General features: G+C 50.4%; 1 protein-coding gene across 3 annotated transcripts; it reads right to left on the bottom strand.

The window, feature by feature from the left end:
* Positions 1-4054: 4054 nt before the first annotated feature.
* Positions 4055-95364, bottom strand: GALNT16 (polypeptide N-acetylgalactosaminyltransferase 16). 3 transcript variants are annotated; one of them, XM_032849393.1, is made up of 16 exons: positions 95254-95364; positions 94615-94903; positions 36775-36932; positions 33418-33516; positions 32531-32598; positions 31886-31951; positions 29435-29556; positions 26701-26788; positions 24971-25055; positions 24566-24669; positions 19427-19553; positions 17817-17909; positions 16325-16408; positions 9383-9524; positions 8594-8716; positions 4055-5569 (listed from the first exon to the last, which is right to left on the bottom strand). In XM_032849393.1, the coding sequence occupies exons 2-16, from the start codon at positions 94789-94791 to the stop codon at positions 5432-5434; spliced, it is 1674 nt and encodes a 557-aa protein (XP_032705284.1). In that variant the 5' UTR covers positions 94792-94903; positions 95254-95364; the 3' UTR covers positions 4055-5431. The 3 variants fall into 3 exon arrangements, with proteins under 3 accessions (XP_032705284.1, XP_032705286.1, XP_032705285.1); XM_032849395.1 differs by having other exon boundaries at positions 95264-95351; XM_032849394.1 differs by lacking the exon at positions 95254-95364 and having other exon boundaries at positions 94615-95147.
* Between the last annotated feature and the right edge of the window lie 16917 nt (positions 95365-112281).

The raw sequence follows: 112281 nt of genomic DNA on the forward strand, positions 1-112281 counted from the left end.
CCCCGCTCTCCTACTGCCACAGAGAATGAGGCTCTGGGGAGCGGTCATCCCTGGGCGAGGGCCACCCTTGCCAACGTGAGTGGCGGTGTCTGAGACTGCTGTGGGGTCTAAGGACCACCCACACTTCAGCAAGCTGCCTCTGACTCAGCTGGGGACTTCAGCAGGGGGCTGGTGGGGAGAGGCCCCAGGGGAGGCCCAAGCCACCACATCCGGAGACGTTTCCCTCCTGGTCCTGTCCTGGACCCAGAACCCCAGACTCTCCTGCCAGCCCTGGTTTCTTGTTCAGATGAAGTGTCCTAGCTGGGGGCATCCCTCCATCCCTGCTCTCCTCAGGGGCCCGTTCTGGCTCAGATATCCGGCTCCTACAGCCTTCTGCTGGTAAGGAGCATGGCGGTGGCCTCCCTTCCTCTTGGCTTCTCCTGCTCGTAGTGAGGTCAAGTACTGGAGTAGTCAGTCCAGAGCCAGGGCTCATCTTTTTTTTCAAAGATTATCAGACAGAGATCACAAGTAGGCAGAGAGGCAGGCAGAGAGAGAGGAAGGGAAGCAGACTCCCTGCTGAGCAGAAAGCCTGATGCGGGGCTCAATCCCAGGACCCTAAGATCATGACCTGAGCCGAAGGCAGAGGCTTAACCCACTGAGCCACCCAGGCGCCCCAGAGCCGGGACTCATCTTGACTCCCCCCTGCGTGGCTCCTCCTCCCTGAGCCTCCAGGTGTCCCTCCTGCTATAAAGGGTCGAAGAGCCCAGCAGCATCTGTATCACCGAGGCTGCAGGGCACACAAGGAAATTCGGAGTCAGCAAGTGGGGGGCGGGGACCCCGGAGACAAACATGCCTACAAGCACCTCCTGTGATTGCCACAGCTTATCTGGGGCCAAATCTTGAGAGACATTTATTTGAAAGACAAATTGTTGAGAGACAGGCTCCGTTTTCAGATGGCTTGAGTGCACCAGAGATAAGCTGAACGGAGAAGGAAGGAGAAAGCAAGTCTTTTCGGAACACCACCTGGTTAGTCGTATTCATTCTCTCCAGATAAGAACCTCCCAGTTCTCCAGGCTACCTATTTCCCCATCCTTTCCTCTGGCCTCACCAAAGAAGACTAAGCCCTGGAGGAATGGTCCTTAGCTCAAGAAGCAAAGGGTTTATCTGTTGGGTGTACACAGCTGCCATAGCTTCCTTCTAGAATCCTCCTATGATTATAGGCTGGTCTATATCCCCACGATGCTGTGTGCACCGAGGTGACGAGCCCAGGCAATTCCACAAGACCTGCCAAGCCACCAGCCCGGCTAGCATGACTAGATCCCGCCACGCCACATCCAGCCCGCCCTCCGCCCAGCCCAAGCAGGCGTTGCCCAGAAGGTCATATGCAGCTGTCCAGGGAGCACCAGGACTCCTGGCCCCCAGCCCCCAGCAAGAGGCCTCTCCTTGTTGCCTCCATAGTTCCTGCCTTCCCTGTGGCTTTTATCATGTGGTATCCCAGGAGCCTGTTTCTTTGTCCATGTCTCCTGCTAAAATGTTCTTAAGGGCAGAGATAATTTCTGGTTTGTTTATGTTTGTGTCACCACCCCTGGTAAAGTACACAGTACGTAGAAGGCACTCCAAAAATGTTTATTAATAGTGGCACGAATCCATGTTTACTAGGCTTTTAGAGAGATGCTTTGCCCTTGTGGAATTAATCATTCCCCACAAAACCCCTCCAGGGCTAGGAGCAACCCCTTCCTGCAGGTGAGGAACCCAAGGCTGAGAGATAATGGGAGGGACTCAAGACCACATGGCCATAGGGCAGAGTGGGGACAGACTGGCTGATGAGGGCCTTGGGGTCCACACTCCGTCTACACACTTCCTCATACTTCATGGGGCCAAGTCCCACGGCAGAGGCTGTCCTCAGATGGCTCTGGAGCCTTCACCGTCCTGGCGGCACACACAGCCCAGCTGTGGGCCCAGGAGAGGGCCCCCACCTGCCTCACCTGACCTCTTTGCCCAGCAGTGAAGACATTTTCAGCTGAGAAGCTGCCTGGACCCCTCCTTCCCCCTGGGGGAAACAGACCCAACCACGGCAGGGACACACCAAGGACCGTGGGAGCACTGTCGGGAATGAAGCTGTGGGTGTCACGAACTGTAGCTTCTCCTTTCCAGGTTTCCTCTCCTGTTCTCTTGGTGGGAGAGGACCACACCCTGCTCGGTGATGGAAGACTCTCCACAGGCCTGGGGTGCCGGACCCCTTGGAAGTCAGGTGTTGCCCATGTTATCTCTCCCAATTGCAGATGGAAGCTCTCTCCTGAGGGGCGCCGGGTAAGCCTCTGGGAAAAATTGAAGGCAAGTCACAGAGGCCCAAGGACAGAGGCACCCCTCCCTCCTGGATAAAAGGGAGGCTGGCCTCATGCCAGTGTCCCTCCTGCCCTCCCCACCTGTCGGGGTGGAAGAGAAAAATGGGACTTCAGAGAAGTAGGTTTGGAGGAGGCAAGAGAGCAGGACTCAGGAGAAGCAGCACCAGAGCCCCTGGAGGCTGGGAAGGAAAACAGAAGTAATGTGGGGAGCTGGCCCAGCTTGGCCAGGACAGAGGCCTGAGAAGGTGGGCAATGGGATGTGCTCCTTGAGAGGATGGACAGATAGAGACTGCAGCCAGAGTCTTTAGTGAATTGTTACCTATGCCCAGTCAGCCCAAGCTGTGTGTGCAGCTTGGAACGGTCACCAGCCCGGAGCACGGTGGTCAGAATTTCTGGGAACCCCAAAAGAGTGGCCCTGCGCTGAAGTGGGGGCGGGGGGCAGGAACGGCTGCGCGTAGGGAAGGGCAGGGAGCCTGCCTGCCACAGTGCACATGTGTGCCAAGGCAGCGTTTAAGGCTCAGCTTCTGCTCACAGGAGCACTGGGGGGCTTTCCGCTGGTTTCCATGGAAACATTAGGCAGAGCATCTGCTACCCAATCAACAAGGCTGGGCTGATAGGACTCTTTCTTGGAATTATTTTGCTGATTCTACCCAGGAAGATTCCTACCTGCATTTCCCCACTGCCTTCCTGTGTGGTAGAGGCGGGGGAGGGCAGTTCTGTGAGGTCGGGGCTGTCACCCAGGGAAGGAGAGAGGGTTGGCAAAAAAGCAGGCATTCAGGAAAAGCCCCGTGGCTTCCAATTCAAAGCCCCAAGTAGGGTCCCGAGATAAGGCCGGAGCCGGAGCGGGCCTCTGGTCCCAGGCTGCCGCAGCAGCAGGAACACCTGCTGGTCCCCTTCCCGGAGCTGCATCCAGGACGCCCTGAGGTGCAGAGGAACAGGCTGTCAGGTATGGGAGGGGGTGAGACCCGAGCAACTTCAGTTTCAGTTTCACACCATCAAGGCCCCAACTTGCCCGTGAGGCGGGGGAGGGTGGCTTCGGAGTAAGAGAGAAAGGCGCTGGTGCACGTGTACATGTGAGAAGTGGTTTTATTCCAGGTGTGTGTTTTATAAAGATGAGGCCCTCAGGGACAGCGAGTGGCACATGCTTTGGTCAAGAAGAGGAAAAGCAAGAACAGAATGGGGCTGAGTCCCACAAAGGATGGCTGACAGGTGTACTCTGACCACTGGGAAGGAGGGGGCTCTCAGGGGCTTCTCCCAGCAGCAGCCCCCTTACATTCAAAGAAGGAAGCTTGCCCCCCTCCTCATCCCCCAGGGTCCATGCTGCCTGTGGGGGGGGACGCGCACAACAGAGATGGGGGTAGAGGAAACACAGTGACAGAGGACAGGAGATGGTGGCCCCGTGCTGGGGCCCAGGAGCACTGCTTGAGGGGGCCTGGTGAGAGCCAGGGGGGTGAGAGGAAGCCACTGAGACCCCCATGGTGGGGCTGCTGGCCTGAGGGCCGCGTTGGGGAGCAGGAACTAGCAGTCTCGGAATGCCAGGGAAGGAGAAGGGCAGCTCAGCTGGTGTGAGCGGGGGGTGGGGGGGTGGTGTCACTTCAGTCCAGAGCAGAAGCTCAGTCCCTTTGGGGATCATGGACCTCGGCAAGAAGCTGGGACGATCCATGGACCCTCTCCCCAGGAAATGCACATATGCATACACACGCACAATTTGGGGGACAATTTTAGGAGAGTCCCAGGCCCTCTGGAATCCATGAACTGCCTAGAAGCCCCAGGCTGATTTGCTTTGGGAGGGGGATACCCAGGGGTCCGCATACTCCTGGTCTTTTGCCAAAGCTCACACTGCCTGAGCCTCAGGGTTGGGGAAGAGGAAATGGGAAATAGCAGGGACGTTTCCAAGACCAGGCTGTGGGCCCAGTGGTGGTGAGAAGGAACTAGGGGCTCTGCACACAGACAGGAGCCACCTGCCAGCCTCCCCCCTCACTGTGGGAACCCACCCTTTCTCAGGCCTCCGTCCTGCAGTGGGGAGGGGTATGGATGAGGCTTAGCCTCCACGACTTACTGCCCAAGTCTTGGGGAATGTTTAGCTCCAGAAGGGAGGTCCTGTTCTTAACAGCCACTTCAACATCCCAACGCTGTATTTACAGAGGTAAAGGCTTTTGAGAAGGCAGGAGTCAAAAGGCCTGAACAAGGATAGGGCTGTTCCTGTGGTGTGCGGTGGCTGCCTGCCCTCACCAGGTCATCACCATGGCCCAGGCGGAGGGGACACGGCCCCAGCTGGTCTTAAGGCCCAAGAAAGAGATCTTGGCCTGATGCATGGCCAAACAGAAGTGGGATCTATTTCATAAACTGGGTCCCAAGGCTGCCCATGAGGGCTCGTGCAGCTTCTGGTAGGAATGTGGAGACCAGAGCACAGGGAGGGCACAATGCCCAGGGACTGACACAGCCTGGGAGGAACTATAGGTTGCTGGGAAGAAACTAACTCTTCTGGTGCTTTGCTGCTTTTCCATCCATGTCCTTCTGCAAATTATCCATCCTTTGCTCCAGATCCCATCCCTCCCACACTCAACCCAGCACCTGCCTGGGACAGGCCACCGAACTTCTCACCTGCTTCCTGTTCTCCACTTGCCTTCAGGCTGCCCCTCGTCCAGCCCTCAGCCTCCCCATCCATGTTGTCCACAGTCTCCTCTCATGCCGATCCGACAGGTAGGCCCTGTGACCCAGGAGGGGCCCCGTGCGGGCTTCTGTCCTTGCTCTCCCCAGCCAATGGAGGACAGCCCCCCAAACACTGTCCAGGACCCCAGGAGGGTAAAGGGAAGGGGACAAAGGGCCGGGGGGTGAGGGGGGTCTGCCCAGTCTCTGTCCAGCAGCAGTCCAGCATCTTGACCTTCTCTTCTGGGGCAAGGCCAGGCTGGCAGCCAGCGCATCAGGGCCTGCTTCCCCGCGCCCGCCCCAAACAAGCTTTGGAGAGACGTGTGTCGTGGCAGAGGTGTTTGCTGATGAGTCCGGCAGAAATGTGAGGAGATGGGAACGGCTTTACACTCCCCCACCCTAACCCGCTTCCGGTCCCGAAGTCTCATGCAAAAGGTCCAGGAGGCCCGGGGCTACTGTCATGTGTGCGGCAGCAGCTGCCACTGCTGGGCCGGGGTGTCGGCCTGGCACTTGCTGGTCACCAGCTGGGCGGGCTTGGCCTCCAGGCAGAGGCCGCTGACCGAGTGCTGGATGAAAGAGGCTTTTCTCCTCCATCTCTGGGGGGGAAGAACGGGGGAGAAAAACACAAAGATTAACAATAATGTCCAGAACTTCATTTTGCATGAATGTAAGGGGCCTATCCCCAGGACAACGCCCCACCGTGTCCCTGAACAAGAGCTCCCCGACCCCCCACGCAGCCTTAAACCCCTTCCCTTCTGATGCACGCTTGCTTCCATAGCTCAGCAGAAGTCTACATCGAGGTCCGTGGGCCGAATGAATCTGTATTTCTTTGGGCCTACACAATGTCTATTTGAAATTGGGCTTCATTGTCCCATGAAAATCTGCATTTCTAGCTTCCTTTTAGACATGGGCCCAGTTTCTTGTGTGGCCTAGGGCAGCTTGGGGCGGAGCTGCTGCTCCCTCTAAGAGGTGGGGCTCTTGCTCTCTGTTTCCCCAGGCCCTGCCCAGGACGGCTAGCCCCACCCCTGCAGCACACCCCACTCCTCCCTGCGGCACGGGAGTCTACGGCTTCTTTCCACAAGACTTCCTCTCCCTGCAGCTCAGAGCTTCCAGCCTGGCCTGAAACCGTGCAACAGGTGGCCGAGAGCCGGAAGGGGGGGGCGGCCACCTTGTCTGCAGTGATGAGGAGTAGGGTCTGCAGGATGGTGGGAGACCTGGGGTCCTCGTTACGGTATTCTCCTGGGCCTCCCCTTCTCCAGACCTGATGAAGGGGAAAGAGGTGTTCCTGTGGAACATCTGGGGGTGCCTGGGTGGAGGACAGAGTGTCCTTTGGAAGACTCAGGGGAGGAGATGAGAGGCTGGCCCAGGCTTCAAGTCTCAGGGAAATATAAATAGTGAGAGAGATCTGTCTGTCCATCTCTCCTCTCCCTGTATCCCGCCTGTTTGTCATAGGAAGTGAGGAGCCCCCATCCCCCCCACGCCCTGCTCCCCCGCTCTGTGGGGGTAGGGCCAGGCCTAGGGCTGCAGGGGTTGGGGTGGGCAGAGAAGCGAACTGACTTGGGAGGGAAGGTGGGGGGTGAGGACTCCCCTTGGGAATGTGGGCCTGTGGGGTGCCCACGTAGCCCTAGGGGAGAAGGGTCCCTGGCCTAAAGTTGGGCAGTGCGTAGGACAGAAGAGTCCCTCTGGAACTCACAGCATCCTATTGCTTTGTGCTCTTCTAGTCCCTGACCTCCCGGGAGGGGCTGGCCATGCTCCCCAGTCTCCTGGGCTTCGCTGGACCCTGTCCTCCTTTCTGCCCATGGCCAACAGGAGCCGTCCATTCCCAAGCACGGGCAGGGACCCAGCGCAGTGTTATTTATAAAGTGGGAATGTGAGGATGAATGAAGGGATCACCCGATCCCCGGGGGTACCCCCCAAACCACGGGATTCTCACTTTCTACCCATGCCACCGAGCACTCTCCTGGCCACTTAGGCCTGGGCCTGGTCAGAGAAACAGCGCCCCTCACGGCCCTCTCCTATCTCCTCAGCCTCTGTTCCTGCAGGCACCTTGTAAGGTGGGCAGGGAGGAGACAGAGGCTCAGAGAGGTGGGGGTGCTGGGGCCTGCCGACTCATCCTATTGGCTCCAGGACACAGAGCCGCTCGGATCCATGACGCCCAGCGGCCGTGGAAGCTGGAGGTGGACCAAGAAGGGAGGCCTAGCTTTGGAAGGCCCCAGCATGGGAGACCCGCTCATCCTATCCTCTAGGAGGAGAGGGCCCGGGGGGCCCAGATGCAGCTGGGGGCCTGGCAGGCCTTGCAGGAGCAGAGAATTATGAGCTCCAGAGAATTATGGAAGTGGGGGCCTTCCCAGGAGCTACTTCCTCGCTTGTCCTCAGCAAGGAGGGGTGCAAGTGGGCTCAAAGCCTGACCCTTGGAGAGGTCGGCTGCCCTCAGTGAAGAAGAACCTGAGGACATCCCTCACTGCAGGGCAGGGACGGAGGGCAGGCAGCCCGAGGGAGCAGGACAAACGTCATCTGCCAGTCAGAAACCTGTCAGAAGGGTCCAACAGGCCCAGCCAGCAGATCGATCTCCCTCTCTCTCCCTCTCTCTCACACACACACACACTCAGAGGCTGGGGGGAGGGGATCTGGCTGCTTTTCCAGAACGGCATAGCAAGTTGCCAGTCATCCCTAAAGAAAGAGCTGACCCAGGCAAACAGGAAAAGGGTGAGAGGAAACCCTGCAGCCAGGCACTCTCTTCAGCCCTCCACTGTCCTGCCAGCTGGCCAGGGTCAAGCACGGAGAAGGCTCCCGGGCGGTGTGGGCAGTGGAAGGGCTGGAGCAGACCTCTGGCCCTTATGTCCCATACCTTGGGCAGAGGGATCCCCCCGCCCCCCAGCCAGGAAGGGGGCTGACTCTGCCACTGGCCGCTGCATATCTTGAGCAAGTGATATCCTCTCTCGGAATACCAGTTTCTCCCCAGACGGGTGGGCTTGGCCTGTCTTCCAGGATTCATGGAGACAGGGTGAGTGAGGGTTTGACAAATGGAAAAGGCAGTGCTCATGTGAGGTTGTCGTGCCAGCTTGGAAATCGGGGTATCTTGGTCTCACTTTCCTGGCAGCCACAAGCGAAATACTTACTGAGCATCTACTAAGTTCTGGGTTAAGACCGTGGGCTGAGGGGTCACACTGACCTTGAATCTCAGCTCCATCCCTTCCCAGCTGGGTTTCCTCTGACACCTGTTTCTTAAATTCAGCAAGCCTGACTCACCAGTAAGACGAGGATGGCACAAGGGCCCAAACCCCCGGGGTGGCACAAGGGTAAGGTGAGACCATCTGTGTAAAACTCCTATCACCAGCTCTTGGTCAAAGCCAGCTTGAGCTGGGCTGCGGTGGTTGTCAGGGGCTAGGGACCCAAGCCAGATGGCCCCTGCCCTCGTGGAGCTCACAGGCTGGCAGGATGGACACTTAACAGTATTTACTCGAAGAATTGTTTCCTCATGAGTACAACGGATTGGACCTGGCCGCTGACTTGGACTGACCCTCCCTCTGGAAGGGCTCGAGTCCATCTGTTTCAGCCCAGGGCTCCCCTGCCAGGAGCTGCCACCCAGCCTGCACACCCCAGTGGGTAAGGAGACTCACCTGCCTGCCCTCTCTCGGGTTGCATCCCTGCAGCAGGACCAGGGAGCCTGGGGTGACGGAGGTGGAGGCGGCAGTCAGGCACTTCCCCTGCTGCTGGATGAGATGGTCACTGAACAGCCATGCCTAGAAGACAGGGACCGGAAGGGCCAAGTCCAAGGATGCGGTGAGGGAAGGGGAGTGGGTAAACGATAAGACAAATACTCTGTTGGGACAATTTTCTCTAAATAATATGAGTGAATATATGGGTATTTACTGTACTGTTCTTTCAACTTTGCTGTATGTTTTAAAGTTTCCATAATAAAAGGATTGGCTGGAGCTGGCCGGAGGGCAATCCAGAATGTACCAAGGGCTGCTATGGGGGTACGGGGGACAGGGAGAGACAGGACCAGGGCAGCTAGGGGATTCCACGACCCTCCTGTGTCGCACACACACGTACACACAGGAGTCTTGGATGTCTGGCCACGCTTCATGCTGACCATAGCCACATCCCCGGAGAGAACCCAGGTGCCCTCTGGGTAGCATTTCTCCCTCCAAGAATGTGGGTGGTATCCAGAGGGCAACTGTGCAACAGATGGGAAAAGGGAAATGTGGCAGAAGCAGACCCAAGGAGCAGTGTGGGGGGGACAGTATGCGTGGTCCCTGGGAATGTGGGCTTGTGGAGGGTGTAAGCAGAGATAAAATGAGAATAAGCCAAGGGAAGTCCCCTCCCCTGCCACCCCAACTCCTGGACAATGACCCAGGCTCCCTTCCCCCCTCCTGGTTCTAACCTCAAGGCCCTCAGCAGCTTACCTGGGGTGCTGGGGGGTTCTTGGCAGACCCTCTGCAGATCCCCATTCCAAGCAGGAAGTTTCCAGCCGAGTCCTGGCCCTGGGATTCCAAGCAATTAACTCCTTGCTTAATGATGCCAGGGAGTACTTCCTTCACGGGGACTCTGAGAGAAAAGGGAGCAATCAGGCTTGTCTTCTGCCCTCTCTAGGCTTACTCACCCCTCAGCCAGGGGGTGAGTAAGGGCAGTGCTTGGTCAGCTCCCCAGGGAACCATGCTCTTGGTCTCAGTCTCGGGGAAGGGGCCCTGGGGAGCAGGCCTAGCCAGCAGGGGCAGGAGGGCAGGGGACGGGAGAAGGAACAGGATGCCTCTGGGAAGACTGAGTCTCACCCCACGGGGTCTGAGCTGCTGTGGGAGCCCCAGAGGCAGCCCTGGAGGCCAAGCCTGAGAGAACCCTGGGGAAAGAGCTCAGACCAGAAACCCAGGGCTCCCCAGACCAGAAAGAAGAAAACCTGGGCGAGAGACTGAGGCCTAAATATGGACTGAATATGACATCTTAAAATGACAGGAAAGAGGTCACTTCAATTTTAGCATATGTGCTGCCGAAGCGAGCACAAAGAGGTTACTTCAGAGAGGCAAACTGAAAACCCACAAATGGGAAAATGCGTTCAATCTCACTAATGATTAAGGAAATACACATTTGAGAGTTCCCACTGTCTGTTTACCATAACTATGTGCATGAAATATAATATATAATAACACGCGTTATTTCTAGATATTTATTTATATAAAATATCTCATATGTATTCTAGTGTAACAACACCAATCGATGATCTCAGTTCCCAGTGTAGGCAATAGTTGTGGGATCGAACCTTCTCCTTCCCTGCGGAGGAGAGCATAAACCGGCCCGGCAGTTCTGGAGGGCAGTGTGGCATTGTGTATCCAAAGCCTCAAAAATGGGCACACATAGATAAAAAGGGTTACATGGGGCCAAACCCCAGTTATAAAATAAGTCACAGAGATGAAAATTCCAGCCTAGGGGATATGGTCAAATTTACCCTAATAACGACCCATGGTGACAGGTGGTGACTAACTACGCTTATCGTGGGAGCACAGCGTAATGCAGAGATTGCTGACTCACCACGTTCGCACCAGAAATGAATACAACACGGTATGTCAGCTGTAGTTCAATAATAAAAAACACACAAAAAATAATGGACATACCTTTGACCTAACAATCCTAATCCTACTTCTGGAACTTTGTTATCCTGAGGCAATAATATTGGGGCTGTTGGCAGGGTGATTGGTTATACTGAAAACAGAGATATCCAATGATAGGGGACAGGCTAATTAAATACCCAATTCATCTGTAGGATGGAAAGCCCCATAGTCATTGAAAATGACTCCAAATGAATATCTGATATCACAGAAAGATGTTTAGAACATACTGTTAAATAAAACAGGTGTGTTTCAAAATATTTTAAATATTATTTTAAAATGCACAGGAAAATACGCTTAAACACACATCCCTCTCTCTCTCTCTCTCTCTCTCTCTTTCACACACACACACACACACACACACACACACACACACCCCTACATGACACATTGTCTTACTCTGTGGTTAATAAACCCAAGGAGGCTGCTGGGCCCAGCTGATGCAGGCTTGTATTCCTGGGTTTAGAAGGTCACACACACTCTTGAGTTATGGCCCCAGCGAGTGATGGGGTTTAGAGTGTGGCCATGCACCTAATCTTAACCCCTCTCTATCCAAAGAGAACCTAAGTGGGCTGGGGAGGGGGGCATCATAACACTTTTGGCATTCTTTGATCTCAACCAAACCAGCTCCTCCTTCCTCAGGGCTGGTTGGAATGCCCCAGAAACCCCAAACCACGACCCACCCTCACAGAGCCTCAGGAAGACACCTTCACTTTCTCTCGTACCCTCCTGCCAGGTCCCTCTTGAGAATTTGCATAATTCTAGACCACAGGTTGAAAACTGCTGGCTCCCAAGCTAAATATGGTCCTGAACACGTTTTCATGTTTTTTTCTCAGTCGTCTTTATTGGTTTTTTATTGTCTCACAGAGCATCAGGGTCAATCCCTCCTGGGAATATGGCGTTTAAAGAGATAAATATTTATTTTGCTCCCAATTTGTCAGTAGAGGAAAGTCTAATAAAAGTAGTAATATAAAAAAGATAATATAAAAGATATAAAATATAATATATATTATAAAATATAAAAAAGATAATAATGAATATGACCCATAATAAAATGCCCCCTATGACCCCCTAATACAAAGGTGCTTGAAGCTTTGAATAAAAGGACAACCCCTCCTTTCTGGGAGGGGTCAGAAATGCCTGGGGACCCTCCAGCGGCCCCCATCAGGTGCCATCTCCCACCAAGCAGCCTTTATAAATACCCTCCCCATCCTGTCCCGGTCTAGCAATGACCCCAGCCCCCCAGGGACAGATTAGATGCAATGTCAGTTGGTTCACAAGGCCCCTCTCTGTTCCCAAGTCCGCCAAGCTCCTCCCCAGCGAGACAGGCTCCTATCAGTAGTGTTCTGCCCCCCACCCCCTGGCCCAGCCTCCTCGACTCTCTGCAACTCTTCACTGCCCCCCTTTATCCCTGTCCTTCTCCTCTGGATGCCTTCCCCTCCTGCCAACCATTAACACTGCATCTTCCACTTCCTCTCCTTCCCCTTCCCTCTTCTACTTCCTTCACCTATGTCCTCTTTCACCTATATCCTCCCTGCTCCTTGTCTATCCTCCTTTCCTTTGGAAAAAAAAATATATATATATATATATTTTATTTTTTAAGTAATCTCTACACCAACATGGGCTTGAACTCACAACCCCGAGATCAAGAGTCGCACACTCTACTGACTTGAGCCAGGCGCCTCATCCTCCTTTCCTTTGCATCAGAGTCTATCTTTCCTACCTTGACCCTGAGCAGAGACTTGGACCCACCTAGAGGCTGGACAGCCCATAGTCAAGACCCCAGATTGCCCCCAGGGACCCAGTCCTTCTCTACCCCTCACCCCAACTCTTGCTTGCAGGTTTTCTAAGGCTTGGCACTGGAAAGGAGAGCTCTAGCATAATCCCCCTGGACTCTGGGCAGATGGGTCTCAGGGCAGCTCTATTCCCAGTGCCAGCACAGTTAGGGGCTGGGAGCAGAAGAGAAAGACAGGATAAGGGCTAGGAGTCAGGACCCTCAGGTCCTGGGTACCCAAACCAGCCTCTGAGTCACTCTCCAACCCAGACCCTCCGAGTCCAAATTTCCACACAACCCCAGGCCAGCCGGAGCATGGCATTCCTCAAGCTCTTTGCCCCCTCCTGTCTCTTGGTCCTGGGATCCGGGTGGGCGCATGCCAGCAGGTGTCAAGGAGAGGCCTCTGATTCAGGGGCTGGGGAGAAGCTCTGGCCTCAAACACATTTTGTCTGTCCTACATAGCATGGTTGTTGTGGCTTTTAGCTAATTGGCAATATTAAAAATCTGAAGGTTATACAAAGAAATCTGAATCCAGCTTCTCTTGAGAAAAAGGAAGATGAGGTCACACAGAACCTTGGATTCCCACGAGGCACTCAAGGCACTAACACAAGGTCGTGCTGTCCCCTGGGGGACGGGCTTTTGCATGCCAGTTGGCCACAGTCCCCACAACTCCCTAGCCTCTCACTGCTGCCCACCTGATTGGTTTGCAGCACCCAACCGATCATTGCAAGATTTGAATTCGTAACCTCTCCCGAGGGCGAGGGTGTTAGGATGCAAAGACTCCCCCCACTCTGCTTCATCCAGGGGCAACCTGTTCTATTACCCCTCCCTGCAGAGAAGAGATGCCTGCTGAGGCCTCTTGGACCCGCTCAGGAATGCAGCCCAGGCTGTTCCAGATCCTTCTGCACGCTTCCTCTCCCTGGCCCTGTCCTCAGGGAGATGTGCAGGGTGGTCGGCTTCCAGAGCTGAGGTGGGCACTGTCTACATGTGGCAACAGCCAGTGGCAGGAAGGCTTGACTACTGATACTTGGGGGCCGGTGGGGGGAGGATACATGGGGCTTGGGCAACAATCTCCAAACCCGCAGTGGCTCGTGAGGTGTCCCTGTGGTCCCAGGCCTGGAGCTGCTGGCACAGTCGTCTCTACCACCCTCCCTCGGCTTTCTGGCCGAGCCCGACTACATCTGCATCTGCTTCCCTCTTTGTGGGCCTCCTCCTAGCGAGGCAGCCAGCAGCCCTTAGAATACCTTTGTAGAAAGAGCAAAAGTGTCCCTTCCTCGAGACTTTTTACTTCCATCTATTAGAAAACTATCATAATCTACTGGTCTTGTTAGAAGACTTTTATTGCCATCTGCCAGGGAGTGTTAGAATAAATGTACGATATCCACGGTGCGCTTAGTGCCCTGGCGCATGTGGTATGCACAGTTTGCCCTACTGTTCCTGACAGTCCTAACAAAAGGACTACATTGCTGTTGTTGAGGCCAGCAGAACTCCGGTCTGCAGGGGGCAGAGCTGTGCGGGGACTGAGGCAGGCCTAGCAAAACAGAGGCCTCGCCCTTCGCCACCTCATTTTCCCCACTGACCGTCTGCAAGTGGGGCCAACCATTAGGCTCCCCTGTTTGGAGGAGAGCTTGTATCCACTTGGCATAGAGAAGTCCTTCCTCACCAACGACCTGTGCCGCTGCTGGCCCCTCACCCTGGGCAGAACTTGGAGAGTGGACCGGGGATGGTAACCTGGACAGGAATGAGGTGCATGGCTTCTACATTACCGACACAGGATCATTTTATAAAACCTCCCCACACTGACAGAAGAAACAGAAGAAGACTCATACTCCTCACTTCACGTATCTGGTTTCATCCACTGTCCTGTCTTGTCATGGATCCAGGTTTCTGGTAGTTATAAAACACTTTTTCCTCTCAGTCCTCAGGGGATGACATGAGACCCTGTCCATGGGGATTGGGTGTGGAGAGGAAAGGCATGTTCCCGGTCCTCCCTGTGTCTCCCATGGGCCTCCCAGCTCCTGCCCGAGGTCTAGAGCCCGGGGCTCCAACCCAGTGTTGTCTGAACTCTGACAGGATGTAAAGAAATGATTGTTTTTTGCCTCAGAAATGACATGTCTGAATGAAACTACCTCCCTTAAAAGTGGCCACTGGAGAAAGTGGTCCATTTATTATACTTTTATAAAACGTATAATGTTCTTTCCCTTCACAGCCTTCATCTGGGGGCTGGCTCATCCAGGCCGCCAGCTCTTCTCAAAGATGCCGCTCTCGGGCACCTGGGTGGCTCAGGCATTAAGCGTCTGCATTCAGCTCGGGTTGTGATGCTGGAGTCCCAGGATCCAGTCCCGCATCGGGGTCTCTCTGACCCTCACCCCACTTGTGCATACACACACACACTCTCTTTCTAACAAATAAAATCTTAAAAAAAATAAATAAAAGATGTTGCTCTTGCTTGAACTGTTTTGAAATCCTTGAAACTGGCTTCCAGTATCAGTTTATTCTTGACTTGTTTCAGTCCTTGTCATGCTCTATCAGGGAGTCAGGATCACCTTATGGGGGGTAATCGCCTTCTTCACTGGACTTGGCGACAACCTAACTATGGCTCTTTTCCAAAAAACAAAGCTGCCTTTAAAGAACAGGGAGTCGCCTTTTTCGAGGACCTGCAGGCTCTGAGGGGTGGAGTGTTCTGGAAAGCTGCTGCGACTGACATTGATGGAATTACCCGTTCCCTACGGTGACAGCTCTAGAAAGGAGAACGCTAATTCCCGAGTTATTACTATGGAGGCTTATTGACTATGCAATTTGTTCGGTTAAAGATACATATCGAGTACCCGTTTTGTGACAGGCCCTGTCACAGGGGCTGGACACCAACAGCAGACAAAGCAGATCACACCCCTACCCGCACAGAGCTTACTGTCACATTGCGGGGGGGGGGGGCAAGGAAATGAGTTGGCCACATAGGCGCTGGAGGGTGGTGAGCATGGACTAAATGGGATGCTGAGGAAGGGGGTGCTCTGCAAACACAGACTGTTCAGGGAGCCCCCCCCAAAAGAGGACATTTGAGTCGAGACCCGAAGGAAATGAGGCCATGAGCCAGGTGGTTGAGAAGGCTTTTGAAATGAGAAAAAAGGAAGCCTCATGACCATACAGCAGCCTTCACTTCACCCCTAGCCGGGGAACTTGCACACACGCTCAGAAGCAGCCGTGGGTCCAGCGCCCCCCATCTGTGTCTACTTCCAGTTTGTCAGAGCAAACATTTCCCTGGGGCTTTGCAGTCTCTCTGATTGAGATCTTAATGGATGCCTACTGTTTGCTCGGATCCACGCATTGGGACTCACTAAACCCACCCCTTATCATTAGTTATCTCTAGATTTTTCATAGCAGCCAAGAAGCCTACGCTGAATGAACAACTCTTGTCAATAGTTTTTTTGCTTCAGTTGCTTTACTTCCTGAGGATAAACTCCCAGAAGGGAGAGAACAGAGTCAAAAGGGATGAGTCTTTATTTCTGTAACTTTTGCTACGTAATGCAGCGTTGTTTCCCTGTGGGGACAAGGCCCATTTCCGGCTCTGTGGCCCAGTCTATTAAAAATTGCTTCCGGGGCACCTGGGTGGCTCAGTGGGTTAAGCTTCTGCCTTTGGCTAAGGTCATGATCTCAGGGTCCTGGGATCGAGCCCTGCATCGGGCTCTCTGCTTGGCAGGGACCCTGCTTCCCCTCTCTCTCTGCCTGCCTCTCTGCCTACTTGTGATCTCTGTCTGTCAAATAAATAAATAAAATCTTTAAAAAAAAAAAGTTGCTTCCTGCCCCGTCTTACTTGTAACACTTTCCCCTTCCCCCTCAAGAGCCTTCACATGCAGATGAAACACTGATAGCTGGAAAGAGTCGGACTGCCCAAGATGGGGCGATCTCAGGGTGGGGGTCCCCAAACCGCTGGCCCCCCAGCCAGGCCAGATGCGCAAGCTGAGGGCAGTACTCACGTGAGCTCTGGGTAGACATTATCCAAGTACCAGCGGAACGACTTGCAGTTCATCTTCTTCCTCTGCTCAATCCGTGTGGCTACGCTGAAAGAGAAGGGAAGCCTCAGGCTCTGGCAGGCAGGCGCAGGGAGGAAGCCCCAGGAGGCTGGCCCCCTCCTCTGCCCACCCCAGGCGGGGCAGGGCCAGGAGCTGTCCCAGCCTGCCCTCCAGCCATGGCCAATTGCCAAAAATCCTTGTCTGACCTGCAAGGTCCCCCCAGGTCTCCTCGCCATTCCTCATTTCTTTCCCCAAATTCCTGTGCACTTTCAAGGATCAGAGCAGCCCCCCAGGGGCCCTGCTTGACTCCAACTTCTCACACCTTGAGACCTCAGCGCACCCCTAGCTGGTCCTCAAACAAAGCCTTAAGGAATTCCAAGTTTTCCCTTCCTGCATTCCAATTTCAGCAGAAAGGGTCCAACAAGAAAAGCACGCTTTAAAGGTCTTTCAGGAATTTTGGCAAATGAGATCCCTCTGAGGTGCCCCTGGATGACACAGTTTCCTCTCCCCAGTGTCCTCAGCTATCCTGATGGGAATGGCCACTGACAGATGACCCTCACCGCCTCTCTGAGCCTCAGTTTCTCCACCGGTAAACATAACCACCTCTCCCAGAAGGTTTTCAGAGAATCAAATGAATTAAGACAGGATAAGAGCCTAGCACAGGGTAGATCTTCAGTAAAGGTTAGTTCACCACGGAAAGAAATAGTGATGCAATTTTTCAAAGGGATATAGCTAAGAATAAACAGAGTGCAGAAGATTCGGAGACGATCACTAATGTTCTGATCACAACCTTTAGAAATAAATGTATCTCATACTGTGACCGAGTATTCCCATATGCGTATATAGCTACACACACACACACACACACACACACACATCTAACTGAAAGACATTTCACCAAACAATACTTAGCCTTAACTGCAATCAGCTGTCCTTTTCTATTCTGTTCTGGTCCAATCTATCATGTCCTCTACGATTATTTTCTTAATGTCGGTCACAACGCATGAAATTGATTTCATAACCAATCTACATTTTGAAAAATGCTTAACTAGACTGTCGTCATATGAGCCCAGGACAGAAAAACAGGCTAACAAGATCACAGGCGTGTTGTGAACGGCGGCCAGACCCCAAGTGTTTTCTGCAGACGGCCCGGCCCTGACTACTCCCACAGATGTCCTTTCTCCTGCGGGCGGCTGGCGAACGGGAGCTCTTCTTCCGCAGCGAAACTCCTCTGGCTGTTGTTTCTCCCCATGTGGCCGCATGGTCCTCAAGGGCCCGGTCCTGCCCCACATTGCCTCTCCTACCAGAGCCCCCCACTCCCAAGAGCCCAGCGGGGAGGGGCTCAGTTACTAAAGAGACTGTGAGCGCTTCCCTGGCGTCCACACCATTTTGTGTTTTGTTCTGGTTGTGCTAACGTGGGTGGAGGGAGGCAAACGGGGCTGGTGGAGGGGCCCACCTGCCAAAGGCCTTCCCGATGGCTGAGGGCCGGGCCTCGTAGTAATATTGCTTGTACTCGTCCATCCACACCTCCGCGGTGCGCTTGGTGTTCCTAAAAGGGGAGGAAGGAACAAAACAAAGTCACCAGGGAGGTGACAGAGTGAGGACCGCGACCCGCTCTGTGCCGTGCGGGGTTAGGGTTAGTGACGCAAAGTAATAGCGATTGGGGTGGGAGAGATGAGTCGGGTCTGTGAACCTCCATCAGCGCACGTCCGCATACCCTTTACAATCCCCTGGAGGACTCTGTTCTGCCAAAATGCCTGCCTGTGGGCGCAAGGAATGCGTACCAAATACTTGTTTGATAAAACATGGGTGACGACCTGAATGCCCATCCGTAGGAGAACAACGGTTTTTATATGACGGTGCTACGGGATGGAGGGCACGCCCCGGTTAGCAGGTATGGACACAGAAGGACGCCTGTCATTCAGGGTGGAGTGGCAGAAAAGCAGGCCACCGACAGGACACACAGAGTGACCCCGTTTATAGAAAAACACAAAGTTATGGTGTGTGTGTGTGTGTGTGTGTATGTGTGTGCTTCTCTTTCCGTGAACTGCATATATGCAAAGGAGTTAAAAGGCCTGAAATGATAGATCAGAAACCTAGTCACAGAAGTTACTTTTGGAGAGACAAGTGGGATAGGAGTCAGATCGGGTAAAAGAACTTTTGCTTTTTCCTCTCTATATGATAGAAAGAGTAAGAACACATATATGTACAGATATATATGTGTTGCATATTCTGGTACAGCTTGCATTTTTTAGTGAACATGGATTACTTTTATAATTATAGAAACAAAAAATGGGGTTGGGGGAAGCAAATCAAAATAATAAATCATTCAGTTAGCTAGACTGGGGAGCCACTGCAGCAAACAAGGAAGCGCAGGCCTGACAAGTGAAAGAACTGTCCTCACAGGGGGGTCCTCAGGACCCTTTTCCTCTTCCATCCCACCGGGAACGCGGGGGATGGCTGGACTCTAGGGCCAAGCACACCCTGTGGCTGGGAACGTGGATGAGTCTGACCAGGTCAGGCTCAGGACATGACACCCATGACCAGAACCTGGGGCCTGGTGAGTAGAGGGTGGCCCCCGGTCAGGTGTTGGGCCAGTTCTCCAAGAAGCTCATGGACAAAGAGGGTCAAGACAAGGGAGGCCTGGGCACCTGGGTGGCTCAGTGGGTTAAAGCCTCTGCTTTCAGCTCTGATCATGGTCTCAGGGTCCTGGGATCGAGCCCCGCATTGGACTCTCTGCTCAGCAGGGAGCCTATTTCCCCCTCTCTCTCTGTCTGCCTCTCTGCCTACTTATGAACTCTCTCTCTCTGTGTCAAATAAATAAATAAAATCTTTAAAAAAAAAAAAAAAAGACAAGGGAGGCCTGGTGGCAACACTCTCAGTTTCATCCTTCCACCCCTCAGGGTACCTGGAATCTCAGAATTGGAAGGAACAAATGGGGAAACTGAGGCCCAGAAAGGGGGAGGGGCAGCTGCCTAAAGCTGCAGGAAAGACCAACAGGGCTGGTGGGGTCTCAGACCGAGGTGGCCTGGCTCCTAGCCTGGCACTCTTTGCACTGTCACCTACCTGATGTAGGTGAGGGCATTGCCCTCAGGGAAATTGTAGGGGTGTCGTTTCCTGAAGACGTGGCCCACCCGGCTGCAGGGCACGATTTCCAAGCTCCCACCGCACATCCACACCCTGAAGGAGAGCTCTGCAGGAGACAGCAGCCGTCAGGAGGGAAGAGCCCCTGGCAAGTCCCCATGGAGCAAAAGTGGGAAGGAGCTAGCCTCCCGGGTGTCTGCTTGGAGGCACAGGTGGGGTTCGGGGTTTCTGGGCCCATCTACATGGGATGTGCCCACCCTTGCACACATTCCTGACTGCTCACTCCATGAATGTGCACACCCCCACTCCCCACAACACACATCCCTGTCCACACACCCCACCCCCCAAATCTCATCCCACACACACCTTCTCCATATACACCACGTCCACACTCCCTTCATATACAACCCGCCCCACACCCCCCTGCACACACACCCTCTCCACACATCCCACCCCAGACACCACACACACACACACACACACACGTACACATCCTGCCCCACACACACCACACATAGCCACCCCCCTCTATATACACACCCTCCACTGCCGACTGCCATACACCCTGCCCGCAATTGAGCCCTGGAAGAGCAGCGGGGAAAGCCCTGCAGCAGCACCAAGACCATGAGGAGAAGAAAAACCGAATCAACGGCCGCATCGTTTCCAGCCTCTGCCTGGAAAGCCCCATCCAGACATTGCTAAGGAAGAACACATTTGCTCATCAGTCTGCTCTGGGCATTCACGAGGCTGAAACACCAGCCACCAACCAGGCCAAAGGCCGCTCTGGCTGGTGTCTTCCTGGCTCCATACCTCCCTCTTGGCCCAGGGGGTCTCCATTTACAGGCACCCACTGGCCCCCCCTTGAGACACGCTTCCTTGTGATAGTGGTGGGGATGCTGAATGAGCTTGTGCAGGACGGCGAGGGACTGTGGTCCCCCTTAGGGCTGGGAGATGCAAGTGGCCATTCTGCCTCCTAGAGGAGGCTGTCACAAACTGCCCGCCCCACTGTCACTTCTGGCAAGGGCCCACCTGGGCAGCTGGCTGCACCTCCCATAATCTCTTCCGATTACCCCTTTATATGAACCCTACGGCTGGACAGACACCTCTGACATTAAAACATTCATTCCTATCCCAGAAAATACACAACCCTTGTTTTGTGTTTGTTTGTTTTGTTTTTAATTAAAAAAAAAAAAAAAGAGGGGTGCCTGGGTGGCTCAGTGGGTTAAGCCTCTGCCTTGAGCTTGGGTCATGATCTCTGGGTCCAGGGATTGAGCCCCCCATTAGGCTCTCTGCTCAGCAGGGAGCCTGCTTTCCTTTCCTCTCTGCCTGCTTCTCTGCCTACTTGTGATCTCTGTCTGTCAAATAAATAAATAAGATCTTAAAAAAAAAAAAAAAGAAAGAAAGAAAGACCATTTACTCATGACTTCTAGCCTTGGTCCCTTTTCCCTCCCCCCCAGCTGGCAGTACAGACACTCGTTGTCCCTGGACAGGCCAGGGGGTTCTCACCTGATGCAACTTGTCAGGGCCCACTGCCTACCCCTCAGCTAACACCCGCCTCTCTCCAGCCTGTGGGTAGAAGAAGCTTTCAGATGTGGGCCAGGGGCCAGGGCTGGACATGTGGTATAGCAAGGGTGGCCATGTTGATGGGGTTCCCTAGGGCAGCCTGCAGAATGCCAGGCTTGTGTTCCTTCTCCTGGGAAGAGCTCTGGAGCTGGGTCAGCAAGTGAAATTTAGAACTAGGGATGACCTGGAGGACAGAAGAGCTGCATTCTGGTTCCATTCCTACCAGACTAACTTGGTTATGCTAATAAGTCACTTCATCCTGCCAGCCTGCACTGTCCATGCTGTTATTGTCACCACCCACAACACGTCACCATCACTCATTGACTGAGCCCTTACTATGTGCCATGCTCTAGAACCCAGGTCTAATTCTCACAGCAAGCATGCGAAGCTGGTATTATCACCCTGATGTTTTGTTTGTTTTAATTTTTTAAAAATTTACTTATTCTTTTTAAGTAGGCTCCATGTCTAGCATGGGGCTCAAACTCATGACCCTGAAATTGAGAGTCCCATGCTCTGTGAACTGAGTCATACAGGTGCTCCTGTCCCCATGTTTTTTAATCAGGACTGGGAAGCTCAAACATGTTAACCTCTCCAAGACCACCCAAATACCCTGTTGCAGAATTACAATGTCAAGTTCACATTTTGTCCAGCAAGCTGCACTGTTCGAATCAGATCCCTTAGTTCATTCAGCAAAATTTTACTGGGCACCTGTTAATTATGTGTCATATACTGTTCTAGAATCCTTACACATTCGTGGGTAGGCGACAAGAAGTCACTAAAATAAGGGACAAAAATGCAAGTAGACAAGAAAACGAGTGAAATGCGGTCTATCCGATGATACTAAGAGCAATGGAGACGGATGAAGCAGGAAGGGCTGAAGAGAGCCCCTGGGGCTGCGGTGGGCTACAGTTTTAATCTGATTGGCAAGTTCTCCATCCAAAGGGGACATCTGACCTAAGACCTGAAGGAGGTGAGGAAGCAAGTCATGTCGCTTTTATGGGAGAAGGATTTCAGGCAGAAGGACCAGCAAGGGCAAAGCTGTGGAGGCTGGAGTAGGTGGCAAGTTCCAGGGCAGCGAGGAGGCCTGGCGGGGGCAGCGAGGAGGCCTGGCGGAGGCAGCTCGGGGTGGAGTGGGGCCAGGTGAGAGAGGCAGGAAATGTGGGCAGAGCTGGTGGAGTGCTGTGGGGGAAGGGCAGATGGCGTGAAGACAGCGGGCTTTGCTCTCAGCGATGGCACGGAGTCCCTGCAGGGTCTTGAGCTGAGGACCGACATGATCAGACTACCTTTTAAAAGGCCCTCTAATGGGAATCCCAAGGTTTTCACGTTTGCCACCTCCACTTGCCCCTGGGGCTCTCTGAGGGGACACAGGAAGGAGTCTCAGTTTGGGCATCTCCCTTCCTTCAACAAAAGAATGAAATGAAAGGCCCAAACCTACCAGCAGCAGAGCCCTCCTGACTCAAAACTGCTCCCAGCAGCTGAATGTGTGAGCACCAAGGCTAGCCTAAAAATTTCTTTGAATTTCTTCTAAGAAAGAAAAACCTTCCCAGAACCACTCTGTGGTTCACCTTTCAAGTTCCCCAACCACTGAGCCCTTGCCTCAGGCCGAATCTGAAGTTAGCCATTTGATCATTTACTTGTTCCTCTGTCAATCACCAGCTGTAAAAAAAAAAAAAAGAAGAAGAAGAAGAAGGAGGAGGAGGAGGAGGAGGAGAAAGAAAGAAAGAAAGAGAAAAGACGAAAGAAAAAAGCTCCTGGATGCAGGAGAGACCATTAGTTTCCCAGTCCTTGGTGTCTGTACAGGAAACTCGCTTTGCCGAAGCTCCCTTCAGGCTGAGACTGAGGGCACACGGGAGGTCACTTGGGCCCAGAACATGTGGAAGGAGGTCAGAAGGGAAGGGTCAGTGCACCCCGGTTCCCAGAATTTACTTCTCCAAATGCCTGTATGCAAATGGTTTCCAAGAATAAGTTACAAAGGGGAGAATATTCCATGCCTCTTTCCACTCCAGTTGGTTGTGAGTTAAGATCAGACCTATGATAAACCCCACTGCTGGGGCGCCTGGGCGGCTCAGCCGGTGAAGGGGTTAAGCATCTGCCTTCGGCTTGGGTCATGATCCCAGGGTCCTGGGATTGAGCTCTGTGTTGGGCTCCCTGCTCAGCGGGGAGCCTGCTTCTCCCTCTGCTCCCCACTGGTGCTCTCTCCCTATCTGTCACTATCCCTGTCTCTCTCAAATAAATAAATAAAATCTTAATTAAAAAACAACAACAACAAAAGCCCCACGGCTCATCTGTGTCCTGATCGAGAAGAGAGTAGAAGGAGCTGCTCCTCGCCTCTCAGAAACACAGAATTTGCTCTGATCACCCCTCACAACACTGAAGTTGGGGGCACTACGCACACCCGTCAAATGTGGAGCTTCCTGACTGAAATCTGGAAGGCAGCATTCACCTCAGTTTTCCCACCTGTCAAACGGGTGAGATACCACTGGCCGTATTTATGTCGCAAGAAACCTGGTGAGGATGAACAAGGAAACAAAGGGCTCTGCGAAGAACAGGAGACCTCCGGGTCACTCCCCATCCTTCACCCCACTCCCTGTCGAGTGGGCTGCACCACCGGCTTCCTTCCTGTGGGCTGGCAGCGTCAGTCAGAGCGGGGACAGGGGAGAGGGAGGGTGGGTGTTTATCTCCCCCGACACCCTCTGCCTGGGCTATGGGCTGGCTGCGGGTGCCCCAAGACCACAGCTCCTGTCAGGGGGCGCTCCCTCCCCATATTCCAGACTGAGGGATGGCCACACCTCACAGCAGTCATCAGCCCAGTCCAGGGCCACAATGTCCCAGAGTTTCCCTATGTCTCGCCCACACTGTGTGGACAGTCTCTTTATAAACCCCCTTATAGTACCCAAGTTGGCTGATCCGTTTGTATCAGGCCTTATCTAACAGAACCTTGCCGGTGACACTGGGAGCTCTCTGGGCTCTTCCCTTTTCTGCTGGAGCTAGAGGGCTCCCCTGGCCCCGGAAGTAATGAAGATGGCCGTCAGCAGCGTGCCTTGTGTTTTAACCTACCTCCCAGTTGGCACTCATACCAGCCTCTTGAGGAAACCGAGGCTTCGGGAGGCTTTACCTTGCCCAGGGCCAGAGAGCTTGCAGGTGGGAGGGCCAGGATTTGCACCCAGGCCATCTGGCCCCATCCTTACATTTAACCACCAAATTCGGCTGCACTCCCCACTCCCACTGGCTTTTCTGGAAGAAAAATTAGCTGTGGGTTTAAGCTGCAGCCCCGGTTACAGTCTTTCTGTTCTTCCGCGCACGTCTAGCTGTGGGACCACAGGCTCCCCCTGACCATCTCAATATTTACGAGCTGTGTGGCTCTGGACCACTGCACCAATTACTTAACCTCTCTGTGCCTCAGTTTCTTTATCAGTAAAATGGAGATATAATACATACCTCGAGGAGCTGTGAGATTAAATGAATGAATACATGTGTAGAACAGGGACTTATGCATAGAATGTGTTCGAGCATGGTTATCTATTATTGTTGTCACTGTTAGTGTTATTTCCAACTTACCAAAATTCTCTCCCCCCCAGATGTCCATCTGGGCATCATACTTTCCCAAGTGGTTAAACCAGGACTTGTCAATCACAAAGATTCCTCCAGCTATAACAGGAGTCCTGGGAGCAAGGAGAGGAAAGAGGCAACACATGAACTGGAGAGGCTGGGAGCCCTTCCAGATGGCCCCAGAACACAAGGTCATTTGCCCCAAAATCCCCCACTTGCAGAGTCAGAGGGCCAGGACATCCAGCAGCTCCCTGGCCTCTGTCCTCTCTGTCCCTGGGCCCAGAACCGAGTCAGCACTTAGACAGTGTGCCCTCAGGAGCACCAGCAACTGAAATGCAGCGCCCCCCCTGCAGATTCCCATGCCCCTGGCCCAGGGAAGGAAGGGGTCTCTGCAGAGCCCACAGTAGCACTGACCTTATGGGCTTGGTGGGGTCAGTCCGGGCAATCTTCTGCTCAAGAGGGATCTGCTCCCACTTGAAATGCAGGCTCCAGTCAAATCCTAATGGACAGAGAGGGGTGAGGACAGAGCTCAGGGCAGAGCTGCTGCCCCTTCATTCCACCAGCCCTTGGTCTCCCCTGATCAGAGCCCAGCTCGCAGAGCACCCTGGGCAATTCATGCCATCATTCCTTCACTCAGAAGGAGACGGGTCCCTGACCTCATTGATTTACTGGGTAGGACAGAGCCTACAAAAAGAAATCAATAAAGGAATAATCTGCCACAGGTGAAAAGTGCTGAAAAGAAAAGAGAGGTACCCATGCTATTTTAGTAAGGGTAGTCAGGAAACGCTCTCTAAAGAGATCACTTTTGACCTGAAAGTCTGATCCATGCAGGTATCTGGGGAAATGGAATTCCAAGCAGGGGGAACAGCAAGTGCAAAGGCCCTGAGGTGATTTCCCAAAGGAGAAACGCCTGGCTCACTTCAGAACCCCACTCAACTCTAAGATCTAAGTAACAGCTGTTTCCATTTTTTGGACGTCTGGGCCCCAAATAGGAAAACCACTCTGCCCACTAGCTCCTAGCAACAGATTGTCTAGTGCAGCCTGTCCAATAGAACTTTCTGCAATGATGGAAATGTTCTATATCTGCACTGACTGTCCAATATGGTAGGCACTACCCACATGGGGTTATTGAGCACTTGAAATGTGGCTAGTGCAACTCAGGAAGTGAATTTGAATTTTATTTAATTGTAATTAATTTAAATTTAAATAGATAAATATGGCTCTTATAGCAGCACGGCTATAAAGTCTAGACCAGAGCTGTCCGAAAGAATGCAAATGATGCAAGCCAGAAATGCAAACTACATATGTAATTGAAATTTTTTTAGGACACCTGGGTGGCTCAGGTTGCCTTCAGCTCAGGTCATGATCCCAGGGTCCTGGGATCGAGTCCTGCATTGGGCTCCCTGCTCAGTGGGAAGCCTGCTTCTCCCTCCCTCTGCCTGCCACTCCCCCTGCTTGTCTTTCTCTCTCTCTCTGTGTCAAATAAATAAATAAAATATTTTTTTAAATAAATAAAATCTTAAAAAATTTTTTTCTAGCAGCCATATCAAAAAGAAAGAACGTATGAAATTAATTTGAACAATATATTTTAATGTAATATATCCAAAAATGTTATCATTCCAACATATACTCAATATAAAAAACTACTCATGAGATTTTTTACATTCTTTTGTAATAAGACTTTGAAACCTGGTGTGTATTTACACTTACAGCACATCTCAATGCAGACCAGCCACATTTTAAGAGCTCAATAGCCAAATGTAGCTAATAGCTCTTCTCTTCAACAGCCTGGGTCCAGACCACCTCCAGGTGTATGTATTGGGAATTCACACAAGACACTGTCCTAGCATGTCCTTCTGCCAAGACTGTAGGCATGATCCCTGGGCTGGCAGCATTTGGAAAGGATGTGTCAGTGTTTGTTCGAGGGGAAGACCCAAGACTAGCCTGGTTTTGTCACTTATGATTCCAGAGGGCTTTGTCCCCAGTCCCAGAGCTTTCCACCATCCCTTTCCATTTTCTGGAGGTAAAGGGGTGGTGTGAGACGCTCTGGCACAGCTGGGTAGAAGAGCACCAAACCAAGGCTTTAGATCGCCCCCACCTGCCCCTTTCAAGCCTACAGCCCCTCCTCTGGGAGATGGACCCACCTCCACGAAGATCTGCAGATGCAGCAAGGTAGGCAAAGTTATCCAGACTGATGACATCGATGATGGGGCTCACCACACGGGTGTGGTCCTAGGGGAGGAATGAGAGATGGTGTGAGGCCAGGGACTCTGTGAAGAAAGGCCCAGCTGCCTGCTCTGAGAAGTTCTCTCCCGCCATGGGGCACTCAGCCCTTCCCGCAGGACTGGGCAGGATCTTGGGAGCTGTCCTGCAGCCCCACAGCCAGGCTCCTGGAAGGACCCACTGGGGTCCCATGGGCTCTCCCAGCCTCTTCCTCTCACATCATGCTGAGCCCTGCTGGGATCTCACCTCCTCAGGGAAGCCCTGCTGGATTGCTGCAGGCTGAGGATTTCTTCCTCTTTTAAGCTGCTCTCACAATTACAGACCAGACAATTCCTGGGGCACTGAATCCTATGCTGCCTGAGGTGGCTCTTCTGGTGCTGGTCTGAACTGCTGTTTTATTCATCGTTTGTACATGTTTCGGTTGAGTCTTCCCAACTGGACCACCAGCAGCTTGATGGCAGGGACTCTGTGGTCCCTGTGCAACCTGGCTGTCATTCTCTCAAGCCACATCTGCTTCAAGGTCAGATTCACCACTCCCTTCATCCTCCTAGACATAAATCCACCTCAGGCATTGGAGGGTAATGTCAATTTTATTAAAGATTTGGGACGTGGGGTAGTGGTGTTGGGGGCTTATGTCATACACCCCATGCAAAACTATCAACCACCATCAGCCCTCTCTTCCCTCTCCCTCCACAAAGGGACCCAGCCTAGAGGCCCATCTCTCCCCAGACTGTGCTGACCTTCAAAATCCTCTTGTCTGCAACATGGAGACCACCCAGCTCTGCCCCTCAGTTCACACACACCCTGTCTCAGGACCACAAAAAGCTGGGAGGAGGCGGAGCAGGGAGACCACCCATGGTTTCCCATAGAGCTCTGTGCGGGCCTTGCCTCTGCCTTTTCATAGACTTTTTTGTTCCAAGGTGTAATTCACATTTTTATAGCAATTTCACTAGCTGTAATTGACACGTGATGAAATTCACCAATATAATGTGTACAAATTTGGTGGCTTACAATATAGTCACAAGATTGTGCACCCATCACACCTAATTCCAGAACATTTTCATCAGCCCAACAAGAAACCCTGTACCTGTTGGAGGTCACCTCCCCCCTATCCTCTCTCCCTCCAGCCCCTGACAACCACCCATCACCTTTCTATTTCTATGGCTTTGTTTCATTCTGGACATCTCACCTCAGTGGAATCATAGAACACATGGCCTTTTGTGACCGTCTTCTTTCACTCAGGGAAGTGTTTTCATCCACATTGTAGCACGTATCACTATTTCATTCCTTTTTATGGCTGAGTAGTAGTCATATGGTTATATCTGCCCACATTTGGGCTGTTTCCACATTTTTGGCTCTTCTGAGAGATAGTGCCCTGAACACTCCAGGGTAAGTTTTTGCGTGTGGAGGGTATATTTCTATTTCTCTTGGGGGTGTACCCCACAGTGGAAGGGGCATCAGGTAACTCGGTGTTTAAACTTTTTTTTTTTTAAGATTTTATTTATTTGACAGATAGAGATCACACGTAGACAGAGAGGCAGGCAGAGAGAGGAGGAAGCAGGCTCCCTGCTGAGCAGAGAGCCCGATGCGGGGCTCGATCCCAGGACCCTGGGATCATGACCTGAGCTGAAGGCAGAGGCTTTAACCCACTGAGCCACCCAGGCGCCCCTCAGTGTTTAAACTTATGATGAGGTGTGCCTGGGTGGCTCAGTGAGTTTAAGCCTCTGCCTTTGGCTCAGATCATGATCCCAGGGTCCTGGGATCGAGCCCCGCATCGGGCTCTCTGCTCAGCAGGGAGCCTGCTTCCCCCTCTCTTTGTGTGTGCCTCTCTGCCCACTTGTGATCTCTGTCAAATAAATTTTAAAAAAATCTTTAAACTTTTGATGAACTACCAGGCTGTTTTCTAGTGTGGCTGCCTCAGATTACGTTCTCACCAGTAATGAGTGAAAGGACTCCCACTTCTTCACATCCTCGCCAGCCCTCGTTACTGTCCATCCTTTGGTCCCAGCCATCCTATAGGTCTCAAGTGGTATCTGACTGTGGTTTTGACTTGTGTTTCTTTCAAGGCTTAACAATGTTGAGCATCTTTTCCTGTGCTTGTTGGCCATTTGTGTATTTGCCTTGAAGAAATGTCCATTCAAATCCTTTGCCCATTTTTGAGTTTGGTTGCCTTTTTATGGTTGACCTGTGATCACCTCATCCTTCCCTCCACCTGTCTTACCCTCCTCCCCCTTCTAGTGAACTGCTGGCATGTGCTAGGGGGCCCCTGTTCTCATCTCTTCTTGACAACACCATGCCCCCATTTTCCTCCTTCTCAAACTTTCCAGCCTTGACCCCAAGCTGTCCCCTTCCCCAGCACAGGACCCGTCTCCTCCAGGAGGAATACCACCCCAACATTCCTCGTTGGAGCTTTACAGCTCACCCAAGTTCATGTCCACATGAGTTCTCCCAACAACCCCGTGAGACAAATATTACAATTACCCCCATTTTCGGAGGAGAAAGCTCACTAACATGACATCACTCTGGAGGAAGCAGAACATTTAGGCTTCTACTCTGCCTATCTATCAAGTCAATGACTGTTTACATGCCCTCATGCCAAGAACATGGTGGGCATGTCCCAAGGGGCAGATCTCCCCAAAGGACAGAGGGACTTACCTCCTTGACCCGCTGTAGCATGGGCTGCAGCCACTCGGTGTTCACTTCACAGTGGCTGTCCAGAAAGGTGAGCACGGCAGCTGTGGCCACATCTGCCCCACGAACTCGGGACCGGATCAGCCCTGCCATGGGAGTGGACAGGGGTTGGTACGGGGACAGGGCCAATTTGTCTCCCCACCATCCCTCAAAAGGCTCAGGGGCCAAGGCTTCCTCTGAGTTCCTGTGATTGAGCTTTACTTTGTATTTGACTATTTCCTCCGTCCCTCTCTTTTCTTGCATCCCCTCATCAACCATCATTACTCCAGGCTCATTCTCTGAGTGCCCTTCATTGTGCCAGACCATGTTCTGGGCTCTGGGGACACACTGGTAAGCAGTCAGGCATTAGTGAATGGAAAGTGCAACAGAGGGTATTTTGGTACCCAAAGAAAACCAGAAACCAAAACCCTTTCCTCCCTGCCCCGCCCCCCACCAGGGGATCTCCAGGCCATCCCCTTTAGCCGCATCATCACGTGTGACCCGGTGAGAATCTTCTAGACTAAGGCAGGCTGGAGTCAGTGTGTCAGCCCCTTCACGTACCTTAAGAATGTTCTTTAGCTTCTCTGAGCTTGGGTTTTCTTAGCTAAAAGACTCAGAGAAAAAATAACCCCCACCTGCCCGGGAGAGTGCCCCATGTCTAGAAGGCCTCCGCAGGCTAGATTCCTATCTGTTTCGGCCCCCACCCCAAACAATCTTGCTGATGGCTCACTGACTGTCAAAGAATAGCCTCACTTCTGGCAGCTCCCCGGTCAGTGCTGGGGACTCGACTGCCGGGAAGAGAGGAGGCCCAGCTGGTGCTAAGAGAGCAGCTGCTGGTGCCCCGTGAGCCATGGAGATGGAGGGGACTCGCTCTAAGAGCTCAGAATACAGTTGCTTCCTGGAGAGAGTTCCCTGGCCATGCCTCTGCCCTGTACTCGGCCTCCATCCATCTGACTATCCATCCATCTGTGCAAAAATCCATCTGTCTCATCCTTGCACTCCATCAGGCTAGCAAATACCTAAGGTTTGCACCTGTGTTGGGCAAACCCCTGGAAACACTATATTCCTGGGCCTACATGTACCTACAACCCAGTGCTTGGGAGAAATTACTCTCTGGCTTCTTCCATGCCACTGAGAAGGTCTCCTTGGTCTGACTGCTCTTTCTCAATTATGCCCCTTGCATCTCTCTCTCTTACTCTCCCCTCCCCAAACCTGCAGTGGTTCCCTACTACCTGCCTTATCAAGTCTAAATGCCTGTCTCTGGCTTCCAAGGTCTTCTGCCATCTACCCTCACCTCACCATTTCCCCTGCTGACCAGACCCAGATTCTCCCAGGGAAGAAGGAAGAGAGGGAGGTTAAGTGTAGCCTCCCGCCTCCAGGTTGGAATTCTGGCTCCTCTACTCATCACCCTGGGCAGATCATCCTGGGCAGAACCTCCCGAGGTCTCACTTCCCTTCTGTACAAAAGGGAACAATGGACTGTTAGGAGGGGGGACTGTGAGGATTTAGGCAGAGTGGATGCCTCCTATGGGCGAGCACTTGGGAGGAGAGCTGTTAGTATTACAGGGGCACCTGGGCCTGACCAGAGCTCGTGCCTGCAGAGCCCTCAAGCCTGGACTGCCCTGCCTTGCTCCCTTCACCTGTTCTATCATGCCATCACCCAGTCGAGGCCCTCTCCCCTATCACGCCCCGCTCCTGGGGTCTCTTATCTACAGCACATAATCACGACCAACCTGTCCCTGAGGTGGGTCCTGACTCCTTGGCCTTATGATGTGTTCTCCAAGGGCAGGGGCCATGTTTTGTAGTTCTCTTGTGTCTCCTAGAGCACCACATACAACACTAGGCCATGTGGCTGATGCCCCAAAACACCCCTAGATGGGAAGTGAGGCTACATATGCTTTATAATGCCCTCTGGGGACACCTGGGGGCCTCAGTGTCTGCCTTCCGCTCAGGTCATAATCCCAGGGTCCTGAGATTGAGCTGCACATCGGGCTCCCTGCTCAGCAGGAAATCTGCTTCTCCCTCTCCCTCCACCCCTGTCCCTGCTTACGCACTCTCCCACTCTCTCTGTCAAATAAATAAATAAGATCTTAAAAAAAAAAATAATGCCCTTTGGTTTTCTCAAAGCATTTCCATATAGTTTACCTCATTTAATCCTTACAACAGCCATGCAAACAGAAAGGGTCTATTATTAACTCCACTTCTCAGAAGAGACAACCCAGGCAGCCAGAAGAACAGCAACTTGCCCACAGTCATGCCGTGGCTGGGGCTGACCCCGGGCTAGCAGAAGGGTCTTTCCACAGTCCTTGGTCCTGGCCACAAGGAATGCAGAAGGAGCATGCTGGCTTAGTGGGACATGGTGCCAAAAGGGAATGGGGAGGTGCAGAGGTGTAGACCGAAATGGGTCTGCAGTGGCACCCAGGGTCCAAGAACTTACCTTCCCGCCGATCATTGCGCAGGCACTTGACCTTGGGGATCCTGGTCAGGAGCAGACAGTCTTCAGCTGAAGGTGAAGAGAAGGAAGCAAGCTCATTCAGATATGGACGTCAGACCACAAGAGGTTTGGTCGCCCCTGGAACTGCCCAGAAGGTGTCTCACAGTAGGTCCAGGGAAAGGGCTGAAGATGGGGAGGTACGCAGGGGCATGGTCATCTCTATGGCCAAAGGATTGCCGGGTGCCCCACTCCCAGGCCAGACTGAGGACTCCTTATGGCATTGCCCCCAGGGGGCAGCAGAGAGCACCAGCAGGTCAGCAGGGAGCCCAGCCAACACCCCCACCCCCACCCCACAGCCACACTGAAGGGACAAGCCTCAGCATAAGGCATTTGTAATAACAAACGATGCTGCTGATGTTGCTTCTGTCTTTAAAAAATGTCATTTCACTAGTGGCAAAACAACCCCACTCTTTCCCCTTCCGTGGCACCTGGGAACAGAGTCAGAGAAGGCACCTAGAAAAGACTAAAGATCCCCGGTAGGGGGCAGAGGTCCGCCTGTGATATCCAGCCCGGCCCTGAGAGGGCTGGGCTCCATACTCTGGGCAAATGAGTGTTGAAGGCTGCACATAACAGGAGGTAGAAGCTTACGATCTGAACTGAAGTCATCCACTAAGATGATCTCCTGGATCAGGCTGGCTGGAGTTCGGTTCAGGACGCTGGAGTGATGGGGACAGAGGAGCCTGGATTTAGGGTTCACCTTCCACTTACCTCTCCCTGCCCCAGGGCTCCCCCATCACCCAGCTCAGGGACCGGCACACTAGCCACGAGCCAAACTCCCGGGCCCTGGTGAGAGGCTGAGGAGGGGTGTGCCCCTCGGGCTCTTCCGAGGACCTGCTGACCCTGGGATGGGCCAGATGGTTTGTGGGAATGGCCCCAGTCGAGTCGCCAGGACAGGACCTGTAGCTGCTTAATATGCCCCGGCTAGGGTGGGAAAGGGGAGGGGTTGGCAGCCCCTAGCTGGGCCTGGGACTGCCCGCCTGCTTTTCTTCCCACCATCCTTCCTCTTCCTCTACTCGCTGGGAAAGGAAACCCAAACTTCTCTAATCCCTGGGACAATCCAAATCCTATTCTCATTAAAGACATGGGGTAAGCAGGAGTTAAACTTGACCACAGGGCCAAGTTAAGGAGGACAGAGACCTCCCTCTGAATCCGTTGACTGGCACCTCCCAGGCTGACATCCATCCTCCTGAGGCCTTCCGTGCCCATCCCTGACTCCCTTGGCTCCTGACCCTTGAGTATCTGCCTTTGTCCTGCAGACCTGACCTTGTCCTTGCGCATTCTAATAATCCCAGCCGGATTTCTGGGGCCTCCCTGACCCTGATTCACCAGCTCCAGCTTCTCAGAAGGACAGGCCTCCCACACCCTCTGGCCCAGCGCCCTGTCTCCATGTCCTCGTCCCCCCGCCCCCCTCCCGCAGGGGCTTGGCAGAGCTTCCTGAGGCCTCACGAAATGAGGGTCCCCGAGATGGGGCTTACCTCTTCACGGTGCGCAGGAGGGTAGAGCGGGCCTCATTGTGGAATGTAATGATGACGCTGGTGGCTGGCAGGTCCGCAGAGTAGGTTACAGACGGGCAACTGAGAATGGAGCACAGGGGTCAGAGGGCACCATGAGGGCCTCCTCAGGGCAGGCTTGAGGCTTCTCTCTGTCCAGCCTGCTGCCCCCAGGAATACCTCTGTGGGACAGAGAAGGCAAGCCTGAAGCTAGGCTGTGAGGCTGCCCTTCCCCGCCCATGTTCCCCCCACTCAGCCCATCCAGCCTGGAGTCCTTGGAGGGAAGCCACAGGCCGAGGCAGCTTCCCAGGCCTGGTCATCTTTACCAAAGACCTCGAAGCCCCTGTCAATGAGCTGTTTAGAAGGGCCCTGACCATCATGACTGTGTGGGCACCGCTCCAGGCCTGGGGACGCAGCCCTGGGCCAGCAGCCGGATCTCCCCGCCTGCCAGAGAGAGACAAAACGGGGGAGATGGGGGGGTAGTGGGGGGGGACAGCCTCTGCTTTGTGTCTGGCATCCTGTAGCTTCTTTCTCTTCTCCTGGCTCACGACATTTGGAGGATCTGGAGAGGAATCGCCCCTCTCCTATCCTCCTGTGACTCCCTCCCTCTCGCTGCCCAGCAGGGACAGCTGGCTGGTGACCCGGGTCAGGGGCGCAGCCTCACCGCTCCAGGGGCCCGGACTCCTGGAGCACACAGAAGCCTCGAGAAGACCCTGAACAGTGCCTGCCAACCCGCTGCCTCCCCCAGCGGCTCTGTGCTCCTCTTCTCCGTCTCACACCACATTTTTAGCCATTGGCTTCCCCCTCCTCAGGAAAGGGAATTAAAACAATCCATCCCTGCTAGCCTCCATCCCTGTCGCTTCTGCGGGTGCTTTTATGCGTGTTCCAGCTGGGGACCCCCATGGGAGGAATCCTGAGAGGCTTTTAAAAATGTTCTCCCTGAGAGGGGGTGGAGAGAGTAGGGGTGGGTGGAGGAGTAGGGAAATTCACCTCTGCCCCCTGAGAAGCCAGGCTTCCCAACTGCATCCTCCCAGAGGCATGTAGACTTGGGGGGGGGGAGCTGCTGAGATGGGGAGTGCTGGGAGAAGCAGCCACCTCCGGCCTTCCGGGCCCCCCAACACTGACCTCTAGGGACAGTGACTATGAACCCCAACCATCTGGTGCCCAGGAAGGAGAGAATCTGAATAGTGATGCCCATTCTTCACCTGAAAGGGGCCAACCTACCCGTATCCCATCTGGAGAGCTGAGTTGACGTCCTCCCTACCGGCCTCCTCCAACTCTCTCCGCTCTACATTTCTCTGGGATTTACAACTGTGGTGATGGGAATTTATCCTGGTCCCGGGAGCCAAGAGCCTCTGAAGAGGTTTGCCCCAGGCCTGTGTTTCAAGTTTGGGGCTGGTGGGGTTTTTTCTTTGTGATGCAAGAAGGTCTGTCTTGCCTGGTCTCTCTGTTCCCCTTGAGGGGGGCTCCCTAGACTGAGTGCTGGACTAGGAACTAGCCCAACAATTTAGCGACCAGCAGAAGCTGCAGTCTGGAGGGAGAAGAGCAAGGCTCACCCTCAGCACATGAGAGCCCGCACCTCTGTCCGCTGCTCCACCTACATATGCATACGCGGGCGCGCGCACCCCCAACCCACCCCATCCACCTCAGGCTTCTGGGACGGCTGGCAGCCACACGGAAGCAGGAAGGGAGACTGGCCTCAACACCCCTGCTTTGGATTCGAAGAGTCTCATTTTAAAATCCGTGTCACCCCAAGAGGAATTCCTCCTTTAAGTTCTTCAGTGAACACCTGAGAAGGTATGAGGGATGCTTGGTGGGAGGGAGGGCAGAGGTGATCCAAGCTAACCCTGTATCAGTTCAGAGATTTGGGTCCGTAGAATCTCCAGGCCTTGGGGTCAAGGTTTGCCATGGCCAGGGTTGCCAGGAAAAGTCCTCAAGTAGGGCTGTGTGGACATAGTCTTGTAGGCCCCACAGTGCAGGTGGACTCTGCACCAGGACTGACAGAGAAAGAACTGAAATCTGAGCTGGCCATTGGACCTGGGCGGGGGATGCTTTCTGAGTGGCAGAATTATTGTCGTACTTGGTAGCATGAGTTTCTGGAGGCTGGCAGTGCTGAGTGTCAGGACAGTTAGGACAGTCTGGGGCTCCCCCAACTCCATGTCCATCTCACCCTGAAGGCTGCCCAGTCCACTGGATTTCAAGCTCCCTTCCAAGGTGCTAGAAGCATGTCCCCTTCTGCACCCTTATCTCTCACACCCCTTTTGTGCTGCGGAGTACCCGCTTCAGAAGGAAAATCAATCTTGACCCGCATTATCCCCACCTACCCTTATACCAGGACCAGCCTGGTGCTAGGTGCACAGCTGAGTCCAACACAGCCCTTGTTGGTCACTCAATACTGCAGGCACGTGGCCGAGTCTGCTTCAACAACCCTGTGTGCACAGAGCACCAAGGAAGCCTCCACACCAGCCTGGGTTGGCAAGGAACCTTCCCCAGAGAAGAGGTCACTGAGAAGAATTATGAAAATGCAAGGGGGGCGGTGGGGGTTTGGGCAGGGGAAACTGTGTGCATAGATGAGGGGAGGGACAGGAAGGTAGAGGACTGTGGGAGCATCAAGTCCTAGGTGAAAAGGAGCAGTGGCTCAGGCCAGGAGAGGTGGCTTGCGCTTCAGGGTAAGGACCTCAGACTGTTCCCAGAGGTGAGTGTAGGAAGAGGGCACTGGAGATGGTGACTATAATCTAGACAGGACACATCACAGGCCTGAACCAAGGAGGGGGCATGGATGGCTTGCCCAAAGTCGGTCACTCACACCAAGTGGAGTCAGAGTGGGGATCCTCATGGAAGGTGTCCTTGGTCCTGCTTTGGGGCCTCTCCCACCTACCACACTGGGAGAACCAAGAGCAAGGCTGGGAAGCGTTTCTGGGAACTGCTGAGGAAATGGGGGCCACAGGGCAGGAAGAGGAGAAGGACAGGGATTCTGATGCCCAGAATCCCTTGCACAGTGTGGGCAGGGTCGGTGGCCCCTCTTCACCTCAGGCACCATCAGTAGGCCCACCCACCCGCTCTGACCTCCCTGTAGTCCCGTGGCAGCTCACGCTCCCTGGGACTCCAGATTGAGGTGCTGAGGGGCCTCACCGGCGCCCGCCGAGTCTCCTTGGCCATCTCAGGCCCTCCGGAGGTCAATGAAACAGAGGAGGCAAGAGAACAACTGAGGGTGAGGGTTTGAGGGTCTTGACAACCAGACAGAGCCTGAGGAAATCTTTCTCATTTCCTCAGTCCATGTGAGGAACAGAATTGAGCTGACAGGTGCCAGCCCTTCCCTCCAGGGCACAAGAGAGGCTGTACCTGTAATGGCGGGTGTCCCGGATGGCTCGGTCGGGGCTCAGCTTGTCACTCTCCAGCTGGTTGAAGGCATGTTGCCTGTAAGGGTCCTCTCCGGGCTTCAGCTGCTTGGCTGCCAGGTACGCCTTCTCATCAAAGCCTCTGGAAGGTGTTCCTGTCACCTAAGACAAAGGTCAGCATCAGAGGAGTGATAGGCAGGAGGATAAAGCAGCCACTGTGTGGGGCCAGCAGCGTTACCTCATTTGTACCTTATCCCAACTCTGTGAGCAGGAGATGGTTATTCCCCCTCCCTTGTACAGATAGGGAAACTGAGGCTCAAGAAAAAAACAGGGGCGCCTGGGTGGCTCAGTGGGTTAAAGCCTCTGCCTTCGGCTCAGGTCATGATCCCAGGGTCCTGGGATCGAGTCCCACATCGAGCTCTCTGCTCGGCAGGGAGCCTGCTTCCTCCTCTCTCTCTGCCTGCTTCTCTGCCTATCTGTGATCTCTGTCTGTTAAATAAATAAATAAAATCTTTAAAAAAAAAAAAAGAAGTTAAAAACAGTACCCCCACGTGTACAGGGAGCATATGGAAATTCTCTGTACTTCCTGTTCTGTTTTATGCCCCTAAAACTGCTCTAAAAACATTAAGTCTATTTTTTTTTTAAAGCCCAAGGTCAGAGCTAATAAGTCACAAGTTCTGGATTCATACCGGTTGTTCCGACCCTGAAGGTCAGTCTCTTGACCAGTGAGTGGTTTTTGTTGGATTTGGAGAAGGTGACCCCCAATATGAAGTGTCCTGAGGGGACCACCAGCCAAGCTGTTGGTCACCAAGCAACATACAGCATCCTAGGGACGAACTTGGGCCTGACACCAGACTGGGCATTCAGTGCGACACCAAGAGTTTAGACGAGCTGCTGTGTTTAGAGTTTAGAGTTTAGAGAGCTACCTGTGAGGACACACAGGCCCCTTGTGGCTCGTGCTAGAGCTGTGAGAACACAAATGCGGTCAGTGATGCCTCTTCTCGGGGATGGTGCTTGCTGCTGACCTCGCCCCATGTCAGAGCGGCTGGCTCACCGCTGCTAAGTGCCAGGGAGTGAGGGATGACACTGGCCATGGCCCAGCCCCTCTCCTCTTAGCCACACCCCACTCTGTGCTCCCAAAGTCCCCCCATGAAAGACCCTGAAGAAGGACACATTTGAGATGAATGGAGAGACAGATGGATCTTGACATCTCATTATTTGAACCAAACTGCTGGCTAGATGTTCCCCCAGAGTGCCTCGAAACAGCATCAACGGTGAGCACATCCTGACTGCAAACCTTCCACCTGCCCAGCAGCCCAGGCTCTACCTGTGGGCCCCCAGAGACGGCGGAAAGGTGGGTAAGGACTGTTCAGACCCAGAACTCTGCATGAGGACCCCATCACAGGGCTCGCCCCAGAGTGATGGTCCCTGGAAGGCAGCCAGACCTGGGGAAAGGAGACCGAGGTGCTGGGTGATGCTGGGGGACATCCACAGCAGCCCAGGGCCTCCATGAAAGCCTAGCCCCGGACCTCACCAGACCAGAATGCAGAAGGCTCCAGGGAGCGAGTAGCTCCTTCAAGGATGCCCGTCTGTCGAGTTCTGGCCTCCAGGGGCACTCTGTGCTAGGAGCCAGCCCCTGAGCTCCTCAGGTCGGAGCTGGTGAGAGGGCTTTCCTTGCGTCCACCAGGCCCAGCCCCATGCTAGACACAGGTGCTCAGGATAGTGATCACCTCTGCGGCAGCCTCGCTGTGACTGATACTTGGAGTTGGTGCCGCGCCAAGGGCTGAACAGACGTGGCACAGCCCCCATGGGCTGGAAATCCATTTCAGGAAAGACAGAAGGAAGGAAGGAAGGAGGGAGGGAGAAGGAGAGGAAGTCTGTTTTGACCTGACCCATGGATTGCTAGAAGGACCCAAGCTGTCCAACGTTGAGAGTGAGCATGAGAGGTCCTCTGGGTCCTTCCCACCTGGGAGAAGGATGGATGCTAATTCTGGCCCCGCAATTCCTCCCAGCCCAGGTCAGAGAAATGGAAAGCAGCCTTCAGTTGATGTCTGAGGTAAAATAAAAGGAAAACTGCAGAAGCTCCCAAACAGAGAATATGCCACTGAATTATCCTGCGAGGCAACTGTGGGAAATAACTGTGCTTGCTTATGTAGGACTTCTGGCCACACTGCGGGCTCAGGAAACCTCTGAGTCCTCATCCCACACTCACCCATCATCCAAGAAACATGGATTGAGAGCTGTGCATCTACCAGGCCTTGGGACACCCCTCGGCAAGTTCCAAGGCCTATCTGATCATTCATTCATTTGTTTAAATATGCTTGAATTCAGGGCGCCTGGGTGGCTCAGTGGGTTAAGCGTCTGCCTTCGGCTCAGGTCATGATCTCAGGGTCCTGGGATCGAGCCCTGCATCAGGCTCTCTGCTCAGCAGGGAGCCTGCTTCTCCCTCTCTCTCCACCTGCCTCTCTGCCTACTTGTGATCTCTGTTTGTCAAGTAAGTAAATAAAATCTTAAAAAAAAAAAAAAAAAGAATGCTTGAGTTCATTCCCACCCCAACCTGCTGCCTTCCTGAGCCTCAAGGCCTCAGGCGAAGCTTCCTCAGGGTGGTAGAGAATGTTGTGGAAGACAGAGGGCTGGGCCAAGGTGCACCAGAGAAGTTCCCTCCGGAGCCTCCAGACTGTGCTAGACATCCTCAAAGACGCTGTTCAGAAGCATCTTCTGCTCCCTTCTGCAGACCCATAGCCTGGGTGACGCTCCAATGGTCCTCCAAGGTCAGACACTTCACCTACAAGCCACCTTCTTCACGTGTGAAGAAGGGTGCTGGGGAGACACAGTCCCTTCCCCCTCCCAGAGGTCTTAGCCTTGCTTTCACATTGACCCACATCTCTGGGGCCCACAGCCAGCCCCGAGTCAGCCAAGTACAGGGGACACAGAGGAAGGACTGTAACTTCCTGTCTCCCTGGAGCCTCCCTGGCCTCTCCCTGAACAGACCCGAGCTCTTCTACCTGTTCACACGCCTACACTGCAGCTCATTTCCTCCCAGCTCTTGAACGCTCCTTCCCCTTTGGCCCTGTTCTTTGATCTTGAGACTTTCAGGACTTTGACTCTCCCCTGGGTTCTGCAAACTCAACATCTCAAAACGAATTCGGCACTGAAGACCAAGGCTGCTGCTTCTCCTGCATTGCCTGTTGCAGAGGTGGGCAGTCCCAGACTCCCGGTCCTCCCAGGAACACACGCAGGGTCGCCTGTGATGTCCTCCCTGATGCTCCGTAGCCGGACAGAGACCACTGCCTTGCGTATCCACGGTGGTGTCCTATGGGCTCACCAAAGGTGCTGAATCAACAAATATTTCCTCCAAGTCTAGTGTGTGCAGACACCGTGCAAGAGGCTGGGAAGATGGAAATAAACAAAAGCACTACAGACCCCAGAAATCTGGGAACCTAGATCACCCCTCACAGCTCCCCCGTCCCATGCTGGACGTGGCCATGCAAGATCAGGAAGAAACCCCCACCCTCAACCTCAGATCATGGGTAGCTGGAGAGTGGCCAGGGAAGCCGGTCCCACCCAAACTCTAGCTGGAACAGGAGTCCAGAGATGGGGCACGTGCCACAGACTGGGGACCAGGGAATGCTATTCCCCTTCTCCCCAGTTTTCCCACTCATACTGCTTACTAAGCACGCTGGCTAGGGGTCAATGCATCTCTTGGCTCTAGGCTGCGGGTCCGTGAGGAGCTATATAGGGATCAGCCTGGGAGACCCAAAATCCTGGGCTTGGAGCCAGGTGGATTCACTCTATGGGACTTGTCCTGCTGCCCTTTCTGGAGGGGATGAGGGCTCTTGGAGCTGCTTGTGGAATTCACAGACATCTGTGCTTTTCTGCTCTTTCTTGTTTACTAGATGGTAAAAAAGAGCTCCCAGTACCCAGCATATAGTAGGTACTGAACGGATGTTTGCAGAATAAAGGAATGAATGAGAGAATGAATGAATACCTAAATAATGTCCCTGCTCTCAACTTAGCTATAATCAACAGGGGAGAAAACCACAGTGAACAAAAAGGAATCCTCTGACAGGTCACATGATCTTCAGGGGCTTCCCCTCTCCCTCTCCCTCCACACAGGCCCCGGCAGAGCTCATGGTGGCCCAGGACACTATGAGCAAGGGCCCAGTTCCCTCAGGGGCTCGGGTTCTGGTGTTGTTCCCTCCCTGGCTCTGGTCTGGCCACACCAGCCTCCTTATGCTCCTTGAGCCTGCTGGCCCCCTTCCCCTCAACCCTACTGTTCCTTCTCCTTTCTGGAAGGCTCTTCCAGATGTCTGCACGGCTCCCTCCTTCACCCCACTGCAAGGCTCTGCTCAAACCTCCCTTCTCCTGTGAGCCTTCCCTAACCGCCCCCCTACCTGTAACACTATGACCCCAGCCCCACATTCCCTATCCTACTGCCTTGTTTTCAATTTCCTTCTAGCACTTACTGTCATCTGATGTTCTAGGTATATTTTGCTTAGTTATTTTATCTTTCTGACTGCTTCTCCCCACAAGAATATGAGAGTCGCAGGGATCATCTGTTTTATTTAATGCTGGATCCCAAAACCTGGAACAGTGCCTGTTGGTAGGATTCAAAATCAATGGTTAATGAATATGTGAACAATGAACAGTCATGACCCTACTGGTCCCTTCCCCTCCCTTGCACGTGCACTTGGCTAACACATTTCTTGGAATGGATGTGGACCAAGTTGGTGGCAGGGTAGTTTCTGCTTGCCTTGGGGATCTCCTTCCCACTCATGTCTCCTGGCAGGACTGTTAATCACTGTCCTCCTGTCCCATCTGGACCACCACAACCATGGTGGGCACAAGGCCCAGGCTAGGCTGATCTCTTACAGAGTCTGGTGAAGCAATCATCATTTGACTCAACCTGGGCCAATCGGAATCCACGCTGAGACTGAGCTATAAGATGAGCTCATTTTGTCATCACTGCTAAACATGGAAGGCAAGTCCTCTTACATATTACATAGAGAAATTTTGTCTGGAGAATGAAGCCAAGAAGAAATAATCAGAGCCAAGAGACAGAAAGAAAGAGCTATAGTGATATTACTTGGGGTTCCCTGGGGCTTTTATATCTGATCCCAGCTCATCTTGGGGTTTTGTGGGTTTTTTTTATGTTTATATCTATCTGCCTATCTACCTTCCTACCTGTCTACCTGCTACCTCTCTGTTCCATCTTTTTTTTTTTTTTTTGCTTAAACTAGTTTGAGTTGACTATCTTCTCTAATAACCAAAAATACAGAGATGTCAGTCCTTCAGTCATTGCAATGAATAGAAAACCATTCTCCAAAAGTAAGAAACAAGGGCACCTGCGTGGCTCAGTCGATTAAGAATCTGCCTTCCGCTCAGGTCATGATCCCAGGGTCCTGGGGTTGAGCTCTAATTTGGCCTCCCCGCTCAGTGGGGAGGCTGCTTCTCCCTCTCCCTCTCCTGTTCCCCCTGCTTGTGCTCTCAACCAAGCACATACATACTCTCTCTCTTAAATAAATAAATAAATAAATATATATAAATAAATAAATCTTTTTTTTTTTTTTTAAGTAAGAAACAAAATAAAAAACCAGCACACTTGGGTGGCTCAGTGGGTTAAGCCTCTGCCTTCGGCTCAGGTCATGATCTCAGGGTCCTGGGATCGAGCCCCGTATCAGGCTCTCTGCTCAGCAGGGAGCCTGCTTCCCCCCTCTCTCTCTGCCTGCCTCTCTGCCTACTTGTGACCTCTCTCTATTAAATAAAAAAATAAAATAAAATCTTTTTTAAAAAATCAAAAAACAAAACCAAAAAATGAGCCACCGATGGCAATGACACAGTTTGGTGGCAGCCATCCATTCCAAGACACCAGGATGATCCCTAGCATCCGGCCCAGCCACTTGAGCCTCCAGTCAGGTGAGGCATTCCCTGCCTTCCCCAGCAGGCAGGGCTGTGGTCAGGGTTTCAGATTGGGGGGTTCCAACCGGACCACAATTTAAGGGTCTCCTGAGTTGCCCTGGCAAGGAAGGAGGGTAGGGAGATGGTGAGTGACAGCGTGCTGGGCCTCCCACAGCCCTCCAGCCTCCTCTAAGAGCTCTCAGCCAAGGCTTAGATGTTTAGATGGAGGCCTCCTCCCCGGTCTGTCCTTTTGGGAAGCACTTCCATATCCAACAAGGTCAATCACATCTGAAATTGTATAAGCTGAAATAATGACTCTGCTCTACAAAATGGGAAGAATTATGTCTCATCTTGGAGAGTTTTATTTTCAGTCCATCACTTCCGTTAAACTTTGAATCTTGCCTGACTGGCTTCAGTTTTTTTTCCAGCTAGATTTGCTTACTTCTTCTTGACTGCTAATTTAGGAAACAAACAGCAAAGGGGAAGGTTTAAAATAAGAAAGGAAAATATTTTCCACATCATTTTTTTATCAAAAACAGTTCAACCCAAATCCCCAAGCCCTGTAAACTTTCTTTTAAAGCATCTGTGCACCTCTAAATTGTAGATTTAAACAACTCACACTCCTTTTAAATAACTGTTGTCTAATTTCCTTTTACTGCCAGTAAAACAGGTACCTGCTGGGCTGGCCTTTCACTCAAGTTCAATGAAACTGCAAGTAAAAAGGCCCTGGTCCTATTTTGTGGATGGCTCCTGACGTTTTTCCTGCGTCTGCTCTAAACCCCAAACACCTGGCGAACAAAATGTGATTTCCAACCACTCCCCTCCCCCCTGGGAACAAAGCCTCATCTGATGCTGCAGTGCCAAGTTGAAAGACTACCATTCATCAGGAAGGCTGGGAAACGGAGCACATGATTCACCAGCTCTGAGAGCAAGGTGTCAGGTTCCACCTCTTCCAAATGAAAAGGCGGGTCCCACCGGGCCTCCCCACAAGCAAGCCGCTGGGTACCGGGGAGGCAGCCAACTCCCTCTGGCCTGCCCACCCTCCTATCCAACCAGACAAGATGCTAGGGCTGGCACGGGGCTGGGGATCTCAGCTTGGGTACAGGAAACCTCGCCTGGGTATCAAGGGTCCCTCAGGGGCCTGCCCCAGACATGTCCCCATGTCCCCTTTCACATAGTCTCCAAAGCAGTTATGTAAGGGTTACCAGCCGGGCCTTTGAAATCTGACAGCTCTGGGGTAGAAGGTTGGTGTTTACTGCTCTCTGGCCTTGGGAAGACACTTACCCATTCTGAGTGTGCTTCTCCATCTGGAAAAATGGGGATTATTGTGAGGATTAAAGGAGACGATGTAAATAACGTGCTTAGCACACTATCTGGCACATAAATTATAATTATTAATTATGTTTTTGCTCTCCTGCCTTTTTACCAGTTGTTCTCCACCTTGGCTACACGTTAGAATCTGAAGAATCGGAAGATTATAAAAATCCCAATGTCCAGGCCCTACCCCTATCCAATTCAGTCAGACTCTCTACAGGTGGGAGACTAGGGTCAGGAGTTCTTAAAGCTCTCCAGGTGTTCAGCCTAGCAAGGCTGAGCTGCTGCTTTATAGAGATGCACAACGGTGAGCTGGTGAAATCACAGGACCAAGCACCAGACGGGACCTTGGAGGCCATCTCCCCTGACCCCCTTCCCAAGAAGCCTCACGGTGAGTCTGGGTTTTGGCCTCTGTATTGCTTCTCCATCAGCAGAGCCAACTGGACTCAGCTGGAGCCTTTCTTGTTGCTATAGAAACCACCACCTTGCAATACAGGCCCACATACCCTGAAGGCTCTAGTTCAATTCCACACCGAGGAGCACAGGGTAAGGGCCTCCTGGGAAGCCCAGCTTGGGCTTCCAGTTAGATCTGCCACCACAGCCCAATTTCTCGGGGCGCGCTGATGACCGCCCAGCCTTATGACACCAGTGGTCTAATCAAGAAAGAGGGAGAGTGCATTCCCCAGATGGTCTCTGTTCAGGAAGATTCCTGGTCTAATCAAGATCCTCAGGTCCCATTTTCCACACTTTGCTTGGCTCAGGGGTCATCCAGGGATGGAGGGATTCTGAAGGCGGGCCATGCTAGGGACGTGTGGTGGGATAGCTCAGTTTCCAGCCGCATATCGATTTACCCAGCCTGAGTAGTACGGAACCCTGTCACCCCTCACCCCCACCCCGGTCACAGCTGCTGCTGAGCATAAGGAACTAGGAAGGCTCTCCTGCAGTAATAAGTCGAAGCTGACTGCTCCCTGGGGGCCTACTATGAGCTGGGTGCTATGCTAGGTGCTTATTTCCAGCTTCAAGTAGTCCTGCCAAATAGGTGCTCCCTTGAGCCTGCTGTTACAGTAGTGGAAACTAAGGCCCAGGGAGATAAAACAACATGCCAAGGTCACACCGCTGCTGAGTGGCCGGGCTGGGCCTGGAATCAAGCCTGGCTGCAGGGCCTAAGCACAAAGCTTTCTCTGTCTGTCTTGAGACTACTCCTAGGCACAGATGGGCTCGGCACCCCCTTCCAGTTCTGAGTCCCTCGGCTCCAAAACAAGCTGGCCTCTGGTGCCCAGAACACAACCAGGCCCTGACAAGTGCAGGCTGGAGGCTGCCTCCCCACTGCGCCCAGGGTTCTGAGCATCCGCTCATGGCTCAGAGGCGGACTTGCCCAGCGCAGTCATCTCTTGGCTTGCCATAGGCATGGAAACACTTCTCTGCTTTGGCTAGAAAGGACACGGAAAAAGTGAGAATTATGAGAGTTTGTATTAGTCAGACCCAAACAGCACATAACCCAGTTTCCTTGGGTCAGCTGGGGCCCTCCTTGGTCTTCCCAGCCAGGCATGTCCTCAGGGTCCTGACGACCTGCAGCTGCAGCCGCAGAAAAAGGGGACAAAGCCAAATCCTCTTCCGCTTCTTGTCTGCTTGAAGGTACAACCCCTCCACCCCCAAAACAGTGCCAGGGTCTGCGGCCAAGAGAAAGTAAGTGAGCAGAAGGAACAGCTGAGACAGGGCCACCTCGGGACTCCCCAGACCCCCACAAACACCCTTCCAGCGAAAACACGGTGCAGATCACGCAGGTGTCACATGTCCGTGTCTGTAGGTTATCGGTGAATTTCTGTGTTTCGTATTCAGTCTACTGAACTTGAACCTCGTGGATATTAACTGGAAAAATACAAGCAAGCACAGGCCATGTACTACACAGAACACATTCAGTATGATGATTTCAAGAGCGTCAGCAGCCTCTTGCCTCACCCACTGACGATCCCAGCTGGGCCAGGATCAAATCCCACCAGTCAGTACTCAGCAGGGGCTGATTGTGGCCTGGTGCCTCAGTTTATATCACTTTTTAGAACAAAGAGCCAAATTAGTGTAGTGAGCTGGCACTGTACGTTATTGGCATGGTAGGTCAAGTTTAGAAGTACATTACCTGTACTTTGTATATAATTAGTATAATTAGTATAATTAAACAATTAGGTTTTACCCTCTGAGAAAGTGTTCATTACAAAGGCAGACTTTTAAAATCAAATTAAGCAAAAAGCAGAGCACCTGGGTGGCTCAGTGGGTTAAGCCGCTGCCTTTGGCTCGGGTCATGATCTCAGGGTCCTGGGATCGAGCCCCGCATCGGGCTCTCTGCTCAGCGGGGAGCCTGCTTCCTCCTCTCTCTCTGCCTGCCTCTCTGCCTGCTTGTGATCTCTCTCTGTCAAATAAATAAATAAAATCTTAAAAAAAAAAAATTAAGCAAAAAGCAAAAGGAGGGGAAGGGGAACAGGAAAAAAGCAGCCTGGCTCATGTGACTTTCTTCAAGGGGCAGTGCGGAGGGCGAGTACAACTTGTGTCCCTAGATTGGCACCTCCCCCTACAGCCCAGCATTTTACTTAGGTGCAATATACAAAACGGCCATAAAATCTGGAAACAAGGCTAATACTAAGATTTTCTTTTTAATGAACAGAGCCCTTTCGATGAATTCTTCTAGGATATGCTAAAAATGCAGGGTTTAAAAAAATTTTAAAAGATTTTATTGATTTATTTGTTAGAGAGAGCACAAGCAGGGGGAGCATCAGGCAGAGGGAGAAGCAGAACCCCCACTGAGCAGGGAGGCTGATGCAGGACTCGATCCCAGGACCCTGGGATCATGACCTGAGCCAAAGACAGACATTTAACTGACTAAGCCACCCAGGTGTCCCAGGATGCTGTTTTATTCAAGCAGAAATCAGAGGCAAAAATCATCTGATCATGGTTGGGATCAATGGAAACAAAGTGTTATGCATCTCATTCTAATAAGCTGTAACACAAGGACTATGTCATGCGTTGCAACGTAACCTAAATGAACCGCTTAATCTACATGTTTGTCCATGTTCTCCTTGATGACCACCCTGTAGTTTAAAAAGAGCCTTAACGGGAAGTGTAGCTCATTCTTGAAAAAGTCTCAGCGATACAAAGATGTAAATCCTCCCTGACTTCATTTACAAACTTAATGCAATCCTGATCAAATAACAACTGTATTGGGAGTGGTGGGGAGAGAGGGGGATTCAGCCGGAAGAATTTAAACAGCAATGAACAATCAGGAAAAATCTGAAAAAAATTGAAGATAGGGAAATAGACCTACCAGATATTAAGACATATGAAAGATTGCAGACTTTATATAGCAAGATACTACTGGTATAAAGCCAAACAAATCAATAAAAGAAAACAGAGGTTAGAAATAGAACCAAGTACATATGGAGGGTTGGCACAAGGTACAGTTGCATTTCGAATGGCAGGGGGACGGGAGAGACGTACTATTCAGTGACTGATGTTAGGAAAAGTGACCAGACAATAGAGAAACAAATAAAGCTGAATTTATTTTTTAAGCCAAAATAAATTCTAGGTAGCTCAAAATTAAAAAAGAAACTAGGGGTGTGTGGCTGGCTCAGTCGGTGGAGCATGTGATTACTGATCTGGAGGTTGTGAGTTTGAGGCCCATGTTGCGGGTAGAGATTACTTAAAAATTAAAAAATCTTTAAAAAAGTAAAGTAAAATAAAATAAAGAAACTAAAATGTATGAAGAAAAAATTACTTTTTGTTTTTGTTTTTTTGCAATCTCAGATATAAAATCCAAATGTTACCCAAAAAATGTACATAAAGATTTAAAAATGTTACAAGGCTAAAAATACTACAAAGTCAAGATACATACATCACGCTGGTATAAAAATATTAACCAAATATAGGCCAAGGAACTAACTCCTTCAATATGCAAAGAGCTTTTATAAATCAATGAAAAAAGAACCAATAATTCAAAAGAAAGGTAGACAAAAAGGATATGAACAAGTAGTTCATAGAAATGTGAAATACAAATGACCGAGAAGAAATGAAAGAGGGGTACCTGGGTGTCTCAGTAGGTTGGGCATGGACTCTTGGTTTCAGCTTGGGTCATGATCTCATGGGTTGTGGGATGGAGCCCCTGTGGGGCTCCGGGCTTGTTGGGGAGTCTGCTTGAAGGATTCTCTCCCTGTGCCCCTCCCCCACAGCAAGCGCATGTGTGTGTTCACGTGCGTGCTCTCTCTCTCTCTCTCTCAATTTCTGTGAATGAGTCTTTTTAAAAAATATTTTATTTATTTATTTGACAGAGAGAGAGATCACAAGTAGGCAGAGAGGCAGGCAGAGAGAGGGGGAAAGCAGGCTCCCCGATGAGCAGAGAGCCGATGCAGGGCTCGATCCCAGGACCCTGAGGCCATGAACAGAGCTGAAGGCAGAGGCTTAACCCACTGAGCCACCCAGGTTCCCCTCTGTGAATGAGTCTTAAAAAAAAAGGAGAAATGATGGGGTGCCTGGGTGGCTCAGTGGGTTAAGCATCTGCCTTCGGCTCAGGTCATGATCTCAGAGTCCTGGGATCAAGTTCGGCATGGGGCTCCCTGCTCAGCAGGGAGCCTGCTTTCCCCTCTCTCTCTCTGCCTGCCTCTCTGCCTACTTGTGATCTCTTTCTCTGTGTCAAATAAATAAATAAAATATTTTTTAAAAAAGGAGAAATGAAAGATATTCAACTTCACTGATTATTAAATGCAAATTAGAATAAGATAATTTCTTGCTAATTTGGCAAATCCAAGAATAATTATATATAATGCTCAGGATTTTGAAAGTTTGAAGAAATAGAGCCCTTATATGTTAATAGTTTATAAATTGGTATGACCAAGATCATTTGACAACATCACTTTATTCTTTTTTTTCATTTTATTTATTTATTTATTTATATGAGAGAGAGAGAGCGTGAGTTGCGGGGAGGAACAGCAGGGGAGAGAGAAAGAATCTCTCAAGCAGACCCCATGCAGAGCCCTAAGTGGGGGCACGGAACCCAAAGTGGGGGCGTGGTCAGGCTCCAACTTAAAACCCCGAGATCATCACCTGAGCCAACACCAAGAGTCAGATGCTCAACCAACTGAGCCAACCAGACACTCTTGACAACATCATTTTAAATACTACTTTTTGACTCAGTAGAAGTTCCATTTTTAGGTAAACATAAACCTGGTTTTCCTGAGACAGTCCCAGTATACACCTGTGCTCTCAGGAGCCCCTGTGAATTAGAATTTGTCTTAGTTTAGATAATAGATTATAAGGTCCTTAAATTATAGTTTATCCTTTGAGTAGGATTCTAAGTAAATGTTAGAATAAGTTATGGATGTACACTGTGATTAATTTTGAATAAACAGTTCATAAACATATGTGTGTGTCAATGTATAAGTATATCTGGAAAAATACATGGGAAGCTGGTATACAGTGGTCACCTCCAGAAAGTGGCACAGGAGTGAGCTGGAAGACTGAAGAATTTTATTTACCTTTTCCTTTACACAATCCTGGTTTTTATAAATAAGTATTCTTTCACAATAAAATTCTTTTTTTAAAGATTTTATTTATTTGAGAGACAGGGTACATGCATGAGTGGTGGGGAGGGGCAGAAGGAGAGGGAGAAGCAGACACCTCTCTCTGCGCCCCCTCACACCCCGGGCAGGGAGCCTGACATGGGGCTCCATTCCAGGACTCTGGGATTATGACCTGAGCAAAGGCAGACACTTAATGACTAAACCACCCACACAACCCTACAATAAAATTCTTTACAAAAATCAGATGAACCTTAATTCCTCTCTACCTAAGATAAAAGAATTGAGCTAAGTTATTGTCATCATCAACATCATCATCTTCAGAATGAATCTCAGATATAAATAGATGAAAAGTAAGACTTTCCTCACCTGAAATATTTGGGGGCAGAAGTACCAGCCAGGAACAGGTTACTCCTGATGGAGAGGAGGGGAAGGGAAGCTACAGGGGAAAAAAGGTAATTTCTCCCTCTACCTTTCTGAGTTCTTAGCTGAGACTCCCTAAATAAAAGACACACAAAGCGTTCTAGGACACAGTTCCAACATGGCAGGGTTTTCTCCACTAACAAGCGTTCTCAGACATGACAGGATATCAACCCAATTCTGACACTGTGTATCGGGAGACAGCCTCAGATCCCACAGGTAGAGGGCTCAGGCCCAAGGACAGTCCAAACGTCACATGCCAGTCACAAGCCCGGGTTGTTACTTGTGCTTCTGACGAACTGACTACAAACCCACGACCCCCTCCTGGGGTTCAGTCACATTACTAGAGCCTCTCAGAGCTTACTTACTACATCACCGGCTACTGAAGGATACGATCTACAACCAGATGAAGAGATACATAGGGCAAAATCCAAAACAAAGGAGCTTCTGTTCGGGGGGAGCTTGGGTGGCATGTGAAAGAGTTCTGGTTCTCCAGCCGGGCAGCTCTCCAGACCTCCTCCTCTTGGCTTATATGGAGGCCTTATATGACATAGGTGTGATTGGTTAAATCATGGGCCATTGGCAATTGATTCAGCCTTCAGCCTCCTCTCCCCTCCAGAAATCAGGGGGTGGGACTGAAAGGTCCACTCCCCTATTCATAGTTCAAGGAGTTCATTCCCGTAGCAACCAGCCCCCATCCAAGGTCACCTCATTAACATGAGTGAGGACAGGAGACCCGACATTATCATAGAGCATGCTCCCATTGCTCTTATCCCTGGACATTCCAAGCATTTGGGAGCTGTGAGCCAGGCACCATGGACCAATACCAAAGATACATTTCTTATAAATCACAACAGATTCACAAAAGAAAAACAAACAGAAGTCTATTAACATGTATACATGGACGATACTGAGAAAAATGAGTAACTCCCTAAGGCACTCGGAATTCAGGATTACACACCATCTTGAGAGGGAAAGGGGAGGATGATGTAGACCTCTTAGGGGAGAATAAATGGTTTTTAGGATGATGAATGGGCTCTTAGAGGACAAGGTGGGAGGTGTGGTGGTTTGTGACAGTTTGCCCACGTGTGGTATTGACTTCTAGTCTTCTTTCCAATGATAAGAGTCAGTCTTCCTTGGCTGCTGAAACTCTTAGGAAGGGGATTTATGACCAGTGAGTTCCTGTTGGAGGATCTGTGTTTAGGCAGGGGATGAGAGTTCAGAGAAAGCATCTTCCTACATTTGCTGGTTTTCAAATGCCTACAGCTCAAAATAATCAACGTACCAAAGTGGCATCTTTTGGGTGGTGTTTTCTGCTACCCTTCAAAGTGGAGGCAGGAGGGAAGCAGTACACGGTGGTTGAGCCCTCGAGTGTGTGGGTGTGTGTTCTAGCAGATGAATTCAACATCCAGGTAATGCTTGGAGGCCCAGCTTAACGTCTCCTGATTTCTCCCCAAAGCTCAAGCCTAACAGCTGAAAATGGGGCTTGGGGAAAGGGCTCAGAAGGCAAGCCTTGGTGCAGGGCCGTAACTTCACCTGTGCTCTAAGCACTGACCACGGAACATTCTGAAGAGGACGGTAGTCAGACATTGCCTTTACCATTTGTCCATTTTTAGCTTTTTACAAAAACCTCTTGTAAAATTCCTTGTATGGAGTGCTTAGCTTAGTAGCTTGGTTGAAAGGGGCGGGAGGGCCAAGGGGAGCTGAAAAGGGCTGTCAGTCAAGTCCCTCAGGCTAGCGCACAAGCCATTCTGCAGGCCTGAGGTACCCTCTGTGAACAGCATTTCCACAGCTGCAGAAAGGAGGTAATGATGCTTACCGCCCAGGGGTTTTGAGTGCATTAAATAAAATCATTGCACCCTGTCCACATCCACCGGAGGCCCTCTCTCAATGACTCATAAATGGAGGGGGTTTGAAACAGATGAGCAAAGGAGGAAAAAAAGAGAGAGAGAGAGGCAAATCAAGAAACAGATTCTTAACTACAGAGAACGAACCAGTGGTTACCATCGGGGAGGGACTGGGGGGGTTAAGCAGGGGGTGGGGATTAAGGAGTGCCCTTGTGGCGATGAGCACCAGGTATGGAAATACTGGATCACTAGTCGCACACCTGAAACTAATATAACCCTGTATGTTAACTACCTAGAATTTAAATAAAAACTTAAAAACAAAGATTCAACAATCAAAGAACAAAAGGAGGGCGTTTGAGCAAGATGCTTTCTGAGGTCTCTCCATCTTGAACTTGAAATGATCTGGAACAACATCCACTCACCCCATCGTTCTTCAATATGTATTTATTACAGATCCTGGAACCCCTCTGAAGAGCCAAGAGCTGCTTTGTTTAGGACCTGCTGCTGTTCTTGACACACAGTAGGTGCTCAGGGGATGTTTTTCCCATCAAGAAGGCGGGTACACGGTGCCCCTGAGATCCCCGCTCCACGGGAGCCAGGAGAGTGGTCCCCAGCTCTGGTCAGATGTCACCAAGAGAGAACCTGCTTCTTCCTTGAGCTTTGGGCGGGAGGTGGGAAAACACGGGGTCTCTGGGGTGGGGAAGCTGCAGGAAGTGGGTTCCCCCCGGAGCACCATCAGTGGTTCCTGCCAAGTGCACGGGCTGGGCAGATGGGCATGGTGGCTTTGAGTCCGGGAGGGACAGAAATGTGTGTTTTATTGCAGTTGAAGTGTCCTTTGTGGGGAATGACATTATTGGGGGTTAATGGTGGGCAGTGCTTTTCTTCCTTGACTAATATCTTTGAATATTACATTAAATTGTTTTTAAGCCACCAGAATGGTTATTAAATTAGTACCCTTTTGGAAAACAGTCTGGCACTACATTTCTAGTGCTATAGCCTTTGGCACACGGCCTTTTCTATTTTATTCTATCCATTATCTTCCCCTAGTCATGGCAGGGTGCCAGTTGGGCCCCAAATCTCCCATATATCCAGAAGATTTAAATTTTAACCTTTGGAAGGAGGGAGTAACTTGAGTAAATGTGCCCTCTCATCTAGGATTCCTGTTTTAATCACTCAATTAGTCATAGACAAATATTAGGCACAAAGATCTTCACAATGGTCTTATTTATAAGAATGAACGCTTGAAAACAGTCTAAATGTCAACACTGGGGCAAAGAGTAAGTAAATGACGTTCCATCAATTGAAAAGAATATTTAGCAGCCATTTACAATAATTGTTATAGGCTGTGGGGAAACAAGTATGCTCTCATGCTTTATTAGAGGGAGTAAAAACTTGTATAAATCTTCTAGAGGTAAACTTATTGGTATGTATCAAGGGTCTGAAAATGATGTATACGTAGGATTCAATTTTAGGAATTCCTCCTCAGGAAATTATTAAAATGGTTTCCATTTATAATAGCAAAAGATTGTGGAGAAAAAAAAATCCTAGATTTCCCGTAATAGGGAATTGGTTCAGTAAGTTATGGTGTGGCCTTCAATAGAATATATTGCCATCATTTAAAAAGATGTAGAAATGTGTTGTTGTTTTTTTTTTAACATGGGAAGCTGTTCGCCATAGAAAGTGAAGTGAAGAAAAGCGAGCTACAAATTAATATGGGCATCTCAACTGCATTTTGTTTATCTGGACGTTCTAATCTGTCTTAATGAATAATTATTACCTGCGAAATCAAGAAAAAATAGCGTTAATAATATTAGCTCTGAAAGCTCTGGAGCGGCCCAGAAAAGTGCTGGCTCGGTAACTGGAGGAAAGGGGCAGCGTATAAATCCCAGACGCTGGGCGACTGCAGCTCTCTGAAAATGACGGAGCTTGACCAGAAAGGCGTACTGAAAAATAGAAACTGGTTTGTTGGAGCGGGAGATTACGGATGGTTTTCTATCCTTTTGGTTATTACTATGTTTATGTAATGTTTATTTTCAAGTGGAAAAAAACCTCCTTTGAGACTTTTTCCTCTGTGGCCTCTCCCCTCCTTGGAATAGTTGTCTTTATGGAATGCGAGGCTGCTTACTAAAAATAATGCCTTACCATGGGTCTAGTTCTGTACAGCTTGTTTTCACTTCTCCTGGGTCAAGTCTATCCTGGTGACCCCTTCCCCAGGGGCCGGCACATCTCTACCCTATTTCTTATCAGCCCTGACTCCTGACCCCAAGCATCCAGATGCTGTTGGACTAAGCAGACCTAGTCTAGCTATCTTGGACCCCAAGGATCAAACTTGCCAGCCTTGAAGCTGACTGTCTCAGGGTCTTGCAAGGGCACAGCACCCACCCAAAACGAATCACGAATAATGGATTGGTGCGTATTTAACTCCTCCAGAAACAGGCTCTTTTATTTTTATTTAAAGATTTATTTATTTATTTGACAGATTACAAGTAGGCAGAGAGGCAGGCAGAGAGGGGGGTGGGAAGCAGGCTCCCTGCTGAGCAGAGAGCCCGATGCAGGCTCGATGCAGGCTCTATGCAGGCTCTATGCGGGCTCTATGCGGGCTCTATGCGGGCTCGATGCGGGGCTCGATCCCAGGACCCTGGGATCATGACCTGAGCCAAAGGCAGAGGCTTTAACCCACTGAGCCACCCAGGCACCCCCAAAACAGGCTCTTTTAGACACCGCTCTTGAGGGTACCTTTTCCTTGGTGGAAAACAACATGGCACGGGTACCAAAAATCTTTAGAGTGCTTACCACCTTTTTGGTCTAGCAATTCTGATTCTAGGGTGTTATAAGATAAGACGTCTATGAAGATGGGGGTACAGAGATATATTAATCAGTATTTTCTAATATCAGTAAAACACTGGAAATAATCTAAATGTCCAACAATAGGAGCTTGGCTAGATAAACTAGGGCATATCATAAGGTGCCCTGTAAAATACAGGATGCCCTGTTAAATGAGAATTTCAGATAAACAATGAATAATTTTTTAGTATAAGTATGTCCCAAATATTGCATGGGATTTGCTTATTCCAAAAAAGAACTCATTGTTTCTCTGAGATTCAAATTGGAACATGGTTATACTAAAAAATTATTCGATGTTTATCTGAAATTCTAATTTACCTCGATGTCTTATATTTTTATTTGCTAAATCTGGCTACACTACACATCTATGTGATCGAATACCATGTAGCCATTAAAATTCATTTTTTAGAACAGTGGCTTTCAAGTTGTTTCTTCTCTCCCTGTGTGTTAGGTAGACCTCCACATCTTTTAGTTCATATTTTAGCTTTCTGCATAAGATTTGGCTTGAAAATAAGGGTTCCACTCCTAAGAGAAGTTTGAAAAATAACTGTTTTAGAAAACTAACAATAGGTGACAGTGCTCATAAAATAATAAGTAGAAGAAATCTTGTTAAAAAAACAGTATGATCTGGGGTCATGATCATAGGGTCCTGGGATCAAGCCCCGCATCGGGATCTCTGCTTGGCGGGGAGCCTGCTTCCCTCTCTCTCTCTGCCTGACTCTCTGCCTACTTGTCATCTCTGTCAGTCAAAGAAATAAATAAATAAAATCTTAAAAAAAAAACCATTATGATTCTAAGTTTGCATATACACACGAACATACATGAAGAGGGAGAGCGAGAGAATCAGAGACAGACAGCAGACATTCTAGAGGAATCCTAAAAAAAAAAAAAAAAAAAGTGGACATCGGGATTATAAGTGAATTTTAGAAGATTTCCAGAACAGTTTTTCAGATTTTCTACAATGAATTATGGATATTTACATTTTGAAAAAAATTTCTATTAGAAATATCTATCCTCTCAGATGACATTAATACTTTAATGTTGTTGAGCTTCTGTATCTGTGATTCTTAAATTTGGAAGTTATGAACACTTTGGGGATCTAATGAAAGCTCTCTGTTCTATTCTCAGAAGCAATATTCACACAAAATTTTGCATACAGTTCCCCCTCCCATCCCTTCTTGTCAAGACCTTTCCCTGGGTTTCTAGAATGCCATTCATTTATTCTGCTTGCTTATAAAGTTACTTATCCTGTCCTCATGGCAGAGGTTCTTTTTGGGGAGAAGGGCTGTGGTCACACATCTGTTCTGAGACACCGTTAAAAGCTAAGGAAAAAAAAAAAAAAAAAGCCCACACAGCCCCACATGCTTCTGCGGGCGGCCTGAGACATTCACAAACTCCCAGAGGTCCATTCTTGGACTCTGGGTTCAGAACTCCTGGTGCAATCCCAAACCTTTGGCACTCACTCGAGCCCTGACTTGGCTAATTCCCCTTAGGGCCAAACTAGTTAAATATAGATTTTGGAAAAAAAAAAAAAAAAAAACAGACAAAGCCAGGGATAGAATCTAGTCCAGTACTCCCAGGCCACTGTCACACAACCAGTGCTTCCAGAGCAATGGGGCAGGGGGTGCTGGGGTGGACTGGGGCGGGGGGAAGCTGCAAGGCAGAAGGAGAATTACTGCTGGAAAGTGTTCAAGCTGGCCCCGGTTCCACAGACAGGAAGAAGAACCAGAAGGGAAATGCAAAATTGGTGCCTCATACTTGTGTGATCTGTGCCTTTGGTGGGGGGTGAAGGGGCAGGGAGGAGGGCGGGTGGATAAAGGAGTATTGTGTCAACCCCACGGCTGCCGCCCACTCTCTGCAGTAGCCCTCTCAAGCAGCTGTTCAGTGAACCAACCCGGATTCCACCCCCAGAACCAAACAGGCACCCTGGACAAGGTGGGGAGAATGCTGGGAGCCTAGGAGGGCTGCCTCCCCACCCCAGGGCCAGGCAGTCTGGCTGGAGCTATTGAAATGTTAACTCTGCACACCCTCCCATCTAGCAACTCTGCCTCCTGACATCTTTTATAAAAATGCACCAACAGAACTTACCCACAGACCCAAAAAGACAGGTACAGGGCATTTTTCCTCAGTCTGTCAAGCAGCACAAAGTTCTCTCCAACCCATGATCGGTTTTCAACCAAAAGATAATCATCAAACCCAATGACCATAACATGAATTTGTGTTTCTCTCTTCCGAGGGAAAACACAACAATCCTCTGCAAAGAAGTTCCCAGCTTAGCCTAAAGCTGCCTTTATCTTTTTCACAGCGCTCCTGTGTGATCCAGGGGTCACAAAGGCCAGCCAAGGCCGGCGACAGCCCTGTCCAGGGGTCCAGTGGCAGGAGTCTGGGCTCCCAAACTCATGCCAACACCCACAGGATACCCTTCCAGGGGAAACACCCGTCATCTTCTCTCTCTTTCCTTTCATCTTGACAAAAAGATTTGAAAGTTCCTTGGGAAGAACAAACATCTGAAAAGAGCCCTGATCTCTCCATCCCATCCCCTCCACCCCAAAAAAGAAAGCCAAAAACAATGGGAGAGACTTGCCTTGCCAGTTATTAAACCTAATCCAAGGCCTCTCTAATCAAAACGATATGGAGCTGGCTGAGGAAAAGACAAACAGGTCAGTAGAACAGAATATAATCTAGAAATAATATATACAAGAACTCAGTATATGACAAATCGGCATTCTAATTCAGGGAGGAAAAGAGAGTCTGGCATTAACAGTGTTGACATAACTGGCTATTCATATGGAAGAAAATAGAATTAGGCCCTCGATTCGCAACAGATACTGAAACAAATTCCAGATGAATTTAAAATGTACATATGATAGGAGACTCTTAAGTAGAGAGAACAAACTGAGGGCTGATGAAGGGGAGGTGGCCGGGGGCAGGGCTAGATGGGCTCAGGTCCAGATCCCAGAGTCCTGGGGCTTCTCCCTCACCCTCTGCCACTTCCCCCTGCTTGTGCTCGCAGGTGCGCCCTCTCTTTCTCTCTCTCTCTCAAATAAACAAAATCTTAAAAAAAAAAAAAAGGAGGGCACTTGTGATGAGCACTGGGTGTTGTGTGTAAGTGATGACTTACTAAATTCTACTCCTGAAACCAATTTCACTGTATATGTTAACTAACTAGAATTTAAATAAAAACTTGAAGAAAAAGACAATAAAATAAAATATACCTATGGAAGAATATATATTGTAATAAAATTTAGTAAAATAGCCAAACAGTGAGTAAGATCCTTAAGGAGGGCAGGAAGCCCATAAACAGGTAAAAAAAAAAAAAAAAAAAAGGTAGCTAGACTGGGTTACACAAAAATCAAGAATTTTCACATGGCAGGAGTACTATTAACAAATTCAAAAGACAAATAATATCCTATTATTTAATAAGTCAATATTTATACACTTGACAGATAAAAGATTAATGCCTGAAATGTGTTAAGAGCTCTGCCAAACTGATATGAATAAGACAAACATGGGCGCCTGGCTGGCTCAGTCGGTAAAGCGTGGGACTCTTGTTCTCAGGGTCAAGTCTGAACCCCATGCTGGGCCTAAGAGCTTACTCAGGGGGAAAAAAAAAAGACAAACAACCAAATGATAAATGGGCAAAGGACACAGACAATTCCTCAAGGAAGAAATGCAAATGAACATATGAGACAACTGAGAGGTAGAAAATCAAAGTGAAAGAGGACGCCATCTTCATCTGTCAGATAGACACGAAAAGGAAGAGAACCAAGCACGGCTGAGGAGGCTGCAGACAGCACAGCTAGCAGAAGGATTCCTTTTTACCACTCCGGGGAAAATAATTTAGCAAGGTGTGTTTACATTTAAAACCTACAGAGCTTAGGGGCTCCTGGATGGCTCAGTGAGTTAAGCCACTGCCTTCGGCTCAGGTCATGATTCCAGGGTCCTGGGACTGTCCTGGGATTGAGCCCCGCATCAGGCTTTCTGCTCAGTGGGGAGCCTGCTTCCCCCATCCACTCCCCTCTCTGCCTACTTGTGACCTCTCTCTCTCTGTCAAATAAATAAATAAAATCTTTAAAAAAAAAAAAATAAAACCTACAGAGCTTAAAAAAATTGTCTTAAATTAAAAGAAAATGATAAAACATAGGATGCCTGGGAGGCTCAGTAGGTTAAGCATCTGTCTTTGGCTCAGGTCATGATCTTGGGGTCCTGGGGTCAGTCCCGATCCGGCCCCTTGCTCAGCTGGGAGCCTGCTTCTCCCTCTGCCTCTGCCCCTGCTAGTACCCATGCACTCGTGCTCTCTCTCTCTCTGGCAAATAAATAAATAAAATATTTTTTTAAAATAATTTTAAAAATAGAACATATGGAGCTCTGAGTGGTAATCTCAGTTTGGGAGCTTTACACAACAGAAAGAAAAAAGCACGAGTGTGTAAAGTCCCACATATGCATGTTTCTTCTAGCGTCATGTATATTGGCAAGGGCTTGAAACACCCCAAATGTCCATTAGCGGGGATCCATTATACAAACTGTCATAAGGCTGTTCTATAGAATGAGGTAGATCGTAGCACCCTGTCCTGGAGAGATGTCCCCAGTATTTTAAGGGGAAAAGCACGTTAGATGGATCTTTTGTAAGGGTAAGATTCCATCTCCTGTGTAAAGAGCGCAGGGTAGAGAGAGCTAGCTATGTCTGTGTGTGCATTTCTGTGATGATAGGGAAAAGAAGACCACATGGCAGGCTGTGAATGTTAAGCTCAGGTAGACGGTATTGGAGTGGGGGTGGTCAGCAGGGGCAGGAAGACAGTTAATATCTCTTTGCGATAGCTCTGTATTATTGCATTTGTTGAAATAGGCATGTGTAGCTTTTGTGGTTTATCTAATTTTTAAAAGATTTTATTTTATTTATTTATTAGAGAGAGAGCATGCTAAAGAAAATGGGTTGGGGGTTAGGGGCCGACTCCCTGCTGAGCAGGGTGACCAGACTCGGGGCTCGATCCCAGGACCCTGAGATCATGACCTGAGTCAATGGTGGACTGAACCACTGAGTCACCCCACGCTTTTGTGATTTTTAAAAATCTAATCATCTTTTTCAAAGAAAGAGCATGGGCTTTTATTCTTGGTTCTGCCACTTATGAGCTGTCTGACCTGATGTCCTCTCTGTAAAATGGGGACCATGCCTGCCGTGTGACTATTGATCCGCTGGAGGGATCTGCCAAGCTCCAGTCCTTCCTGTGTTGTTTGGCTAGGCCAAGGTTAGGAGCACAGCATGCAGCCCTAAAACCGAGCACTGCTACCTGAGAAGGTACTGGCCAACCAATGTCCTTGGCCTCTGCCACTGGGCAGGCATTCCTTTTCTTCCTGGTCTGGGCAGGACCCCAGTCCAGGGCCTCCACAGTGGACCAGCACCCCTCCTCCACCTCCAACTCCCACCCAAAACTAAACTAAAAACCTAATCTTCGGCCCTCCTCCTGGGGGCCCCAAACTGATGCCCAGCACTTCAAAAGTCAGAGACACCCAGGCCATCACACATAAAGCCAGCCTACCCCATTCTCCCTCCAGCCTCGGGGTGCATGCTGTGAAAATTCTGCAGGTGCTTCCTTGGGCATGCCCCCAAGATACACTCAAAGCCTCTCTTGCACCCTTCAAACACCACCTCAGCTCTGAGTAGGCAAGAGCAAGAATGGCTTCCAGAGGGATCAGAGACCGTCCCCAGGGCCCTGCGGAAGAACAGCTCTTGGAGGTGGACCTGGCAGCAACCGCAGCACCAACAGCATCGGTGAGGACGGCCTCGTCCCAGTCCTGACTCTGGCTGGGGTCTCCAGTTCTGGGTCTGCACACTTGTATGACATTGAACTTTGTTTATATTCCAATTTCTGAACCGTTCGTGATATATGGCAGTAGGGTAGGAAATGTCCCTCCCTGAAGTCTGCATGCTCTGTGCTGAAAGCAGCCACTAGGGGACTTGGGAAAAGGGGGGTGTGGCTCTCCGGGAGCTCCTCCCTTCATCTTCCCTCTGGGGCTACTTGAATTCTTTCATCGGCAGAGAAGAGCTCTGTCAGATCCTGAAACACGGCAGCCTCTGTGTGTTAGGAGCAGATCGGGCTAGAATCTGAGGGAGGCCCCTCTAGCAGCACCTTCCACCACCCCCAACCTGAGGGCAGCCAGCCCAGAGGGGATGTGAGTCACAGCACCTGGAGAAAAGGCAGGAAAGGAAGGAAAGAAAGGAGAAAGGGCAGGAAAGGAAGGTGGTGGGGGGTAGGGGGAAGAGGAATCCGGTCACCTGCCCTCATTTCAGTCCCCACATTTACTAGCTAAAGGGGTCAAGGGTATGAGGTAATCCATCCAGGGAAGCACAAAGCCATGAGATAATCACTGTGCTTCTTCCTCTTGTTCAAGTATTTGGGAGATGGGACATTACTTTTCTATTAACCAAGAAGCAGGTACAAAGTTCTCATGCATTGTTGAAGGAAATAAGAGACTCTCATAGTTTGTGGGGCCTGAGGCCCTGGCCCAGACCTCAGGAGGGATATGGGTCCTCTCCTCGGCATGGTGAAGGGCTCTGGGGGCGGGCCTGAGGAGACCCGTGCTGTGCGTTCTTGGGTGCTGATGGTGAGGGGCATGCAGGGCCTCTGAGGGACGTGGCCCAAGAGTTGACTCCGCATGATCATTTGGGAACAGCAGGAGGCTGGGGCTCTGGGAGGCAGATGGACTGGGTCTGAGTCCCAGCTCCTCACGGTGGGCGGTGGGCGGTGGGCGGGCTGGATAACCTCACCCAGCCTCAACCCTGCACCTGCGAAATGGAGACGATGACAGAACCCCCTTCACAGAGGCTTTAGGCAAATTCAGTGAGCGAATTCCTGCGAAGCCCAGTGCCCGCCGCTCCCCAGATTCCAGTGCTGTGTGCCAAAGCATTTGCTGTCACAGGTCAACTTGTCCCTCTGACCCGGAGTCCCTCGCTGCCTTGCAGGCACTCATCCCAAGGCACTCCCAGAGCCTGCTTCCCGGGAACCTGAGTCTGGGTGAGATCCCTCTGGAAGCAAGTGAAGACTGAACAAGCCAGAGGACCAAACGCTGAGCCAGGGCCCTCCAACGTTTAAGGGTCAGGGAGGAGGAAGCCCTAGCACCCAGAAAGGGTGGGTTTTTTTAAAGATTTTATTTATTTATTTATTTATTTGACAGAGAGAGCTCACAAGTAGGCAGAGAGGCAGGCAGAGAGAGAGGAAGGGAAGCAGGATGCGGGGCTCAGTCCCAGGACCCTGGGATCATGACCTGAGCCTAAGGCAAAGGCTTAACCCACTGAGCCACGCAGGCACCCCTGAAAGGGTGGTTTGATAAGTGTGGTTTCCCTAAAGCAGAAGAAGAGAGAGGGCCTGACAGTGTCAAAGGCAGCTGATAAAAAAGAAAGTGGAGGACCAAGAACTAGGGAGGAGATCTAGTCACTTGGAGGCCATTGGTGACCTTGACAAGAGCATTTTAGAGGAACGGTGGGAACAAAACTCTGGCTTGAGTGGATCAAAAAGGAACCGAAGGAGAGAAGCCGGGCAGTAAGCACCGACAAGTTTTTGCAAGAGTTTTGCCATTTTCACAGCAGCACACGGCTCACGGCTTCCCCGGGGCCACTGTACCCGCGCTAAAATGGGTCCCTAGAGGTGGACATCTGCGCTCGCCACCTCATTCTCAACCTCACACAGACTTTTGAATGCTTTGTCCAGATTTTCCGGCGGTTCCGAGCAGGTGAGCTACTCTCACACACTGTAGCTGGGAGCAGAAGGGCTAGGTTTCTGCCTTGGGTGATGACTTGGGCTGAGTCTCAGGATCTCTGAGGAGAGAGGACGCAGCAGAAGGCAGGCACCTCCAAGGTCACATCCCGCGCGCAGCCCAGTGCCCCAGAAGACACCCAATAAAGCCTCTAGTAGATGTCCACTGGGCCCCCAAATTTGTGTTGTTGTTGTTATTTTTGTTTTTTCCCCCGAATTTGGTTTATTAAATTGTCTTCTGCTACAAGGACCACTTACTCACAACAGCTGTTGCCACGGCAACCAAGCAGCCAACCTGCTGTTCTAGTTAACAGGCAAGGAGCCTCCCGCTGGCTATCTGGCTTAGCAAACTCAGGGCAAGATACCCCCAAAGTGGCTGAGAGGCTGGAACATGGTGGGAGGACGTGGGAAACAAAAGGAACATGAAGGCCAGAGTTCAGTGCTTTCTGAATTGTTCCATAATTCTGTACCAACAGGTAGGGGCTAGGAGAGCTATGAACTGACTGGTGTGGTGGGATCTCTTCTCCAGCAACCCATCCCCTGACCCTCCACTCTCTTTCCAGAAGCTAAAGGAGCAGAGAGGGGCAGAGGCATTCACACCCCACCTGGCCTGGAAGTCAGGTTCTACCGAGACTCTTCCTAAGGGAGAAGCTGGTTGTTTTGAACCGTGCCTGAACGTCTTTCATTGGAAGTATAGGTTAGTCACCAGCACTTTTGAAGTCACACAGATAAGAGTTCAAGATGTGAACTTGTTGCCTGATTAACACTGGGCAGCTTACTTAACCTCTCTGAGCCTGTTTCCGTAGCTATAAAATGGGAGGAGCATAGTATCAATGTCATAAAGCGTGCAATGGCCAGCATCTGGCACCCGGCCAGATCAGTGTGAGTGGGGAATATTAGCATTGGTATTGCCACTGTTGTCCTAATGATGGTGATGAAGTCAATTAGCAGCCCTAGGGGTTGAAGATCTGAGTGACAGACTTAAAGGGACTGAGAATGGCAAAAGCAAACCTCAGCATAATATATATACATCAGATACCATTTTTGTTTAAAAAGATGTTAACCAGGGGCTCCTGGGTGGCGTTAATTGTCTGCCTTTGGCTCAGGTCATGATTCGGCGGTCCTGAGATGTAGCCCAGCATCAGGTTCCCTGCTCAGCGGGAAGCCTGCTTCTCCCTCTCCCACTCCCCCTGCTTGTGTTCCCTCTCTCTCTGTCTCTCTCTCTGTCAGGTAAATAAATAAAATCTTTAAAAAAATAAAAAGATGTTAACCAAATGTTAACCAAAATAAAATAAAAAGAAATGTTAACAGTGATGGCATTACATTATTTTTCTTAGTGGCTTTTGTTTTTTCCAAGTTTTCTGAACAGGTATTACTTCCATAATTAGAAAAAACACATTTTTAAAAGGTTAGAGATGAGCATTAAAAATGGGCTACGGACTAAAAACCATCGAAGGGTGTACTTTAAGCAGGTAAATTGCATGATATGTGAATTACACCGCAACAGAGTTGTTAACAAAAATGTTTTAAAAAATGACTCAAGGTGTGCAGGTAATAACCCACTCAAAACTTCTGAACATAAAAATGTATGAACGAAATATGAATGTATGAAGCGAAATACCAAGTGAAAGAAATAAAGAGAGTAAAGCAAGAAAGATAATGAGGCAAGAACTGAATTATTATGCAAAAGTTAAAATCAATTACTTGTATATATACTGCTGGGGGGGGGCTGTCAATTGGTACAACTGTCAATGAGGGCAAATCAATGAAAATCACAAACGCTACGAATCCATATACTCTGACCCAGCAATTCCTTTTTAGGAAATTTATTCTACAGATATTCTGGGATAAGTGAGAAATGATGTGTGTACAGTTTCTGAACAATGGCATTCATTGCCTATAGAAGACTGGAAGCAGCCCCGAGGTCCATCAGTAGGTGAATGACTGAATAAAGCTCAGGTGCCTCCATACAATGGAATAATACAAAGCCGTAAAAATAAAAATGGAAGAATAAGGAAATTATCTTCTGATATGAAAAGATTTCTAAACTATATTATTAAGTGAAAAAAATCAAGGTGCAGAACAGTATGATATATGCTACGTTTCGTCTAAAAAGTGGGCAAAGACTGTATATTCCTATTTTCTTCTTATATGCATTTTGGAAGAATACATGAAAATAACAGTCGTTGAAGGCACTGAGTGAAAATGGAACAGATGGGGCATAGAAGTTTCCACAGTGAAACTTTTCACTGTACGTCTTTTATACTCTTTGATCTTAGAATATTATGAATATATTATCTATTCAAAAGTAAATGCAAATTCATATGCTTGGAGGAAGAAGTTAAAGTGAAAGGATACGATGTCTGGGTGGGGGTCTACGTAAAACCATCCATGTGGGTGCTGGTGCTCCTGTCAAAGGTGGTTGATGGATCTGCGGGGCTCATGGTATGTTTGAAATTTTTCATAATAAATTAATACGATTTAAAAGGTTTTCATACAAATTAAAAGGTGGAGATACCCTAAATGTCCATCAACTAGGGGATGAGTGAATAAAATGTGATCTGTCCATATAACGGAATATTACTCGTCAATTAAAAGAAAAAACCACTGATACAAACTGCAAAAGAATCACCGGAAGTGAAAGAAACCAGACACGTGACCCTGTACCGAACGATGCCATTTATACGCAATGCCCCAAAAAGTCAAATCCATAAAGACAAAGAGTAGATTAGTGGTTGCCCGGGTCCGTGGGACTGGAAAGTGACTGCAAATAGGCAGGAGAGATTTGGGGGAGGATCATAGAAAGGTTCTAAACTTGATTATGGTAATGGCTGCACAACTTTATAAATTTAGTAAAAGTCATCGAAATATACACTTAAAACAAGTGCATTTCATGGTATGTAAGTTATACCTCAGTAAAATGGGTTTTGGGGTTTGTTCTGTTTTTTTTTGTTTTTTTTTTTAAGATTTTATTTTTAAGCAATCTCTACACCCACTGTGGGGCTCGAGCCCATAAGCCCAAGATCAAGAATCTCATGTTCCCCTGACTGAGCCAGCCAAACATCCCAGTAAAGTGATATTTTTTTAAAGGAAGGGAACTGGGGCCATTAAGAGGTAGGTGGTCGTGGTTAAGAGCATGAGTCCTGGCATTAGACTCATTGCATTAAAATGCCCTCTCTCCCAGGGTAGCTGGGCAAGTTACTTGCCTTCCTCTGTCCTGGTCTGTAAAGTGGTCTGCAGTATCTAAGGCTTACTACAATGGCAGGCACTAGTGGTTCCAAGTACTTTACATTGTTGTTGTTGTTTTAAGATTTTATTTATGCATTTGTCACATACAGAGAGAGAGAGAGTGAACAAGCAGCAGGCAGAGGGAGAAGCAGGCTCCACACTGAGCAAGGAGCCCAATGCAGAACTCGAACCCAGGGCCTGGGATCATGCATGACCTGAGCCAAAGGCAGATGCTTAACCCACTGAGCCACCCAAGTGTCCCAGTATTTTACATGGCTAATCCATTTAAGCCTCCCAACTCTCCTGTGGATGACATTTTACAAATGAGGAAATGGGGCACAGAGAGGTTAAGTGACTTGCCCTTGGTTGCACAAGTCAGATGATTAGGAAGCAGCAGAGAAGGTAGCCTGATTTTAAGGGCCCAGTGCTTAACCATGTACTGCACTCATATCACCACCTAACTCAGACTAGTATGAGAACAAAATAAAAATAACACAAAATGCTTAATATACGTTAAATACTCAATAAATGCTAGCCAAGGAAGAAACCACTGTCTAATTGACTCAAATGGCTTGGGGTTGTCCAGTTGTATTCTGAAATATTTATGGAGTAAACAGCCAAACTTGTTTAAGGAATAGTCTGTCTGGGGGTGTCTGGGTTGCTCAGTGAAGCGTCTGCCTTCGGCTCAGGTCATGATCCCGGGGTCCTGCTCAGCAGGGAAACTGGTTCTTCCTCTCTCTGCCTCTCTCCCTGCTCGTGCTCTCTCTCTCTCTCCTCTCAAAAAATAAAAAAAAATTTAAAAACCCACAAAAAAACAAAACACCTTAAAAAAAGAAGTCGTTTGTCTGAAAGGAAAGTGCTAAACCCTACAGATGAGCCATGAAGAGCTCCTTTCTCTCTCTGGTTTAGAAATCCAGAGGTGGAGACAGGAGCGGGGAATCAGTGCGACCCCTAATATGTGTACTTCAGTGCCTGTGTTCCTTTGCAAGGCGCTGGGATAGTATGCGGGCAAGTTTCGAACCAAGACTTTGGGGCAAGACAGAACGGGGTGGTTTGACCCTCTCTCCTTTTCCGATTTGGCCATCCGACCAGTGACAAGATACTTCACTTCAGTTAAGTCTCAGCTTCCTCATCTGTAGAATGGGTCGGAAAAGAAAAGTGCCAGTTAGGGGGTTGTGAGGACTGCGATATGTATAGTGTGAGCCTACGGGTGCCCAACATGCACTTAGGGCTTAACAAATGGAGGCGATGTCTTCTCTCTAAATTTCTTGTCACCTACAGATATACTGCTCATTGCAAATTGTTAAGAAAGCACTACTCTTTGTAGAAGAAGATGAACAAAGCTCAAAGAAACGTTTTTCCCAGCGCCTTTCCACATTGGGTCAAGGCTGCCCAGAAGGCCCACCCTGTCTTCCCCAGGGCCGTCTGCCAGCTGCCCCTCAGGGTGCCTGCCCGCTGAATGGGGGAGGGGAAGCCAGCGTCACTAGAGTAAAGAGCAAAGGATGAGGCATTGAAGTAGCTCTGTGAGGTTGGGAAAAGAAATGTATAGCAGGATGGGATAATTCTCCACCTCCCCAGAGAGCAGAGAGAGCATGGCCAGGTCGAGGCGGGGGTAGAAGGGTGGCAGGGGTAGGGCCACTGAGACCAGCAAAGCGTATGGAGGGAGTCCCCCCTTGGTGTCTTCGGGGCATAAATGGGGAAGAGCGGTCAGATATGCTCCCCAGGGTCCTGGGATGGTGCTCTCACTCCCTACCCTGCCCACCTTGGCTTCCGTCTTCTCTCCCCGGAGGCACAGGGCCCAGCACAGGCAACGCCCCTGAGAGGCTGAGCCACCCTTTCCCATCCGGGCCAGCACAGAGGTCATCATGGAAAATGAAGAGGTGGTCAGGCATCCAGGTTAAGAGCACTAGCTGAAGAAGGGGACAACCTGGTGGGGGCGGTCCCAGCTCTGTCACTAGCTGTGCAGCCTTGGGCAATTTACTTCACCTCTCTGTGCCCCAGTCCCTACCCCACAGGGATGCTGGGAGAAGACAATGACATGGTGGGTGTAGAACGCTCAGCACAGCTCCCGGCACCGAGTTAAAGTTCCATAAACAGAAGCTGGTGTTGAGGCTGAGGGCAAGCCATCCACGTGTCCCCTATCCCATCCCAGGTTCCCGTCTGAAAGAGGGACCCAGCAGGACGCCTCCTGGTCTGTGCCTAGGAGGGACACCCACATCCTTCCCTACAGAGCCTTGCCTGTGACATCACACCCATTAGGGGACTTGGGGCACCCACTACAGTAAGGATGGCAGGTTCCTTATGCTTTTAAGACACTTGATAGTTTGTAAAGAAACATCAAGTACACGATCTCACTTGATAAGCCTCTGTGTATTATCATCATAGCCACCTTACACATTAGAAAATGGAGAAATTCAAGAGCGGCTCCACAGCGGGTGAAGAGGGCCTGAAAGCCAGCACATCAAGCTCTTGTTCCACGTCATTCTCAGCCCTCCTGGCAGAGGGGAGTTTTGACGTGGCTACCCTGCCTGAGCTCCTGGGCCCAGCAGTCAGCAAACACAGGCCTGGTGGGCCAGGGCCAACGTCTGGACCTGATGTATGTCTGTGGAAGGAGCGGGCCCCTCCCATTGCCCTGGCCACAAAGAATAGGACAGGTGGGACAGGCCCTAGTCCCACCAGGCTGCCTCTGCCCCAGCCCAGCTGTCTGCACTACCTGGTCTACCCGGATCCCCCAGGGTCGAGACGTGAGAAGGTCAAACGTGAGTCCCCCCAAGAGACTTTGCGGACAAACTTCAAACATCTCTATGTAAAATTTGAAAATATTAAATATAACCCAAAAAAGACCAGTCCTTTCAAAAAGAATCTCTCTTATCCCTTAACTTGAGGCAAAGACCAATGGAGCTAAGATTTTTTTTAAAATTATTTTTATTTTTAAAGATTTTATTTGACGGAGATCACAAGTAGGCAGAGAGGCAGTCAGAGAGAGAGAGGGAGAAGCAGGCTCCCTGCTAAGCAGAGAGCCCAATGCGGGGCTCGATCCCAGGACTCCGAGACCATAACCCAAACCGAAGGCAGAGGCTTAACCCACTGAGCCACCCAGGCGCCCCTGGAGCTAAGAATTTAAACACGAAAGGAGAATCAGTGAGCCCCAGTTGGTCTGGAACACCTCCAATCCTCTCTCCTGCGCTGTGGGCCACCGTCCCCACCTCCTCCAAGAATCACAGGCGTCCAGGGAGCTCCATGCATCCTGAAAGCTCTGGGGAGCCTTCCCAGGTGACATTTGCTTCCTCTGACACCATTTAACTGTCATTGGTAGTGGAACTGGGATGGAGGGTTTGGGCATTTCATTCTTTCCAGAGAGGGCTGAAATCACATTTTCATTCTCCACCCGCATTTTCAAGGGCTGATGATTTTCTGAGACCATTAGCTTTTGGGCTGTGATTTTGCTCCCAGCCCAGAGGTGCAGCATACAGGGAATTTTCCTCGGCAGCTCTGAGCGCCAGAAGGTGCTCTGGGGAGTCACATTCTTAATGCGAATCTTTCAATCACTTTCCACCATAGCATCTAGGGGTCAATGAGAACCTTGTTATGTTTATAACCTTCTTATTTGCTTCCGTCAGTTTAAAATCATCAACAATGAAACCAAAGGGCAAAGCCCATGCCGATGTTTTTGTCTTAGTGCCTCTGGGGAGGCACCAAAGATAGATGATTGTGGAGACGGCTCCTGGAGAGCTGTTCTCAGCTCAGGCAGTTGGGGGTTCCTTGCTGACGTCCTGGGACAGTTTTCTCTTCCCCCACCTTCCTGTTTGCCTGTAAGGCCATCCAAGATGTCGGTTTCCAGAGGCAAAGTGTCCTTCTCCTGGAAGGACTGAATGTAGCACAGCTGTGTCCCAGGAACCTTGGGAAGACAGAGTGAGACGGTGTGGGCCAAAGGGCAAACTTGGAAACACCTACAAAGAGGAGTTCTGACGACGGAGACGCACACACCAGTTCGCAACAGTAATTAGTCCCGTGGCACTGTCTTTCGATTTTAAGAATGGTACATATAGGGACACCTGGGTGGCTCAGTCGGTTAATCGTCTGCCTTCAGCTTGGGTCATGATCCCAGGATCCTGGGATCAAGCCCTGCATGGGGCTCCCTGCTCAGTGGGGGGTCTGCTTCTCCCTCTGCCCCTCTCCCTGCTCATGCTCTCTCTCTCATATAAATAAACAAAATCTTAAAAAAGAAAAAATGAAAAAAAAAAGAATCATACATATTAGATCATTGGCACTGACCGACAAAGCATATGGTCATATTAAGTTAATGAACAAAAATAGCTCAGAACAATTTCTGCACTGGGCATGGAAGACAATCTGTTTTGGGAAGCCAGCATCCGTTTCCCCTTTTGAAGAGCACCCTGGTTTCCTTTTTTTTTTTTTTAAGGTTTTTTGTTTTTTTTTTTAATTTATTCATTTGAAAGAGACTGAGAGAGCTAGCGAGAGCACGAGGTGGGGGGAGGGGGCAGGAGAACTGTAGTCAACCTTCCAGCAAAGTGAGGCCTTCAGGGGTTTGGACCACCAGATGTGGCTGGTTCCCAGCCTTCCAGGTATCCTATACCTGCCCCATGACTCGTTTCATATTAACTTACCCTCAGAGACTCCAAAATGGCACTCCCATCAAAGCGATGACTTACACATAGGCTCAGCCCTTTTCGGCCTTTCCAAGGCCTCTAGCCCCTCAGCATCCCTCAGAGGCCCCAAAGGAAAGCAACGAATGATCTCTGTCCACTGGCCAGGAAAAAAGTCCGCGTCAACATCAGACTCAAAACAGGAGCCTGGGCCATACACGCACGCTCTCATTCTCCAGGTGCTGACTTTTACAGACCTTGGGTTGAGTTTTTAAGTGTCTGATGCCCTGGAGACTATTTTCCAATCCATAGTATTCAGGAAACCTAATGGAGACTTCTGGTCCTCGAGGATGTACCCTGTGAGGGGCCCATGAATCGCATCATGTCCGAGGGAGTCCTATAAGGTCCGGGGCTACAACATGCTGGGCCAGCCTCGGAGCTCCCTCAAGGAAGGGGTAAACGGAGGCAGTGCCACCAGCCCTGTGGGGCTTTGGGGACACTCCGGTGCTGGGGTTTCTGGCAGGAGTGCTGTGGTCCCGAGGGCCTGAGCTGTCCATGCGGGTCAGGTTTGGCGGCATCTCTGCTGAATTCATTCTCCAGCGATTGCATCAGAGGTGTCTTCACAGCTGGCGGTCAGCCCGTTCCAGCTGCCTTCTGGTTTGCCCCAGTAGAGAACAACTGTCCTGCGGCTTTCTAAAGAGGCAGCATGTTGTTGTGGGAAGAGCTGTGGCCGGAGGCCCGGAGGCCTGGATCCCAGCCCTCGGCTCCCCATCAGCTGGCCGGAACAAGCCGAGTGACTTTCAGCAAGGGACCCTCTCTCCTCCTGTAAATCAGACCACTAGGTGGCCCTCCAGGTCATTTCCTCAGACCCTCCTGGGCTTTCTTCCCGACCCACTGGAAAGCAGGGTGCCAGGACTTGAAAGAGGTGGCGGCAGATACTTTTGCTGGTTTGCTTTGGACTTGGGAGGTCACCGATGCCAAGGTGGTTTCTTAGCACCACGGTCTTTCGGGACTCAGGAGACCTCAGGGACCATTCAGAGCTCAGGGTACCAGGGAGGGCTCTGTCTGAGTCCTCAGAACTCATCACTCACTACCCAGATGAGGATCAAGTGGAGAATTCTCTACTGGATTTGGGCCCCACAGTCCGGACTTGGGTCAGCCCATTTCACTCCAGGCCAGCTGCATCATTTCCATGCTGTGGCTTTGGCTCAGATCTGAGCATGGCGGGCGGTGTGGTCCGGGAGAAAGGACTGTGGAGGCGGGAGAGCCGGAATCTGGGTTGACTCGGCTGCCCATCAGACTGCTGTTTGCCTTTGGGCAAGTCACTAGACCTCTCTGCATCATTTTCCTCACAGAAAAATCAAAGAATTGGCCTTGATTTTATTCATTTATTTATTATGTATTCCCTGTAGCATTAGACATAGGAAGGCAAAAACCCCAGAGTTACTAAAGGGAAGGAGTAGGGAGCCCTCCCACTCCCAGTGAGGGACCCCAGGCCACCAGAGTAGCTGTAATTGCTATATTGAATTTCTACCCACACCAAAAGGGAAGCACCACATGCTGCTTTGTCCTCACTGTTTGCTAAAAGAAAGCTTGCCCATCAGTCGGGAGAGAGATGCTTCTATTCTGCGCTGAATTCTACAATACACTCATCCTTACATGTAGCCAGTAAGCATTGACTGAGCACATGGGAGAGGCCCTCCATGCTGGGCTGCAAAAGCAACCAGACCCGAGGCTCTGAGACAGAGATTTTATCTTGGGGACGCTCACGCTGTGGACATACAACAATGATGTCAATAGCGACGACACAAGAGACACTCACTATAAAAGTCAGGGTGCGGCACAGAGTTGCACTTCTACAAAGACCATCCAAAGGTGAGCAACATCCTGAATGGCCTCCAGGTATGGCCTTCTCCAGTGACCCGGCTGGCTGTGGGCCTGGTCTGGACAACCAAGAGTGGTGGGTGCCTTACACATATCCTAGAGCCTCTCAATTATTCATCAACTCCTCTCAGCTTCTGATACGAGTGAGATACTGGTCAGCCTGTGCTGGGCCTTCAATAGCCAGCCTGGGGCACAGGTGTCCTGGAGAAGGAGCACAGTGTTGGGATGACAGAGCCTGTCCACTCACATACTTTTTCTTTTCCTATTAAAGCTTTCACATTGTCTCATAAACATTTTTGAATGTTTGAAAATTGTTTGAATGTTTGAAAGTTGAAAGAATTATAGAGTGAACACCCCTATACCCACCACCTGGGTTCTACCATTAGCATTTCACTGTATTTGCTTCCTCATAGATCCATCCTTCTATCCATCCTGTCCATCTGCACAGTCCAGTGTATTCAAAGGAAGCTGTAGACCTCACTCTATTTCACCCCTAAATCCCACCAGCATGCACGTCATTAACTAGAGATCAACATCTGTTTAAGGTTGTGTGTGAGTGCATATAAAATGCACAGATCTTAAGAGTATCTTCAGAGGAATTTTGTTAAATGCACACACCTGTGTGATCCAAATCTCCAACAAGAAATCGAACATCAGTATCACTCCAGAGAATTCCCTTTTCCACCCCTTTCCAAAGGCCTCTGCCCTTCTTTCAACCCAGCATCCCCAGACCCCCTGCTGCCCTAGTCTGTGACTCTGAACACTTTAATCCAGCCATTTGCCCAGGTGGGCACCTGACCCAAAGGCAGCCCATCTAGGGGTTCACTAGTGACCTTTAATCTCTGTGGTCTGGCTTAGCAGGATGAGCTGGGCCAATGAGAGTCTCTCTCAGGAAGCCGGAAAGTGAGGCTGCCCTGGCTGGGCCAAAACACTGAGCTGAAGGCAGATATGGGGACAGAGTCCCAGTGGTCCCAAGCCACATGCCGGGACCGAGCAGAAGTACGGAGAAGTCAGAGTTAGTGAGGAACATTGGGTGTGTACCTAGGAGAGACAGCGCCTCTGCATAAGGGACAACATGGTCCCTAAGGGAGGGACAGGTGAGAGAACCTCAGTTTCCTTCAGGTGTCCAGAGTCTGAGGGAACGTGGATGGGTCTCTCTGCGCAATGACTACAGCACCCCTAAAAGAGAAATACACATGTGGTACCTAGGACAGTTTGTTTTGGAAAAGAGGGATCTTTCTTATATGACAGCCATCCTATTTCTGTGTGGGTTGAGCTCTGGGTATGACCTGAATGTCCCTGGAAAATGACAGCCAAAATAAATGACATCAGCCTAATAAAGGGTAATAAAGCCAAGTTCAATATTACACGTTTTAATGCACAATCTCGGCTGATCCTCACAGCAATCTTCTCCAGACAGAGGCACTTTGCTCTCATTGCCCCCGTTTTGCAGGTGAAGAAACAGACACAGGACGGAGACATAATTTGCCCCAGCTCGCCGTAAGCCGCGGAAGTGAGCTCGCCGCATCCAGGAATTGCCAGTGCCCACGCTTTGCTGGAAGAGCAGCTCGTGCATATGAGCAGGTGCTCAGTCGAGGCCCCGGCGCTGGGTGCAGGGTAGGGCGCAACTTTTCTGCTCCGGAACATCGTTCCCAAGTGAGCAGGCCACATGGATAGGGCCTCCTGGCTCTGGCTCCTGACTCTCCCCTTTCCTGGAACACACCGAGCAGGGCGACGACCTCCAGTAGTGGCCCAAGGTAGACCCAGGACTGTGCTTCCCTCGTTGATACCCGTCTGTTGGCGGCCAACACTGCCACTCCACCCGCATCCCCATCCCCGGGACAGCTCTGCGTATCTCTCCTCCCTGATGGTGGCGGCCCAGGGCCCCTTGAGTCTGGATAGGCTTGTCAGCTACCACTCCCTGCTCCCTGGGGCTGAAGAGCGGGCAGCCCTTCCTGGAGGAACTGCAGCAGAGGATTGGCTGGAAGATATGAACGAGATGCAGGGTCTCCATGGCCCTGTTAAGACAATGCTGGACCCAGGAGAGGGCCAGAGAGATGGTTCAGCAGGACAGGTGTGAGCACCTAGAATCTATTTTTGCAAAGCAGGAGGGGCCCGGCTGAGCCAAATCACTCTTAGGTATGTCCTCCATGACCCCGTCATCGTCTCTTCCCACACCTCCAGGACAGGGGCTGGGACATCTCATTCATCTCTGACCCCCACGCTCCCGGAACAGCCCGTGACACATCGTAGGTGCGTAATGACCACAGCTTTAACACATGAAGATGTGACACAGGGAAGCCGAGAAAACAGATACCAACAGCACAGGTAAGGTAAGGTGGTGTTACCAAGTGCCAGGCACCATTCGAAGACACTACTTAGAGTACATAATCCAGTCCTCATAACGACCATGGGATGCAGGTACTGAGGCATAGACAGGTTAAGTAACTTGTCCGCCATCACACAGCTAGTCAGTCGTGGAGCTTGACTTGAACCCTGGCAGAGTCCACAGTCTTAGCTCCCATGAGCCTCATCACCCTATCTTCCCGACCCGGGAAAAGTTCCTGGCAGATTACACCAAGCTCCTCACCTGCGCGAGCCCAAGAATCGGGACCTGTAAGAGGCCAGGTGTGAACCTGGCAAACACGCCGACGTCCTGACAACCCAGACCTGGTGATACAGCCTGCGAGGGGCCGTGTTGTGAGCAAAGAAACAGCAGCCATGCCCCGAACCATCAGCCTCCCTCCAGTTCTATCCACACGTCTGGCAAGCCCGTTAGGTGCCAGGCACTGCGTGGGTGAACCAGACGGACAGTCCCCGGCTCACGTGTCTACTGGGGGCCACAGCCCATGGGGGCGGTAGAGCTCTTTTCATATAAACGCAACAGGTTTGAGAGGTCAGTCACTCGTCCATGGTTAAGGACACATATTTACAGCTAGCTGCAGGGCAGACCCTGTTTGGTAGTACAGACGTGCATGCCACACCATCTCCCCTCTCGCGTGCAACACACTCCAGGGAACTGTGAGATGGAGAGCAGTAAAGGGCCTGCGAGCATGATCAGGGAGTGATAAGTGTGTGGAAGGCAGTAAAACAGGTAAAGGGCTGCAGAGGGCTGGGCAGAGGAGCCAGCCACGGTCAGCTTGGGAGTGGGGGCTGGCCTGGGGCAGGACACCTTGAGGCACCCGTGGAAAGACGGGAGGGCAGTGTGGCTGGGGCACAGTGGACGGAGGGAACGAAAGAGATCAGTAAGGTGGGGTCTCAAATCAGGCCTGGCTCCCACGCACAATGCTATGTCCAGCTGACTGTGCAGGGAACTACACAGAGTTCATGTCTGGAAAACAAGGGTGGTCTTGGGTTCCAAGCCCCTCTGAAAGATATAAAGCCTCACCGTGCAGCTTAAACCGTCTACATGTAAAGAAAAAAAATCAGCTAGTGTAGACATAATCTATGTCAATTCCAATATCTCTCAGAGGTCCTCTGGGGCAAACCCCAACATGTAATTTATGCAAAGTAAGAGTGCTAGCACTTGGTCCTTGAGGAGCTCTGTGTATGCAAGCTCTCACCAGCAGGAAGTCATTTCAGAATGAATATTGTTTTTCTAATGACGACCATAGTGGCTTGGGGTGTAGACGGGCTCAGCTCCTACCCAGCACCCCTATGCCCGGGCAGAGGGCTGTGTCTGGAGTGAAGGGGGACTATATTGGGGTCCCCAGGCCTGAGAAATATCAGGTCTCAGAAACACCACAAGCCAGTGTCCTGGGAGAAAAGAGAGTGATGTCATCGTTTTTAAACAAGCACAGATTCCCCCGGGTCACGTGAGCTTATAGAGCCCGGGAGGCTGGAGCGCTGGGCTGGTGTCATGACCACACAGCCAGAGGAAATAGATTTCCACTGCCAGAGCTCACAGAACACTGAAGAGCCGGGAGGGCAGACAAGCAGGGCGCTGGGGTCCACCAGCTTGGGAACTGCCTTTTCCTCGTGTCCCTTTCCCCACCGCTCCCATGCCAGGGATCCAAGCAGGCGCTTCTCTTGCAGCATCCCACCTGCCCAGGTCTAGAGCTGAGACACGTTCCCTTCTCCTTAGACAAGCGTGTGGTGAGGAGTGCAGACGCCTGCTTCTGAGTCCAGCACTGTGACTGATCAGCTGACCACATCCAACAAGTCAGCAAGAACAGCAAGTCACTCCCTCTCCGACCCTCCGATTCTCCATCTGGCTGGTGGAGATGGGGCAGGGTAGAGATGGGGACAGTCCCTAGCTCGCAGAGTTATATCTGAGAACGTGCGTCAAGGTCTTCCAGGCCTGGAGCACCGTAGGCGCCCTGCGGGCTCAACCATCGGCAGACTCTGGGAGTGCTCACCGTGTACCAGGCACCACAGAGGTCACGTATGACTGCTGACCCTGTCCACTGGTATGCGAGGGACAGCTGAAGAAAAGCAGTCTACAGCGTGGCTGGGCTGAGACACAGCAGCAGCAGTCCTGGTGCTCGGGGCATGCTGTGGGCATGTGGTGAATGCTCCCCGTTCTCACTTGCCCTGAGCTGCCCAAGCTGAGATTTCCTCCTGAACTCTGGTGACCGAAACTGGACCCGTCTGCCCCTTTCTTTTCCTGAGGGTCACGACTGTCACTGGCAACTTTTGCAGCTGATTGCTCTGAAGCTTGGGGGCTCCCTAAGGGCTGTGTCTTCAGTTTCTGTCCCCAGGGGAGGGAAGGCGGGAGTAGGGAGGATGAGGCTTCTCCCAGAACCAAGGAGAGCCAGGCCTTCTCACACAGCAGGTGCAGCCTGGAGATAGCCTTTGGCCCCTGGGGTTGGCCCCAGGGTTCCAGTGTGTTCTGGCCCCTCTCCCCCACCTCCAGCTGTGGGGCCTTGGGTGAGTTACTCCATCTCTAGGAGCCTGATCCTGGCAACCAGTGTCCACTGCACACTCACGAGGCACTGTGAGTGTGTCAGGCACTGTGCTCGGTGCCTCAGCTGACCAATCTGGCAAAAATAATCAGAATAGGAAAACAGGATGGTAGTTCCCCAAAATATTAAAAATGGAATTATCATATGATCCAGTAATGCCATTTTAGAGAATATACCCCCGGGAATTGAAAGCAGGGTCTCAAACAGATATTTACACACACATGTTCCTGGCTGCATTATTCACAGCAGCCAAAAGGCAGAAACAACCCAAGTATCCATTTATGAATGAATGGAGAAGCGAAATGTGGTATATGTGTATGATGAAATATTATTCAGCCTCCAAAGGGCAGGAAATTCTGACATGGGCTACAACACGGATGAACCTCAAGGTCATGATGCTCAGTGAAACAAGCCAGTCACAAAAAGACAAGGACCGCACGATTCCATTTACAGGAGGCACCTAAAATCGGCACATTCACAGAGAAGAAGGTAGAATGGTGGGGAAGGAGAGGTCGGGGAGTTCGTGTTTCATGGGGACAGAGTTTGAGTTTGGGATGATGAAAAAGTTCTGGAGATGGACAGTCATGATGGATGCACAACCTGTGAGGGTTCATGCTACTTAATGCCACCGTGGACCCTTAAAAATGGTTAATATGTAAAGTTCATGTTATGTATATTATGCCACGATTAAAAATAAGAAAATCAGAAGAAAAAGAAGAAATCAACATTTGGCATCCATGTCACCATTATCTATGACCCAAGGAAGGAGGCGCCCCTGGGAGGGTGAGCGGACCATAGGAGCCTGGCCTTCCCATGGTCAGTGTGACTTCGGAACAGACAGATATGGGGCTCAGGGCAGAACCCCAGCATCCCAGTGTCTCTGGTCTTCCTCCCATTGCAGACTACGACCTTACAAACAGAATGACTTGGAACTAGGCTTCCCACGCCGCATGTTGGCTCAGGACGCACCTCCTGCCTCATGTCCCTTTCGCTCTGTGGGCAACCAGAATGTGCCCAGATGAAAGACTAAGCCCACATCATCACGCCTCACTGTAAGAGGTAAAGATTTCGCTGTATCCAGCTCCTGTCCTGCAATGGCACCCAGCCCGCTCCCCACCCTGGTGGGCTCCCTTACACTCCTAAGCAGCTTGAGGGCAGGAACCTAAAGCACCCTGGCAACCCAACTTCTAGCTTAGCGCTTGTCATATGCTCGACGACACATGTTTTCTGAAAGGAGATAAACATGCTGATTGAGCACACCGACACTGTTTTGAGAAGTTTACAAGCCTCACTCATGATGACGATGCCACAGGGGAAACACTATTGCTATCCGGGGCCAGAGCAGGGGGAGGCAGCGAGGTACTCACGAGGGGTGTGAAATGTAAGGGGACGCTAAACAAACTCAGGGATCAAGATAGATATTTTTTTAACGGATTTTATTTATTTATTTGACAGAGAGAGAAATCACAAGTAGGCAGAGAGGTGGGCAGAGAGAGAAGGGGAAGCAGGCTCCCTGCTGAGCAGAGAGCCTAATGCGGGGCTCCATCCCAGGACTCTGAGATCATGACCTGAGCTGAAGGCAGAGGCTTAACCCACTGAGCCACCCAGGCACCCTGTCATTTCTCCTTTTTTTAAAAGACTCATTCACAGAGAGGCACCAGGTGCCCCTCAAGATAGATATTTTATCTTTTTTTTTTTTTTTTAAGATTTTATTTTGGACGGCTCAGTTGGTTAAACATCCTACCCTTGATCTCAGGTCCTGATCTCAGGGTTGTGAGTTCAAAGTCCCAGATTGGGCTCCATGCTGGGCATGGAGCTTACCAAAAAAAAAAAAAAAAAAAAAAAAAATTGTAGGGGTACCAACTGAGCCAGCCAAGTGCCCCAAGATAGATATTTTAAAGAAATATTTTAAAAAATTATAATTACTGCAAAATATCCAGAATAAGCAAAAACTAACATTTGAGATATGGACAGATCTGGCCCTGATTTAAACCACTCACCCCACTCACCTCTCCCTAATCCCAGTCCTATCCGATCTGTCTTTAGTAGAATGTTTGATACTTTGTTCAACAATTCCATTGCCAGGATTCTATCTAAGAAACTAATTGAGGCTATGCGTAAAGGTGCACCCATAAAGATGTTCGTTGCTGTGTTGTTCATAAAAATGAAAAACTAGAGGGGCACCTGGGTGGCTCAGTGGGTTAAGCCTCTGCCTTCAGCTCAGGTCATGATCTCAGGGTCCTGGGATCGAGCCCCGCATCGGGCTCTCTACTCGAGAGCGTGCTTCCTCCTCTCTCTCTGCCTGCCTCTCTGCCTACTTGTGATCTCTGTCAAGTAAATAAATAAAATCTTAAAAAAAAAAAAAAAGCAGAAATCATTATTTAAAAAAATGAAAAACTAGAAAATGTATTTGTTTGAATCATTTGAAACTGCCAATAGTTGGCCATTTTTTACCTAAAATCAACAATTTCATATTATCCAATCTAACCTAATCTCTGGTGTCCATGAATTGTGATTATATAATCTATAAATATTCACCCAATGAAAATCTAGGCAGCCATTAAAAAAAATTCGGAAGAAGACTATGACAGAGAAAGTGTTCATGATACAGTGCTAAATGAAAAAAACCAATTACAAAACAGCATAAAATATACGATCTCTTTTTTTTTTTATTAAGATTTTATTTATTTATTTGAGAGAGAAAGAGACAGAGAGCATAAGCAGAGGTGGAGAGGGAGAAGCAGGCTCAAGACACAGGGTTCGGTCCCAGGACCCCAACACCATGACCTGAACGGAAGGCAGATGCTTAACTGACTGAGCCACCCAGGTGCCCCATACGATTTCATTTTTAAAAATCCACCAGCGGGGTGCCTGGGTGGCTCAGTTGTTAAGTGTCTGCCTTCAGTTCAGGTCATGATCCCAGGGTCCTAGGATCGAGCCCTGCGTCGGGCTCTCTGCTCGGTGGTGGGAAGCCTGCTTCTCCTTCTCCCACTCCGCCTGCTTGTGTTCCCTCTCTCGCTGTGTCTCTCTCTGTCAAATAAATAAATAAATCATAAAAAAAAAATCCACCAAAAAGGATCTGAATTGATTATTCACCAAAATGTTAGTAATAGTAAGCCCAATCGTGGGATTTGGAGTGATTTTCGTCTCCTTCTCGAATTCCTGTCTTTTGTATATTAAACATGTGAGTGTCTAAAGGGAGAAAAGAGAACAATAGACAGAAACCTCATACCTTTGATCTATCTCACAAGACTTTGTCATCCCCTCACCCCAAAAGAAGTGAAGAACCCATTTTTACTATTCATGTCCTTTCACAGATGGAACTCCCAGGCTCTGGCTCTCAGTTTTGCTTGCCTGGGCTCCCCCTCCCTCACCCTTCCTTCCCCCCAGACTCCTGTACCCCCAACTCTTGGGACTTTGTCGGAGGGAGTGCTCTCTCCAGCACCATTACCTCCGATGCCAGCCCCTCCTCGGCTGATCTTCAGGTGCAGAAGACACACCTAAGCCCTGAGAACTGAGAATCTAGAATCGTTTTGCAGTTCTCCAGGCAAGTGAAAACAGTGTTGCGTGGGTGACAGGCTTTCTGGGGGGGGTAGGGGGTAGGAATCTTGACTTCAACCCTCCCTCCACTACCCTCCTTCTCCATCTTCATGCAGCTGAGACCCAGCAACCTTGGGGCACCCGCTCTTCCTTTCCCTTCCTTCTAAAATGTTTTTAGACTTAAGGTTTTGGGTTTTGGTTTTTGTTTTTTAATTCTAAAAAGTACAAAGACTAGGAATCACCTGCACAGCTACCAGAATTAACAACTTACTAACATTTTGTCAGATTGGCTTCAAGCCTCTCTTTTCAAAAACAAGTGAAATCGGGGCGCCTGGGTGGCTTTGTGGGTTAAAGCCTCTGCCTTCGGCTTAGGTCATGATCCCAGGGTCCTGGGATCGAGCCCTGGGATCGAGCCCCGCATCGGGCTCTCTGCTCAGCAGGGAGCCTGCTTCCTCCTCTCTCTCTGACTGCCTCTCTGCCTACTCTCTCTCTGTCAAATAAATAAAATCTTTAAAAAAACAAGACAAAACAAACAAAAAAAAGAAGTGAAACAAAACATTGCAGATAAAATCAAACTCCCCTCCTCCGTCTCTCTCCAGGAACACTCATTGCTCTAAGTGTGCTGATTCTCCTCTTTAGTCCATTGTTACACTTTGAGAGAGATATGCACACACACTCACCTACATCCAGGAACAACAGCACAACTGTATTACTCTAATTTGCATAAAAGTATACAAAATCATCTGCAATCCCCCATCTAACATCGTGTGGGGTTTTTTGTTTTGTTTTTAGAGGGAGAGAGAGTGCATGCCCAGGAAGGGAAGGGCAGAGGGAGAGGGGGAGAGAGAATCGTAAGCAGGCTTCATGACCAGTGTGGAGCCTGACACGGGGCTTGATCCCACCACCCCAAGATCATGACCTGAGCCGAAATCAAGAGTTGGACACTTAACAAACTGAGCCACCCAGGCATCCTTAACATCATGGAGTTTTTTGTTTTGTTTTAAGAGATTTTATTTATTTATTTGACAGAGAGATAGAGATCACAAGTAGGCAGAGAGGCAGATGGAGGAAGAGGGGGAAGCAGGCTCCCTGCTGAGCAGAGAGCCCGATGCGGGGCTCGATCCCAGGACCCTGAGACCATGACCTGAGCCGAAGGCAGAAGCTTAACCCACTAAGGCACCCACGCGCCCCTAACATCATGTTTTTAAGCTCCATTTGCACAGATATATATTGGTCTAGTTCATTTATTTTACTGCTGCCAGCTGGCAGGTGGGTAGCCCTGATCCCTCTGCGTGGAAATCTCTAGGGCTCACATAACACTAAGGCTTCCCTGACCTCAAAAGTTTTGCTAATTTGGAGAGACTAAGCCAAGTGTGGGGGTCTCACCCCAGCCCACCCCTTTTGGTCCATACAATCCTCCAAACTTTACCCCAGCCCCTTGATCTACCCACCCAACTCCACCCCCAGCTCTGGCAGGTGCTGAGATCACCAGGGCCCTGTTCCTCCCCTGTCTGGCTTTCTCAGGTTCCTTATCCTGACTTGGAGAAATAGAGGAATTAAGATCCTTCACAAAGTGTTTTCCCTTGTAAGCCACAGCATCACGAGCGGATCGTCCTGAGAGGTAGTGTGTCTCCCCAGGCTTTGATGCCAGGCAACTCCGGGTAACTCTTGGCTCTGTTGGCAGGTAACCTGCCAAATCTGAGTCAGGCTCCCTGTCTGTAAAACGGGGATAGTAATACTCAGGCCATAGGCCTGCTATGATGGATAAAGGGGAAAGTATATGAAACCCAGCTGGTAGGCTCCCACCACTTACCAGGCAGTCAGAAAGTGCTTCTGCCCTTGTACTTCCCCTGTCTCTTCTCCAAGCAACAGCCACAGAGGTCGCTCCAAATGTAACTCTGATCACTTCACTCCTTTGCTTATGTGACTTCCCAGGTTAGGTCAAGAAGTCTTTGCAATACCCACCTTGGTCTCCTGGATTGCTTGCTACAGGAGGAGCCAGCCCCCACACCATGAAAACACTCCCACAGACATGTGGAGAGACGCACATGGAGAAGGACGGAGGCCCCCAGCCAACAGCCAGCACCAGCCGGCCAGCCACGTGAGAGAGTCGCTCTCGCTGCCTTGGGTGACTGCAGCCCCAGCTCCCATCTGGCTACAACCTCACTGAGAAACCCGGAGCCAAGCCACTTCCAGATACCTGACCCCATAGAAGAGAGAGACTAAATGATTTGTGCAGCTTTCCGCCATTCAGTTTTAGGGTGATTTGTTACACAGCTTTAAATAAGTAATACACAAGCTAACAAATGATGATAATTTATATCATCGTTACTAACTTGTATGCCAATGCTAGTGTAGCACTTACTACGCTCGAGGCATGATTCCAAACACCTTATGGGGATTAACTCATTTAATCTTCATGGGAACCAACTGCAATGGGGACTTCTGGTATCTCCACTTTACATATAGGGAAACGGAGGCAGGGCATGTTTAAATAAGTTGCTGTAAGTGGCAGAGCTGGAACATGGCTCCAGGCGCTGTGCTCCTGGCCACTCTCATTCTGCATCTCAAACAAAGCCATAACCAGAAATGTGGCACCAAGAAGCAGATGTTCTGCAGTTCAGAGCCCACTTTTAAGGGAGGGAAGATATGGAAAAAAGGAAAAAGAACCAAGCCTCTTCTCTTCTCCCAGCCCCTCCAGGTGTCTACCCTTCTCCTTGGGTTTACAGATCTGTCTTTATCCTGCCAGTAGACTGGTCCCAGACAAGAGCCAACACACCTCTTCTGAGTCAGTGAACAAGTGTTTTAAAAGTCCACACAGTGTTTTAAAGCTCTTGTCACATCTCCTTGGTTAGGGTTCTGATCAGCTGAGATGATCAACTTCCCCTCTGCACATCTAACTCAGCGCAAGCCTCATCCCTGCTTCTTCTAAGTGGCCAACTTCTTAAAACATGTTGCAGGTCTTTAAAGTGGAGGAAAATTCTAAGAAGACAACCTCATCAGGCAGAATCAAGATGTACAAAGCACGTGTTCTACAGTCCCAGTCCATGCCCTTTACAGACATGGCTAATCAGCCACCTCTTATCCACTCAGTCCTGAGGTAGCCTCAGCAGCCTTCTCCCCGCAGGGCTGCAGGCGGCCTCTTCCACAGGTTCTGGGCTGGCCGTGGAGCCGAGACCTATTTATCATTCTGGCTGTAACAGGATAAAGACGAAACACCGAAAGCAACAGACTAGAACTAATCCCTCTACTTTCCAAGGGAGTAAAAGGCTCCCTGCCTCCCTTGCTCCGACCCCTCCTACCCAAAACCCATTTTCATCACAGCAAGAGCTTAGAAGGGATTTTGAAAAGAGAAGAGGCTGCAAGAAAACATTGGCCTTGGTTTTAATGATGGTATGAGGACGAAGGCCTGTGCTGGGAGGTGTCCCGTGCCCATAGATGACGGTGCGTTAGGAACCAGACTCTGCAGCAGCAGGACCAGAAAGGACTTACCCCGAAGTCAAGGTAAATTGGGAATGTAGTTACATTCTTCACTTTACATAAAACCTTCTGCTGACAACCTCCTAGCACTTTAGAGAGGGCTCGTGAACAGTTTAAGGACCAGCTCAGCCCAAAGAAATAGAAGGCGAGCCATGCAGAATTTACATATTTCTAGTAACCACATTAAAAAGGTAAAAAGAAACAGATAAAAATGATTTTAATAGTGTATATCATTTAGCCCAACACATCCAAATATTATCATTTCAAAATGTAGTCAATATTTTAAAATCCTTTTCTTGTACTGAGTCTTTGAAATTCAGTGTATGTCACATTTACAGCACATTTCAACTGAGACACTAAATTTTCACCGGAAATACCTGCTCCATATTGACAGTTCATAAACTTTGCAGTTCAAAATGTAGATTCCACAAACTTTAGTTCTTCCAAACACTCCTAAAAGTTGCCCAATAACTGAAATGAGTGTTTGCTTTTCCACTTTAAATCAATTAAAATTAAATAAAATTAAAACTCAGTTCCCCCTGTTGCATCAGCCACACGTCAAGCGCTCAGTAGCCACATGTGGCTGTGGTCACATAGCGGTCAGTGCACATCTGGACCATGCAGTGCTCTGGCTACCCAGGGACAGGGGCCTCCACCAGATCCCCTGTGACCAGGCTCTACTTGGCACATCCCTTTTGGCTTATGGCTCCCAAAAGTCCTCTATCATCTTCCCTGGTCCCTGCAGTGTGTGTGCTCTCTCCCTGGGTTCCCTTTCTCCCTCTGGCCTCAGGTCTGGTGAACTATTTGGGGCTCTGGCTCAATCCTACCACTTGACTCCTTTAAGCCATCAACACCAGCTCAGACATCACTAATGGATCGCATCTTTTTTCTCCCTGAGCCTCAGGAAGGGCTCTACCCCAAACCCTTGGATAATGACCCCAACCTCTCCTACCCCCCTCAGCCTCTTCCCCTTCCAACCCTGCAAGGAGGAACTTCAATTGGAGGGGAAAAGCTCGTTTCTAAGCAAAGAATCTGGTCAGAGACGTGCGAGGCGCCAAAAGCTACCCCCACCCCTCAAAACCGACTGAAGACTTGGCAACTTGACAACATGGGTCCCTTCTGGCTGTGGCCTCCCTGGGCCAGACCCCCTTGAGATGAAAGACGTTGGAATGTCAGAAGTACTCCCCAACAGTTGGTTGAAAGAAGCTAAAAGCCAGCGCTGCTGGGAGAAGATAAAGGGATAAAAATCTGAACTCTGAAAAGCAGCCTCTGAAAGGGCATGACTGACAGTGGTCTGGAATTGAGGGTGTGTAACCTGAACCACAGAGACAGCGCTGGCGGCTGTCTGGGAACACATGAAGCCTTATCATACCAGCCACCAGGGCACTGGGGAAGCCACCTGGACATCAGTGGACACAGTCTCAGACAGGCCTAGGCAGAGCGGTCTTGCCCCTGAAACAGCCCCTTTCTTCCACTGCCTGCCTGATAAAAAGCCGTGTGGGGTCCTTGATCCTGCCAGGCCTCGGGGGCCCACGCCATGTCTGAGGGAAGGCCCCGGATGCTTCTGCCTTCGATGTTCTGCCCGTACCAAAGGGGAACCTGCTTGTACACAAGGACAAGACTTCCAAGTTCCTGCATTGCCAGAAAACATCCTTTCTGGGGTCCCAAATGCACCTGAGGAGAACGCAGTGAAGCAGATGAGGAAACAAAGGGGGACTCGACCAGCTACCACCACATGGAGGAATTCTTCCCACACAGAACTCTCCCTCCCGAGACAGAGCCCTCCCCCACTCTGCATCACTCCAGTATTTCAACAAGGGCCCCATTATCTTTTGTCTTCTAAATCTCTTCAGGCACCAGCACTCTCCATTCCCTATCACCAGCCGAGTGAGAGAGAGAGAGAGAGAGAGAGAGACGCAACACACACAAGTACCTCATTGATCTCACATTATAAGGAAATGAAGTGTTCCAGTTTCCAGCCATAGACTGTTTTTCGAAGAACTTAGTTACCTCTTTAAGAATCAACACTTCCCATTATATTTGATCACATTTCTGGAAGATTTTCTGAATGGAATGACAGTCCGCTGACGTACCCAGCCTGTACACTGGGTGTAATTTATCACTTCCTGATGACTCAGGGACATGTTCCTGAGCCACCTCCCCACAGCCTACGGGCCTAATGACCCAGACTTCCACCTTGGGCCACTTATACCCTTGCTGAGCCTGTCCCAGCCAAGTGCCCCGGGCACACACCCTGCAGAGATTGTGCCCTGGGCCTTGGCCCTCTGGAACATTCTCCCGCTAGATGCCCGTATGGCTCTCTTTCCATTCATGCCACAGCTCAAACACCATCTTATCTGAGAGGCCTCTCCTGGCCATCCTTCTCTCGTCTCTCTGTCCCCTTTTGTGGCTTTATTTTCATGGTATTTATTTTATGATATTGCCCCCCACTCCACACCTAATGCATTGTATATTTATCTGTTTATGGTCTGTCTCTCCCAGACTAGGATGCGAGCTTGTAAAGACCAGGGCCTTTTACCCATTTTGTTATCTCCAGAGCCTGGAACAGTCCTGACACATAGTAAGCGTTCAGCAAATAATTGTCAAGAGAAGGAATAATGATGCCATCAGCACTTCTGACCAGCGTGTGTTTATTCAGGAAGAGGAGGACTGCTCCAAACTCCTATGGCCTTTCCTGGTTGGTTCCTTTGTTGTCAACCGTCGTCCCTTCTCGGTGTAGCTGCAGCTCCTAGCAATTCTCTCATCTCACTTCTTCTAATCTGATGGATTTGTAACCCCAGAAAAGCGAAAGGCTACCAGGAGATGGCCAACTTCCTGATCTCCTTAAACTGATTTTTACGATGTTCATTTCCAGGTTGTGGCCTAAGGGCAATTCCACACCTGTCTTCTGAGTCAAGTGCAAGGACGCAGGACTATCCATTCTCTGCTCAGGGGTCTTTGTGGTTTCTTTTTGGTCTCCCCAGATGGCCCAGATGTCTGAAGTCCACCCACAGACACCCCTACATGTGTGTCTGTGAGCAAACCCAGACACACAAATACCGCAGGCTTCTAGTGTAGCAGAAAGGGAGCTGCACAGCTCCACCAGTCAGCGTTTGAAGAGAAGAGAACAGGGGCGGAGTAGGTCCGGCTTATTCCTTATGAAACCTTGAAGGTTTCATGCTCTTCTGCACATGAATGGCCTGGCTCTTTGTACACCTCACCTTATGGCCTTGTTTTCTTTCATCTAAGCACTAGCAGACCTTGCGCCCTGGTTTGGGGCCACCTCACTTCTTCAGAAGTAGGTAAACAAAGCTAAGGATGGTTTGAGTTGGAAGGCGCCTCGGAGGTCCTATAGTTCAACCCTCATCTGACAGATGAGGAGACTAAGGCTCAGAGAGGGGAGGTGACTCACCTAAGAAAACGTCACCCCTTGGGGGCAAGACTAACCCTAGAAGTGGGTCACTTGGTTTTCATTCCACATCATCTCTCCATCCCCTCACACTTTCATTCCCCTGTGGCCAACACCTGTTTCCATCTCGAGCCACTCTGTTCTGCCAGGTCCTGACCCTTCAAGGGCCTCTAAAGGCAGGTGTCACACTCTGAGCGTGTCAAGAGATGTCACCCACCTCTGAGCCCTGGGACATGCTATTCCTAATGTACATTGAGCCACACCTCACTTCATGGAATGGCAAGAAAGAGACACTGGGGCCCTTAAACCACACCTGAAGCTCTCCCTAATGGGTCCAGAAGAGTTGAAAGGCTCTCCTTGGGACAGACTTGCCTCCATGTCTTCCCAAATGTGGCCTGAGCCTTATCTTGCCTAGGGAGTATAATCGAAAAGCATTCTCCCATTTGCCCCCTGAGTTCCAAAATACTCCAGGCTGCTACTTCTACCTATTCTGATATGTTCACAAAAATCCTGCGGGTGGTCACACTGTCTCCAGCCAGATACTGTTCTAAGGTATAGCTGAAATTCAGATTGTCGGGGAGATGAGCAGGCCTGGCTTCAGTTGGGCAGGAAAGCTTTGTGGGCCTCATTCTGAGGAGCAGGAAAGACACTAAATACGTTTGCTGTTTCGTGGCTTTGCCTCCAACCAACCTCGCCCCCCACTGCTTGCCTACTTGGTAGCTCCAAAGGAACAGGGAGGGGACAGCACAGTGGCCGACCGTTATGGGTCTTTCAGTCATCCTCCTCCCTGGCCTGGCCTCCGTGTTCTCAGCCAGCCCTGCTCCCTACAGCGCCAGGTCCCTTGTGGTGTAAGAACTGGACCCTATTTCAAAACCCATCACAGAGCTGCCTGATGTTTCAGGAGATGGACGGACAGCAAACCTTTTCTCATCCCCGGGCAACTGCTGCGAAGAAACTGCTGACCTGTTGACAGGGGGTGAAGAGAAACCCTGGTCATCCTTTGGACTGTTCCAGAGATGGATGGTTCAATGACAGTTGTCCTCTCTCACTGCAACTTCTACCCACTCGCCCTAGTTCTATTCCTTCACGCCTTACGGAATAAGTCACATAAACCTCTTGCCTTTTCCATTGGCTCAATGCTGAGCACTGATGGGAGAGTCAGAAGTGTGAGATGTGGTTAAGAAGTTTACTTCCATCGAGGAGTCGAGAGTGATTTTATTCAGCACTGAATACTTTTAAAAATAATTATCCCAAAGGGCTTTGTCATTATAATGTTAAAAGATGTTTATTATAAAAAATGTCAGGGTGGGGCCACGGGGTGGCTCAGTGAGTTAAAGCCTCTGCCTTGGGCTCAGGTCATGATCTCAGGGTCCTGGGATCGAGCCCCGCATCGGGCTCTCTGCTCATTGGGGAGCCTGCTTCCCCCTCTCTCTGCCTGCGTCTCTGCCTGCTTGTGATCTCTGTCTGTCAAATAAACAAATAAAATCTTAAAAAAAAAAAACAAACAAAAAACGTCAAGGAGCACCTGGCAGGTGCAGTCAGTTAAAGCACCTGACTCTTGGTTTCAGCTCAGGTCTGATCTCAGGGTCGTAGTATCAAGCCCCTCGTCGGGGTCTGCATTAAGCACACAGTCTGCTTGGGTTTCTCCCTTCCTCTTCCTTTGCCCCCTACCACGCTCTCTCTTTCTCTCTCATTCTCTCTCAAATAAATAAATAAATCTTAAAAAAAAAAATGTTGAGGGGCACCTGGATGGCTCAGTCAGTTAAGCGTCTGACTCTTGATCTCGGCTCAGGTCTCGTGGTCGTGAGTTCAAGTCCCACCCTGGGCATGGAGCCTACTTAAAAAAAAATGTTGAAAAAGCCAAAAGACGGATGGGGGGATTACCCATAATCCTACTTTTCTACTGCTAACATCTTGTTCTCAATGGTTTTTGCGTTTCTTCCTCCACCAAATGTTTATGGAGTCAACACAATGCGGATCTAAGTACTCCAGGAAAGAGGCGCTGGGGCATCAGCCTTGGTCTTGCCCTAAAGATGCTTCAGGGGAAAGAAGACATAACTTGGGCCTCACAGGCAGAAACACCTCGTTCTAAAGGCACTTCCTACTTGCCTGATTGTGGATAAGTAAGCCTCAGTTTACTCATATGTCAGCCGGACCTGATAATGGCACCTACCTCGTCAGGTTGTTGAGGGGAATCCGAGAGGTTGAAGTTTGTGAGACATCTACCATAGAAGTAGCCAACGAACGCAGCCTCCATAAATATCACACAGAGGTAACGGCCTTGACAGAGGCCAGACAGGTAGGGATCAAAGAGCACAAGTGTCCATTTAGAAGAGAGACACCAAGGCCCTGCAGGCCATTTCCAGAGCCGTTGCACACCGTCTACGAGTGCACCCAGGAAATTGTCTGATTGGCCTGTGCCCCTCCACATCTCCTGAAGTGGCATTTCCAGACCCAGGGGCTTCCTCTGCTCCCAGAGCTGGTAAACTCGACTACCAGAGGAGAAAGCCAGGCCCAAGGCCTGGAGCGGCCAGTGCGGGAACTACTGCTAATGCACAGAAATAATGGCGCCCATCTGAAGAGTGAGCAGCACCTTAGAATCCTGGGACCTCGGGCCTCAGGCCTCCCAGGGAGGAGACTCTTGGGCTCTCAGGTCCATACCAGTCTTGGTGCCTCTGTGCTGTCCCCAAGTCCTACAGAAAGGTATCAGCATGACCCAGGCTGGGACTCAAGTGACGGGAGACCAGGTGCTTCCCAATCTGAGCACTTTGGCAAAGGGAGCTACAGGTGAACGTGCATCTCCCTCCCCATCCTCTGTCTTGTGTGTGGCACCTAGACAAATGAAATATAAAATCATTTTCTGTCTTTTAGGCAAACCCTATTCCACAGTTCCGAAATGCACACATGATAAATAAAATATGAACCCATCAAGATCTTGTTGAAGCCTCCACTCTCAGGGCACAGCACCAGGAAAGCCGTCCGTCACCTGTGTCCCCTCCTGCTCGGTGAGCAGAGATCCCTTTGAGGCCTCGGGGGGGTCACTGCAGGAACCCCTCCTGACAGGGACCTGTCCCTCCACAAGCAATAAACCTCACAATGCCCCTCAGGAAAATTCCCTTGAAGCCAATTTATTTGCTTCTAGAAATGAAGTTCTCATGAGCTTGTCTAAGGATCAACAAACCTTAGAAATCATTTAACCCCCATTTAACATAAAATAACCAAGGTCCAGAGATATAAATATTTTGTCCATAATCATCAGCAGGATTCGAATTGGAGGATAAGAAAACTTGTGCCTGGGGCACCTGGGTGGCTCAGCTGGCTAAGTGTCTGCCTTCAGCTCAGGTCATGATCCCAGGGTCCTGGGATCGAGTCCCACATCGGGTTCCCTGCTTGTCGAGAGAAGTCTGCTTCTCCCTCTCCCTCTGCCTGCTGCTCTGCCTACTTGTGCTCTTTATCTCCATCAAATAAATAAATAAAATCTTAAAAAAAAAAAAAAAAAACTTCGTGCCTAAGACTTTCACGGTTCCAAACAGGCAATGTTGCAAATGAGTACCCCTTTCCTGAAAATATTTGTAATGGACAGTCTTTTAAAAATATGCCTGCAAAGTGAAATTCCGTGTAGCACCTTAGCATCCCACCCATGCCTCTTAGAGAACTAGCATATGGAAAACCTGGGTGCCAAACCAATCACAAATGTTCTTCCCGACTGCGAGGTCTGAGGACCGGAGGCCGGCCATGTCTGCTCGGCCGCCTGCTTTAGTGGCTGTCCGGGGCCAGCATGCATCAATGTAGATTCAAGTGGATTTCCCCAAACCCACTGCGTTGCCCAGAAAAAACGGCATGGAAAAATCACGAGTCCTGACACATCATCAGCAGCCACTTAGGGACGGAGTCAGTATCTCCCTGTAGTTTTACACATTCCATAACCAATTTTTCACATCAAAATTTGTGACACATGGGCTGACAGCAGGACAGAATATTAAAAATCAGGACCTCCCTGAGAAATCCGGGCCATACGGTTGCTATGCCGACACCCCACAATGCCAAACAGGGCTTCCAAGGTCTAGAAGCAACTTGGCCGGCTTCGAATAGCCCAGACATTGTGAAGGCAGAGCTGCCCCCCCTGGCCCAGGCTGTTAGGCAGACCCTCCCTTTCCCAGCTCTGCTCTCCAGTTCCCCAGGGGAGTGATGATGACGCTTGTCTGAATTTTCTCAGCCTCTGTCAGCAGCGCTGGCCACATCATTCCCTAAGAATTTGAAAACCCACATGTAGCATCCTGGCCCAACTAGACAGAGACATGTTTTAGAAGGGCAGGAAGACCAGTGAGAGGTTCACCATAGCGTTCTGGGAGAAAGCAACCCTCAGAGGCACCTGCCTCTTTTAGGCAGGACAAAGGGTTCAACCCCCAGGGGAGATGAACATGCATTCCCCTACCTCCTTAGTTATGCTCAGGTTGGAGCCAGAAACAAAACACTAGGATGGGGGACCTGGGGGGGGTGAAGCTTGGCTGCTCCCAGAGACGGGCAGAAATCCTACTTCATTCGCCTAACAAGTACTTATTAAGTCTGGCTGTGTGCATCAATATGGAGATGTAAGAAGCTTCCAGCATAGTCCCTGAGTGACAGCCTATATGACTAATAACCCTCCTGAACTGAAATACCTCGGAAGATAGGAAGACAATGCAAGGCTGTGTCCAGGGAGGTGTGTGATTGGGGACCAATGTCTACGCAGCAGAACAGAGCTAAAACTGAAGAACAGAGAGGGCGCTGGCCATGGCCTGCGGTGGACGGAGAAGAGGCTGTGGCTCACTCCCTGGAACTCCCACTCTCCCTCTTCCTGCACCTCCACTCCCTGGCTCCCAGGATCTTTTTGATAATCCTTCACACTTTAAACTTAGCTTCCAGTTCACAGCCCTGCTCCAATCTACAGCAAGTCGAACCCCATGGGAACAAGGAGAGGGCCGGAGGTTGTTCATGGGCGCCCCCTCACGACCTCCAATTTCCTCCCTTCAAAACTCAGCCGGGGCCTCCAGCAGAGCCCGCCCCCCCTCACCCGCCCCCACCCCTCACCCCCCACCCCCCCACCCCCCCGCACCGTTCCAGGGCTCTTGGTCTGAGCGGCCCTCCCGGCATCTGGCATCTCAGAGGGCAAGGAGGAGTGAGGATAGGTCCAAGAGCAAGGTCAGGATTTTGAAGGAGAGACAATTGTGAGGAGACCCATACTCAAGCTCCGCTCCCACCGACAGTTTCCCTGGGCTCTCTTCCTTCCCTTCCCCTTCCTCTCTCCCTTCCATTCTCCCCTCCCCCTCCTGCTCCAGCTCAGACCCTCTTCCCCACACGTCACTAGAGTGTCACCAGAGCGAAGGACAGAACATCTGGCCAGCCTGCCTCTCCCCGGCCCATCTAAGCCCCCCTACCCTGAGACCTGGGCTGGCCCTCTCAGGGTGTAAGAACAGGGTCTCTTGGATGGGTCCTGCACAAGCTCCCTGCAGGTCTGGGGCCACTACTAGTTTGGCCAGTTCCCACTCCACTCTGTCAGTCTGCCCAGATCCCAATACCCTGGAGTCTTTACACTGGAGGATTTATGCTCATCAGCCTTTCCATCCAAACATCCTCAAGTGCTCTGGAAACAGTTCCTAGTGACAGGGACCCTGGGCTCAGAAGGGAACACACCACCTAATCAGGCTCACCCACAGAGTTCAGCTGGACAGGGATCTGGGAGTTGGGGGTGGGGGCTGGGGAAAACCCATAAACCCCAAGGTCTCCGGAGGCAAAGCTAGGAAATACGGTTCCCCTGCAGGGTTTTTTTACGTCTTCCAGAGGTGGGGAGGGTGGGGGGGGTTTGACAAGACACGGCATCTGGGGCAGGTTGGGAATATGTGAACATTTCCACACTGACACCCGCCTCCACCATATTCCTGGGGCTCAGCTGCCTTTGCAGAAATATCCCAGATTCTACTCCACACAAGCCTTCGACCTCCTGAACCTGCATCTCCCCTCCCAGAGGAGCTTCGCACTCCTCCCTCCCCAGGCCCAGATCTTTTCCATCAGAATGGCCACCCAGCTCTACTCTCCCCCCTTGGCCCCACACTTTGCTCTCCCTCTTCCTGGTCCTCTTCTGGCAGAGCTGCCCCAGCGCAGCAGCTTGTTCCGAGGGTCGCCCCAGGCTCTCGCCCACCACCGGCCCCTGTCGGAAGAACGCGGTCCCTCGACCGCGCCTCTCCGCGGGTCCCAGAGCCTCCCGCCACAACAGGTGCCCCTGCCACACAGGGCTGTCACCCGGGGCCCCGGCAGAGGCGGCGACAGCAACGCCCCCTGCAGGGCGGCGGGGGCTCCGCACGCCCCAGCCCAAGTCCCCGGAGCGCCTAGGGCCCCGGCAACGTCGCGGAGGCCCCCGCCGTGCTCCGCCACCTTTGTTTCCCCACTGGCGCATCGCGGAGTAGACCGCGAGAGAGGGAATCTCCCAGCCGTAGCGCACACACTGCCAGCTCGCCAGTCGTGATGGACCCTCGTGTTGGGGTGAAGGGCGCATACAGGAAGAGAGACCTTTCCCGGACCCAAAGAACGCCGCGGGTGCAGTGGGACCTCGAGTCCTCCGTGCGAGAGAAGCAAGTTCAAGTTGATCCGAGCCGAAAATGGGGGCGCAAAGCCCGGCGCAGACCCTAGCGACCCTGCCTTACCCAACGCCCCCACCCCACGTCCTTTGCCCCCCGGAGACTAGAGAGGGGCTGCGCACCTCCTCCTACGCGCTCAGCCGCGCGAGGTTCCCACTGCCAGCTCGCTACGCGCAAGGTCCAGCTGCCTTCCTGGGGCGGGCGAGGTGCGGACTGTCCCCGGCCCCCGACCCCCAGCCCCCGGCTCCGCCCGCGCAGTGCTGAGAGAGCCACGTTCCCAGTCGCGCGCGTTCGCCGGGCCCACCAAACTTGCAGCACTTTCTCCCAGCCCCCATCCGCTGTCACCCTCCCTCCATCCGTGCGCCCTGGCCCGGCTGGCCCGACAGAGGTTGCCATAACAACGGACAGGAATGCTCCAACATATACAAAGCCGGCAGGGCGCGGCGGGCACGCAGCCCCCTGCCCCGCGCCCTCTGCAGCCGCGCGGGGCTAAGGACTCGCGCCGCGGCTCCCCGGCCGGCCGCCCGGCGCGCAGGGCGTACTCACAATGAGCGGGATGGTTCGGTCCTCGCGGAGCTGCTCTGGCCTCCCGCCGGCCCTCTGCGCTCCCCGGCCGCCGGAGGATGCTGCGTGGGCTCGGTTGTCCTGCCATAAGTAGTAGAAAGTGCCCAGGATCCAGGCTACGGTCAGGATGGCGATGGCATTGGCGCGGATCTTCCTCATGGTGGGCGGGCGGGCGCCCCGAGTGGGGGCCCGGGCCGGTTGCTCTCGGGGCCGGGGTGGGGGCGCTCGCAGCCCCAGCTGTTTGTTTTCGCTCGCGCCTGGCTGCTCAGTCCTGCAGAGCAGAAAAGGGAGAGAGGTGGGGGGTGGGGGGTGATAGGGAGAGACAGGAGCGCGGAGCGATCCTCACGGTCCTAATGCCCTTCAGCCCCGAGCGCGCGCGTCCCCCGGGCGCCCATTCATTCGAGCGCAGAGCCCGCCCCGCGCTCCAGCCCCCACCGGCTGCCCCGGCCGCCGCGCACGGGTAGAGGAGCACGGCGGGTGCGAAGCGGCGGTGGAGCAAGGCCCCGCGAGCCAGACGCCCGCGGTGGAATGGCGACGGGCCGGAACCAGCCTCTGCTCCCACAGCTCAGCGACCGAGCGCCCGGCGCCTGCCCCCGCGCGGCCCTGGTCGGTCCCGCCTACCTCCACGCACCCCTAGCCCGAGCGGCCCTGAGTCACGGCTGGAGATGCGCGACCCCGGCCCGGGCCCGCGCCGCGAAGCTGCGGTTCTGGGCTGCGCTCGGAACTGCGCTCCGGCGCCGGGTTTAAGGTGTGTTCTGCGAGGCCTCGGGAAGGCACGGCTGGGCGGGAGGAGAGTCTGGAGTTTGCCCCGGAATCCTCCGCAGCCTAGGATTCCCAGCCGCCCAAAGGCCCGCCCCGAGGAGGGATTGGAAGCTGGTGCACTTGACATTCGAAGAGAGCGGAGGGTTTGAGACTCGGCTTCGCCGCCGGTGAAAGGATGGGGGTACAACTACCCCCACATCTTTCACTGGCCTGGGGCTCCCAGCTTTCAGGAGTCCTCTCTCCAGACCTTTCACTGTCCCCTGAACAACCATGGGTATCATCACCGCTGTTTGTCGGGGAGAAAGGAGACCAGAGAGGCTGGAAGATTGGCCCGAGGCCACACGACTAATTAGTGGGCAGAGCCCAGTCTAGAAGCCATCTCTCCGTTTGCACTTTCCACAGAGTGCAAAACACAGTGGTGAGACACAGACCCAGAAATCACAGAGATTTGGCCCCAGCCCCGGAGGCATTGAGAATCCGATGTGAACCGCTTGTGTTCAGAGAAGAAGGCAAGGTGGGCTCCACAGTGTCCAGCACAGAACAGACTCGAAGTGGGTAAATGTCCCATAAACTGAGCAAGGATCACAAAGGAAGGAATAATGCATTACAAGGTAGTCTTAGAGGAGGCTTCACACAGAAGGTGAATAAACCTTTGAATAAATTCTTAAAGATTATTTATTTGACAGACAGATCACAAGTAGGCAGAGAGGCAGGCAGAGAGAGAGAGGGGGGAACAGGCTCCCCACCGAGCAGAAAGCCCGATGTGGGGCTCAATCCCAGGACCCTGGGATCATGACCTGAGCCGAAGGCAGAGACTTAACCCACTGAGCCACCCAGGCGCCCTGAATAAATTCTTAAGAGGCAGGGCAGGGCAAGGTATTGGATGCCTGAGTAGTGAGAGCAAAGGTCCAGAGGATGGCAGTGCTTTATGTGTTCCAGAAAAAAGAGCTGCCCGGTATTGCTGGGGCCCAGGATGCTGGAAAGGACTTGGGAGTTGTCTTTGGGCAGGCTGGTCCCTGGGTGGGGGCAGAGTTAGCACGGAGTTTTCTTCTTGCTGGTGCTACTGGACACTGGCTCTCACAGAGGGTCCTGGCCCACATTAGGTCCCCGACTCTAAACAAAGCAGCCTCAGGACTCAGGCAAAGGTGAGGTCACAGCCCATGTCTTCCCCAACCACTGCCATCAGCAGCACTCATTTTCCCCCATTTCTCCAACATGCAGGACTGAACCGTGCGTGTAAGAGAGGCTCATTCCGTTTCTGTTGGAATGAAGGAAAATGAACAAAGAAAAGCCTAATGAGTTCTTGCTGAAGAAGGATCATGGTCGCTACTGCAGTACCCTCTTCCTCACTCCAAACAAGACTGCGAGGGTACGTCAACAAGTCCAGAAACATCCACACCGAGAATAGGACCCTGGAAAGAGTGTACAAAGAGGGTCTCACAAAGACTCGCAGGGAATCTGAGGCCCGAGGCAGGTGGAGATCGAGAACAATAGGAGATGCTATGGAGATGCCACTGGCCCTGGAGCTGTGGGCCAGCCTTGCTCTCCTGGGTGTCTCTTGCCTGGGAAGTTTAATTAGACAGCTAGAGGGGCCAGGATTCATCTCCATAGAGAAAACCACTGTCAAGCCAAGCCATTCCTGGTTTCCCCAGGAATCATGAGGCTGATCCAGGGGTCATGCCCTCTGTGGGAAGCCAGGAAAAGCTTGCTGCCTAAGAGTCAAGCCCCACGGGCATTCCCAAACCATAAGAAAATGTAAGGGAACTGCCCTCCTCGTGCCCCCACTTCCACACAGGCTCTCGGGTCAGCAGAGTGGAAAGACTTGGAGGATGGCCCTCCGTTGCCACTGGCTGCTTCCCTCAGCCCAGCCTGGCCTGTGCCTAATTGCCTTTAGTCTTGAGAAAACCAGGTGAGAGGATGTGGGATCCAAAGACATTACATCAACCCCTAGTGAGAAGCTCCAAACTCACGCCTAGGCATGGGGGATGAAGCTAGAAACTGCAGTCAGGCTGATGGGGTTTCTGGTGGCTCTAGAAGGAGGGCTGTATGAGGTGAGGGAGGGAAGGAAGAGGTGGAATTTGGCAGGATTTCCACAGGTCTCACCTCTTACTCCCCAGGGTTTAGTGGTGAGGATGCTATACTTCTGTATCAATTGTTACTCCCTGGTAGCTCTGTCTCTCTGGAAGAGAAAGCTGTCTGCCCCCCCCAACACACACCCATGTCACCACCACGAGAAAAACCCCACAGGGACATAGCCTCTCTGAATGACGTTAGACTTCACAGCCATCCCTCCCTCAGATGGACGCAGTAAACTTCCTGTGGTGGGGTAGGGGGTAAGGAGGCAGGTCACTACCATGCTCATTTGGCTGACAGAAATCTGACCTAGGCAGAGGTTAAGCAATGGGCCTGGAGCCACAGGCACATTGGGAACTTGGGGCTGCCACCTCAGCTACAGCCCAAGGGATTTGAATCCTAAATAGGTACAGGGCTGAAGCTCAGCCCTCCCCGAGATGGATCTCAGTGTTCAGTGATGACAGGGGGCGTTGTTTCCTCTCTGGTCCTAGGAATGGAGTCCCGCGAAACCAGAGAAGCAAAGCGACACCTAAGAGACTTGGTGCTGCCCGGCACTCACTGAACAAGGGTGGTAATAATAGCTGAGGTTCACTGGGTACCCAGCAGGGGCCACGTGCTGAACGGGTTCCCCACATCCGTGATCTCTGAAACCCCGCAACCTGCAGACCTGGCCTCGGGGATACTCTCGGTGGCGGTGGCCGAGAGCCACCCAGCAGGGAGGAGGCGGGGCTGGATTCGAGTCTGTTCCCCCTGCCGATGTCTGGGCACCAGTACAGGGCTTCCAAGCACACTGGGCAGTCTGCAGGGTGGTCAGAAGTTCTGCACACAGGGACCTCCCCTCCCCACGGGGGCCTCCATTTTCTCCTCTGGAAAAGGAGGGATGCGGGGAGACGACCTCCAAGGTCCCTCCAACTATGCCCTTTAGGACCGCTAGTTCCTTGGGTATTTTCTTCCAAAATGTGACACTGCTCCCCACATGGTTCTCTTTCAAAGCTGTCAAAGCCAGCACTCAGGAGCCTCAACTGGGCAAAGCCAAGTGCTCCCCGTGCTCCCAGAGGCCCCACGAAGCTCTCCGTCCCCGTGCATTTGATGTGTGGGTGGATCACAGAGGGGAGAAAGGCTGTGGAGTTCAGGCAAGACCCTGGCTCTGGACTTGGACAACCCGCATTCAAATGCTGGTTCTGTCCCTTATTAGGAGAGTGGCTTGGGTGAATTCTTACCCTCAGTTTCTTCACCTATAAGGGGCATTGACAGCCCTTAACTGACAGCACTGTTGGGAAAGGTAGGAAATAAGGCACAGAAACTCCAGTGCTGGTAACCATCCCCATCCCAGACCCCCACCCCACCGCGCGCCTCTCACAGGCACTGCTGCTGGCTCCTGGCTATGGGGCTCTAGAAAGGCCTGCCCAGGGCACATGCAGGGGAATGCTCACGAGGGCTGGGAAGAAGAACAGACCCTGGACAGGCCCAACAAGGATAACTGTCCTGCCACATCGGGGCACGGCCACCTGTGTCTCCACAGTCTATGTTGAGCAGCCTGGAGGGGGCTGGGGAGGGGCAGCATGCGGGACCCCAGCTACTGCTGGGTGTCCATTCTTGCCATCATACCCATTACCCTTGCGACTCGGTCAGCTTGGAAGCCTCTTGCCCTGTCTGCAGCTGCAGCAGGGACCCAGACGGTGGGTGAGGGGGACTTGTTAGACCACCATGTCTGCTCTAAGCAGCAAAGGAGGCAGACATGGTGAACAGAGCATATGTTACCAGGCAACAGGCACTGTGCCAAAGCAAGATCTCAGAATACTCACAATGACCCTGTGAGGAAGGGGGAACCAGACCCTCTCCCTTGCACAGACAAAGGGGCTGGTGCCTGCAGGAGTCCCTCAGCCCCCACTGGGGGATCAGTGGCACAAACAATCCCCACAGCCAGCAGGCCGCACTGAAGGCACCACCTAAGGGAACATTATTTCTAAGCTAAGTTCCTTATAAACCATCAAGGAGAGGACCTGGCTCTTTGAAAGGAACTCCAAGGGGCGCCTGGGTGGCTCAGTCATTGAGCATCTGCCTTCGGCTCAGGTCATGTCCCAGGGTCCTGGGATCAAGCCCTGCATCGGGCTCCCTGCTCGACGGAGAGCCTGCTTCTCCCTCTCCCTCGGCCTGCCACTCTGCCTGCTTGTTCTCTGTCAAGTATATTAAAAGGAAAAAAAAAAAAAAAAAAAAGGAACTCCAAGAGTCTTATCAGTCATCGTTCTATTTGGCTTTTCAGATCAGTTTCTGCCGCTGGGGTGTAAGCTCCATGAGGCCAGGAGTACTTGTATTTTGTTCCCTATGGTCACCCCAGCACTTAGAACAGCTCGGAATATAGCCACACATAGTACGAGCTCATTAAGTAGTTGTTGCTGGAACGGAGGGAGGGAAGAGGAGTGGGTAGCTGTGTGCAGGAGTAGAGCTGAGAAAGGGAGTGACTCCTCTGGGATCAGTGTGGGCCAGTGCGGGGACTCACTCAGGTTCCCCAACAGTGCTTCCTCGGGAGCACTGCCCCCCTCCCTGCAACCCCAGGACCGGGGCCAAATGCTGTGGCCGCAGGATGGCAGGGTGGGGCACGGGGAGCAGAAAGTCCAAACAGAATTTGGGAGGAGTGACCCTGGTTCTGGTGGATAACTCCAGGAATATTATTACTAATCATGAAAGGAGCCAGCTGTTGCATTTGGAAATAATAAGATTGCAGAGGCTGAGGGTTAATTAGAAATGTGTCAAATGCTTTTTCTTAACAGTAAGGAATTTCTACAAAGGAGAAATGTATAAATAAAGCCAGCTGGTCAGCAGAATTGGTCCTGGAGGCAGAGCCCTTTGCAAGGCCTTCCTGACCTCCCCATCTCTCGGGTGCTCTACTTCATCCCTTCCCCCTCTCCACAGCCTCTAAGGAGATGAGTGGCAAAGGTCCTCAGAGCCAAACAGATGGCCCAAAATGCCAGGGCAGTGTTTGTCACATACCCGTCTCTCACCCTTGAATGGGAGCTCCTCTGAGCAGGGCCTGGCGGCCTTCTTTTGTCACCAGTTTCTAGCACAGTGTTAGGGCATCGTGGCAGCACTAATATTTGTGCAGCGAGTGAATGAGTGAGTAAATACCTAGGGTCCACCCAAGGGCTGCTGCTACTCCCCATTCTGTCCCATGAAAATCCCACAAGCCTGCTCAGATGACAGAGCCTGCTTACATAGGGTGGTATGCCCAGTCCCTTTCTTTCCTTTCCTTCTTGAGTGCCTACCATGCCAGGCAATTCTAGGTTCTAGGGATATGAAAATGAACAAAACCGGACCGCAGCTTCTGAGAAGCCCAGTACTGATCATGGGGAAAAACACATCCACAAGAGGATATAATGGAACTCTCTCGAAGCACAAAGGGGCTTCTCCAAGTAAAAAGTCATCTGAGAGCTGAATCTTAAAAGGCAGGCGGGTAGGCAAGAGTGAAAGGGTGTTCTGGGAAGAGGAAGAGGCAAACAGAGGACACGAGGATGTGGAAGTGTGTGGGAGCTCAGGAAATGGCGAGGGGTTTGTGGGTAGGGGTAGGGGGTGGTGATGGTAACAAGGGCAGACGTGTAGGCATTGATCAGTTAACAGATGTCTTCTCTGTCTTTGTAGGACATTTGGACTTACTCTGGTAAGCCATGGAGAACCATCTAAGATTTTAAACCAGGGAGTGACATGATCGGTTACAAATTTTAGTGAGGAGGCTGGAGACAGGTGGTAGCAGGGGGTGACAAGGATACGGTGATGATCCAAGCAAGCAGTGCCGTGGGCCTGGGTTAGGGCAGAAAGTCTGGAGGAGAGAGGAAGGGCAGACTCAAAGGATTTGGTGATCTGTTGGAAGTGGGGTTAGAGAAAGGGATGAAGAATAGCATGCACATTTCTTATGTAGCAGACAAGTGCTTTGGTGTAAGGTAACCCAGTAAGGTAACCCACTATTAACTGAAACAGGAAATGCAGGTGGAGGAACAGATTTGGGAGGCATGTTCAACTGAACTGGAGCTCTCTGCAGTCTGTCCACAAAAGCAGCTGTAAATCCAGGTCTGTGATCAGGAAGAGGAGTGGAAGGAGGCAGGTCAGGTAGAGATGAGAAAACCAGAAGCACAACTGGGGCAAATGTGCTGGGTGGCTGCCCATGCGCCCAGGACCTAGGCATAGGAGAGAACCATGTGCATCAGAGATTAGGACTTCTGGATCCCTCGAGTGAAAATGAAGCCATAGAGAATTGGTGGTTTTTTCTGCCTCCATTGGATGCCATGTCTCAAGGCCCTGGACCCAAGCTCTTGGGAATACTAATTTATCAAGGACCTCATCACCTGGTACATATTAGAACTGACCCCGAGACTTAGGGCTGGAGTGAAATTTGGCTGAGAAAGAGATTATGTGGTAAGACCAAAGAGAATCTGAAATGCAGAGACCCCTGGCCTTGCTCCTGCACCTCCTTTAGTCTAACTGTCCCTGTAGCTGTTACCTCCATCTTCCCTGAGAAACTTGGAGGTGGAAAATAAGGGAATGTTCCTGGGATTGGTACATCTTTTGAAGCTCTCAGCAAGGCTGAAAATATCCATCGATATATTTTGAAGTGTAATTTCCACTCCCTTACCAGCCAAAATAATTGAACAGGAAGAAAAAGCTGTTAATGCAGGAGGCGTGTAACATCAGATCCACATTGCCTGGAAATTTACCATTTCAAAGCAATTGAGGGTTTTTACTGCCAGTGTTTATAGTCATACATGTCCCCTCTCACTGAAGCCATCAAAAGGCCCATCAATCTGGGTTTGGACACTGAAATTGTTCAGTGTCTGGAGCGAATGTCAAAGCAGGCAGAATTTTTAAAAATTATCCTGCCGTTTTGTCAGCATATAAATCATGGGGGTGGGGGAGTTGCCTCCTGGGAGGTGGCATAAACAGTTGGGGTTGCCAGTGCTCCTGGATCCCACGGTGGCAGAGCTCCCTGGTGGCATGGCCAGGCACACCCTCCTCGCACCCTCAGCATCTCTGATCTGGGCTCCATGCACAGGTTGTCCTCTTACTCGAGTCTGGGTGGGCATTTCTCCCTCCTGCCCAACAAAAAAATGCCTGCCTCTGCCTCCGGCCCAGTGACCCCAGGTCCAAGGGGTGCCATGTTCCCCAGGAGGGGAATGACGTCATGCTGCCTCTTACAGCCTCTGCCCAGCTCAGCAGGAGAGACAGTCGACTTTGCTGATTTTCATCTTCTGTCCGCTGCCACTGCTATGTGTATGTGCCAGCATCAGGCACGCAGGTGTGCTGTTTTTCAATTAGAATGTGACTTCAGGCTTTTCCTGGAAACTACTGATTTCTTTCCCGATGTTTGTATCCAATGGAGGAAATTTCTAAACCCATGCCCAATCATTTGTCTTTCATTTTGGGATCCCTATTTTTCTAAAGGCCACTCTAAAAGTGCCATTGCCTCACTTGGTGACCCTGGAAAAGTCACTTTCTGGGCTTCTTTCTTGTGTTTGAAATGAAGGCTTTGGTACAAGGGATTTGGAAGGTCCTTTCTGGTGCTAACATTTTAAGAGTTTATTTAGTTATTTTAATATTTTAAACCGTTCCTGCCCCAGCAAGAATTACTGGCAATAAATGGAGACACAGTTTTCTTTATTATCATTTAGTCCCTCCACACACATTACATACATACATGTACATCCAAACAATTTAAAATATTCCATTGGGTCAAGAACCTAAAAACTTCTGGATTACAGCAGACCTAAAAAGGAGAAGTAAGAAGAATGTACAAGAAATTGGTACATCCAGGATGCCTGAGGAGGGGAACTTGAGAAGTGGGAGACTTTTCATCACACATTCTCTTGTATCCTTTGATTTCTTTGCCACATGTGTTTATTACCTCTTTAAACATTTTTTAAGCAAGGGAAGAGTTTTCCTTTCTCCTTCTCCAACCACAAGCCTCTCTGCAGCTCACTTGCTGGGGGGCAGAGGAGACCAGGACAGGGCTGGCATCATGGGCCAGAAGCCATTCCTCAGCCCAGGCCCTGCTCAAGACCAGCCCCATCCCTCCAGCTGGCATGGCCAATAGCCGCCCCATGTGCGTGGAGGGGCTCTGTGGGTGGGCACCACTGCGGGCTGCCCTTGCCGCGGGCACTCCGGCCGAGCAGTCAAAATGCTATAGGGACTCCATTTGAGGCGCTCCAGGAAGAGGCTAATTCTCCCAGCTCCAGCAGCCTGTGGGCAAAGGGGCCCGGGAGTCCAGCAAACAGGGAAGTACATGCATCTAGCTTTAAATTCTCCAGATCTTACCATTCCCTTTCAAAGACAGATTGCTTTTTGTTTTGTTTTCTGTTGCTAATATAATATGAGGGCAGGAACATGAAAGGAAACAGAAGAAAAGGACCAGAGATGCATGGAGAAAAAGGGTCTTTAAGGCTCCCCTTTCTCCCCCCCACCCCCCCACCGCTGCTGGCCTCTGCACAGTGGAGCTGGGCTGTAGCATCTCCAGCAGGTCCCGCTCGCCTGGTTTTCTCCCCTAGTGTAGCTCCTGCTCAGCTTTTCCTTGTCACATCCAGCTGCCACCCAGCCTTCTTCTACCTCCTTTTCTGATTATCACCTTCGAAGGGTGCTGGCCATCATTTGTGTCCCCTACTTTCTTCCACCCTCCTCTGACTCACCCACTTCCCTGCCACACTGCCCAGCACCACCCAGACTTGTGCTGCCACCTACCCCACAACTGGATAGGCTCCTCCATCGTCCGTTCGAAGTCCCTGTACCCGACTTCTTTCCGGGGTCAACTTTGTCCCCCAGCAGGCTACGGGAACGTGCGGGCAAGAAAACAACCTGAGAAGCCATGGCAGAGTCAGACAAGGAGCAGCAGATGGAGACATGCACTTGACAGAGTGGACACAAGAGATGGAAAGATACAGAGTATGAGGAAAAACAGCTTCAGGGAAAGAAAAAGCAGACAGCGAAAACCAATAAAAGCGTAATGAGTACTAAAACCAAAAAGGCCTGAAGAGAAACCATCCAGGGAGCAGCAAGCGGACGCCTGACACCAGTGGAGTCAGGTCAGAGGGAAGGAGCAGGAGGGCTGGGGCGGGCAGCATGGGAGGGGCGGGAGGCAGGAGGCATGGCGCAACATAACCCTCTCGGGAAGGATCATTCACCTCCGGAGCTGTGGGGCTTACTGGCTGCAGCGAGCAGAATCTACTTAAAACACAGCAAGCATTTTACCTTAGTCTGTTTCCCTGTCTAGAAAAAGCTGGAGCCAAAGGCTTAGGGAACCATTCCAGCATTAGGACCCCGCATGGACGACAGAGCAGAAACCAAGAGATCCTTGCCCCCTCTGGGAATCAGCCTCCAGGCCACTAAACTCACAGCTATTGATCCAAGTCCCAAAGGCCACTCATGTTATCCACTTCCACAGGGAAAGCCTCCACGACTTCCTTCATTCTGTCTTCAAGCTTGTCAGAAAGCAGATGCTGTTCAAATGTGACAGCTGCGCTAAAGGATGCTCACAGGGAGCTCCCTGACCAGTGGGAATATTCGCAATGAAGACTGGAGAAGCCTTGGGTGATCTGATAACAGCAAAACAAAGAAGAGAGCACCAGAGAACATCGCAGATAAAATGGCCCCAGGGAAACCAGATGGGACTTGAATTGGAAAACACAAACAGCCTCACTCCTTTCCCTGGACTGTATATCTTTGGGAAACTCTAATCTGGGGAAGACCTGACTCTTTACCCGCCTGCCGCAACGAGTACAAAATAAGGCTGGGAGATCACAGTGGCGTAGAGGAGCCATCCATCCATCACATTTTGGTTTCTGTCTGACTGAGAGGGCTGGGAATAAGAGGTCTTCCTTCCCTGGCCCTGGAGCTTGTAAATTGTGTAAAATACTGTTCCTGGCTGAATATAAGTCCTCAGCTCTGCATGACATTTATATTCTTGAAAAACTTAGTGTATAAATCAAATCAAATTTTGCCTGCCAGAGAAGTTGGCTTTTCAAAGTAAATTTGAGGTCAATCCTATGTGTAAAGAGAAGACTGGCCCGTGAAGGTGAAAAATCATGCCAGTTCATGTCTGTAACTTTGGAGTTCTGAATGTCTGATTTGGGTGGCTGTGGGTGGGCGCATGACTGGCTAGAGATCCGGCTATAGTTCACTTGCAGATTGGGATTCAGCATTACTTTAAAACAAACAAAAAACTTATCAGAAAGGTATGTTGCAGAAGCCCCGCTAAAGAAATATGAATTTTTAAAAATTGATTAGGGAACACTTCAAATATGTATTTTAGAAGTAGTGAGCCTAATAATTAAAAAACCCAACTCCAGCTATTAGCAACTCCTGGCCAATCCTGTGAGAAACATGGACTTTTGAGCCAGATGACAGATACAGAGAATGAATTTTATAGGACAGGACAAACGATTAGTCGTACTGAGGCTGTAGGTCCAAGTTTCTGCATAAGTGCCTTAAACTACAGCCTGGAGTATAAAGAGAAAGGCTGAGAAATACATCCTTGGTGAACAACCAAAGAAAGCTGGGACTTAAAAAACAAAACTCCCCCTCCCCCCAACCCCAGGCTGAACAACTCCCAAGGAACAGTAACAGAGGTTCCCTTCAAGGAGGGAAATGACCGGAGGTGGGGGGGTAGGGAGGGGAGACAGTCCCTTTTCATTACACATTAAAAAAGATTTTTTTGTACTATGTGCACACATCATCTATTTTCTTTCTTTTTTTAAAAGATTTTATCTTTAAATAAAAAATAAAGAGAGAAAAAGTGAGTACTAGCAGGGAGAGGGGCAGGCAGAGGGAGAGGGAGAAGCAGACTCCGTACCGAGTAAGGAGCCCAATGCGGGGCTTGATCCCAGGACCCAGGGATCATGACCAGAGCCAAATACAGACGCTTCACCAACTGAGCCACCCAGGTGCTCCCACATTACCTATTTTCAATAGTAACTTGTAAAGAACAAGTATCATGAAGAGTTGCAGTAACCACACCAACCACATATGATGAAAGAGCAAAATGTCCAGACTCAAGACTACCAGTTCTTCATGTTTTCACCTGGATTTGCACTCATATAATAATTTGCTCAGGTAGATGAATGTACAACCTTCCAATCCAAGGCCATACATCATCAGAATAGATGTTTCATGTAATGTAAGAAACCTGAGCTCCGGGGTGCCTGGGTGGCTCAGTTGGTTAAGCGACTGCCTTTGGCTCAGGTCATGATCTCGGAGTCCCAGGATCGAGTCCCTCATCAGGCTCCCAGCTCCGCAGGGAGTCTGCTTCTCCCTGTGACCTTCTCCCCTCTTATGGTCTCTCTCTTGCTCTCTGTCAAATGAAAAAATAAAATCTAAGAAAGACGGAAGAAGGAAGGAAAGCCAAGCCCTGAGAGCTGGAGTAACTGGACTTAGGACTGTCCTGGAGCTGGTGGGATTGGCATGTACCCTGAGCCCAATGCCCTGGGTAGGGGCCTGGTTGGGACTCATGCATCACGCCCTACCTGCTCATCAGCACCCAGATCCACACAGAAGTGGGCCTCACCCTAATGGGTGCTGAGCCCTCACTTCCAGAGCTGATGTGGCATCTGGGGGGCCTCAAAGAGAAGCGTGTTGGGAAAAAACTTTTGAGTACTTCATCAGTGACCCTCCCCACATGGTCCTGGACAAGCTGGAACGCAAAGGTCTCCATGTGCTGAGCATGACGGAGGTGAGCCGGATGCTGGTGTGGGGTGTGCAAAAGGACTCTCTCACACTGAGGAGTATATGGGGCACCCTTTCCTCGCGTGATTCCCAGTCCTGAGTGTCTGTTCACTCACTGTCCAGCCCCTCACTTCCCAAATCATCATTTTCCTTTCCCTGCACCACTGGGCAGTGAATGGCCTTTTCTGAAACCTGCCTCAGCCTATGGGAGAGGGCAGGGCCCTTGCCCTGGGGCTTCTAGCTGCCCCTTCATCTTCAGTCCTGGCCAAGGGACTTAGAGGAGGTCATGATCTCTGGGCAGGCTAAGGGGCTCCCAAGAGCCAAGCTGTCCTAGGCCAGGAGCTGGGAGCCCCCAAGGAGCATATAGCCCCAGGTTTGGGTGGGAAGGTCCTAGAGAGCTAGTCCAGGCCAACAAAAGGCTGTGATGAGTGGCTGCTCCAAAAAAAAAAAAAAAAAAAAAAAAAGAGGGGTGCCTGGGTGGCTCAGTTGGTTAAAGCCTTTGCCTTCAGCTCAAGTCATGATCCCAGGGTTCTGGGATCAAGCCCTGCATCGGGCTCTCTGCTTGGCAGGGAGCCTCCTTCCTCCTCTCTCTCTCTCTCTGCCTACTTGTGATCTCTGTCTGTCAAATGAATAAATAAAATCTTTAAAAAAGAAAGAAAGAAAGAAAAAGAAAGAGAGAGAGGAAGAAAGAAACCCCAGCCCTGAATGGTTAAATGGCTGCATACAATTTGTCAAAATTCACAGAGTACTCTCAAGATTTGTACTTCATTGTATGTTCATTACACTGTGCTTCAATAAAGTATTATTAACAACATCAAAAAGCTTAGCCTTTGCGAAGAAAGAATGAGTCAAAGAATCGCCATTTGGGGTTTATTGGGTAGGTGGTTCAGAGAAAAACTAGTGCTTTGAGAAGACAACACGGTGTAGACTTTCTGCAAAAACTTGCTCTTTGGAAACCATCACTATAGCATGTGCTTTTGGTTAAGCATTCCATGGCTGAAACGCAACTCTGTGCTGAGATGCCGAGAAGATGAGGCAAAATCTTGGCCAAGGTCAAGCTCTGCTGATGGTCTGAGAGGGGGACGGCAGCCAACTGCTCTGCACTTGTATAACATTTAAAAAAAGAAAAACTAACCCCAAGCCATCTTCTGTCCCTTTTTGGAGCCAACATTAGTCCTGCTCATTGCATCCAAGAACTCAGAGGAAGTTCCATGTATGTTACTACAGCTCAGGCCTACCAAACCTCCAGGGCCCATACTTTAATTTAAAAAAACTAAGCTAGCTTGCTGGGACTCTAGTTGGCACTATGGGATATGATGGAAGATGTCAGAATTTTAGATGAAGTTAGGGTTCATCCATCAGAGGCAGAGAAATATACTTTAACCTCCCTTTTGGCTATCTGGTTACTTTTTCTGGAACTAAACTGCAATAAAATGCAAAAAAAATGACCCTAATTTGATAGAAAATGGGGGCTCATGTCTGTATCTGGGTAACTATTATAAAAAGAGCTGCAAGCTTAGCATATTTGGTCCAAATATGTGCTGCACAAAGAAAAGCCAATACACCAACACCCTGTTTGGGACTGAATGAAGCGCAAAAAGGAACAGGGAAACATATTTTTTGTCAGGTTATAGGGAACAGATATAGATACACAGAAATGTCTTCCAGCAGTTTATAGAATATAAGCTATATTTTATGCATGTCTGTCTTATAGATGCCAAAGGTAAGAGGGACAAAGTCCAAGGCCAGTCAGGGTTATACAAGATGCAGGCCCCCAAAACTCCCCAGTCTCCCTGTGAGGTGATCATGTCTTAGGACTTATGGATGGGTAACAATGTGTTAACACTGGATCCCTCAAATTTTCTTAGGCAGTCATGACAACATAAAAAAAGAGAGAATATTTTTAACTCATTGGTTTAATGTTTTCCTTTTAAAGTACCTAATTCTATTCAGTCCTCTATAGTATAGTCTTAATTTCTCTTATCCTTAAAATGAGAAACACTCATTCCTTTTTTCTCAGTATCTTCCCATCTACAATACTTGGCAAACTTGCCTCATTTCCATTTTGTGCTTATCTCTTGTTAAACCTTACAGCACAAGCAATGAAACTGAAGATACAAATTTCTCTTCCTTCTTTATTGCTGAATAGTGAACTGTGAGTTCCTAAGGCCACAGACAGCACATCTCTGGTGAGAAGTATATTTTGACCTCAGGTGGAACACCAGATGGAGGAACCAGGCTTCTCTCTAGTCAATGAGGCCAGGAGGACATGGTGTGGCGTCCTGCTTCCCTCATTCCCCCCCTTTCCGTGCATAGTCTCCATTCCCAGAGCTGGGGGCGGGATGAGGGTGTGCAACGATGAAGCAGAAGGTACACAGCTTCCAAGGGAAAGTGCCACATAAGAAACAGTGGGATGTATTGCCGAATGCTACAGCTAGGAGGGTCCTTACAGCACATCTAATCTTAACTTCTAACTTTATTGGTAAAGAAAGGAACCCAGAAAAGTTAAGTGATTAGTCCAAAGATACAGAGGTAATGGCCAGAACCAAAACCTAGGTCACCAGCCTGTTCCTCTGATCCTTTAACACACAATAGAACTGAGTACAGGGAAAAGGAATATAGAATGTTAAGTCCATGGGCTACAACCCCATCAACCCATGAACCAAATAAACATATCTCTTTTAAAACTACCCATATCTTAATCTCCCATTTCTTTTCAGCTGTTAGCTTACTAAGCTCAAATGTTTGGTTCTTATCCAGGACTTAATGGATACACTGGTGGCCTGGAAAGTCAGAATCCCAACTCTGTCCCAGCATGTTGAAGCCTGAAAAGGGAGATCTTTGGGAAGCAGGAGTAGCGTAAAAGTAGCCTCTCCAACTCAGGAATATTCTGAACCACACATCATGCTTATATTAATGCTGACTCCAAACTCAGCATCTTTTGGAGCTTATGCAGACAGAAAAGGCAACAGACTGCCCACTTAGCAAGAGAAAAATGCAAGAATTAATAACAAATAAGGAAGCTAGAAGGAGGGTAAATGCTTTGGATTCAGTCTGGAAGGCAGGGAAATTACTTCCATTCAGAGCAGAAAATGACCTTGTAAGGCAGTGTATACTACATTTGAAGAGGATGCAACCCAGGATGTGTGAACCAGGTCCTTTGATATTCCCTATTCCTGTGCAAAGGAAGTCAATTCCTGATTATCCCTCAAATGATTACCCATTTGGTCTAGTTACCCACAGCATCTAGGGACCTCCAACAAGAGTGGGCTATATAGACAGACCTCGTTAGATGGAAATACTAGTCTAATGTACTTCCCACTTTCCCAGATAACATGCTGGCATTCAAGTGAGGGTCTTGGTGCCTCAAGCAAAAGGCGGTGTGTGTGTGTGTGTGTGTGTGACTAAAGCATCTCCTAGCAGGCTGGTAGGATAGGTAATTGGAACAAGCAAGCTACCCAGCTGCATGTAAGCCCCAGACCATCACTGGATATGAAACTGTTCTAGGACTGGGGACAAGAAGAAGGTATAAGGCTTCAGCATGAGGAGGTAACTTGGTGAATAGCTAAAGTATATCACTGAATTCCAAAGCAAAAGTATTCTGGGGACTACGTATTATATTTACATTATTCAGATCAAGAGTTCATCACAGCAATGTCATTCTTACACCCTCTTTCAGCTTATCTCACCCAAGAAAAACTGATTCCCACTGTATTCCTGAAAGATCGGGCATTCTAAAAATGTCCACTTAGCAACAGAAAAAAGATCAAAAAGAAGGGCTCTTTTAAAATATGCAATAATTTGGGGCGCCTGGGTGGCTCAGTGGGCTAAGCCTCTGCCTTCGGCTCAGGTCATGGTCCCAGGGTTCTGGGATCGAGCCCTGCATCGGGCTCCCTGCTCAGCGGGGAGCCTGCTTCCCTTCCTCTCTCTCTGTCTGCCTCTCTGCCTACTTGTGATCTCTGTCAAATAAATAAACAAAATCTTAAAAAAAAAAAAAAGTAATAATTAGTAAACTAGCAAACCAAGAAACTGTCTTCTTTAACAATAAAAAGTGATAGCATGATGATGAGACATGATGAAGGAAAAAAAAAAAAGAAGGAAACGATCAACGAATGAATGAAAAACTCAGAGAGGTAAGGTAAACTGAGAATTCAGACTATAGTCAAATGTTAGGGCCCCACACTAACAGGTAGGAAAGGAAGCTGAATAAAAGCTCTTTCTGCCTGCTGGGCTCCTAAGAGTCTAAAATGAGGGATTAAAATGGCTTTATTTCAACAGAACACATTTTGTCATCTGATCTCCATCCGTGACATGGATAAGAATAAGTAACTTATGGTTGCACTCTTAAAAAGCAACAAATCCCTGAACATTGTACCTTGTTCACTTTAGGATGGCAAATCACTGCTGTGTATCATACACACAAAAAAGACCTGTCTGTAACTTTTATTTTAAGTTTTCATTTTAAAATAGTGTTTCCAAAAAACACTGACTACAAGGGGAAATGAGTCAATAAAGGATGGGAGATAAAGGGGAAGCAGAGAGAAGACTAAGCCTAGAAACACAATGATCCGGGTACATTCAGAGGCCCTTGCCATGACCCTGTCCTCTCACTACTGTTCACATGGAGGCTCAGTAAATGTACCGGGACACGAGCTAAAGGGTTAGAGAGAAGCATTCCCTTGACAGATGCTCCTAAAAGGTGATATCAATTGGTACTCACTCCAGAAATGTGAGACCCCTCTGCTCCATCCAATTGCTAGAATTCTATCCTAAGTAAATTATCAAAGATATAGTCAAAGATTTATACAAAAGACAGCTCAACACAGTATCACTGACATTAACAAAAGATCTGAAACAACCAAAATTTCAACAGTGTGGGAATGGACAACTGAAGTATGGAAGAGTCACTAGGAATCTACTTTCAAAGATGAGGGGCACAGGAAATTAATTATTTGTGGTACCACGTTAAGTGAGAGGTAAAAAATAGGATGTCACAGTCTATATATATATGACTCTGAATTCTGCTTGTATTTCATGCATTTTTAAATAGTGAAGGAAATTTGTGGACATCCCAGCAAACGTTAGCTCTTTTCTAGATGGAGGGAAGATGGATGATTT

This window comes from Lontra canadensis, unplaced genomic scaffold (genome assembly GCF_010015895.1).
Source record: "Lontra canadensis isolate GAN:19392208 unplaced genomic scaffold, GSC_riverotter_1.0 scaffold227, whole genome shotgun sequence".
Lineage (NCBI taxonomy): Eukaryota > Metazoa > Chordata > Mammalia > Carnivora > Mustelidae > Lontra > Lontra canadensis.

Coding starts and splice junctions, on each gene's coding strand:
- GALNT16 (XM_032849393.1), bottom strand. CDS start 94,791: ATGAGGAAGATCCGCGCCAATGCCATCGCCATCCTGACCGTAGCCTGG. Junction 19,554..24,565: donor CTGGGGGGGAGAGAATTTTG/GTAAGTTGGAAA, acceptor TGTCTCCTGCAG/AGCTCTCCTTCAGGGTGTGG. Junction 5,570..8,593: donor ACCCGAGAGAGGGCAGGCAG/GTGAGTCTCCTT, acceptor CTTCCCCCCCAG/AGATGGAGGAGAAAAGCCTC.